This window comes from Pan troglodytes, chromosome 23, assembly GCF_028858775.2.
Source record: "Pan troglodytes isolate AG18354 chromosome 23, NHGRI_mPanTro3-v2.0_pri, whole genome shotgun sequence".
In the NCBI taxonomy this organism is placed as follows: Eukaryota; Metazoa; Chordata; class Mammalia; order Primates; family Hominidae; genus Pan; species Pan troglodytes.
The window spans coordinates 24838777-24982633 of NC_086016.1; the positions used below are offsets into that span (position 1 = coordinate 24838777).

The 143857-nt window shown below is 47.6% G+C and overlaps 2 protein-coding genes, 1 long non-coding RNA gene, 1 other non-coding gene and 5 gene segments (V, D, J or C); all 9 read left to right on the forward strand.

Moving 5' to 3' along the window:
* Positions 1 to 500: 500 nt before the first annotated feature.
* Positions 501 to 3801, forward strand: LOC101057300 (immunoglobulin lambda variable 3-9-like). The segment is given in 3 exon segments: positions 501 to 546; positions 833 to 1128; positions 3584 to 3801. Coding segments are annotated over 3 exon segments (560 nt in total).
* A 345-nt stretch (positions 3802 to 4146) lies between these two features.
* On the forward strand, positions 4147 to 4241 carry MIR650 (microRNA mir-650). Its single transcript, NR_035968.1, has one exon. It is a non-coding gene; the product is annotated as a microRNA mir-650 (primary transcript).
* A 33337-nt stretch (positions 4242 to 37578) lies between these two features.
* LOC107970300 (immunoglobulin lambda variable 2-8-like) lies at positions 37579 to 38061 on the forward strand. The segment is given in 2 exon segments: positions 37579 to 37652; positions 37770 to 38061. Coding segments are annotated over 2 exon segments (324 nt in total).
* Positions 38062 to 52486: 14425 nt separating this feature from the next.
* Positions 52487 to 53003, forward strand: LOC101057112 (immunoglobulin lambda variable 4-3). Its single transcript, XM_054676090.1, has 2 exons — positions 52487 to 52554; positions 52681 to 53003. The coding sequence occupies exons 1-2, from the start codon at positions 52509 to 52511 to the stop codon at positions 53001 to 53003; spliced, it is 369 nt and encodes a 122-aa protein (XP_054532065.1). The 5' UTR covers positions 52487 to 52508.
* Positions 53004 to 61597: 8594 nt separating this feature from the next.
* Positions 61598 to 100796, forward strand: LOC107970326 (immunoglobulin lambda-1 light chain-like). The gene is made up of 5 exons (XM_054676092.1): positions 61598 to 61704; positions 61997 to 62281; positions 86624 to 86634; positions 95091 to 95130; positions 100337 to 100796. Exons 1-5 carry the CDS (start codon positions 61659 to 61661, stop codon positions 100654 to 100656), a joined length of 702 nt encoding a protein of 233 aa, XP_054532067.1. The 5' UTR covers positions 61598 to 61658; the 3' UTR covers positions 100657 to 100796.
* Positions 68643 to 76665, forward strand: LOC129135342 (immunoglobulin lambda-like polypeptide 5). The segment is given in 3 exon segments: positions 68643 to 69087; positions 74511 to 74629; positions 76206 to 76665. Coding segments are annotated over 3 exon segments (645 nt in total).
* On the forward strand, positions 80335 to 82260 carry LOC748961 (immunoglobulin lambda constant 3-like). The segment is given in 2 exon segments: positions 80335 to 80491; positions 81798 to 82260. Coding segments are annotated over 2 exon segments (471 nt in total).
* Positions 100797 to 101065: 269 nt separating the features above from the next.
* Positions 101066 to 103855, forward strand: LOC104003701 (immunoglobulin lambda constant 7-like). The segment is given in 3 exon segments: positions 101066 to 101185; positions 102095 to 102221; positions 103415 to 103855. Coding segments are annotated over 3 exon segments (567 nt in total).
* Positions 103856 to 105900: 2045 nt separating this feature from the next.
* Positions 105901 to 107797, forward strand: LOC107970306 (uncharacterized). The gene is made up of 2 exons (XR_001712837.2): positions 105901 to 106136; positions 106540 to 107797. It is a non-coding gene; the product is annotated as an uncharacterized LOC107970306 (long non-coding RNA).
* The last annotated feature ends 36060 nt before the right edge of the window (positions 107798 to 143857 follow it).

The following is a 143857-nucleotide window of genomic DNA, read 5'->3' on the forward strand; positions in this document are numbered from 1 at the left end:
CTAGGGGCCTAGACCAAAATTCACCACCTCCCTCCTGAGCCAGAATGGAATGGAGGAGGGGACTGGGGACCCCAGATAATTTCCCCATCACCACTGTGACTCTATGGCCACCTCCTGCAACAGTTAGAGACAATCACATAGGAAGGGCTTCATGTATCCTAGGAAAAACACCCAAAGTCACTTATGAGCTCTACCATGACCAAGTGAGCCCAGGAGTCGGGTTGAGCACAGCGTGGTGTGGAGATATCTGCAGAGACTGTGGAACCAGTTTGTAAAGGAGATCCTGTAGGCTGAGGGTGAGAGTGCAAGGCCACTCCTCCCCCTCTCTGCATCCTTTGGGGCTAAGCCCTTCTCTGGAAACCACAAAGCTCCTCCAGTAGCAGCCCTTGACTCTGCTGATTTGCATCACAGGCTGCTCTCTTCAGCAAGGGGATAAGAGAGGGCTGGAAGGAACCTGCCCAGCCTGGGCCTCAGGAAGCAGCATCGGGGGTGCCGCAGCCATGGCCTGGACCGCTCTCCTTCTGAGCCTCCTTGCTCACTTTACAGGTGCTGCCCCCAGTGTCCCAGCCACCTACCCAGCTCCAAGGCTCTGGGTCCAGCCTGGCCTGACAGTGATCTCAGCAGGGCCCTGCCTGTGGTGTGCAGGATGCTCATGATCCTGCTGCAGGGGGAGGGGCTGCTGGAGGTGAAATCCCCCCACACTGTTCTTCTGTGCTCATGGTCCCCTGAGGACACTTCTATTCCTGAAACTCAGGCCAGGCAGGTGGGAAGGCATTGTTGGGTTGAGCCTCTCAGTTTCAAGTCTATTCTATTCTCTCCCCTTTTCTTGCAGGTTCTGTGGCCTCCTATGAGCTGACTCAGCCACTCTCAGTGTCAGTGGCCCTGGGACAGACGGCCAGGATTACCTGTGGGGGAAACAACATTGGAAGTAAAAATGTGCACTGGTACCAGCAGAAGCCAGGCCAGACCCCTGTGCTGGTCATCTATAGGGATAGCAACCGGCCCTCTGGGATCCCTGAGCGATTCTCTGGCTCCAACTCGGGGAACACGGCCACCCTGACCATCAGCAGAGCCCAAGCCGGGGATGAGGCTATTACTGTCAGGTGTGGGACAGCAGCACTGCACACAGTAACACAGGCAGATGAGGAAGTGAGACACAAACCCTTTCGCCATCTATGTCACCCTCTTTCTCTAATTCAAGGAGGACTATGAACAAAGCCTTACGCAGATCTGGTTAAATTCTCTTTAATCTCTGCCCCCAGCCTGTCCCTCCCTCCAGTCCTTCAGGCGGGGTCTGCAGAAAGTGCATCAGTAGTTCATTTAGGGTGATGTGATCAGGATGGACTGGTGTTTTGGTGACTCAGCTGTGACTTGGGAAAATAGGGCCTGCATGGAAGATCAAACTGAGGTAGACATCCACAGTTGTCTCTGGATTTCCATAGGTGGTGACAGGCCAGTCCTTGCCCCAAATGTCCTAGATCAGTCCCCAGAACTGCCCAGCTCAGGCTCCTGTGGTAGCCTGTCACTCTTTAGAGAAACACCAATGGAGTAGACACTGTGGGATCTGCCCAGATCCCCTGTTCTGAGCTTACCCACTAAGCACTACTGGGAGCTTCTGGCAGGTCAGAGCTGTGTCCTCACTGGAAAGTGCTGTTCGGTGCAGAAAACAGACTCCTCCAGGTCTATGCCCTTTCTCAGTGAGGTTAGATTTCATGACTGCCTGAGGCCGAGTTCTCGACTCTGCCTCAATATAGGAAGACCTGAAAATCCTCCCAGCTCCACAGCTCTCTGTAGGAAAGACTTGAGACCTCAATGAGGGTCAGGGTCTCCTGCCCAGGGTTGCCTCCCTCACCTCCTTTCACATCCTCTGTGCATGCAATTCCTCATCTCAGAGTCTGCTTCCAGGGAACCCAATTAAGATCACCAGCCATCCCCAACATGGGCCATGTGGGACTTCAGGAGGCCACTGTATGCTGGAAAGCACCTGTTTATTCCTAAATTAGCACTGTGAGTATCCACACGCCCAATGAGATCTGAGTGTTTCTTGCATTTGTATGGAATGAGAAGGGAGCCTGACTCGCCAGGTGCTCTGGGTTCTGAGAGAGAGTTGGAGTCAGATCTCCCTGCAGGGAAACCTGGGGCAGGAGGAGCAGCCTCACCCCATGCAGGGACCACAGATGCACCCACAGGGTGAGCTTAAGTATGGACACTGCCTACCTCCACCCTCCACATCCTGTGTAAAAAATTCTTTCCACCCCTCCTCCAGCCTATCAAAGTTGACACTTAAAAAGCCACCACAACCCACCCTTGTCAACAGGAAACCCATTCACATCTCCATCAGCCACACAATCTCCACATAAAGATTCTTCAAAAAATAATAAAAATAGCCATGCAAAGTATATGATATATATCATAAATAATTGTACTTAGATTATATATGAAAATGATACTCTTTTTGATATGCTAGGTAAATAAAATATATTATTTAAACTCATTGACTTCTTCTCTTTGTATTTATAATGCGATGACTAGACAGTGGGATTCCCATGAGGCTCACATCACATTGTGATTGAACAAGGCTGGTCTGCAGGGCTTCAGGTTACAGGGGCTGTGGAGTGACCTGGTGCAGGAAGCCCTGTCTCCATCCATAGGACATCAGTGTGAACCCAGGGAGAGGTGCTGGTATAAGAGAGATGAGAACACAGGTGTGAACCACCTGCTTGTGCAGGTGACTGAGCCTTCACTTTGAGCCAAATAAGTTTTCTTTCCCAGGTTCGATCCTGAACAAGAGGGCTTTCTGGACTTCTTTTTGTTTTCAGGCTTGTGCCCCTTCAGGTTTGGGGCTGTGTGGAGTCCCAGCCAGGGGACAGTGAGGAAATCCAGCAGTCTCACACTGACTCTGTTGTATTTCATCTGCTGGGGCCATCCCAAACTGCTGTGTACCATTTCCTTTCCTGGTGCTCAAATAGCTGTTCCATGCACTTGTCATGGTTTTATAGCTCAATCTGGATGGGAAGACAGGATAGTGTATGTTACAATATTTAAATAGAACCTGAATCCCTTAATAGTTATTTTAATATGGAACATTAAAAGAGTTGCATCATAGGCAATGGGGAAAGATGAAGAAAGATTAAAAGCATTTGGAGGAAAAAATAAAAATGTATTTATTGAATGTCTGTGTGTCTTCAGTGTCGAAGGGTTGAGAGAGGTCAGCTTTAGGTTGTCCTGAGGATGTGCTCAGATGGGGGAAAGTAAGAAAGCAGGAAACATGCGTCTCTGTGACCTGACACACAAATCACAGTAAAATGGAAATAAATCTTTCAATAAATGAAACATTCACAATAAACGTCACTCTGGTGCACACAGAAAGGCCTGTTAGCAAACTTTCCCTTTTCCCTGCTGGCTCATATCCCCATGGATCACCTGTATGCAGAACGGACTCTGTGATCTCCATTTCTCAGGCTGAGAACCAGAGGCTGGGAAGGACAAGTCACCTGCTCGTGAGTGGGAGGGGCAGGATTGGGAGCAGCGGACTCAGGCTCAGGACTGTGGCCCTGGTTGGTGCTCCTTGTTCCCTTCACAGGATCCCTCCCACATGTGCCCGTGTGGATGTGGGTGCACTGCCTGGGGTGGCTGATGTGCTCCAGGGATTCGATGGTGCAGATGCTTCAGGACAAAGCATGGGAGTGGGGATGGGACGAGGCTGCAGCTGGGGAGACCAGGGACCAACGCCACCCAGCAGAGGCTTCCAGTGGGGTTGGGCAGCCCCATTTCCTGAGAATAGAGAGAACCTGGCAATGAGTGCCAGAAAGAGGTTACTTCGAGGTGTGCCCAGGCCTGGAGGGTCACAGAGACACAGGCACCACACAGCAGAGACACTGAGGGCCAGGAGCTCACTCAGGTGAGGGGCTTCAGCAGATTTTTCTCTCCTGAGCAAATCACGTGCAAAGAAATCAACTTCCTGTCATCAGAATAGACAATCAGGGACTTTAGTCTCCTCAGCTGAGCCCCGCTGTCAAGGGAAGCAGAAGTCTCTAAGCCCAGGCCCAAGGGTGGGGTGAGAAGAGGAGCTCAGGATGCAGATTTGCATGGAGGTCCTGCCCTTCTCTGAGGCAGAGGGGATAAGACAGGGCTGGGGGCAGGCCCAGTGCTGGGGTCTTAGGAGGCAGCGCTCTCAGGACGTCACCACCATGGCCAGGGCTCTGCTCCTCCTCACCCTCCTCACTCAGGGCACAGGTGATGCCTCCAGGGAAGGGGCCACAGGGACCTCTGGGCTGATCCTTGGTCTCCTGCTCCTCAGGCTCACCTGGGCCCAGCACTGACTCACTAGACTGTGTTTCTCCCTTTCCAGGGTCCTGGGCTCAGTCTGCCTTGACTCAGCCTCCCTCCGCGTCCGGGTCTCCTGGACAGTCAGTCACCATCTCCTGCACTGGAACCAGCAGTGACATTGGGGGTTATAACTATGTCTCCTGGTACCAACAGCACCCAGGCAAAGCCCCCAAACTCATGATTTATGAGGTCAGTAAGCGGCCCTCAGGGGTCCCTGATCGCTTCTCTGGCTCCAAGTCTGGCAACACGGCCTCCCTGACCGTCTCTCGGCTCCAGGCTGAGGATGAGGCTGATTATTACTGCAGCTCATATGCAGGCAGCAACAATTTCCACAGTGTTTTAAGTCAATGAGGAAGTAAGATCAAAACCTGCCCTGGGCTCTCAGGCCCCCTTCTTGCTCTGCAGATGCTTCCTCACGCTGTACAAGGGTTTCCTGCAGGATGGCCTTGACAATTCTCCTCTCTCAGCTCCTCTCCTTTCCCACCATGAGGTCTAAAAGGAAACCTGCTCTGTGGTTTCTCGTTCAGGACTGTGGCAGCTTCCTTTTGCTTGTGTGCTCTGGTCCCTTAACGTGCAACTATTCCTAGCTCTTCAATGCACGGACGTAGGGACAAGGAGTTTACTGCTTGGTGCAGTCCCTCCTGTTTTCAGGAACATCCTCATTCTAAATGCATCCCCCATCTGTCACACTGTGCAGATCAATCTGGACAGAAGCCATCAGGGGGGTGGCTTCCAGTTTCCAGGAATTGCATCTTGTTCCACTCTGTGTCCACCACGCTCTAATGAAGATGGCCTTCCTAGCTGGTCTATTCCTCTGCACCTGGGTCCTGAAGCAGTGACCACTTTGAGAAGACTTGAAGATGTTTTTGAGGGATTAAGAACAAAGAGGATGCTGCTGTTTTTCTTTTTATTGCTCCTGCTCTTTGCCGAAATTCCTCAGGTTGCTGAGCTGGGGAGATTTTGAGCGACAGGCTCAGTGCTCTCGCAGAATTCTCCTCCCCTCACGCCCTGTCCTGGAAACTCCTCACAAGTGGACGGTCTCCCCATAGGATGGGGGATTCCAAAATGGCTCCACAGGAAAGAGTTAACCTGAGTCCGCCTCCCTTCCTCATGGACATCGAGCATTTCTAATTTTCATGGCTGTCAATACTTTTGTACCTGGAATCCCTAATAATCTAATGGTGAGAATTGATTTAGAACACATTCAGACATTAGCTGGGTCCAATATTTAAATTTTCTGAGCCAGTTGTTAAATACAGCTATTATCATATATAGTTTAGGCTCCTTAAACTTCGATTATACAGATTATATTTAAAACAAAGTAACTAGTTTACTATATATATTTACAAAGTAACTACTATATAACATCATGTTGCGTACCTGAAATATAAACACTAAAATTTATTTCAAAAACCAAAGTGTATTGTCTATTGATGCATAAAAAACACTCACAAAACTTAGCACATTAAGAGAACACATGTCTATGACCTTGTGACTTGGATGCACCTAGAATTGGGAGTAGCTTAGTTTGGTCATTCTCGCTCCTGGTTAATCACGAGGTTGCAGCCAAGCTGTCAGGCCAGGTGCATTCAGGCTACATCTGCCAAAGAGGTTAGGAGCTGTGGAAGCCTCCCTCTGGCTGTGGAAGCCTCCCTCTGGCTAGGAGACTTCCGCAGTTCCTAACCTCTTTGGCAGATGTAGATCATCTCAAGGATAAAGGAGAGAGTGGAGTGAAGGCCCCTGTCCTTGTCCTCCATGTAAAAGACCATCCCATGCATGCACTATTTTTTATTCTTTGCTGAGACATCCTAGGCATAGAGCACTGCCCCATTCATTCAAAGGTTGTAGAGTATTCTATGGTAGAATTTTAGCCAACTCACTTTTAATGGTTATTATCACTATTTTGATCTTATAAATAACACTGCAGCGAACATTCTTATGTAGACTCCTTTGAGTTTATATGTAGACATGACCATAGAATAAATTTCTAGAAGTCAAATTGCTGAGTCAAAAGGATGTGTGTGCTTGTAATTTTCACTCACTGTCCTCAGATTCTCCTCTAGAGGGGTTATCTACAAATTCGCAATGTCAGCCATAAATATTCGAACAGAGTACACTGGGGAAAGTTTAAATGTTTTTCAACCTAGCAGATTTAAAAATGTTATCTTTTTTTAGTTTTGATTTCTCCTGTTCTGCTTGAAGTTGAGCATTTTCTCTAATACTTCAGTGCTATTTATTTTTATAATTTGGTAAACATTTTCTTAAATGTCCAGATAAGAAGGATTTTGGTCTGTGGTTCCCAAGAGTCAACTTTGAGGATATTATGTAGGTATTTTTAGCACCATTTATAGTGTAACCATTTAAACCTATAAAAACCACTCTCAGCTCTGGGGCCACGGAAAAACAGGTGGCAGGACAGGGATGGCCCACAGGATGTGGTTTAATGGTCCCTGATTTGTAGGGTAATTTGAAGTTTGAGAATTCCACCAGCATATGTTCTAGGTGGAGATCTCTATTTGAAGGACACTGTATTTTACCTCCTATAGTGGCCTGAGGCTTTTGGATAAGAACATACTTGTATCATCTATTTAATTGGATCTTGGGTCTTCCCAGGACAGCCCTGTGTCACAGTCTCATGTTTTTCATCTCATCCATTTGCTCTGAGTTTTCAGAAAGCTTTAGTATATCAGAAATAGACTGACCCTAGGTGGAAAATCAGAGGTACCGGGAGCAGCAAATGGTCAGGGAAGCTTGCACCAACTCAGAAATAAACCAGTACAGGCTCAGAGAAAAACATCATAAAATCAGCATTGTAGCTGAAACCAAAAACATGCATGATCTTTGAAGTTCTGGGGATTATAAATAAATAAATGAAGTTTAAGGTTTAAATGTGTTGCAAATTTACATAAAGCATGTAGATTTTAAAACTCAGAATGTAGCAATGAAATATGGAAGCTTGAGATTTTAAGCTGTTAAGGCCCTACAACAAATTGCCAGGAACAGAACAGGAACTTGATAGTCATAATGTCTTATGCTGGAAATTATCATTTTCTCTAAATGAAATTTTTTTCCCTTTTTTCTTAGACATAAGGAAACATCTCATTGAACACCCTTCTTTTCCACTGTCAAACACCCTTACCCAGAAAGGAACTGTAACATTAAGTAGGAAACAACTGCTTTTTTCATAACTATTGAGAGATTTCTTTATTTGCACATCAAAATGTTGATCGTCAATGCTAAAATTGGAATTAGTAGTTTAATATGCACACAAGAGATTAATTTTGTTTGGATTATCCCATTTCTGTCTATTATTTATCTTAGTTAACTCAGACATATTCTGCTTTTGGTATTTTTTGTTTTATTTTCTTTGCCAACTACATGTAAACCAAAAATAAAATTCCAATGCTCCCCCAACAACCCCACCATCTGAGTGGACTCTCTTCTCTTGGTCGGGGCACTCCAAAGTTAATCTGAAAGACTGGTTCAGGCCATGGCAGAAAAGGGGTGTCAGACATGTCTCATTAAGCCCTTTTCCTTTTTGGAATTCAGGAAAAGCCAACCTGCACTTAACATCAATACAAATCTTAAGTCTGATAAGAAACATTTACAATCTATTCTCTCTGAAGCCTGCTACCTGGAGGCTTCCTCTGCATGATAAAACTTTGGTCTCCACAACTTATTATAACCCAGACATTCTTTTATTAATACTTTCAACCAACTGCTATCAGAAAAATTTAAAACCTATCTATAATCCAGAAGGCCCCACAACCCTGCCTCCCATCACCCTCTTGTTTTGACTTATCCTGCCTTTCTGGACTGAACCAATGTATCTCTTGAATGTATATAATTGATATATCTTGTCTCCCTAAAATATATAAAACCAAGCTGTGCCCCAACCTCCTTGAGCACAAGCTCTCAGGGTCTCCTGAGGGTTGTGTCACCAGTCATGGTCACTGATATTTGGCTCAGGATAAATATCTTAAAATATTTTACACAGTTTGACTCTTTGTCAACATATGGCTCTTTTCAAAACACCATTTGACACCCAGACATAACCCGCTGCTAATGATTACAAAATTCAATTTTATTAGCATTTAAATTATTACTTTAAATTATTTCAAAGAATGCATGGATGTGATTTCCCCCACATCTAACTCACAAATGTTGCTGATGCTGACTTGTTCTTTTCTTTCAGTCTTAGCAAATAAAGAGGGAGTTTACTTTTCTTGATACCAGAAGATAACAGGAGAAAGGAGGTGAAACTCCCGAAAGCTGTTATCGTTTCCACCCTCAGGATGAATCACACAAGGAGTCACCTGCACTTCATTTGGATGATAAATAAATGAGATGGATCTTAGAGTTGGTGCTGATCTAGTCAATGATTTGGGATGTTGGGCTGAGGTGAATGTGTTTCACAGGTGAGAAAGACATGAGTTTTAGAGTCCATAGTGTGGAGGGTTATTGGCTGAAGTGTGCCCCGAGAATTCATACAATGAAGCTCTAATCACAGTGCATGAATGAATTGGAACATAGGGTCTTTAATGGGGTGATTAAGTGAAAATGAAGCCAGTAGGATGGGTTCTTTTCCATCTGACAGGTGTCCTCTGAAGATGAAGAAATTTGAGCACACAGAAATGAGACACCATAGATGAGCATGCAGAGGAAAGATCACGTGAGGACACAGAAGAAGGGAGTGATTTGCAAGCCAAGGAGATGTTACAGTAGATAACTAGGCAGACGTGACAGGGCAGGAGACCCCCTGCCCCAGGAATGTCACGCAAGCATCAGATGATGGTCAGGTAGTTGTTAAACTGTCTCTGTGAATTAATAATTAGTCACAGCCGGCACCAAGGAAAGGCGGACTCCCAGTAGATAGAAAATACCTGAAGCTGGTGATCAGCAGCTTTCTGATAAGATCTCAGGCCTTGGGTGAGTGGGCTCAAGCAGGCAAACTAAAAGGCAAAACAGAGGCCAGGCATGGTGGCTCACCCCTGTAATCCCAGCACTTTGGGAGGCCGAGGTGGGCCAATCACTTGAGGTCAGGAGCTCTAGACCAGCCTGACCAACATGGTGAAACCCTGTCTCTACTAAAAATGCAAAAATTAGCCAGGTGTGGTGGTGCATGCCTGTAATCCCAGCTACTCAGAAGGCTGAGCCAGAAGAATCACTTGAACCTGGGAGATGGAGGTTGCAGTGAGCCGAGATCGCACCACTGCACCCCAGCCTGGGCAACAGAGCAAGGGTCCGTCTAAAAAAAAAAAAAAAAAGGCAAAATAGCAGAGTTTAACCTGGATCTGAGACTCCCATGCTGCCCTTCCCTCCAGCCCTACAGGCAGGCTCTGCAGAGAGTGAATCACCAGTAAATACACAAACAAATATGATTACGTTCCTTTTGTTTAAGAAGTAGAGGAATGATTGAATATATTAAGTGAAAACAATACCAACACAAAAGAAAATTTTAACTGTAAGTATGGTTAAAAATACACTGGGTGAGATAGACAAGTTAGATGTTGCAAAATAAAAGATTAGCAAACTGTATAGTGTAACACTAGAAACTATTCAAAATGAAACACACAGCAAAAAATAACGATAAAAATAAACAGCATCAATGAGATGTAAGAGAACTTCAGACAGGCTAATATATGTGTAATTGAAGTCCTCGGAATAGAAGATGGGGTAAGAATGAAAAGAAAAAATATTTGAATGAATAATGACAAAATATGTTCCACATTTGGTGAAAACCATAAACTGATATAACCCAGAAGCTCAATAAAACTTAAGCATAGGAAACACAAAGAAAACAACTCCAAAACACATCATAATCAAATTAATAAAATCTAGTGATGAAAAGTAGTCATTTAGGGACAAAACTACAAAGAGCAGATTTCTCATTAGGAGCAATGCAAGCAAGAAGATAGTGAAGCAATGTCTTGAAAATAATGACATGCAAAATCCAACAACCTTGAATTCTTTATCCACCAGAAACATCTTTCAAAACTGGAGGCAAAATAAGACTTTTTCAGACATGTGAAATCCTACGGAATTGATCACCATTAGACTCTCGCTATTAGAAATGATAAAGGACACCCCTAAACAGAAAGAAAATAATCCTACATTGAAATGTGGCTTGACACAAAGTAATGAAAAATCAGATATGGTAGCTACCTGGATCAATTAGAAACCTCTGTATTATGTAATGTCTATAAAAAGAACAGTAACGTCTATAAAGAGAACTGTTCAGAGAAAAATTAATAAGAATACATTATGATTTGTAATAAAAATAAAAGCAAACTATATGACAAAGCAGAAAAGCGAAGGTGGGTGAAGAACATGTAATAATGGTTTTGTACTATATGTGAATATATAATAGCACCTGAAGGTAGATTTTGGTAAGTTATGTATTTACTGTATACCCTAAAACAACCATTAAAATAAAACCCTCAACAAAAAAGAATTATGGCTAGTAAGCTATATTAGACTTGTCCACCAAAAATTAATAGGATATGTATGGATATGAATATATATGTATAATGTATCTATATGGTGAGAGAGACAGACAGAAACTTATTTTAAGAAGCTGGTTCATACAATAGTGGTGGCTGATGGACAAAATCTGTTGGGCAGGCTATAGGCTGGAAATTTAGGTAAGAGTTGATATTGCCATCCTGAGTTCAAATTCTGCAAGAAGCTAATGTTTCCCCAAGACAGCATAAGTTGTTATTATGCACACTGGCTCCAAATCAAGGAAAGTGTCCACCCTGACCACTAGCAGAGCTCATGCCAAGAACAAGGCTGATCATTAATGTCAATCACTGGGAAACTTCAGCATTTATTCTAAAAACCTTGAACTCATTAATGAGACTCACACACATTGTGGAAAGTAGTATTGATACAGGAGATAGAAATTATTTAGGCAGATAGTGAGGGTGACAGGGTCCTCAGCAGAGCTTCTCATCTAACAAAAAGCAGCCCTAAAAATCATTTCTTTTATAACAAAGAGCAGCCTGAAAAAATCGTGCTGCAAACATAGATAAGCAAGCTGGAAGCTTGCATGGGGCAATGCCAGCGGCTATGCCAATAGAAAAGTACTACTTGGGGGTCAGCCATGTCCAACATGGAGGCTCCATCTTCCCTTTTTTTGTTACCATGTGTATAGCAATAGAGAAATGGGCAACATGGAGCAGCTCAGGCAGATAACCCACCTGCGTAATAAAAGATTAGGGCAGGGTTGGCCAGAAATGTGCACCCTATGCAAATGGTACACCTAGTCCTAATCAGTTTTTCATGCCCTGTGCAAGCAGCACACCTGGTCTAACCAGTCTTTGACACCCACCTTATGTAGATCAGGTACTGCCTCCTCACCAGCTTGTCTATAAAATTCCCTACATTTCACTGCAGATCCGGCAACCCATTTTTCTGGGTCCCCTCTCTGCAGCAGAGAGCTATTATCTTTCTTTCACCTATTAAACTTCTGCTGTCAACCTCATTTGTTGTAAGACCATGTCCTAGTTTTCCATGGCCCTGAGACAATGAACTTTGAGTATTCACCCCAGACAATGAGGCTATTTCAATATGCTTATACAAAGTCTACTGGTTTGAATATTTATCACATTTCAAAAATATCTTCATGACAATGTCTACACTGGTGCTTAACGAAATCAACCTGGTACCATGTCTTAGCCAATCTGACACTTAAAATTAACCACCACTTAAGCCAGGAGCTAAAGAAAACCAATTTTTAAAAATAAATTTCAAAAGAGAGAAAAAGGAAAGAGGAACAATGAACATATAAGACAAATAGAAAAAAAAAGCAAGATGATATATTTTAACAAAGTATATTCCTAATCACATTAACTATAAATGGTCTAAATACCACAATTAAAAGGCAGGTATTATCATCTATATTCTAAAGGAGTTCAGGTAGGGTTGGTATGCTTTCTTCCATAAAAATGTGATACCAGCGAAGCTATTTGGGTATAGGTGGGCTTTTCTTAGCACGGAGATTTTAAATTGCTTCTTTAATATCTTTAAGTGTCATAGACTTATTCAGATTTTCTATGTATTCATGAGTCAATTTTCATAATTTATGTCTTTCCAGAAATTTTACTTCATTTATCTATAATTTTGGCATTTACTGTTCATAATATTCCCTATAACCATTCTCACCCTTTTAGTGTCAATAGTGACGTCATTATTTTAGCCATGGTTTTGGCAACTTGTGTTTTTTTTTCTTTTTTTATCATGGTCACTTTACCTAAAGACAAAAATCTATTGATTTTATTAATCTTTTTGAAGAGCCAAGTGTTTTTTTTTTTTTTGAGGTTTTCTATTGTTTTCCTATTTTCTATTTCATGAATGTTTGGCTGTGATCCCTATTATTACCCTCTATTCGCTTAGAATTTGAATGTTCACCTTTTTTAGGTTTATGAGGTAGAAGCTTAGATTATTTTCTTTAATTCTTTCTTCTTTCCAATACTAAGCATTTAATGCCATAGTTTTTCTTCAAAGCAGACTTAGCCGCATTCCTTAAATTTTAATATGTTGTGTTTTTATGTTTAAAAAAGTTCAGTATCTTCTAATTTATGTTGTGATTTTTCTTTGATTCATGGATTACTTAACAGTCTGTTCTTTCACTTTCAAATAATTGAAGATTTCCCATGGTTCTTCCGGTATTAATTCAAGTTAATTAGTTAATTCTGTATTAAATTATATCTTCTATGATTTTCATCCTTTCAAATTTATCAATATTTGATTTATAGCCTAAACTATGAACTATCATGAAAAATGTTCCATATGTATTTGAAAAGATAACATGTATTCTGCTGTTGTGGGTGCAGTTTTCTACAAATTTATTATAATTAAGATAACTTGGCAAATGGTTCAAATCTATATTCTTACTAGATTTCTGTGTAGTTATTTTGTAGATCTCTGAGACAGAGCTATTGAAATGAACAACACAAACTGTAGAATTTCCCAATGATTATTTTGAGAGAGATCATTTTTAAAATCATGGATCTAAATAATTTATTCTCCTCACAAAATGTCTTCTATGATTTCCAAATACTAATCAAGGGAAGAAGGCAGAGTTAAACTCACACTTGTAGATACCACGGGAACAGTGAGTGATCATGTGATGTGCCTCCAGAGGTTAGGCTAATGTAGTTAGAGTGGTTTATATTTATTTATTTATTTATTTTATTTATTTATTTATTTATTTTAGACAGAGTCTCGCTCTGTCACCCAGGCTGGAGTGCAGTGGCGCTATCTCGGCTCACTGCAAGCTCTGCCTCCCGGGTTCACGCCATTCTCCTGCCTCAGCCTCCTGAGTAGCTGGGACTACAGGCGCCCGCCACCACGCCCGGCTAATTTTTTGTATTTTTTAGTAGAGACGGGGTTTCGCCGTGTTAGCCAGGATGGTCTCGATCTCCTGATCTCGTGATCCACCCACCTGGGCCTCCCAAAGTGCTGGGATTACAGGCGTGAGCCACCGCACCTGGCTGGTTTTTTTATTTTTTAAAATCACACAGTTGGGCTAAAATATCCATGAAAAAATTTGAAGCATGTACCTTGAATAAAATATGAAAATCAAAAAAGTTAATTGCACATGTACAACATTGCTACCATGATGGGCCTGCCGCATGGGAAATGAACAACAAGTGTTATTAATTCAATTCTATTTTCTTACACATTCAATGAATATGTATTGAAACAAATTCACTGAAAGGTCCCAGATACTGAATAGGTCCTTGAGATGTGCTGGCAAACAAGACAAAAAAAAAAAAAATACCTGTTCTCCGGGTGGCCTCATGGAAGATGGTGAAGTAAGAAGGTCCAAGGAATGGTCCCTCCTGTGAAATAACTATTGAAGTGGCAAGAACCATCAGCATTCACTCTAATAAAACTATGGTATCTCATCCCATATTTGCAGCATCCAGGGAAGAGCTGAAGAAGAAAGAGACAGGCTTAAGGAAGTCTCTGTCAGATAGATCTCTGACCACAGACATAACTGAACAGAAATTTCGTGGATCACTCTGACAAGAAAGGTAGTCCTTGCGAAAATATTCAGGAAAAGTCACAACACAAATAAACAACTGCACCCCTCAGATGAACAACTGCACAATATCAGCCAAGGGGCATAATCTGATCATCTGATCCTGGGAGTTAACAACATCACAATATTCAAAATACTCAGATCTCAACAAAAATTTGCACAGCATACAAAGTCACAAGAAAGCACGACTCATTCCCAGGAAAATAATCGACTGAAAATCTTCCTTAAGAAGCATTCATTTGTTCCCATCTTCTCCCTTGGTTATGTAACACGCCCTTCCACATATACTTGATTAGAGCTTGTGCCCCACAAACATGCCTGGCATGTACATTAGTGACTTTTGAGAGGGAGGTGGGGGCAGGAAACAGTCCCTCTGGATACATTTCACATCACATGAACCAGTGAACACATCTCTGCAAGGCCCTGCATTCTAATAAACAAGATTTTTCTGTTTAAAAGAAAACTTAAGTCCTTCAGAAAACTGCACTTCAAAAGGGAACCTTGTCTCTGCTGCTTGGGCTGCAGTGAGGACAGATTTACTAAGTGCTGGTTGCTGTGTTTTGTCCTCTAGTGTGGGTGCACACATCTAGAAAAGTTTTAAAGAAGATTGGGGAACCCCCACCCAGCATTGGTGGGACTTTGAGTTTGCTACGGTTGTGAACAGAACATGGAACAGAGGACAAGGTGGCCCCTCCTGAAGATGAGAGTTTTACTTCTTGCTGGAAGTCCCTGGGCTCCTGGAGTGTTCTCAGGGGACCTCTTAACAGGATCTCAAGGGAAAGAATCCAGGGTACTGGATCCACACAATCAACCTCACGGATTTCTGAGTAGGTCATTAACCTATCATGCCTTTAGCGTTATCTCAAATTATACACGGTATCATCTCAACTAATGTCTAAAACAATATACAGCATAGATATCTAAAGAACTAGTGGTACATGGAGGATGGCTTTCTACCTCTGAGCCCTAGAAGGGACTGTGGGCCTTGGTTTGGGACTCTAAGTCCCCTGGTAGTGCTCAAGTGCAAAGGGAATGACTGATGCTTTTTTTGAGGCCCCTTCTATTGTGTAAAATTTATTCTGTACTTGTGACACCCACCTGGTCCTTCTTCTGAACATGGGAAATTGCCAAGATGAAGTCTCCAGGCTAACGGCTCAGACAGGAGCTCAGATAAACATGCTGGGAAGTGGAGAGCAAATTGACATTCAAAGCTCCTCCCAACAAGCTTCAAGAAGAGGGTAACACAAGAGGTGCTTGTAACCAGGTTCCACGGGGCAGCCTCAAGCAGAGCTCTTGGAAGTCCCTACCACCACGGTCTGGGTCTCCTTCTACCTCCTGCCCTTCATTTTCTCCACAGGTCAGAACATCCAGGGAATTCAGGGAAACCCCTTCACCGCTATTTCTCCACAAGCTCCAGTCCTCAGGGGCATTCTTTCCAGTTCTCCCGAGCATTCGGCATCATTCATGAAATTCTATGTTTCCACATCTCTGTGCTCTGGCTGTGCTAACTCAGCCCCCGTCTGCATCTGCCTCACTGGGAGCCTCAGTCAAGCTCACCTGCACCCTGAGCAGTGAGCACAGTACCCACACCATCAAATGGTATCAACAGAGACCAGGGAGGTCCCCCTAGTATGTAATGAAGGTTCACAGCGATGGCAGCCACAGAAAGGAGGACAGGATCCCCAATTGCTTCTCGGGCTCCAGCTGTGGGGCTGACTGCTCCCTCACCATGTCCAACCTCCAGTCTGAGGACGAGGCTGAGTATCACTATGGAGAGAGCCACAAGATTGATGGCCAGGATGGGTGAGTGAGCCACACACAGTGACACAGACAAAGGGAAAGTGAGGCCAAAACCTCCCACCTCCCCATTCTCCTCAGGGACTCAGAGTCAGCAGTCCCATGTCCCCTTCCAGGTCCCTGAGACTTCTGACTCTCCTCCTGCAAAGACACCCCTAGGCAGAGGCAGATGCAGGCCATGATTTAGGCCAGTTTGACAACTCATCATTCTGTTTCCTCCACACCAGTCTGTGCGGACCATACTGGGAGAGACCAGAGCAGCCCAGGCAGAAGGACCCTGAGAGAGTGGCCAGGCTGAGATGACCGTGTCCCAGTGTCTCACTGTGCCCTGTGCTCCCTTACCGGGCTCTGCCCCAGGAAAGGACATGGATCTTGACCTGTCATCCCCCATTTATGAGAGTTCAATGTGTGTGCATCCTCGTTAGCACTTGATATTGTCAGTTTTTGTTTAAAGTCTTTCAGATAGAGCTGTAGCGATGTCTAATTATGTTTTTAACTTTTATTTCTTTAATGACTTATTATGCTAAGTATCTTTTCAGGTACTTATCTGTCCTTTGTATGTCTTCTTTGGTGAAATATTTAATCAAATCTTTGCATTTTTAAAATTCAGGTTTCTCAGGTTCACATTTACTCATGTATTTGTATGAGTTTATATGCATGCATGTGTGTCTATGCATTCCATTCTGTGTGATTTCCCAACATGTATCAGCACAGGTATCCACCACTACAATCAAGACACAAACCAGGTCCATCACAACATTTCCTGGTGTTTCCCTTTGATAATATCTACCTCCTCCCACCCAGGTCCCTCCCTTGCCCAACCCTGGCAACCACTGATTGGTGCCCTATTCCTAAAATTTTGTCTTGCAAAAATGTGATACAAATACAACCCTATTGTAGTAGACAGACTTTGGGGTTGGAATTTTTTACTTAGCATCATTCCCTATAAAGTCATTGGAAAGGTGTGTGTATCAATAGTCAGTTCCTTTCAATTGCTGAGCAGTATCTCTTGGTATTAGTTTAACAAAACCTGATGAATTACTCACCCACCGAAGGGTATCTGGATTGTTTTCAGTTTGGAGCTACTACACCTGAGGGTGCTACGAACATTGGTTTGTATGTTTCTTGTGAACAAAAGTATTCATTTCTTTGAAATGAAGGTCCAATATTATAATTGCTGTGTCATACACTCATTAGGTCTTTAGTTTTCTGAGAAGCTGACAAACTGTTTCCTAAAGTGAATGTACCATTTTTTTCTGGCCAGTAATGAAGGAATGATCAAATTTCTCTGCTTCTTTGGGAATTGTGTGTTTTTACTCATTTTTTTAGGTAACCATTGTGATAGGTGTGTAGTGATATTCCATTTTTTAAAATTTCATTTCTCTGATTGTTAATGATGATCACCTTGTCCTGTGCTTGTTTACCATGTGTATGTCCTCTTTGATCACATTTGTGCCCTTTGCACATTTTCTAATTAGATTGTCTTCTGTTTTGCTCTTAACTGGTATTCAGTGTTGTGTGTTTTGTTTTTTTGAGACAGGATTTTACTTTGTCATTCAGCCTGGAGTGGAGTGATGCAATCACAGCTCACTGTAGCTTGGACTTTCCTGACTCAAGCAATCCTCTTGCCTCAGCCTCCCAAGTAGCTGGGACAACACGCGCACACACTGCCTCACTAATCGTTTACAGAATTTTCTGTGTAGAGACAAGATCTCCCTATTTGCCCAGGCTGGCCATGAACTCCTTAGGCTCAAGCAATCCTCCCTGCTCAACCTCCCAAGTTGTTAGAATTATAAGCATGAGCCAATGCACTCGGCCGGTTTTCATTGTTCTTTATGCATTTTTTATACTATTCCTTTACTGGATATGTGATTGGCAAATACTTAATGCCAGTCTGTAGCTTCTATTCACATCCTCTCAAGAGAGATTTTTGCAGAGCAAAAATTGATGGTTTTGTTAAGGTTCAATTTATCATCTTTTATTTCATGACTTGTGTACTTGGTGAAGTCTAAGAATTCTTTGCATAGACATAGATCTTGAAGATTTTCTCCTTTTTTTTTTTTTTTCTTTTTTTTGACAGAGTCTTGCTGTCGCCCAGGCTGGAGTGCAGTGGCATGATCTCTGCTCACTGCAAGCTCCACCTCCCGAGTTCACACCATTCTCCTGCCTCAGCCTCCTGAGTAGCTGGGACCACAGGTGCCCACTACCACACCCGGCTAATTTTTTTGTATTTTTAGTAGAGACAGGGTTTCACTGTGTTAGCCAGGATGGTCTCGATCTCCTGACTTTGTGATCTGCTCCCCTCGGCCTCTCAAAATGTTGGTATTACAGGTGTGAGCCACCGCACCTGGCCGATTTTCTCCCATTTTTAATATAAAAATAATATTATCGCTGGGCACGATGGCTCACGCCTGTAATCCCAACACGTTGGGAGGCCGAGGTGGGCAGATCACAAGGTCAGGAGATTGAGACCATCCTGACACCGTGAAACCCCGTCTCTACTAAAAATACAAAAAATTAGCCAGGCGTGATGGCAGGTGCCTTTAGTCCCAGCTACTCGGGAGGCTGAGGCAAGAGAATGGCGTGAACCCGGGAGGCAGAGATTGCAGTGAGCCGAGATCGCATCACTGCACTCCAGCCTGGGCGACAGAGTGAGACTCCATCTCAAAAAAAATACACAGATAAATAAAAAATAAATCTGAGAGATGGCTGAGCAATTTCACTGAGTTTCATCATGGAATTCTGGCCTCTCAAACACCAGCATGGCCCCTGTTCCTACAATCTCCTGCTTCGAAATCAACCCAACCCTGCTACCCAGACCAGATGCTAGATGGTCAAGACAGGTCTTTGAGAGCTAAAGAATCTTCAGGGTCCTCGATGGATTTACATTGGAGCTTCCTTTTCCGTGGATAGTCACATCAATAGAGAAGATGACAGTTCTTGCCTACCTCTGTGAATACCTGAGACATGAACTGAGGTGTGTGTGTGCATATGGTGCGGGCAGCACTTCCTCACTCAATACTAGGGAGAGTGTGAGGAAACTGGATACAGACCTGGAGATAGGGCACATTTTTACACTCTCTATTAAGCCCTGTCCTTCTATGCTCACCAAGGAGTCACCCAACAAGGCCACAACAGGAAGAGAAGCAGGTTTCTATGAAGAGACTTCTCTTTTTGTGATGAGGGCCCAGGAAGTCCACTGTCTAGCTGTGAACTCAGAGGCAGAACTCTGATGCATCTCAACCATGACCTGAATCCCTCTCCTCTACTCACCCTTCCCGCTGTCGGCACAGGTTCTGCCTCCCAGGGCTCAGCCCCATAAGACTGGGGATCAGCCTGGCCCTGACCTTCAGCTCAGCACAGGGAGTGACACAGTGTGTGGGGCTCTGAGAATGAGACCCTCATCTTCAGACTCACCTCTCCTGTCCTCTCTTGTAGGCTCAGTGGCTTCCTCTGAGAGGACTCAGTTGCCTGCAGTGTCTGTGGCTTTGGGACAGAGGGCCAGGATCACCCACCAGGGAGACAGCATAGAAGACTCTTATGCAAACTTTTGTATCAGCAGAAGCTAGGACAGGTCCCTTTGCTGGTAATCTATGGTGACAGCAACTGACACTCAGTGATTTCTGAACAACTCTCTGACTCCATATCAGAGAACGTGGCCACCCTGATAATCAATGGGGCCCAGGCTGGAAACAAGGCTGACTATTACTGTCAATCATGAGACAGCACTGATACTCATCTCACAGTGACACAGGCAGACAGGAAAGTGAGACACAAACCCTTTCCCACCTATGTCACCCTCTCCCTCCAACCTCAGGAGGACGGTGGTCAGAGCTATAAACAGGTCTGGCCCAGTTCACTCAGATTTGACACCCCCAGGCTGCCCTTCCCTCCAGCCTCCCAGGCAGGCTCAGCAGAGTGTAAATTAAGAGTGGATACACAATGAATCATTAGAATTATATTCCAGTTTTTCAAGAAGTAGAGGAATGATTGACATATTAAGTGGAAGTATAGAATACCAAAAAAAGGACTAATTGAGCTTGTACTGCTAATAATTACAGCATCTGAGACATTAAAAACATACTGGATGTGATTAACGACAGATGATGCAACACAAAAGATTAGCAAACTCAATAATGTAGCACTAGAAAATATTCAAAATGCAGCACATAAAGAAAAAATAATGATGAAAATGAAGAGAGTATTATAGTATATTTATAGAAAAAATGAAGAGTGAGTTATAGGACAACTTCAAACAACCTGAGGTTGGCTGGGAGTGGTGGCTCACACCTGTAATCCTAGCACTTTGGGAGGTCTCGGAGGGAGAATCCTTTTGAGACTAGAAGCTCAAGACCAGACTAGACAACATAACAAGACTTCATCTCTACAGATTTTTTTTTAAAGCAAATTAACTAGGCATCATAGCCTGCAGCTGTAGTCCTACCTACTTAGGAGCCTGAGACAGGAAGATTGCTTGAGAGAATTCAAGATGGCAGTGAGTGAGGTATGATCATGCCACTGCACTCTCACCTGGGCCACAGAGCAAGTTCCTGGGTCTCACTCTGTGGTTCAGGCTGGAGTGCCATGGTGCAATTACGGCTCACTGCAGCCTTGACTTCCCAGGCCCAAGACAGCCTCCCAGCTAAGCCTCCCAAAGTTTCTGGGACTAGAGGCATGCATCACATGCCTGGTTAATTCTTTGTATTTTTTGTAGAGATGGGGTTCTCCCTATGTTGCCCAGGCTGGTCACAAACTCCTGGGCTCGAGCAATCCTCCCGACTCAGCCCCCCAAAGTTTGGGATTATAAGCATAAGCCACACCACCTGATGTGAAGAAATATTTAAATACAACAACCTAAAGTATGTATAATTGACATCCATGGAATAGAAAAGATGAGGTGGAGGGTCAGTAGAAAATATATTTGAATAAATAATGGCCAAATATGTTCCACATTTGGTGAAAACCAAAAATTGGTATATCCAAGAAGGTCAACAAAACTCAAGCACAGGAAACATGAAGAAAACAACTCCAAAACACATCATAATCAAATTATAAAATCTAGTAATGAATACCCACTTTAAAGTTTAATTCCAAGAGCACATCTCTCATTAGAAGTAATGCAAGGCACAGTGGAACAATATTTCGAAAATGCTGAAAGGAAAAACTTGTGAACCTTCTGTTATTTATCTAACAGAAATAACATTCAAGAGCGGAGGGTAAATAAAATGTTTTCAGACACATAAAAACTTACAGAATTGATCACTATCACTTTTGGCATTAGAAATGGTAACGGACATCCATAGACAGAAGGAAAATCATACCCAGTTGAAAAGTAAATTCACACGAAGAAATGAAAACTTCAGATAGGGCAATGACATGGATACCTATAGAAACCCCTGTATTATGTTAACATCTATGAAAGATAACTGTTCAAAGGAAAATTAGTAAAAAAAATCACTGTGATTTATCGTGAAAACAAAATTAAATTATGTGACAAACAGCACAAAAGCAGAGAGGAGTGAAGAACATGTTATAATGGTCTTATACCCTGTATGAATATCTAATCACACTGGAAGACAGATTTTGGTAAGTTATATATGTACCATTAACCCTGAAGTAATTATTAAAATAAACCCTTTTAACAAAAAAGAATTATGACTAGTAGTAACCTGTATTAGGATTCTCCACAGAAACAATATCAATAAGATATGCGTGCATGTGTGTGTGTATGTGTGTGTGTATGTGTGTGTGTATTGAGAGAAAAAAGAGTGAAATAAATGTATTTTGAGGAAGTGGATCATATGATTGTAGTGGCTGACAAGGATTAAATCTGTTGGGCATGCTGAAGTCTGGAAATTCAAGTAAGAGTTAATGTTGCGGTCATGCATGCAAATTTAGCAAGCACACATCAGGAAATCTCCATATGTGTTCTAAATACCTTCAACTCACTAATGAGTCCCACCTACATTGTGCAGAGCAATCTGCTTATACAAGGTCAACTAATTAAAATGTTCATCACATCTGAAAAGTATCTTCATGTTAACTCCTATACTGGTGTTTGACAAAATCAACCTGGCCCATATCCTAGCCTATCTGACACTTAAAATTAACCATCATTTAAGCCAGAAAGAAAATTTTTAAAATATTTCTAAAAATAAATCAGAAAAGGAAACAATAGAAGGGAAAAAATAACAAACATATGAGATGAATAAAAAATGAGGAGCAAGAAGGTATATTTCAGTAGGATTATATTACTAATCACATTAATTGTAAATGGTCTAAATACCACAACTAAAATATTGTCAAATTGAAATTTGCAGCAAGACTCAACTATATATGCTACCTAGAATAAACCTACTTGAAATTTTAAAACCACAAAAAGCCAAATACAAATCAAGGACAATCTTCCCAACCCCTGGTTTGCTCCACAAAGCAGTACAAAGTGAATTCACAGGGATTAACACATAGTTAAGAAATATGCCTCACCTCCACCAACACTCTTACCTCTCTTCAGCCTCTAATGCCTAGATCCCAGTACCAGAGTTGCAAGAAAACAGGGCACACAAATGTTAAATCAAGGTTACTAAGGGTCACCCTCAAGAGGTAGGTGAAAAGAGAATGAGGGAATTGAAGCCACAAGGGCCCCACTTGCATGGGGCAGCTCCTGCATCAGAATGTTGATTGATACATTATTGATGAGTTTTTGTCCATGTTCATGGTGGGCATAGGTCTATAACTTTCTTTTCTTGTCATGACTTTGGCTTTGGTATTGGAGTAATGCAGGCCTTAAAGAGTAAGTAGAAAAATGTTTCCCCTGCTGTATAATCTGAAGAAGTTCTTGTAGGATTGGTATCATTTCTTAATTAAATATTTGATAGAAATTTACCATTTAAAACTGGGTGAGCTTTTCTTAGCAGGAAGACTTTTAATTGCCAGTTAAATACCTTCAAGTACCATAGATCTATTTGGATTTTCCATTTCTTCCTGAGTCAGTTTTGATCATTTATGTCTTTTAAGGAATTTTTCCACTTAAGTCATTTATACTTTTGGCATTAATTGCTTGTAATAATTTCCCTAACCATTTTAACTTTTGTAAGGTTGGTAGTCATGACACTCTTTCATGATAGTTTGAGTACTTTGTGTCCTCTTTCATGTTTTCCTAGTTAGTCTACCTAGAAGTAAAATCAATAGATTGTATTTATCTTTTTGAAGAGCCAAGTTTTGTTTTTTAGAGGTTGTCTATTGTTTTTGTTTGCTATTTCATTAATATTTGGCTCTGATCTTTTTATTAACTTTTCTTTTTTGCTTTGAATTTAAATGCTCACCTTTTGCTTAAATTTATGAGTCACAAGCTTAGAGAATTCATTTTAGATCTTTCTTCTTTCCAACATTAAGCATTAAATGCAATAGATTTCTCAAAGCACTGATTTAAGCTGTATTTCTTAAGTTTTGATATGTTGTCTTTTTGTTTTTTAAAGGTTCAGTATCTTCTAATTTATGTTGTCTTTTTTCTTTAGCTCATGGATGACTTAGTTGCGGTCTTTCCTGCTCAAATAATTGAAGATTTCCCATAGTTCATCAGGTATTAATCCAATTTAATTAGTTATTTCGGCACTAAATAATACCTTCTATGATATTCACCCATTGAAATTCACTAAGATTTGATTTGTAACCTAGAACACAGATTATTTTAAAATCATTTAAAAATGTGCTAAATGTATTTAAAAGCATAATGGGTATTCTGCTCTAATGTTTGAAAGTGTAATGGGTATTCTGCCATTGCGGGTGTAGTTTTCTACAAATTTAATTAGGATAAATTGGCTATTTGGGAGGCCGAGGCAAGCAGGTCATCTGAGGTCAGGAGTTCGAGACCAGCCTGGCCAACATGGTGAAACCCCGTCTCTACTAAAAAAAAAATACAAAAATTAGCCAGGCATGGTGGCAGGTGCCTTAATCCCAGCTACTTGGGAGGCAGAGGCAGGAGAATCGTTTGAACCCAGGAGGCAGAGGTTGCGGTGAGCCTAGATAAAGCCATTGCACTCAAACCTGGTGGATAAGAGCAGGACTTCTCTCAAAAAAAAAAAAAAAAAAAAAAGATAAATTGGCTGACCATTCAAGTCTGTATCTCGATTGAATTTCTGTGTAGTTGTTGTGTGGATCAATGTCAGGGAGCTACTGGAATGATTTAACACTAATTTTAGAATCTCCAATTGATTTTTTGAGAGAGGAAATTTTCATGGGTCTAAATACTTTATTCTTCTGACAAAAGGCCTTTTATGATTTCCCAAGACTAATCTAGGAAGAAAAGGCAGAGTTCAAGCCACAGTTGGTGATACCATGAGAGCACTGAATGATCACGTGAGGTGCCTCCACTGGTTAGGTGTATGTAAATGAAGTTTTAAAAAACGAATTTGGAGGCCGGGCACAGTGGCTCACGCCTGTAATCCCAGCACTTTGGGAGGCTGAGGCGGGTGGATCATGAGGTCAGGAGATCAAGACCATCCTGGCTAACACAGTGAAATCCCGTCTCTACTAAAAATACAAAAAAAAAAAAAAAAATTAGCCGGGCGTGGTGGCAGGCACCTGTAGTCCCAGCTACTCGGGAGGCTGAGGCAGGAGAATGGCATGAACCCAGGAGGCAGAGCTTGCAGTGAGCTGAGATCGTGCCACTGCACTCCAGCCTGGGCGACACAGTGAGACTCTGTCTCAAAAAAAATTTTAAAAATTTAAAAAAATTAAAAAATAAAAAACAAATCTGGGCTAATATGTCCAGAAATTTTGAGAAAATGTATGTTGAATAAAGCATGAAAATGAAAAGCAAGGTGATTGCATATGTATAACATTGCTACCACAAGGCCAACCTCATGGGAAAGAAACAAAAACTGTTAGCAGTTCATTATGTTTACTTACACACTGAACAAACATGAATTGAAACCAATTCAATGAACTGTCCCAGATACTGTTTGGGTACTTGAGATGTATTGGTGAACAAAAGAGACAAAAGTACCTGATCTCACAGTGGCATTATGAAAGATGATGGAGTAGGAAATTCCAGGAAATTGTCCTTTCTGTGAAATAACTACTGAAGGGTAAGAACCATCAGAATTAACCATAATAAAATGAGGAAATCTAGTCCCACATTCGCAGCATCCAGGCAAGTACTGATGAAGAAAGAAACAGGCATAAGAAAATCTCTGTCAGGTTAATTTTTGCCCATAGAAGTAACTGAACAGAAACTTTATGGATCACTCTGATAACAAAGTCCTTGCAAAATTATTTTGGAAAAGTCAACTACACAAACGAATAACTGCACCCTTGAGCAGCAACATCAGCCAAGAGGAGTAGGGAGACAATCTGATTTTGAGAGTTACAACATCACACATTCAAAATACACAGATTTCAACAAAAACTTAAAAAGCAGACAAAGTTAAAAGGAAGCATGACCCATTTACAGGAAAAGCTTTAATGAACTGAATGTATTCACAAGGAAGCAGAGGCATTGGACAAATGACACAAATACTTCAAATAACCATTTACATATGTTCAAAAATTCAAGAAAACCATGTAACAACCAAACAAAACTGGAAGAATAATGTTAGAACAAGTGAGAACTATCAATAAAGAAAAAGAAGTTATAATAAAAGAACCCAAGCAGATTTTCTAGAACTGAGAAGTTCAATAGCTAAAATCAAAATTTCACCAGATAAGTTCAGCAGCAGTTTGAGGCAGGCAGAAAAATAATCAGTAAACTTAAAGATACATTGTTGTAATTACACAGAATGAGCATAAATTTTAAAAGAATAAATAAAATGAGCAGAGCCTAAGAGATACATGGGACATCGTCAAGCATATCAATATACGCATTGTGGGAGACTCAGAAGGAAGAGAAAAAAGAAAGTATAAAATACATGTAAAAATAATGGCTAGAAACTTCCAAAATTGATGAAAGATATGAATCTATACTTTCAAGGAGCTCAGTGGCCTTCATCAGGTTAACCTGACACAGACTCACAGTGAGGCACAATATGCTCAAACCACCAAAAACCAAATACAAAAGAAAAATATTGAAAGCAACAAGAGAAAGAGACTCATCACAAACAGTAGATTCTCATGAAATTAACATTTGGTCTTTGATCAGAAACAAAACAGTCCAAAATGCAGCACAATAATCTATAAAGTGATTTATAAAAATATATTATCTACCAATTCTGCATTTAGTCAAACAAATCTTCTAAAATAAAAAATAAAATAAGATAATCACAGATAAGCAAAATTTAGTAGACCTGGTAGATCTGCCCTACCAGAAACACTACAGGAAGTCCTTAAGTCTGAGAAAAGACACTACATAATTTGAATACATGTGAAGAATTAAAGATCTCTTGTAAATATAAAGCTAGTGCTGTTGTATTGTTGGTATGGAGCTGCTGTGTTTTCCATGTTATTTATGAGATATATGGAAAAAAATCAATAATTATAAAGTCATGTACATAGGCACAAAATGTTTAAAGATGTTATTTGTGACATTAACAAGGTCTAGAAGGAGAGGAAATGGAACTGGATAGGAACAGAATTAATGGATATTATTGAGACTAAGTTCGTAGCAATCCTAACAATTTTAAAACATCAATCGTTACTCCAATGATAACTAGTAAAAACTAAATTGAGTGTATAAGGGAAAGAAAATGAAGAAGGAATCAAAATGGACCCAGAAAAAAATTAATAGAACACATGGGAAACAATTATTGGGGTAATTTAGGAACAACAACAACAAAAAGATAAAAGATATGTAGAAAACAAACAGCAAAATGACAGAATTTCTTTGTTATCAGTGATTACTTTAAATATAAATGGATTAGATTCACCACTTGAAGCAAAATAACAAAATGAAATTTTTAAAAGTAAAAAAAAAAGTAGAATCCATGATCTATCTACATGGTGTTTATGGAGAATCAATTTAGACCCAAAGACACAAATAGGTTGAGTAAATAGTAACAAAAGAACTGGTGTGGCTGTCGTGACATGATGCAATATTGACGTTAAGTGAATTATAGTTGTAAGTGAGAAAAAAGGGTATTCCTTATTGATAAAATGGTCAATTAATCAAGAAAATATAATAGTTATACACACATATGCACCAAGCAATAGCACTTCAAAATATGTGAAGGAAGACACATTTAAAATAAAAGCTAGAGAGATCTATAATATAAATTGGAGACTTCAGTACCCCACTTTAAAAAAGAATAGAACATATGAACAAAAGATTAATAGAAAATGCAGCTATTGAACACTATAATCCAGCTAGACCTAACAGATACGTACAAAATACTGCACAAAACAAAAGCAGAATACACATCTACTCAAGAGCACATGGAACACTCTCCAGAATGGACGCTATTTTAGGCCATAAAACAATTCTCAACAGTTTTTTAAAACTTGAAGTCATACGGGAGTCATCTAAAACCACCATGAAATGAAGTTTGGGTAGGGGAGGAACAATATTTCCTTCTACTCAACTTAGATTTATTGGCCAGCAGTCCCTATCACACAAGACAGATTAAGAAATAAACTCATGCACATTTATTAAATATAATTTTTACTTGGCATGGGAGCTTTAACAAGGAAATGAAAACTCAGAGAAATGGCTGAACCTGAGGACTTTACAGTTAGGTTTGATGAGGATAATATAGGTGTGGAGAAATATGACTAAGAATGAAGTAAATGCAGTAAATGGGGGAAAGAGCAAGGCCTGTGTTCATTCTTCTCAGCACACCTTCATTTTAGACGAAACAATGCTCTCTTTTCCTCCTCTTTCTAATCAACAACTCAACTTTACAGCTCATGGAACAAGGAAGAGAAAAGCAAACTTAAACCGAAGTCCACAGAAGGAAAGAAATAAGAATCATTAGACCAGCGATTAAAGAAATAGATGAGAAAAAAACTATAAAGAATATAAATGGCATAAAAAGTTCCTACTTGGATAAGAAGAAGAAAATTAACAAGCTGTTAGGCAAACCAACTAAAACCATAAGAGAGAAGACACGAATAACAAAAATAAGAAATTTGGGATAATACAACCAACGTTATGGGAATTAAAATGATTATAAGAACACCATAAGCAACTGTATGTCAAATCTAGAAGAAATTGACAAATTCATAGAAAAATACAAATTACCAATCTAACTGAAGAAGAAATAAAAAATCAACATAAGAAATAGATTAAGTCGGCAATTGACAATTTCTCTAAAAAGAAAAGCCCAGAGCCAGATGTCCTCACTGGTAATTCTACTAGAGATTTAAGGAGGAATACCAATCATGCTCAATCTCTTCCAAAAATAGATGAGGAGGGAACACTGCCTAGCACATTCTAGAGGCCAACATTAGCCTGACAGCAAAGACAAACAAGGATACTATAATACAGAGAACTATTGGCTAATACTCCTGAAGAATAAGCATCTAAAATTCCTAAATTAAATAAGAGAAAACCAAGTCTAACTACACATTAAAGAGAATATGTGGAATGAAAAAGCGGGATTTATCCCCCAATTGCAAAGATGGTTCTACATAAGCGAATGAATGAATGTAATAAACAATATCAATAGAGTGACAAGAAAAAGCATATGATCTCAGAAGATGCAGAAAAAGCATTTGACAAAATTCATCCACTTTCAAGACAAAAACACTTAGCAAACTAGGAACAGAAGGAAACCTGCACAAATTGATTAAAGAAGGGCCTTTATCAAAATCCACAGTGAATCTCACAGTAAATGGTGAAAGAGTGAAAGCCTCCCCACTAAGATCAGAAGCAAAACAAGGACTCCTGCTTTCACAGCTGCTATTCAATATTGTCCAAGAAGTCTTAAATTTCATTAAAACAAAAAAGGCTAGTGCTACCTCCCACCACAAGCATGGATCAGCATTAGGAAATGAAAATAATGGTAATAGAAAAATTATAATGACAGTGATGTTGGTGATGGTTTAAGTACACAACTGAGGTTTAGTGGCAGAAATCCGGTATTTCCAATGACAGTGCAGCTGTACTTAATTGGGGTTACGGAATCAGTCTTGTTTTCAGTATACATGGGAAGCAGGAGTGCACGTAGGGTATGACTGCATTTCTCTGGAACTGTTTTTCACAGAAGAGCTACAGTTTATCCTGCACTCTCCATTCTGTGATCAAAAACCATGAAACAGAGAAAAGCACTTCAACCTGAGACTCAGTTACAAGAACTGCACCTGCCCCACCTTCCTGCAAGTATATATGCCACCTCTCTGTGCTGAACCATGAAGGCAGAGGGGTTCACATGTGGCACAGACGGAGGCTGGACTCCCTGGTCCGCATCCTCCCAGGTGACAGGTGCTCTGGGATCACCTGGAGAAGGCAAGTGCCTGGGCTCTGTCTTTTCCACCAGCAGAGGACAGCAGAGCTGCAGCCAGAAGAGAGGCTGGGGCTGCCCAGGAGGAACCTATGAGGGAGGCCAGCCTTTGTGGGGGGTGGTCAACAGGTGTTCAAGGGATCAGTCCTCACTTTGGAAGTTTGGTATAGTCCCTCCTGTCACCTGGGGCTGCACTGTTCATATTCTGAGGGTCAGACACACAGCATCACCCAGGATACTGACAGGAGCCCAGGCACAGTGACGGCCTCAGCTGGGAAACACAACTGGAGGCACCTGGGCCCTGGTGTCAGCCTGGGCAGCTCCCATAGGGCTAGGATTCCCTAAGAGATGCTCCGAGGTCAAGGTGCTCTAGGAGGGGGAACAGTGTGAGGGGACAGGGCTCCCGGGGCTCAAGCCCTTCACCCAGGATGGTTGCCTGAGCCTCCTGCCATTCTAAGGGTCTCATTCCTCCGTGTCCAGCAGCGTCCTGGGGAGCTGAGCCCTCTATACTTGGCACTTCCAGAGACACCCTACCACCCCCTCCCTCTCCCTCTCCTTCCAGCTCCAGGCCGACTCTGACTCAGAGGCAGCTCCTATGCTCAGGGGATTCTCAGGTGGGTGGCGTGGGATATTTGGGATCCTGGTCCCTGGATGGGGCATTCCCAGCCTCCTTGCAGAGATGCTCTCCAGAGGGAAGGGAATGTTCACCTGCCTCAGGCCACAGCTCTGACCATGGGACCATCCTGGGCTCAGTGACAAGATCTGTCTGGCTGGAGGGACCAGGGATCCCCCACCCTCCACAGCTCATGGGTGTTCAGAGACCATGACGCTGGAAACTTCACAGAGACCAAATAACCTAAAGTTAGTTTGTCAGTCAGGTCTGGGTTTCTGGTGGTTTTTACACATTTATATGAAACATTGATGGGAAAAAATAAAGAATCAAAGAGCAGAGGATGGCAATTTCTAGTCTATTAGAGAGATGGGGGGTGTCAAACAAGGAGCAACTCAGGTGAGAAACGAGACTAGACTGTGTAATGAATCCACATGAGTTGTGGCTGCTCAAAGGACCAAACCATGGTAATGGAAATCAAGTTTAGGATATAAGTATCCTAAAGACACAGAACCACACTCTAATTAAACTACCAGGACAGGACCAAGTGAGTCTGGGGAACCCAGAGCTGACTTGGAGGAGGAAGATGATGGGTTCCTGGCCCACCTGCTTCTGAGTCAGGTGTCATTGATGATCTCTCAGCACGGCCCAGCTCAGCCCCATGGCCAGGCACCTGGAAGGTCCACAGCCCTGCTGAGCCTGGCCTAGGACACAGCACAGGCCAGGATGGTATAAAACAGTGGTCATGTGGCCAAACTCCAGGAGGTGACTGTGATCACAGGCCTTCAAGGATGGAGTCTGATCTTCTGAACAGAGAAGCAGATAAAGTGAGCTGGGACCCTCTTCTTCCTCAGTCTGCTGTGCTTCCCACACAGCTGGTTTGAGTGACATCCTTCAGTGAGGAGTCCCAGAGGATGCCGATTTGCATCAAACACTCACTGCCTCAAATGGCCTGAGAGGCAATAAGAGAGAGCTGGTGAGCCCAGCTGTGCTGTGGGCTCAGGAGGCAGAGCTCTGGGTGTCTCACCATGGCCTGGATCCCTCTCCTGCTCCCCCTCCTCACTCTCTGCACAGGTGCTGCCCCCAAGCCCTTCCTTCAGGCTCAGAACCCATAGGATCCTGAGCTGGGCCTGCCCAAACATGAGTTCATCCCAGGCACAACCTCAGGGTGGGACCCCCTGGGAACAGATTCATCATTTACAAGCCTCCTCTCCTGTCCTCTCTTGCAAGCTCCTATGAGCTTACACAGCCACCCTCAGTGTCAGTGTCACCAGGACAGTCAGCCATGATCACCTGCTCTTCAGATAACCTCAAAGATGAGTATGTTTACTGGCTCTGGCAGAAGCCAGACCAGGCCCATACTGGTGATATATGAAGGCAGCAAGCGGCCCTCAGGAATTTCTGATTTTCTGAGTCCAGCTCAAGGAACATGGCCACCCTGACCATCAGCAGGGCTCAGACTGAGGACGAGGCTGACTATTACTGTCACAGGTACAATAGAAACAGTGATGAGCCCACAGTGACACAGGCAGATTAGGAAGTGAGACACAAACCCCTTCCCAATCTGTGTCACCCTCTTTCTCCAGCCCCAGGATGGCTGTGGACAAAGCCATGAGCAGGGCTGGTCCAGTTCACCCAGTTCTGTGACCCCCAGGCTGCTCTTCCCTCCAGCCCTCCAGGCAGGTTGTGAAGAGGGTGAGTTAAGAAGAGATTTGAGGCTGTGTGACAGGCTATCCTGGGGTTTTTCTGGCCAAGGATAAAGCTGGTAAAAGAGAGCCTGAATGGACGGACAGACAGAGTGGCCCATGCACGTAGTGGCAAAAGACCTGGGTTTCCACATGCCAGCCCTTCAGGCAGGCTCTGCAGACAGTGGGTTAGGAGCAGATTTGAGGCTGTGTGGACAGGCTGTTTTGGGGTTTTCTAACCCAGGATAAAGCTGGTGAAAGAGGGCCTGGATGAAAGGACACACAAAGCGTATCTTTCATCTAGTGGTAAAGGATGTGAGTTCCATATGGTGAAGCCTGGGTCACCCCTTGGCCCAGACGTCCTAGGTTAGTCCTCAGAACTTCCCCAGCACTTAAGTTCCTGAATCTCCTGGCAGCCTTATATTCAAAACAGTGTAAGCTGGAGCGGACGCTGTGGGGTCCACCTAGACTCCACGTTAAGGTCGACCCACACACTCTCAGAGCCTACGAGTGGACACCCATGCTGCGGGGCACATGTCACCTGACAGAGTGGCTGACCACCCCTGATCTCTTCTTTCTGACCACTTGGGTGTTTGGCACTGTGTCCATCATGGACACTCTATGGGCTATTAACCTATGATTCAAAGTTTCTTCTGTGTGGTGCCCATGCCCAAAGACCACCCACAGGCTTCTGCCGATACTCCACTTCCCCCATTTCCAAATTTTTCTCTTGCAGTCCCTGGAACACCTGCCCAAGTCATTTCCCACTGCCCTAAGCCCATATCTGCCCTGGCATCCGGCCACTCACCTTTCCTCACAAAATGAATGACCAGGTGCCATGCCCTGGTGCAGGAAAGATGTCCCCTCTCCATTGTCTCTTAATGCCACCCCTTAGTAGACCCATATAGCGCAGCTGTGCTCTACTTCATGGTGATCCAGTTCATTCCTGGGCTACTCTGGAAATTTTTGCTCCATCAGCTGAGCAGAGGGACTGCTACCCACACAACGTAAGTGTAAACCCAGGGAGCGGTGCTAGAGCAAGAGAGATGCAAACTTGGCTGTGGACCACCCACAGGTTACTCAGCTCTGGGGCCCTGCTCCTGCTCCATCCTAGCTGTGTCACATCTGTCTCACCAGGGATCGCTGCTGGGGTCTGTCTGAGCACACGACGGGGGAATCTGGCAGTTCTGGCTGCTTGGTCACTGAATGTCCGATGCTGTCCTGTATCTACCAGGGAACAAGAGCACATGGGGAGAGTTGTTTTCCAAATGAAAATAATTCTCTCTTGTGGATGGCATGGAATTGTTCCAAATCCCATGGGATTGGAATCCCATTGGGAAAATCTCATGGGATTTTCCCATGAGAGATTGCGTAAACATGAGTTTTCAGTTCTTATCATAAATTCTTCCATTCCTATCACCAATTCCATGACTATGGTAGAGTCTGCTGGATTCTGTGGTCCCAACAGCAGGACACTCATACCCCTGCCTGAACCTGGTGCAGAACCTCCCTGCTCTGGGCTCCAAAACAGTGGGTGATGTTCATGGCTCCTGATATATGAGTTGGAGCCACATCCCCAAGGGTTAAATATGCTGCCTCTAGACACCAGAATGACCTTAAAGCTTTGTGTTTCTTTCTGGTGGGAATTGTAAGATCTAATAACGTGCTCTTTATTTTGTGAGAGATACTAAGCTGCTCCAGAGAACTCAATCCTAAACATTTCAGCTACTACACAGGATGAATGGTCTTAGGGTTTGTTTCCCACTCTCAGGAATGCATGGCTCTCACCAAAGCTTCCAATAGACAGGGCCCCCTCATGCACATCTGATCCAAATACAGAATAGAGCCCTAGGAGGTTCTCCTGGGTGTTCAGATGGTCAAAGCCCCTATGACAATATCATGAAAAAGAAGGGAGAGTTAATGAAGTTGAAAAAATAAAAGTATAAACCTATACTGCTGTCTACTCCTTGTATTCACACCGTTTCTGATCCTGTTCTGAGAGGAATAGAATGAGTTTCTGCATTGATGGTGCCTGCTGTGCACCTGTAGCCATGCATGGTGGTGTGTTCTATCAGGGTCTTCATCTGGCACAGCAATCGCGGATGGAACTACCATCTGACTGCGTCTGTAGAAATCCACTTCCATCTTCCAGGATCCATTCAACAATTGTAGGAATCATTTCAGTAAACCGAACACAAGGGCCTCAACTATAACTACAAGTCCTCCAGGAGAGGAGAACGCTGTCTCAGAGGGTGCAGTCCTACTGGAATTTCTCTTCTCTTTGGGACAAACCAGCCCAGAGGAGGCACAGGGGCTGTGTGTCATCTGGTTTCCTAGATGAGGTGTCTCCTCCTCACTGTCCTGAGATTCTGAAGAAACTGGGGAGATTGGTGCAGACACTCCTTGGATCCTTACAGGAAACTTCCTTCAGACCACACACTCCTCAATTTGTTCCCAAGCTCCAAAGTTTCTAAAGTCACTGTCTAAAGGGCCCACAGTGTTTGTGTGGAGTGGTGGAAAAGCTCTGGGGATGGAAAGTGGTGGTGGTTGCAAAGCATTCTGAATGTACTTACTGTTGCTGAATGCACACTTACAAATGATTGAAATGGTTTAAAAACTATTCATTTTGCCATAATAAAAATACTGCACACTCTGGAGGAAAGTAAACCTAGTTTAATTTTGAAATTGTTCAATGGATACCAATCAAAGAATAGTGTAGCAAGCACCATTTCCCCTCTCGCTATAGCAGCAACTGATCCCCTTGTGCTCTTTTGGCCTCTCTCCCCTGCTCTCTCTCTCTCAATAATAAGCAATGCTCTTCTCTCCAGTCCAAGCTCACACTTCCCCAGTTGTGCAGGAATGCCTATTGTAGCTGTTAATTTATTTCCAGGCAGAGTCCTCAAGATTCCTCTGCTCATATTCTGTTCTCAGCTGTCTGGAGCCAGCATGACAAGTGAGCCAAGATCACTTGTCATGAGAGACTTGTGGAAGGTTTTGCAAAAAGTTCCCCAAGAAAAAACAATGCTCATTGTTGACAGCAGGACCATTTCCACACAGTAGGGCCATGCTGGGTGTGCAGTGGGGCTGTGCACACTGTGCCCACAGGCCAGGCTCTGCACTGCTGACTCTGATCCTGTGCTTGGTAGGACCTTGTGCACTGCTGAGTCCACTGCAGACTCGACCCTGAATGGGAAGGTGGTTCCTAGCTGCTGGGCACTGAGTCTCATAGAGGGACAGATGGTATTGAGGATGCCCGGCCCCTGATGTACATAAGGGGACAAGGTCTGCTGGTAGAACAGGAAGATGAAGGAACCTGTGGCTCTAAAGGTGGGGTCTCCAGCCCTCAGTCTCAGCTGCCCATGGCCTCATCTGTGTGCACCTTGTCAATCCGGACCATGTGAATTAGAGGTGAAGGGAATTGAAGGACTTTCCCATTTTCTCCCATTTTCTCTCTTGGTTACAGAACGCACCCTTCCACATATACTGTATTAGAGCCTGTGCTCTACAAACATACCTGACACTAAATTAGTGACTTTCGAAAGTGCAGATAGGTACAGCAACCAGTCCCTCTGGAGACATTTCCCATAACATGAACCAGTGAACCCATCTCTGAAAGCCCTCATGTTTTAAAAGACAAGATTTTTGAATTTCAAGGAAAACTAAACCTTTGAAAAAAACATGATTCAAAAGAGAACCTTGCCACTTTCCATTCCTGCTTGGGCTGCAGTGAGGATAGATGCAACAAGTGCTTCTGATGTCTGTGTCTGTTCCCCTGTGTGGACGCACATATCCAGGCGAGTTTCAATGAGGTAGGAGACTTCGGCAGCATTGGCCAGGCTCTGGTTTGCTTCTGGTGCTAACGGAACATGGAAGAGAGGACAAGGTAGCGTGTCCTGAAGATCACATATTTCCTTTTTGCAGGAAGTGCCTGGGCTCCTGGAGTGTTCTCAGGGCTTTGATCCAGGCCACCGGCTCCACAATCAACATCACTGATATTTCAGCAGGTCATTGACCTAATTCCATTTTAGTGCTATCTCAAATGGAAACATTATTTTCTTATAACTATTCATATAGCAACATAGCACATAAATATCTAAATAACACATACAGAAACAGTAGTCTCAAATGCAAAGCTGTCACCTCCCCACACCACACACTTTCTCACCCGAGCCCCTGAGCCCACCCTTCACTCGGGCCCCCCTCTCCTGTGCTGTTAGAAATCTCTGTCTTCTAACAGGGACAGTGACACAAAACAGTCCCCCCTCCCGCCCAGCACTCACACCGCAGAACCCCCAGTCCATCTCCTGAGGGAACGTTTACGTTTCTATTCTGACAGAGAGAAGTCGCCCTGATTGGAGTCTTTACCCCAAACCCAGGAGTTTCTGAGGAACACATGGGGTCAGCCGCTGTCTGTGTGGGGAGGCTTCACCTCAGGGAGGTGCCCGGCTCTGGGCTGAGGGGGACTCAATGTGCACTAAAGGGCAGGACTAAGGCAAGTCCCGGGTCACAGTGTGAGGGATGCATGCGCCCTGAGGAGGGGTCCCTGGTGCTAGGCCTGACCCAATTCTAACCCCAGGCACCTTTCCTCAGCTCCTCTGGCCCTGGGACACCTCCCTACCCTGCTTCCCATGAGGCTGGTCACAGCTCTTGTGAGCACCGCCTCCTCCATGTCACACTTTTTCTGTCAACATTTTGAGGAGCCAGTTGGTTTTCTCCTCATTCCATGTTCCTGTCCCACCTGCCTGCTGGGGGTGGATTTATTTCATGTGTGCGGTTTCCTCAGCCTGAGCCAGAGCTGCCTCAAGGACACCAACCCTGTGGGACACTCCTCTGGGAAAAGCAAACAGGTGCCAAGAGGAGCATCTGGAGCTCTGGTGTGGGAGATGCCCTCCACCCTGGGTCAGGGGAGTCTGGAGGGGATGAGAAGGGACCAGGGGCCTGGGATTGAGCTGCGAAGGGAACCAAAAGGCAGGAGGGACAGGGCAGGGGCTGTCAGCTATGACTCAGGGGAGGCTCCTGGGCCTCAGGATCCTCCCTCTGAGGCCACCAGGGGGCGGGGTGGTGCATGCCTGGACCTGGGAGGTCCCTGCTGGGCTTCACCCTGGGTGGGTCCTAGGAGCTCCTTCCTCCTAAGTCCCCCAAAAGAGACAGAGGCATTCTGGTGTCCTAAATCTGTCATGCCCCCATAAATGCATTTCTACAAGGGCCAATAAATGAACCCCAGGTTTATCCAAGCAGCAGCTTCAGGCCTCTGCAGACACAGAGGGGGAGGAATTAGCCGACCTGAGGCACCCTAGAAGGGCTGAAGGGGGCTGAAGGGGACTGAAGGGTCCCTGTGGGGCCTGTGGTCCTGGGGAGGGGAGAGCTGGGGTGTCTCCCAGCCACTCTGGGCCCTGTCCTGACACTTCTCCCACAAAGAAGGGAAGGGAAATCCTGGGACCCCACAGCCAGGACCAACCGTGAACCACAGGACAGGAAGGACAGGGACCCCCAAGGCTGGCTCCATTTCCCAGGCACTGTCATGGGCTGAGTCTCAGGAAATCCAAGTCAAGGAGTTTCAATCCCCCCGGCTGAGCCCCACTGTCCAAGGAAACAGAAGTCTATGAGCCCAGGCCCAGGTGAGGGTGGGCTAAGAAGAGGAGTTTAAGATGCAGATTTGCATGGAGGCCCCGCCCTCCTCTGAGGCATCAGGGTAAGACAAGGCTGGGGGCAGGCCCAGTGCTGGGGTCTCAGGAGGCAGCGCTCTGGAGACGTCTCCACCATGGCCTGGGCTCTGCTCCTCCTCACCCTCCTCACTCAGGGCACAGGTGACACCTCCAGGGAAGGGGCCTCGGGGACCCTTGGGCTGATCCTTGGTCTCCTGCTCCTCAGGCTCACCTGGGACCAGCACTGACTCACTAGCGTGTGTTTCTCCCTCTTTCCAGGCTCTTGGGCCCAGTCTGCCCTGATTCAGCCTCCCTCCGTGTCCGGGTCTCCTGGACAGTCAGTCACCATCTCCTGCACTGGAACCAGCAGTGATGTTGGGAGTTATGACTATGTCTCCTGGTACCAACGGCACCCAGGCACAGTCCCCAAACCCACGATCTACAATGTCAATACTCGGCCCTCAGGGGTCCCTGATCGTTTCTCTGGCTCCAAGTCTAGCAATACGGCCTCCATGACCATCTCTGGACTCCAGGCTGAGGACGAGGCTGATTATTAGTGCTGCTCATATACAAGCAGTGCCACTTAACTACAGTGGTCCAAGTTCTTGGGAAACTGAGACGAAAACCTGCCCTGGGCTCTCAGGCTCCCTTTTTGCTCTGAAGATGTTTCCTCACCCAGTGCAACGGGCTTCCTGAAACACAGCCTTGAGAATTCTTCTTCCTCAGCAACTCTCTTTTCCCACCGTGAAATCCAAAGGAAACCTGCTCTGTGGTTTCTCATCCAGGACAGGGACAGCTTCCTTTTGCTTGTGTGTTGTGGTCCCTGAGTGGGTGCAACTCTTCCTAGCTTTTTAAATTATGGGAGAGTGACAATGAGCTCCCTGACTGGTGCAGTCCCTGCTGTTTTCAGGAACATCCTCATCCTAAATGCATCTGAATCTCCCACTGTGTGCAGACCAATCTGGACAGATGTTATTAGGGGGAGTTTCCAGAAACCACATCTCACTCAACTCTGTATCCACCACACTCTGGTGAAGATGCTTTTATGGTGCCCATCCTATTGGGTAAAGTCCACTCTCTACTCATGACAGCCATGTGTCCCATCTTCTGAACTTGGGAAATTGCCACACCAAACCCTCAGGCTCAGGGCCCACATAGGAGCTCAGAAAGACGCACTGGGAAATGGAGAAGAGATCTGCATCCACCCCTCAGTGGAGAGACACCTAACTAGATAACAAGATAAGGAAGTAGGTTTGCATGGTGAGTCTCCCCTTCTTACGATAAGAGAGACCTAGAGACCCCCTTCTCAGGTGTGCGCTCAGAGGCAGAACTCTGAAGCAACTCCACCACAGCCTGGACTCCTTTCCTGCTCACCCTGCTCACTCTCTGCACAGGTGATGCTTCCCAGGGCTCAACCCCCACAGCACCAGGGAACAGCCTGGCCCTGACTTTCAGCTCATCACGGCAGTGATGCAGGGTATGGCATTCTGAGAATGAGACCCTCATCTTCAGACTCACCTCTCCTGTCCTCGCTTGCAGGTTTTGTGGCCTTTTCTAAGCTGACTCAGCTGCCTGAAGTGTCTGTGGCTTTGGGACAGATGGCCAGGATCACCTGCCATGGAGAGGACTTAGAAAGCTATTATGCACACTGGTACCAACAAAAGTCAGTCCAAACCCCTAATCTCATTGTATACAATGATAGAAAGCTGTGCTCAGAGATCACTGAGCGATTCTCTGGCTCCTGCTCAGGGGGAACAGCCACACTGACCGTTACTGGGGCTCACGTTGAAGACGAGGCTATTTTTGTTTTTCTGGAGATAAAAACACATTCATAGTGACACAGACAGATAGGGAAGTGAGGCACAAACCCCATCACCATCTGTATCACTCTCTTTCTTAAGCCCCAGGAGTACTGTGGACAAAGTCGTGAGCAGGGTTAGCCCAGCTCAGCTGGATGTGTGACCCCCAGGCACCTTTCACTCTAGTCATCCAGGCAGGCTCTACAGAGGGTGGGTCAGGAGAAAATTTGGGGCTGAAAACTAAGCTGTCCTGGTGTTGTTTAGCTGGGTATGAATTGGCTTAAGATGACCTGACTGGTAGGACAGTCACAGCAAGATAACCATTGAGTAATCATGTTGCCTGGATTTCCTTTTGTTTAATGACCAAACCTAAGGTAGCTCTCTGGTCCAAAATGCCCTGGATTAGTCCCCTGGACTCCTCATTCTTTAACTGAGACCTTTGATCACAGCTGTCATGGCATCATGATGTCGTGAACAGGGAAGTCCATCGTAATGGCAACTGTGACATCAGGGGTAATTTACCCACTATCTACCCAAGGCCGCAGGGAATCCTTGGCTTCTCACAGCTTTTTCTCACCAGAAAATGCCATTGAGTGCAGAGTACTGTGTCTTCCAAGGATGTGCCCCCTCCATAATGTGGTTTGGGAGCAATGATTGCCTGATGCCTAGATTCCAAAGCCATGCTTTAATTCAGGATGACCTTGAAGTGCCTCCTGCTGAGTGCTCAATTGTAACACATTCCCAGAAGAGCCTCCCACACTTATTTTCTGGGACTATATACCCGAACCCTACTGCATGGAATTCAACCTCTCAGAGTAACTTTCCAAGAAACCCAAAAATTAAAAACTAAACAACAAGAAAACAATATAGAGAGAAGAGTATCAAAGAAAAGCAAGTTGTACAAAGAGAGAACTCTGGAGTCTTCAAATATTAATAAGCATCAAGCAGCACATGTGTGGACGGAAACTCCATTTTCAGACAAACAACCGTCCAAAGACACTTGCGGGAACACTCCACAGAGCATTCTTTCTCTCTCTCTCTCTCATACACACACACACACAAACACAAAATATGAATCCTGCTTGTTCCTACAGTCACAGAGGAAAGGCCTGAGTTAAGGGGCATGAGGTCGAATCCTCGGAACAGCTTTGCCTCAGTCCTGGGGAAAATGTCAGCCTAGACAATAGGCTGGTCTGGTCTCAACTAAGTAAGTTAAAAAGCAAGTTTTAAAAAGTACCAAATTTCCGAGTAATTATACTAAATCCAAGAATAAAAGACCAAATAGACAGAGAAGTGCAAGTATATTCTAAATCCAACAAGGAAAAACTCAAAATGTCTAGCACCTATCAGATTTCCTTGCAAGAAGCAAGAAAATACATGCTATAAAAAGCAGAAAAGTTCATCAGTCCAAAGTCTCCCTGAAGTTGCACAGATGATAGACTTTGTAGGAAGAATACAAAAGCAATACTTATAACTATCTTCCACTTGCTCAAGAGGGTACGGGATTGATTGAACATGTTAAGTGGAGACACGGTAGACATAAAAAGATCAAAGTTGAACTTACAGAAATTACCTCTAAAATGTCTGCGATAAAAATAAATAAATAAATAAATAAATAAGGGCCAGGCATGGTGGCTAATGCCTGTAATCTCAGCATTTTGGGAGATCATGGTAGAAGGATTATTTGAGCCCAGGAGTTTGAGAACAGCCTGGGTGACACAGGGAGACCCTGTCTCTACAAAAAAATAACAAAATCAGATAGATGCATGGTGCACACCCATGGTCCTAGCTACTTAGGAAGTGGTGGAAGAATTGCTTGAGCTCTGTAGGTCAGGATGGCAGTGACCTGTGATCATGCCGCTGAACTTTGGCTTGGGTGATAGAATAACACCCTGTCTCAAAAAAAAAAAAATGTCTGAGAATAATTGTAGATTAGCTCCCGCAAAATAATAGATTACTGAACCTGAAGATATAACAATGAAGCTCTTCAAAATGAAACACCAAAAAAGAGAAGATAAAATATTATACTGAGCATCAATGAGTTTTACGATATCTTCAAGGAGCCTTAATGGTATAATTAAATGAACTAAAGGAGACAAGATTGGTGGAGGGAGAGGGACGGTACAAAAACCACTTAAAGAAATAATGAAAAACGTGCAAAATTTGGTGAAAACTATAAACTTATGATTTCACATAGTTTAACAAAACCCAGACACCCACACACAAACACAAACACACAGACATCATATACACAAAAAAACACACACATAAAGAAAACATCAACACCTGCCATAATCAAATTGCAAAAAAAACAAAAACAAAAACAAAAACAAAAAAAACTGTGATGGAGAAATGCTCTTAAAAGCAGCCAGAGAGAAAAGACATGTTTGATGCAGGTGAACACCATAATGATGAGAGCAGCTTTTCCATTAGAAACAATACAAGCAAGAAGGCAGTGGAGGTACATTCATAAAACTTTTTAAAACTTACTGCACACAGCATTGTACATATTCAGTGTAATCCCTATCAAAACACCAATGTCATTCTTCACAAAAATAGAAAAAAAAAATCAATCTTGAAATTTGTATGGAATTACAAAAGACACTGAATAGCCAAAGCAATAGTGAGCAAAAAGAATAAAGCTGCAGGTGTCACACTACTTGTTTTCAAAATATGCTACAAGGATATAGTAACCCAAATTATACTATACTGTTTTATAGTATAAAACAGACACAAACCAGTGTAACAGAATAGGAAACACAGAAATAATCCATGTATTCACAGACAACTGGTTTTTGCCAAAGGCACCAATAACGTACATTGGTTAAAAGACAGCCTTCTTGGTGCTGCTGAGAAAATTGGACATTTACAGGCACAAGAATTAAAATAGACCTCGATCTCTCACCACATACAAAAGTGAATTCAAACTGGATTAAAGACTTATATGTAAAACTTGACACTATTAAACTACTAGAAGAAAACACAGGGAAAATAGGGAAAATGCTTCTGGACTTATGTGTAGACAAAGATTTTATACCTAAGCTTTCAAAAGCACAGGCGACAAAAACAAACATAGACCAGTGGAGCTACATTAAACTAAAAGTTTCTGCACAGCAAAGAAAACAATAAGCAAAGTAAAGAGAAAACTTGTAGAACAGGAGAAAATATTTACAAACTGTTCATCTGGCAATGGATTCACATATAGAATAAGACAATAAGACAAGAAAGCAAAACAATTCAACAGCAAAAAAAAAAAAAATGCCAAATAATACCATTAAAAAGAGGTCAAAGAATTTGAATAGACATCCCTCAAAAGAAACATACAAATGGCCAAAGGGTGTATTTTTTAAAATGCTCAACATCACTAATCATCAGGGCAATGCGAATCAAAATCACAATGAGACATCATCTCACCCCAGCTAGAGTGACTATTATCAAAAAGACAAAACATAACACATTCTGGCAAGAACGCAGTGTAAAGGAACTCTTATACACTGTTATATACTGTTGGTGAGAAGGTAAATTGTAAATTAATACGGCCATTATGAAAAACATGATAGTGTTTCAGAAACACTAAAAATAGACCATCATCATACAATGCAATAATCCCACTACTGGGTATTTAATCACAGGAAAAAATGTCAGTATATCTAAGGAATTCCTGCACTCCCACGTTTATTGCAGCACTATTCATAATAGCAAAGCTACAGAATCAACCTGTTTTCATCAACAGATGAATGCATAAGGAAAATGTGGCATGTATACACGATGAAATACTTTCCAGTCATAAACAAAAGAATGAAATCTTATCCTTTGCAGCAACATGACGGAACTGGAGGTCATTATGTTAAGTGAAATTAGCCAGGCACAGAAAAACAAATGTCACGTGTTCTCTCTCATGTGGGAGCTAAAAAAAGTTGATCTCATGGAGGTATAGTGTAGATTAATAGTTACCAGAGAGGCTGGGAAGGGTTAGGGGTTGTGGGGATGAGGGGTAGTTGGTCAATGGGCACAAACATATGGTTACATAAAAGCAATAAGGTCTATTGTTGTATATCACACAGCAGAGTGAACATAGTTAACATAATTTATTGTACATTTCAAAATATATAGAAGATTTAAAATATTCCCAACATATAGAAATGACAAACGCTCAAGGTGATGGATATCCTAAACACTGATTTGATCCTTACATACTGTATTCATGCATCAAAATAGCACGTGTACCCCATAAACATATACAATTATAATGTACCAGTAAAACATGTTCTTTAAATTAAAAAAAACTGTCAATTCTGAATTCTTTACTCAGTGAAAATATCTTTCAGAAGGGAAGGCAAAATAAAATGGTTTTAACCATAAATATACTTGCACTATTCATGACCTGCAGACACACACTATAGAAAATAATAAAGAACACTTCTCAGATAGAAAATCATACTAAAGATGTGACTCTGAATAAAGAAAACAAAAACATCAAATATAGTAACTACATAAAAACATATAGAAATGGTAAATAAACATAGATATAAAAGACTTAAATTACATTACAAAACAACTAGACTTAATAGACAACTATAGAACAGTCCATCCAACACAGCAGAATATATAATAATCTCAAGTGCATATGGAACACTCTCCAGGGTAGAACCTGCAAAAAAAAATGAGTACCTTAAAAAAATAGAAAATCTATAAAGTATATTCTTTGTGTTACTTCACTCCTGTATTGCTATAAAGAAGTACCTGAGCTTGGGTAATTCATAAAGAAAAGAGGTTTAATTGGCTCATGGTTATGCAGGCTCTACAGGAAATCTGGTGCCAGTATCTGCTGCTGGTGAGGGACTCAAGAAGCTTACAATTATGGTGGAATGTGAATGAGGAGCAGGCATGTCACATGGTGACAGTAGGAGAGAGAGAGGTGGAAAGTGCCACACTCTTTTAAACAACCAGTCTCACATGAACTGGGAGCAACAACTCATTGTCATGAGGGCAGCACCAATTTATTCACGAAGGATCCACGTGGCCCCATGACCCAAACACCTCCCACTAGGCCCACCTCAACACTGGCAGCTACATTTCAACATAAGATTTGGATGGGACAAATATTAAAAGTATATAATTCCACCCCTGGCCCACCAAATCTCATGCCTTTCTCACATTGCAAAATGCAATAATCCCTTCTCAATAATCCCCCAAAGTTCTAAGTTGTTCCAGCATCAAGTTTAACATCCTAAGTCTCATCTGAGACTAACCTCCTGTCACCTATGAGCCTGTAGAATCTAAACAAGTTATTTACACCTAAGATGCAATGGTGGTACAGGCCTTGGGTAAACATTACCATTCCAAAAGGGAGAAAACAACCAAAAGAACAGGCCCCAGACAAGTCCTAAACCCAATGGTGCAGTAATTAAATTTCAAACTTCCACAGATCTCTAGGGCATGAAAAGAATTCAGCCAAGCTTTTTACTAAGGCATCACAAGGGTGAACTTTGCTCCAGTTCCCAATAACTACCTCATTCCATCTGAGACCTCATCAGCCTGGACTTCACTGTCCGTATCTCTATCAGCATCTTGGTCACAACCAGCTGACCAGTCCCCAGGAAGCTCCAAACTTTCCCTCATCTGTCTGTCTTCTTCTGAGCCCTCTAAGCTCTTCAAACCTGTACTTTTTACCCAGTTCCAAAGCTGCTTTCACATTTGCATTATCCTTACATCAACAATCTACTTTTGGTACCAATTTTCTGTGTTCTTTCATTCTTGCATTTTTATAGCACCTTTATAGCACTGCTATAAAGATGTACCTGAGGCTGGGTAATATATAAGGAAAAGAGGTTTAATTGGATCACTGTTCTGCAGGCTGTATAGGAAGTATGGTGCCAGCATCTACTTCTGGTCAGGCCCTTAGGAAGCTTACAAAAATGGTGGAAGGTAAAGTGAAACCAGGCATGTCACATGGCAAGAGAAACAAAAAGAAGAAAGAGAGAAAGGAAAGGAAGAGAGGGAAGGAGGGAAGAAAGAAAGAAGGAAAGAAGCAAAAAAGGAAAGGAAAGAAGCAAAACAAAAGGAAGAGGAAGGAAGGAAGAGAGAGAGAGAAAGAAAGAAAGAGAGAGAGAAGAGACGAGACAGGGAGGGAGAGAGGGAGGGGGGGAGAGAGGCAGGGAAGGAGAGAGGGAGGGAGGAAGGAAGGAGGGAGAGAGAGAGAGTGAAAGAAGAAAGAAAGAGAGAGAGAGAAAGAAAAGGAGAAAGAAAAAAAGAAAGAAAGAGAAAGAGAGAGAAGAGTGGGGAAGTGCCACACTCTTTTAAACAACCAGATCTTGTTTAAACTAATGGTTAGAATTCATTCATTATTATGAGGACAGCAGCAAGCCAATCATGAAGGGTCAGCCCTCATGACCCAAACACCTCCTACTAGGCTCACCTCCTACAGTGGAGTTCATCTTCCAGCATGAGATATGGAAGGAATAAACAATGATATCATCCTCTGAACACTGATATTGAAATATAAAAGGTATTATATAAGAACACTGTGAAAAGCTGCATACCAAAAATTAGATGAAAAGAAAAAAATCCCTAAAAACATAAAAACTACTAAACTGGCTCAAGGAGGTATAGAAAGTCTGATTAACACTATAACAAAAGTTTAAATTAGTCATTGAAACCTCCCACAAAGAACGGCCCAGGCATGAAAGGTTTCATTGATGAATATTATGAACTGTTTAAGGAATTAATAATAATTATTCATAAACCCTTCCAAAAATATAAGAAAGGGGAACATGAGCAGCTCATTCTATGAGGCCAGAAGTATGCTGATAACAAAAACAAAAGACATGAAAAGTGAACTGGAGCACAACAGCCTCTATGAAAACAGATGCAAAACAACCACCCTTCAACAAAATACTAGCAAAATATAAAAAGGATTAAACACCATAACTAACTTGTATTCATCCCCAAAATTCAAGGGATTCTTAACCTATGGAAACTAATTATTTTAATGCTCCATATTAAAATAAAGAATAAAACCACATGATTATTTCAACAGTCACATCAAATGTTTTCATGTAAGCAGACATGACTTCCTGTTGTTTTCCCATTCCTGTTAAAGCATCATAAAAGGCACAATTTGTGGTGCTATTGGATGGGGTGCTACTTCATGCAAACTGGACATGTCATGTCCAACCATGAATATACTTAGCCATAAATGCTAAAAGATTGTAATTTGGTGTCAGAGACTTGGTGGTCAGAGACCACTTCCTCGGCAAGTGATAAGTACAGACATCTGAAAGGATAACTAGGATTTAGGTAGGTGTTGGATAAGGAGGTGAGTTACACACAGAAAAAGTTTCACTTAAAAACTCATAGACGCTTGAACACAGAAGATGGCTCAATAGGTCTGAGAAATAAACAAAGTCCAGAATAACTGGAGCTGAATGGAAACAAGGCAAATGACATGAACCATCTGTTTCTCTCTCGACAACTCACTGGGGCACTGTCTCCTCCCAACATACCACCCACGTGGACTGTAAAAACATCTGTTCTTAAAACTTTCTTGTGCATCATGACAGCATGTAGCACCTGAATCAAGCTCAGTTAAATGAGGGCAGGACAGTCAACCACAAAACCCAGGTGGCCTAGGAAGCACATCAGGGAGACAAGACCTTGCTGTCAAAAGCAGAGGAAGTGAGATTTTCCATTGTGGCTAAGCCCAGAGCATATGAAATTTCAATGGGTACACAAAAACCATATAGGGTTTGGTTAAGCTGCAGATGCAGTCTTTGCAGGTTTGAATGGGGCCCCAGATTCTCCATGGCAAATAGCCTCCAGTTGAGGTTGATTGATGCTGGTCCTCCAAGGAACACACTTTGGGTGGCTTAGCTCCTATGCACCCTCCTCACTCATGCACGGCTGAAACTCACCTACATAACGCACCTTCTGAGAAGCATAAGTGACCTATTTCTCCTCCACTAATGTGTCTCAGTCCCTTTTGCTAAAAAGGAATATCTGAAGTTGGGTAATTTGTAAAGAAGCAAAGGTTTATTTGGGTCGTGCTTCTGATGTCTGTAAAGTTCAACAGTGGGCATCTGCATCCAGTGAAGACCTCAAACTGCTTCCACTCCTGACAGAAGGTGAAGATGAGCCGGTGTGTGCAGAAATCAATTGGAAACAGAAAGCAAGTTCTTTCCTAAAAATACTGCAGGAGTTTAATGATCATATTTACAAAGTGTTTAACACAGAGCCTGACACACCCTAGCTGCTCATGAGTTGGCAGCAATTATTGCTGATGTCATTCATGAAAATTGGACCTCAGATGGAGAAACTGCAGTGCAGAGAGTTTGAGAAGTTTAGGGACAAGAAAGACTTAGTGACTTAAAATCGAGTTCTAGGAACTGAGGAGAGCATCCCTGGGCATTTTACTGCCATCTTTTCCAATGTCTCAGAAACTGTTTCAATGTGACGTCAACCAGAGAGGAAAGCAGAAGGGTTTGCAGAACCAGGGACTACAACTTCATCCACGGGAGAGTGATGTAGTAAGCGGGTGGGAAGGGACAGCTGAGCTCATCTGAAGGGTGTTTAAGGTTTTCTGGCCCAGGGATCTTTGGCCATCTCTCCCTGCCCAGGGCCTCATTCTTCCACTGACCGGCAGGAGCTGGAGAGTGGCTTCTGAGTCTGGTTAGAGATTCCAGCAGCACCCAGAGGGGGAAGATATTGGAGAGATGGGTCTAAGGTCACTGGAGACACTGTTTGCTGCCTAGAGGGCTGCAACAGCCTCCTTGAAAAAAAAATTCAGACACTTTAGGGGAAAAAAACACAGGATGGGAAGGCTCCTCACCAGGGGATTGTGGATAACAGAGACCAAAGCATCTACAAGGAGCCCAGCCCTACTGGAGGTGCCCTGAACACAGAGATCCTAGGGGTGTCTGTATTATTTTGCCAGGGCTGCCATAGCAAAGTAGCACAGCCCTATGGCTCAAAGAACACAAATGTATTTTCTCACTATTCTGCAGATGATGTTAGAATCTAAGATGAAGGTATCTACAGGGTTGGCTCCTTCTGAGCACTGGAGAATCTGTTCCATGCCTCTCCCAGCTTCTGCTGGCTGCGGAGGTGTTTGCTGTTCCCTGCCATGGAGGTAAATCACCCCAATCTCTGCCTCACATTCAAATGGAGTATTCCTCATGTGCGTGTCTGTGTCACAGTTTCCCCTTTTTATAAGGACATGAGTCGTGTTGGATTGGGTACGTACTCTGCAGCAGTATGACCTCTTCTTAACTAATTTCAACTGTAATCACCCTATTTAAATATAAAATCCCACTCTGAGGTCCTGGCAGTGAGGACTTCATTATACAAATTTGAGGGGCCTGAAATTCAAATTCCTAACAGTGTGTCTGCCATGACTCAGGCCTCTCCTTGGGGTTCTGCAGGTGGGATGTGCACCACCAACCTCTCAGGTGGGGCATTACCTGACAGCCCAGAAGGACCCCAGGCCCTCTGAAAAATGACGTCTCTCTCATCCACCTTGAGGGACATGTTTTCTGGCTGTCCTTCTCATCCTTTGCATGCTGACATGGGAGACATCATCCTCTGCTTTTTAAAGAAGGACTCCTTCACCTTCCCAATCATCCCAAGTAGACGCCCATGCTGGTTCCAGAGAATCAAACCACGGTGGGTTACGAGTTATATTAGCCACCAGCTGACAATATTCCCTGAATGTCCAGGATCCACCCATGCTCTCTGACCATCACCAGAGTGAGCAAATCTCTGATATGTGGGTAAGAGTTTCTCCCATGGGCTCCCAGCCGGGCTGTAAGTGAGGCAAGACCCCTTCTTCAGTGCACGGGGCTCAGTGCAGCTGCCTCCCTGACCAAGTCTTCCTGGGACACTAAGCTTATCAGTTTCTCTCCCCCAGGGACAGTTTTTGGTTGTCCTAAGCCTAGCTCAGCTCTGCTATGAACTTTGCATCCTAAGAGCCCATTAAACACCCCCTTGTGCCTCAATGGAATAACCTGGAGTAAATAGTGTGAGGTGCCCCTGCTTTCTGCTCCCAGGGCCTCTTCTCCTCGGTGGCACCAGCACTGCCCTATTGACCAGCAATCCTCACCTGCCCATTCAGGCCTCTACACTGCCTACTGTGAACAGTCACAGATCACAAACTGATTGCCAAATTTGTGCAGATCATCTTGACAGTTTCTGTGGAACTGGGTGCCTTCTCATAGAACCAGGAAGTCACAAGCCAGGCCAGCTCTAGAGAAGCAACTGGGGGAGTAACATGCATCACAGCGCCTGGACACAACAAAGGGATTTTGCTGTAGTCCTACTAGGACACATCCTAGTGATGTCTCTGAGAAACAGTCTTGGTCCCTGCAACAGAAAGCCTACTAAACAGGACAGTAGGCTGCAAGGTTGGGCACAATTTGTGCCGTATGTGAGCCATGTAGACTGTGCATGTGTGTATGTGTGTACATATGTGTACATGTGCATTTAGTGTTGCAAGGAAGGGTTGTGTCAAATGTCCCAACTCAAAACTTTTCTGTTCTCCTAAATTATCTGCTTCTATCTTTACTACCTTTGTACTATCATAAGAATAAGGATAATGATTAGGGTAGAAATAGGAGAAGGAATAATGTTTAATTATTCATTCTTATGTGTTTAATACATATCAAGCACTCTTCAAAACAACTCATATTTATTAAATCACTCAATACGAACTACTCCATGAGCCAAATATTGTCATTATCTCTCCATTTCCAGTTGGAGAATCTGTGATACAGATTTTGACACATGGGAAAGCTAAGGCAAAGAAAGGAAAAGGACTTTGCCCGATGTCAGAACTAGAAAGTGCCTGACCCAGGAGCAGAACCTGAGTCTTCCAGTCCCAGAGACCCTGTTCTTTAACAACAGCCTGTGGGCCTGTCACTGTGCTAATTCAAGGTAAAGCACTGGCATCTCCCTAAGACTCCAGAAAGTTCTCTGTACTTTTTGAATCAAGTAACTCATACTTGCAGTGATTTCCAATGCAGTAGGAATTCTCTGGTGCTGAGGAGTCTACTAGGAATATAATTTCAATGCCTTTAAAATTTTTCAGTAGCCACATTTTAAAAGTAATAAAGAACGGGTGGAAGCAACTTTCGTACTATATTTTCTTTAACTGAGCTTACCCAAATATTATTTCAATATGTAATCAACATAAAAATATTGAGATATTTTATGTTATTTTCCCACAACCTTTTTGAAATCTGGTGTGTTTTACCCCCACATCACATCTTAACTTGAACTACCCACATTTTAAGGACTCAGAAGCTCCCTGGGACTCATGGTTGCTATATTGGACAGAGCAGATCCACATGAATGATGGTCCATTTGGATCACAGCCCCTGCAGTACTTACTTAGAACCATCTTGGGGCAATGGAGAGTCCTATGACCCAGAAGGCCTCCTTAGGGAAGAATGGCTGTTCCATTTTCCAACCAAAGTAGAAATATGGCGGGCTCTCAGAAACCAGGGAATTTTTACAATGTGTTTCACACTTCTTCCCTTCTCAAAGACATTGACTATAACTTCCAGTTCGAAGATAAATCTGAGCCATCAAAGGCATTTTTTTCTATTGGTCAGTGGAATGAATGGCAATGGTCCCTGTGAATTGTGCTCCAAGGATCCCTTTCTGTGGGAAGATTCTTAAAATAAAACCAACTCAAAGTAGGAAGTTATTGTTTATATGTAGATCTAGATGAAAGGGGGCTGATCATGAGGAATATAGTATTGAAGGTGAGTGTGTTGCTATTCTTCACAAAGGGCTATTTTTGCCTAACTCACAAGCATCAATCATTTTTATGAAGGTGTATTTTCCCAGAGTGGTCTTAGCAAGTTACATCCAATGCTGTATCAGGACCCACAAGCAAGGGTGTCAGAACTGACCTGCCTGAGTGGTCAGCAGGAACCAATGTGGAGACTCTGAGGTCTCCACACCACCAACCATGTCGAACCTCCAGTCAAGTGACAGGAGGAGTGGAAGCATTGGTTGCGAAGGGCTTGGAGGAGCTGCAGTGACATGCTCAGCCAAGTACAGGAGCAGGCATATTGGTGTCATGTGACCTCATCCTATCTCAGTTATCTCTTTACACCAAACTCCAAGGTGCAATGTGTGGAGGCATCTGTCTGTACCCATGGACACCTTGGGCTTCACACATTATTTCTATTTCTAATGAACCAGTGTTTTGTTTATGAATTCATTTCATCACATCCTTAGTAGTTCTAGGTTGGAAAAGCAATACATGTCTCTAAGATATTAGGTAGGAAATATTCTCCCGCCACTCGTATTGATTAAAGTTAAAATGCTTCAGTATTAATGTGACAGTTGTCCAAATTCAATACCCTTCACCTTGTTAGAAATGGAATCCTGATCCTAACTTGTCTGGAGAGGAGCCTGGCATGAGGAGCATGACCACACATCTGGATGTCCCCAGTGTCACTGCTAACACACGCTCTTTTGTTACTTGCCGTGAAGGGAGCAGAGGGAGCATCCACACCTTTGTCCCAAGGACTTGGAGGACAGTGCACCTGATTAAAAAATGCAGGGCTGTGATAAGTGGGTTCAGGGTCCTGGATGAGGGAAGAGAAGATGAGGAGGCATGGGGTAGGAGGCAGGGCAGGGAGGAGCTGTAAGGTCAGGCTCTGAGTATGGGTGAAATCCTGACTCCACTCACTACTCTCTGGCAGGATTTGATAAATCTTGTAACCTCGTGATGTTTGTTCTCCCATCAATAAACTAAAGGAGAGGTCGTGTCTTAAGCGTATGCTTGCTGTGGGGCTACTGTGAATGTGTGGTTGAGGTGGTGCCTGTAAAACACTCTCCAAAGGGCCTGGCACGTATTAATGTCTCAAAGGAGTCATTCTGCTTGAGCTCGTGGAGGATGACATTTCTCCTGTGTGCACTAGAGGGCCTTGTTGTGAGGACCCTAATGACTTCCCTGGTAGGGCTCAAGCACAAAGGGCATGACTGATGCTTCCTCTGAGGCCCCTTCTATTGGGTAAAATTCATGCTCCACTCATGACACCCACCTGGCCCTTCTTCTGACCTTGAGAAATTGCCAATATGAAGCCCTCAGACTCAGAGCTCAGACAGTAGCTCAGACAGACATGCTGGAAAGTGGAGAGCAGATTTGCATTCAAAGCTCCTCCCTTCTTGAGCTTATCTGATAATAGAGCTCTTGGAAGTCCCTCCAACCATGGCCTGGGTCTCCTTCTACCTACTGTCCTTCATTTTCTCCACAGGTCAGAACATCCCAGGGAATTCAGGGAAATGTTTTCACTGCTATTTTCCCATGAGCACCAGTCCTCAGGGGCATTCTTTCCAGTTCTTCTGTGCATTCAGCATCATTCATGACATTCTGTTTACAGGTCTCTGTGCTCTGCCTGTGCTGACTCAGCCCCCGTCTGCATCTGCCTCGCTGGGAGCCTCGGTCAAGCTCACCTGCACCCTAAGCAGTGAGCACAGCACCTACACCATCGAATGGTATCAACAGAGACCAGGGAGATCCCCCCAGTATATAATGAAGGTTAAGAGTGATGGCAGCCACAGCAAGGGGGACGGGATCCCCGATCGCTTCATGGGCTCCAGTTCTGGGGCTGACCGCTACCTCACCATCTCCAACCTCCAGTCTGACGATGAGGCTGAGTATCACTGTGGAGAGAGCCACAGGATTGATGGCCAGGTCGGTTGAGCCACAGTGACACAGACGAAGGGGAAGTGAGGCCAAAACCTCCCACCTCCCCTTTCTCCTCAGGGACTCAGAGTCAACAGCCCTGGGTTCCTCTCCAGTACTCTGAGACCTCTGACTCCCTCCCTCCAAGACACCCCTAGGCAGAAGCAGATGAAGGCCATGACTGAGGCCATTTTGAAAACTCATCTTTCTGTTTCCTCCACAACAGCCTGTGGGGACCATGCTGGGAGAGACCAGAGCAGCCCAGGCAGGAAAAGGACCTTGAGAGAGTGGCTAGGATGAGATGACCGTGTCCCAGTATCTCATTGTGCCCTGTGCTCCATTACCAGGCTCTGCCCCAGGAAAGGACATGGATCTTGACCTGTCACCCATCATTTATGAGAGTTCAATTTTTACATTTTTTAAAATATAAAAACTACAATCTCCAAGATGCTAGGAGCAATTTCACTGAGACTCATCATGGAATTCTGACCTCCCCCAGCATGTCCCCTGTTCCTACAATCTCCTGTTCAAGATCAACTCAACTCCATTACCCAGACCAGCTGCTGGATGATCAAGACAGGGCTGTGAGAGCCTAAGAATCTTTAAGGTCCACGATGAGAACACGTCAAGAAGGATTTATGTTGGAACTTCCTTCCCCATGGATATTCACATCAACAGAGAAGATGTCTGAGTTCTTGCTTACACCTATGAATACCTAAGACATGAAGTGTGTGTGTGCATATGGTGTGGGCAGCACTTCCTCACTCAACACCAGAGAGTGTCTGAGGCCACTGGGTACAGACATGGAGACAGGGCATATTTTTATACACTCAATTAAGCCCTTGTCCTTCTCTGCTCACCAAGGAGCCACCCAACAAGGCCACAGCAGGAAGAGAAGTTGATTTCCATGAAGAGCCTTTCCTTTCTGTGATAAGAGTCCTGGAAACCCACTGTCTAGTTGTGGAATCAGAGGCAGAGCTCTGGGGCATCTCCACCATGGCCTGGACCCTCCCCTGCTCACCCTCCTGACTCTCTGCATAGGTGCTTCCTCCCAGGGAATAAGCCCCATGGAACCAGGGGTCAGCCTGGCCCTGACCTTGAGCTCAGTGCAGGGAGTGATGCAGGGTGTGGGGCTATGGGAATGAGACCCTAATTCTCAGTCTCACGTCTCCTGTCTCCTCTTGCAGGCTGTGTGGCCTCCTCTGAGCTGACTCAGCTGCCTGCAGTGTCTGTGGCTTTGGGACGTACGGCCAGGATCATCTGCCAGGAAGATAGCATAGGTGACTCTGATACAAACTCGTACCAGCAGAAGCCAGGTCAGGTCCCTGTGCTGGTAATCTATGGTGACAGCAACTGGCCCTCAGTGATTCCTGAGCAATTCTCTGACTGCATATCAGAGGACATGGCCACCTTGATTATTAATGGGGCACAGGATGGAAACAAGGCTATTACTGTCGCTCGGAACAGCACTGCTTCTCATCTCACAGTGACACAGCATACAGTGAAGTGAGATGCAAACCCCTTCCCATCTATGTCCTTCTCTCCCTTCAACCCCAAGAGGACTGTGGTCACAGCCATCAGCAGGTCTGGCCCAGTTCATTCAGATTTGAGACCCCCAGGCTGCCCTTCCCTCCAGTCCTCCAGGCAGGTTCATTAGATGGTAAATCAGGGGTGGATACACAACTATTATTATCATCATGTTCCAATTTTTCATGAAGTAGAGGAATGATTGAACATGTTAAGTAGAAGCACAGAATAACCAAAAAAGGACAAATTGAGCTTGTGTACAGCTAATAATTGCAATGTCTGTCACTTTAAAAACATACTGGATGTGATTAACAACAGATTAGATGATGTAAAACAAAAGATTAGCAAACTTGATAATGTACACTAGAAAATATTCAAAATGCAGCACATAAAGAAAAAACAATGACAAAAATGAAGAAAGCATTATCGGATATTCATAAAGAAAATGAAGGTGAGTTATAGGACAACTTCAAACAGCCTGAGGTTGACTAGGAGTAATGGTTCACACCTATAATCCCAGCACTTTGGGAGGTCTAGGACGGAGGATCTTTTAAGACTAGGAATTCAAGACCAGACTAGGCAACATAGCTCTACAATTAAAAAAAAAAAAAAACTTAAAAATTAACTGGGCTTCGTGGCTTGCACCTGTAGTCGTACCTACTTATAAACCTGAGGCAGTAAGATTGGTAGAGCCCAGAAATTCAAGACTGCAGGGAGTGAGCTATGATCATGCCACTGGACTGCAGCCTGGGCAACAGAGCAACTTCCTGTCTCTAATATAGGGTCTCAATCTGTCATTCAGGCTGGAGTGCAGTGGAGCAATCATGGATCACTGCAGCCTTGACTTCCCAGGCCCAAGTGATCCTCCCAGCTCAGCCTCCCAAGTAGCTGCGAATACTGGTGTGCACCACCATGCCCAGCTAATTTTTGTTTTTTTTGGAGAGACTGGGTCTCCTTATGTTACCTAGGCTTGTCTCGAACTCCTGGACTCAAGCAATCCTCCAGCCTCAGCCTCCCAAAGTGTTGAGATTACACGGGTGAGCCGCTGCACCTGGCCTCAAAAAGAAAAAAAAATTTTTAATACAACAACCTAAGTATGTATAATTCACATCCATGGAATGTAAAAGGTATGGGTGGGTAGAAAAGAATATTTGAATAAATAATAGTCAAATGTGCTCCACATTTGGTAAAAACCAAAAACTGGTATAACCAAGAAGTTCAACAAAACTGAAGCACAGGAATCATGAAGCAAATGATTCCAAATGACATAATAGTCAAATTAGTAAAATCTGGTGATGAAGAGCCACTTAAAAGTATGATTCTAAGAGTACATTTCTCATTAGAAGCAATGTAAGCAAGAAGACAGTGGAGCAATAATTTTAAAATACTGAAAGAAAACAGCTGTCAACCTTAAATTCTTTATCCAACAATAATAACTTTCAAAAGTGGAGGATAAATATAATGTTTTCAGACATATAAAAACTTACAGAATTGATTACTATCACTCTTGTCATTAGAAATGACAAAAGACACCCTTAGACAGGGGGAAAATCATACCAAATTGAAATATGAATTCACACAAATATCAGATAATGCAACTCCATTTGAATACATAATCACATTTGAAGACAGATTTTGATAAGTGATATATGTATCACAAAGCCTAAAGTAAACATTAAACTTTTTTAAAAAAGAATTATGACTAGTAAGCTGTATTAGGATTCTCCACAGAAACAACATAAATCAGATATGCATGTATGTTATACGTGTGTGTATATATATACATATGTGTATAGTATATATGTGTATATACATATGTGTATAGTATATATATGTGTGTATATATATATACATATGTGTATAGTATATATGTGTGTGTATATATATACATATGTGTAGAGTATATATATGTGTGTATATATATACATATGTGTAGAGTATATATATGTGTGTATATGGTGAGAGAAAACGAACATGAGAGAAACTAATTTTGAGGAATTGGATCATATATTTGTGGTAGCTGACAAGGATGAAATATGTTGGTCAGGCTGAAGGCTGGAAATTCAAGTAAGAGTTGATGTTGCAGTCCTGAATCCAAATGTAGCAAGGCAGCACTTCAGGAAACCTCCACATTTGTTCTAAAAACACTCAGCTCACTAAAGAGTGCCACCCACATTGTGAAGAGAAATGTGGTTATACAAAGTTTACTAATTAAAATGTTCATCACATCTGAAAGTTATCTTCACGTCAACTCCTATACTGGTATTTGATAAAATCAATCTGGCGCATAGCCTACCCAATCTAACACTTAAAATTAACTATCACTTAACCCAGCAAGGAAATAAAAAGATAATTTAAAAAATCAATCAAAAAAGGAGACAGCAAAAGGGAAAGAAAACTAACGAACATATGGGACAAATATAAAATAAAGAGCAAGAAGATCCTTCCAGCTCAGCCTACTGAGTTTCTGGGACTACAGGAAGGTTTGTAGTTCTCCTTGAAGAGGTCCTTCACATCCCTTGTAAGTTAGATTCCTAGGTATTTTATTCTCTTTGAAGCAGTTGTGAATGGGAGTTCACTCATGATTTGGCTCTTTGTCTGTTGTTGGTGTATAAGAATGCTTGTGATTTTTGTACATTGATGTATCCTGAGACTTTGCTGAAGTTGCTTATCAGCTTAAGGAGATTTTGGGCTGAGACAATGGGGTTTGCTAGATATACAATCATGTCGTCTGCAAACAGGGACAATTTGACTTCCTCTTTTCCTAATTGAATACCCTTTATTTCTTTCTCCTGCCTGATTGCCCTGGCCAGAACTTCCAACACTATATTGAATAGGAGTGGTGAGAGAGGGCATCCCTGTCTTGTGCCAGTTTTCAAAGGGAATGCTTCCAGTTTTTGCCCATTCAGTATGATATTGGCTGTGGGTTTGTTGTAGATAGCTCTTATTATTTTGAGATACGTCCCATCAATACCTAATTTATTGAGAGTTTTTAGCATGAAGCGTTGTTGAATTTTGTCAAAGGCCTTTTCTGCATCTATTGCGATAATCATGTGGTTTTTGTCTTTGGTTCTGTTTATATGCTGGCCACTTCTCAAAAGAAGACATTTATGCAGCCAAAAAACACATGAAAAAAATGCTCACCAGCACTGGCCATCAGAGAAATGCAAATCAAAACCACAATGAGATACCATCTCACACCAGTTAGAATGGCAATCATTAAAAAGTCAGGAAACAACAGGTGCTGGACAGGATGTGGAGAAATAGGAACACTTTTACACTGTTGGAGGGACTGTAAACTAGTTCAACCATTGTGGAAGTCAGTGTGGCGATTCCTCAGGGATCTAGAACTGGAAATACCATTTGACCCAGCCATCCCATTACTGGGTATATACCCAAAGGACTATAAATCATGCTGCTGTAAAGACACATGCACATGTATGTTTATTGTGGCATTATTCACAATAGCAAAGACTTGGAACCAACCCAAATGTCCAACAATGATAGACTGGATTAAGAAAATGTGGCACATATACACCATGGAATACTATGCAGCCATAAAAAATGATGAGTTCATGTCCTTTGTAGGGACATGGATGAAATTGGAAATCATCATTCTCAGTAAACTATCGCAAGAACAAAAAACCAAACACCGCATATTCTCACTCATAGGTGGGAATTGAACAATGAGAACACATGGACACAGGAAGGGGAACATCACACTCTGGGGACTGTTGTGGGGTGGGGGGAGGGGCGAGGGATAGCATTGGGAGATATATCTAATGCTGGATGACGAGTTAGTGGGTGCAGCGCACCAGCATGGCACATGTATACATATGTAACTAACCTGCACATTGTGCACATGTACCCTAAAACTTAAAGTATAATAATAATAAATTAAAAAAAAAAAAAAAGAAAATGTCTCTAGACAGCTTGGTTCCTGCGCTGGGAATCAACCGTCTTTTCTCTCCCTTTCAACCCAGAGTGTGGCAGGCGCGCCCCCTACAGGCAGCTAAAAGAGCTGACTGAGATGCCGTCTCCATAGGGAGGGATTTGGGCTGAGAATTTGGTCTGAGGATTTTCCCATGCCCTCCCTGGCAGGCTGGTCCCAGGACACTAAGAAGACTTACTGTTACAGGTCCAGGGCATTTCTCGTCTTCCTTTTCTCTCTCCTTGCCAAGTGACCTTGGAATTGTTCCTCCCCATCTCAGCCCCTTCCCTTTTGTGTTAAGTGCAGTTTGCAGATTTTGTGTTCCTAGGTCCTATATCTGTAGAATTTTAGGGAAAGCAGTGCTGGTCACCCACATGGAATTCAAGACAGCGAGCCCAGGACCAGAGACACAGACAGCAGTGGGGGTCCCCACAGAGCAGCATGGTGGGCACCAGGTGGAGGTAAGAAACCAGGAACCACTCCCCTGAGTGTCTTCAGCCCCAGGTGAACTAGGGAGGGGTCAGTGGGCTGGGCTCAACCCACCGGGGACTCTCCTGTCACTGCCCCAGCAGCACCATCCTGGAAGCCCCTATATGTGCTAAGCAGCTGCCAAAGAACTTGATTAATTACCTGTAAATTTCCCTTCACCACACCTGACCACACATGACTCCTGCTCCCAAATTACTAATTTATTAAAATGGCACAATTAGCCAAAATGGCCTGAATCCAGGACCCCTTTCAGGTTTGCCGCTGACCTCTCAGGTCCTCACACGTGCCAGACTCTTTCCACAGGGGCCTGACTCCACTGTTTCCAACACAGATCCCAGGACTCATTTTTCTCTATCAGTCCTGACAGCAGTTCCAGAGACACTTCCCCATTAAGATGTCCCCAGGCTCTTATAATACAACCTGTCTGTTATTTTCTGCCTAAATCTTTTTAATTATCCCCATAGCATTTACAACTATAGGAATCTTTGCCTATTATTAATTTTATTAATTGATTGGTGTTAACTATTTACTTAATTGGTCATGGATGCTTTTTTACCACAGAATCACACATAAAAAACAGACACAAACAGCTAAGGGCGTATTTCTCCCTGCAATAGTACCCACCACTTTCAAGAAGACACCAGGGTCTTTCTCACTTTTTGTCCCACCATCCCTATGATATTGGCTTTATCTTCATCCCCGCTGATGTGTGACCTCAGGGTGGCTGCTGCAGCTCCAGCTATCACTCCCATATTCAAGGAGAAAAGGGCCTCATGAATCTAGTGCTCTTTCACAAGAGCAAAGCTTTCCTAAGAAGAATTTCACCCACTGATCTCACATCCCACTGATCAGGCCTGAGCCACATGGTCAATCCCAGCTGAGCAGGACCTGGGAATCACAGGCACCAGTCTTTTCAGTGAATATAGAAGACAGTGCTCAGGTGGAAGGTGACAGGGACTGTCTGCTGGGTCTGCAAACCCAGTTTTCCTGCACAGCCAAACCAGCACAATGAACAACTCACTTCAAGAAGGCTGTGTCTTGTTCCTGCCGAATTCCCCGCATGGAACGTGTCCCAGACCACAGTGGGTCTGGATTAACATTTGTTGGGTGGATGTTCTTCTGTCTCTGACTTTGGTGCAGGAGTCACCACTGTACGCTGGCCCTGCATCCACAGCGGGGACCAGTAAGAGCCAGTCCCTGAGTCCTGTGATCCCCGCCCTGCATGCCAAGCCCTGGTATTACTCCCATGACCACCCACCGCCCAGACACATGTGCAGGCAGCCTCAGATGGACCTTCCTCCTCCTCTTCCAAATATTCATGTTCATATTGTCATGAGTAATCTGCACCCCTCGCACCTGGTATTGAGGCAGGCATGAGTCACAAAGAGAAGAGAAAAATTTCCTCCATTGGCACCAGCAGTCTGCAGACCAGGGAATCAGGGACCTGAACAGAAGATTTTAATTATACACCCGGACCCAGGAGGCCCTTGAGCCTCCAGCAGCCAGTATGGAGCAGCCACCAGGGGACAGAACAGAGTCACCTGGCAAAGTCACTTGGAGATAGGGTAGACCTGGGTGACAAGGAGATGCTGACATGCAGGGAGGGTCAGTGACCACAACCTGAGATCTAGAAAGGTGTCGTTTTTCTACAGCATCATCCTTAACATTGAGTACAAATTCTCCAGGCTTTGTGTTTCTCAGCTTTGTCTCTGGCCAATGTTGCATATTTGACACAGGTGCAGACACTTTGCTTCCCCCTACACACTGGCCCACTCTTCTGTGCTGAAACGCTGTCATTGTCACAAATGCCATCCTCCCCTGTGGGCACATGTGTTTCATCACCCTCCTGTTTGCTCTGAGAGCCCCCTCATTCTGCTACACAGCAAAGTTTTCTTTCAGCATCTAAGCTGTACCTGACCATGACCACATACTGGGGGTACATAGGCACAGCACCTGTGCCCTACCCTAGGAGCTCACAGCCAAGGCCAGGAACTTACAGCATCTCCTGAGTCTTTCAACACTCCGTGTGCACATGACAAGGGTGAAGTTTGATTGTGGAAAGCACCACTCAGAAGCAATGGCAGGTGCCTGCACGTGTGCCAGCCTTACGGTGTCACCTGTAGAGTGGGGTCATGAGGGTCACTGCATTGGGTTGAAAGGTGCCCTCCAGAGGGGGAGCTAGAACCACACCTAACTTCTGGACTTTGCCACAAAATATTTAAGGACAGGACACCCCTGGAGTCCTCAATTACCCAAGTTATTCTGAGCCAGTATCCAACAGAGGAAGTACCTTAAATCTCAGAATAATCCCTCAGTCGCCATTGTAAGTCAGTCCCTGGCCATCTCCACGCAGGACAAGGAATGGCCACATGGGCAGGACATCATACTACCTGGAAAACGCACATAGAATTCCTCTCAGAGTTCTGCATGGCCAGATCAGCTCAGGAGTGAGGCCATAACACAACCTGCAGTGACGACGTCAACCCAGATGATGGGACCAGAAGGAGAATGAGAATTCTGTGTGCTGAGGGTGGGTCTTTAGGGGCCCCCTCTCTCTCTGTCCCTTGGGGCTGAGCCCTTCTCTGGAAACCACACAGCTCCTCCTGCAGCAGCCCCTGACTGCTGATTTGCATCACGGGCCGCTCTTTCCAGCAAGGGGATAAGAGAGCCCTGGAAGAACCTGCCCAGCCTGGGCCTCAGGAAGCAGCATTGGAGGTGCCTCAGCCATGGCATGGATCCCTCTCTTCCTCGGCGTCCTTGCTTACTGCGCAGGTGCTGCCCCTAGGGTCCTAGCCACTCGTCCAGTCCCAGGGCTCTGGGTCCAGCCTGGCCCTGACTCTGAGCTCAGCAGGGCCCTGCCTGTGGTGGGCAGGATGCTCATGACCCTGCTGCAGGTGGATGGGCTGGGGGGGGCTGAAATCCCCCCACACAGTGCTCATGTGCTCACACTGCCTTAGGGCTCTTTCATCCCTGGATCTGTGTCCAGGCCAGGCACCTGGGAAGATTTACTTGGAGTTCGGCTCCTCAGTTTCAAGCCTTTTCTCTCCCTTTTTCTCTCCTGTAGGTTCCGTGGCCTCCTATGAGCTGACTCAGCCACCCTCAGTGTCAGTGTCCCCAGGACAGACAGCCAGCATCACCTGCTCTGGAGATAAATTGGGGGATAAATATGCTTACTGGTATCAGCAGAAGTCAGGCCAGTCCCCTGTGCTGGTCATCTATCAAGATAGCAAGCGGCCCTCAGGGATCCCTGAGCGATTCTCTGGCTCCAACTCTGGGAACACAGCCACTCTGACCATCAGCGGGACCCAGGCTATGGATGAGGCTGACTACTACTGTCAGGCGTGGGACAGCAACACTGCACACAGTGACACAGGCAGATGCGGAAGTGAGACAGAAACCAGCCACCTCGGCCTGGCTCATAAGACCCTTCCCTCTCTCCCGCCCTGTCACACTGAGCAGGAGGGAGCCTTCCATGTGGAATGGAAGTTTCCAGTCCTATCCCTGCCCTTACGTTCCTGAGAGACGGGAGCAAGTTCCTGCCCACCTCTAGGTTCAGCTTATCCCAGAATAAACTGAGCTGGTCATTTTGATGATCAAATGCCAGCTCCCAAAAGACCCCAGAAACCCTGATATCTAAGTAGCACCAACTCTATTAGTATCAAGGGAGACTAGTCCTAGGGTGGAATCATTTTAGTGTCTCGGAAGGCACAGGGCAATGGAAAGTGTTTATGAGGTTTCAGTATATGCACGTGAGCAGTTAAAGGCAGGTCTTACAAGGAAGGAACCTACTAGAATTGGGGCCCATCTGTGACATCATAGCACAGCCTGGTGGACACAGAGAAGGGAAGGTCTTGAATCAAGTCTTGATCAGTAAATATTTATTGGATAAGTGAGCAATTTACATAGGTGAGAACTGTGTGCTCTCTTGAGCAGAACACTTACCTGGATACTTGGTTTTCAGGAATTCCCTGAAGCAATGAGTGACATTCTTTATTGTTTTCACCCTCATCCACCTGGGAAAGAGTATCCTGGAACCAGCAGTTAACATTGACACAGCTGGTCTCCGTCCTCAGCACAAACATTCATTGCAGGCTGAAAAGTGATAACGGAAGAGAAAGGAGTTTATTAAATCCCTAGACACAAACAAATCCATAAGCAGAGATGAGAGATGCGGGCTCAGTTGGCCCAGTCCCACAGGGGTCATTCCTCTTGTGATGGAAATGACCACATGAGGGTCCCCCAAGCGGTGTTGGGGGGCAGTCATGGGGAACTGGCCTCCCAGGGCTACCTGCTGCTTGGGCTGGGCAGAGGTTAGTGGGATGGAAGTCTGGTCCAGTCCTTCCCAGCAGCATCTCCAGGCTCCTCCTCCCTCTACTGGGGCTTCCCCTCCACTCCCCAGAACCATCATTGCTTCCTCATCTCCTGTCTCCTCCCTGCCCCAAGGCCCCCCCTGTGCTCACCCTGGCTCCTCCCCCTGCTCCATGCCCAGCCTCTGCAGAGCAGCCCAGGCCCAGAGACTTGGGCAGAAGCTTCCGTCCCACCAGCTGCAGAACCTTCCCTACAGAACCAGGCCAGTCCCTGTGTCTCATATTTGTAGAGATCCCAATCACCCTCAGAGATGACGGGTGGGAAACCAGCCCACAGTGACCTAAGCTGTTGGGCATATGGCCTTCAAGCTGGCCTTCAAGCCCACTTGGCTGCATCTCCTTGGCCAACTCCAACATCCAGGCTGGGAGTCTGGAATCCTAGTTCCCCTGGCCCATTCACTCCCACTAGGGTTGCTTCTAAACTCCCTGGGCCTCAGCTTCCTAGTCTGCCCACTGGAAGCAGCGACAGGCATTTTCCAGGGCTGCGGTAAGGGCCCTGGAACTCTCTCTCTCTCTCTCTCTCTCTGAGCCTCTGTTTCCTCATCAGTAGTGGGAAGACCCCCTGCCAGGTGGGCCAGTCCATGACATCTACAGAGGGAGCAGGAACCTCTCCTATTTCCTGGAGGAGAGCTGGGGTGGAGGCTGCAACCCAGGATCATCAGAGGAGCTGGGGTCTTCAAGGTTCCTAGGGACCCCTTAAGCGGGGGTCAGAGTGGCTTCAGGGGTCTTATTGCTCGGTCCAGACAGAAGATGTTTCCAGTTGTGAAAAATGACTTCAGGGACAACAAAAACAGAGATTCACCTCTCCAGACACCAGTGGTTGATGTGCCTGGAGGAGTACTTGTACCAGGCAGGGGAGAGAGTCCTAGACAGAGGAGGTTCTAAGTGTCACCTAGATTTCGGGCCTCGGGGCCTTTATCAGGGGTAGGTGATGTCACAGTGAGTTGACGCTCTGTAGCCCCTTCCCTAGGAGGTGGCAGAGGGAAGAGCTGGTGGTCCTCTGAGGTGTGAGTGAGTCCAACCCTGAGGGTCTTCCCAAGCTGGAGGTCCCTGGGTGTAGACGGAAGAGGTTCTGGTCAAAGAGGCCTGGTGTTGAATCCTGGTCCATTTATTCATTTGGTCAAGAAATATTCACGGAGGACCCACTATGTGCCAGGTGCCAAGCCAGGTGACTGGGGACACAGTGTTGAGTGGGACAGTTGGCTCCTTCACTGCTAGAGGTATGATATTCTCAAGCCGAGACTCGGCTCTACGATTGTATGTCAGATATATAGCCTCTATGTGCATGTCTCCAGAGACTGGTTTCCTGGAGTTCCAAGTGACAGCCATCACTCACCTTGAATGCAAAAGTTAAAGGAGCATCCAAAAACCTAGTGACCCAGATAAATAATACTTAATGCAATATTTTCAAAAATCAAAATTAATGCCCAACCCACAATGAACAAAATTTCAGGATCTGACTCACTCACCTCAGTGGTTTCGTTCTTGGTCCTACCCACAGTCCCACAGGTGAGTGAGTACCCACAGGGATGCAAAACCAGAGTCAGGCCCCTGCACCGCCTTCTGCCCGGCCACCAGAGCCCTCCCCTGGGTCTTGGCCTTTCTCTTCTGAAGAGCTCCAGCCAGTTCCGCCTCAGGCTTCCTCTACTGCTGGTCTCTTCTGCCCCCTACTGGACTCTCCCCCTACAGCTGCACTCCAGGCAGCTGGTGGAGGTTAAAGAACAGAAACTTCCCAAAACTCCACCCTCCAGTTCCAGGCTGGCTCCACCTTATGTCCAAAAAGGCTGGTCCTCCAGGTCTTTGATTGCTATTAGTAAGTCCCAAGACACAGTCTTTACACCAAGTCACTGTGTGCCTCGGGCAAGAAACTCTCCCTCTCTGAGACTGTGTTTCCACATTGGTAGAAGGAGCTAGAAGACCTCCCTGCCAGGTTGGCAAGTCCACTCTGTGACATCTACAAAGGGAGCAGGGATCTCTTCCATTTCCTGGAGGAGAGCTGGGGTGGAGGCTGCAACCCAGGATCACCAGAGGAGCTGGGGTCTTTGGGGTTCCTGAGGACTCCTCAGAGGGGGATCAGGAGCTGCAGAGCCAGCTTCTAACTCTGGGGACTCAGAGATCCAGAACCTTTGTCATATCCCCAGCCAATACTTTGTCATCCTGTGCCTCAGACTCCCCCAGATCCCAAGAGTGAGAAGCTCAAGATGAGACAAGAAAGACCAGCCAGCTTGAATTTAGGGATGGTGGGGAGTGGGGAGCTGGGGACCCCTGGACCTGGGGGAGAGGAGTCTGCAGTGCCTGCAGGTGGAGTTTCTGGGACCTGGGGGATGGAGACTGGGCAGGGGACTGACCAGCAGGAGGCCAAGGTGGGGGATACCCTCAGACATGGAGCAGGGCAGAAGCAACTGGATGGGGTACACCCCTCTGCTTTGGGAGAGAAGGGCCAGGGTGGGACCCAGAGAGCTCTGCAGAGGCACCACAGACCCTCAGCAGGGGGTCTGCCAAACAGGACAGCTGGACTTGGCTGCTTCTGCCCAGGCCTGGATCCAGCCCTTGCACATCTCAGGGCAGGGGGTAGGCCTGGTGGCCAGAGCTGCAGCTGCACCTGCTGGGGAGGCCTAGTCCAGTCCTCCAGGGTCCCCAGACAGACTCGGATTTCCGACTGCAGCCACCATGGGAGGATGTGGTCTGTGGTGACGACGTCTATCCAGAGGCCACGGCAGGTGCAAGGGTGGGGGTAGGGGCAGCAGCTGGGGATGCTACATTTAGGGACAGCCCCTTTTTATCCCCAAGACCTGGGACTGTCCCTGAAAGGAACCACAGCTTCTGGGTCCTGAGCAGTGGGTGAGTGTCATACCCACAGAGGGGCTGGAAGGGAGCAGCTTCAGCCTAGACTCCCAGGGCAGACCCTGCCCCAGCCCCGAACATCCAAGGAGCCCAAGATCAGAGGCAGGAATAGGCCAAGCTCCCCAGTGGAGAAGCTGTGCTGGACCAGGGTTTCCCAAGGCCCTCCCTTGTGCCCTGAATGATGTCTGTTAGGGCACCTACACCCCGTTACTGCTCAGTGCCTTGCCTATCTTGAAGGACAGGGATGTGTGGTGATTATTTGTATAATCCAGCCCCCAGCACCTGGTCCTCAAAAGTTACCCAAGCAATGTGTATAAAGATCCAGCCTGGAGATCTTTGAAAACCGATTCAATGAGTCGAACCATTAAGTCATGATCACCATCCTCAACTTCATCTCTTTCTTCCTCCTCCTCCTCATTATCATCACCTTCAAGAACTGTTAAGAGTCTGAGACTTCATCCTATTTGCAGACTAAAAAGTAAGCCTGCCACAGTGCCATGGATACTGGCAGAAGATACAAGACTCCTGGGTCAGAGACAACGAATAATCTGTTTTTCACAGCAATAGCAGTTGCCAAGGTATCAGCATTGTCTTGCACCAGTTCCACAAGGTGATGCAAAGAGGGCCAGGTGACATCTGCATGCCAGAGCTCAGGGATCCCAAATATTTCATACTTGACAGTAAGCATATATCTGTGTTTTGCTCCAAAGAGAGGCATTCTCTGTACCTTCCGAGGTTGTTCACTCTACAAACACTCTTGAAAAGATAATCCACAATCAGTGCCTTTGCCCGAGAGACATGCAGAAATGCAGAGATCCATAGTAGACCACTGTCTCCCAACAACCATCAACTTTATCAATGAAATGAAGTCTCAGGCTATTTGTCTGTTACCATAGCTCACAAAAATGTCTGGCTTGATTGTCACCAAATGTATCAAGGAAGTTAAGGAGTATCTGACACAAAATGTGAACCAAGCAATTCTCAAAGGAGCCTCCCAGGAAATTCACTTTAGGAAGTCCTAGGAGGCTCCTCTGAGAGTTGCTAAAACAAAACATTGAGAGTCCTAGAGGGCTGCAGATCTGAACTTGAGCAGATATTTTTAAAGATTTTGTGGCAGAAAAAGAAACTGGAAAGCAAGAGGACAGACCCTCATTGCAGTTCTGTAATGTAAGGTGGCAGAGCAGGGGCCTTTCTCACCAGAGTATGGGGTCCTGAAGATCTCCTCAAACATTTTTATACTAGGCTCTCAGGGCAACAGAAAAGATGGGAGCGGTGAATGGGGCGTAAAGGAGTGCAAATGACACAAGGGGCCACATGAAGCAAGAGAGGTTTATTCAACCAGATTTAGTCCATGTTTAATTGAGCCACTCCTTTGTGCCAAGCTCTGGGTTTTCCCATGCACCAAGCAGTGTGTTACCACCTAGACCCAGAGAGCCATGTCATCATCAGCAAAGCACGCCCTAGTGTCATGCAAGGACCAGGCCTCAGATTCCGACTCCAGACCTACTGCCTCTTGGCCCTGTGATATTAAAAAAGTAGGGAATCAGCCTGAGCAGCATTTCCTCATCTTCAAATGTGGAGGACAGTAGATAATCTTAGCTCCCAGGATTAGTGCTTGTAAAGCAATAATAATGTAATGCATTATTATTGTATTATGCATCATATTCCCATATCATAGTCAAAAAGGACCCCAACTTAAAGCACCTGCCAGCCCTCTCCTCCTCCACCACTGCCGAATGGAGCCAGGCACGAGTATTCCAGGTGGACAGACAAATAGAAATACAGGGGACGAGCCCCTTCCTAGATCCTAGCGCAGCTTGCTCCCTACTTAAGGAATGACATTGGACCCTGCATTCATTTTCTCTGGATGGTAATTTTCTCACCTGTAAAACAGGGACACTTGCCCCAAGGACACCCCACAAGTTGTTCTGAATCCCAAAGTAAGAGAAGAACAAAAAAAGAACCAGAATTTATTCAACACCCACTGAGTGCTTAGCAAACACATGGTTTCTTTAACCCTCATAAGCTTCATGCTGCAGAGGAACTCTCCCCATTTTACAGATAAGGAAACTGAGGCCCAGAGGTAATCTAGGTCTAGATAGACTCCACATTTATGACTTCACCACTCTTCCTTGCCTGAAGGATATAGAATCACTCCCTGCAGGGCTCTTGCCTGACTCAGGAAAGGGCCACAGGGTAGCCAGCCAGGCTTAACCAACCCAGCCAAGAAAGGGCTGGTCCCAACTGGCTGGAGTGCAGTGTACAGGCACCCAGCCTGGAAGACTGATCAGAAAAGAAGCCACAGCTCCAGCCCCAGCCCCAACCCCCTGAGCTCAAGCCCTTGGGGACTCCTGCTGGGCAGCTCTCTAGGCCCTAGGGAGATGCTCCACAGACCCAGGCTGCCCTTTGGGAAATGGGGAAGGGAAGTGGGTCAGGTGTGCACCACCCAGGGGCGGGGCCAGGCAGGCGGCTGTGGTGGGAGGCAGTTGAGCCCTGGATTGTGACCGCATCAGGGCAGTTAGTAGATGCCCCTCTGGGAGAGATCCCCAGGGGTGACAGCCATGGACCCTGGAAGGGCCTGGGCTAGGGACAGGGACCAGAGCCAGTCCAGGGAGAGGACAGAGCCAATGGACTGGGGTGTACTGTAACAGCCCTGCTGGCGAGAGGGACCAGGGCACCGTCCTCCAGGGAGCCCATGCTGCAAGTCGGGCCAGAGGTGCCCCTGACCCTGAAGGCCAATGAGACCCAAGACAGGCCAAGTGGGTTGTGAGACCCCTGAGGAGCTGGGCCCTGGTCCCAGGCAGCGCTGGCCCCTGCTGCTGCTGGGTCTGGCCATGGTCGCCCATGGCCTGCTGCGCCCAATGGTTGCACCGCAAAGCGGGGACCCAGACCCTGGAGCCTCAGTTGGAAGCAGCCGATCCAGCCTGCGGAGCCTGTGGGGCAGGTAAGGGGCAAGAGATTCCAGGGGATGTGGGGGTCCTGCAGCAGAGCTGGGAAAGGGTGACCAAGGGGAGACAAGCCAGAGGAGTGAGGAGGAAGGTTAACCCCTAAGAGGGGCCTGGGCTGACACTGGCTTTAAGTAATGGGTTGATATTTTGTCCATCACAGATTTGTTTGAATTATTGTTTTTAATATCATATTACGATATTATTTTTCTTGATTTCTGAGTTTTCTGGCGCCACTTAAATTTTCACCAGGGTCAGTGCCTCAATCACCTAGTCCTAGTCCTCTGGGTAGGGAAGGAACAGAGGCAGGGACAGGACATCCACAGGCGGTGGTGGCCACTGTCCCCACAGGGTGCCCAGGCCTGTTCCTCCCCCTCCTCCTCTCTGCCCGTGTGCCTCCTGCCCAGTGAGGGCAGGGGCCACTCCCTGGAGAAGGCAGCAAGGGCTTGGTTTGGTCTCCCCCAAGGCTGTCTGTTCACCGACTTGCACATAAATGCTTACTGGGGCCAGGCTCAGGTACACAGGGAGGGTGGCTTGAACCGAGGGGAGCTGTCCAGTCATTGGAACAGGCCCGCGGCCCATGTTTGGAGCAATAAAGGGAGAGGGGATCTCCCTCTGGGATGATGCCCAGGCTGGTCTCACAGATCGAGGGGCACTGGCTGGTGATGGGTGCCCCCAAAAGACAGAGCAGCGTCAGAGGAGAGGAGAGCACAGGATGAGGCTGGGAGCTCCTGGGTGACTGGGAAGGGGAGGCAGGAAGACCATAGGGTCCGTGCCCCATTCCCAGTCCAGGATGAGTCCTTGGATGGATTTAGGTAGATTGATTATCAGAGTCAGATTTGTGTTTTTGGAAAAATCAGCACCGGATTGGAGGCTGATGCGACGCCCGATTAGAGGAGGGAGGAGAGGGGATGACGGCCAGGTCCAGGGTAGGTGGGGATCCTGGAGGAAGCCGTGCCTTGGGGATGGGGAGGACACTCAGATTCAGAGCACCCAGGGGCCCAGTTTCCTATGAAATGGGAGCGTGAAGTTGAAGTGAGGGCTGAGCAGAGGGGAGCAGACACGCTCGGGGACTGTCTATGGGCATTGAAAATGTGTAACCATTTTAGCAACAGGCGGCGAGTCAAAAAACAAAGTGTGTTTATCTAAACTGGGCAATTCCACTTCTAGGAATTTATCCTAAGGGTTGGTGGGGGGAATAATCAAAGCTGTAACCAAATCTTTATAACAAGGGTGGTTAGCTCAGCATTATTAGTGATGGGAGAAAACTGGAAATAATCCAAATATCTACCAGAAAGGGTGTGAAAAAACACAATTGTATTTGGGGGATTGTTGTTGTTTTCGTTTTGAAACAGTCTTGATCTGTTGCTCAGGCTGGAGTACAGTGGTGTGGCCACAGCTCACTGCAGCCTCAACCTCCAGGGCTCAAAAGATCCTCCAGCCTCAGCCTCCTGAGTAGCTAGGACTACAGTTGCAGGCCACTACGCCTGGCTAATTTTGATTAGGATTATTACTATTTTAGAGACAGAGCCTCGCTATATTGCTCGGGCCTGTCTCAAATTCCTAAGCTCAAGCAATCTTTCTGCCTCAGTTTCCCATGTGCTGGAATTACAGGCGTGAGCCACTGCACCTGACCCAACTGTGTTTTTAAAGTATATATGCATTTTCAAAAACCTGTCAGAAAATATAGAAAAATGTCAATGGTGTGTCTGGCTGACTGATGGGATTTCACCTAATTTTAATGTGGCTTTATAATTTTCTGGTTTTGTGAAGTTGTTCACAAAAAGAGACATTTCTTCTAATATAATTTTTAATACAACAGTAATGTACTCATGTGCATTACTCTTTTTGTAATGAGTATATTACAAAATGTAATGACTTTTGTACATTACTCTTTTTTCTTGCCAAAAAAAAAAGATTAAGCAGAGAAGTATATAAAGTAAAAGCAAGTGCTTCTGCCTACCATCTCCCACTTCTTCCCAGAGATAGCCACTGTCAGGTTGGTCAATATACTTCCAGAACTTTTCCTGTGTGTGTGTGTGTCCCTGAAAACACACACACACACACACACACAGTTGGTGTTGGGATTTTATTTTGCAAAAGTAAGAGCCATATTCTGCATATTACCAACTTTTAATCTATTATTGACACTTTCTGTATCAGTCCATATGGATTAACCACATTCACTGCTTATAAACTTTGTTTTATAAGCAAAGTTTAGATGAGCCAGACTTTATTTCCACTAAAAAATCTAAATGACAAATGATGCTGCAGTGGAAATTTGTGTGTGTGTGTGTGTGTGTGTGTATGTATACAAAGTGCACTTATATATCTCCCCAGGATAGATGCCTAAAAGTGGAATTGCTGGATCAGAAAGAATGTACTTTTGAAATCTTATAGGTAGTGTTTCCAAAAGTCTGTGTCCACTCACTCCGGTGAATGGTAGTGCCTTCGCTCCTACATTCTTACCAATAATGCAAAATTGTTGATCTTTTTATATTCTGCCCATCTGATGAGCAAAAAATTGAATGTGTTTATGGTTTTATTGTGTATTTTATTAGTGGTGAAATTATTTTTTATATTTTTATTTATTGGTTTTATTTCATCTGTGAATTAACTGGTCATCATGTTGCCCGCCTTTCCATTCAGTTGCTTTCATCTTTTTATATATCAATAACATATTGGGATATATTTGGGATTTTAACCACTTGTTTAGTGTATGTATTGTAAATATTTTTCCCTGGTCTGTTTTACGGGTCTTTTGTTTATGGGGTCTCCCACCATAAAACTGTGGTAAATTTTTATGTGTCGAACTGGTTTAATCTTTTCTTTATGGTTTCTGTGACCTCCACCATGTGTAGGAAGTTGTCTTTATTTCAATATTATAAAGTCATTTTTCTGTTTTATTCTGGTACTTTTGGTGTATTGGTGTTTTATTTTTTTTTCTTTACTTCCCCTGGAGTTTATTTTTGTGGATGTAGGAATAAGACCTTCTTTTCCAAATAGGAAAGCCAATCATCACACATTTGTTGAATATAAATGCAACTTTTCTCAACTACTACATTACTGATTTATTACATTCTTTCTGTGGTTCTCTTGGTTTATTGAGCTATTCCTGCACCCACCCTGTTTTGATTATTTTAGCTTTATGGTATGTTCAGTAACTGGTAGGGAAAGAACCTGTCATTGTTACTTTTTCTCAAAATAGTCATGTCTATTATCTGTCATTCTTAGAGTTGGACTGCAGAATTGGTTCTCTAATTTTCAAAAATCATTCTTGTGTTATGTGGTAATATCACAGAATATGGGATTAATTTGAGAACTGCTATCTTTATAATGCTCAGTGTTTTTGTTCAGAGACATGATGTACTCTCCATTCACTCAGAGAAGTGGTTTAATATTTTATTCATGCAAATCTTGCACACTTTGTTTTTTATTCATAAAGGGTTTGTAAATATAATTTTATTGAAGTTATAAATTTTTTCACAATTTTATATCGTAAATGATTACTGTTTCTATAGCAAGGAACCCTATTAACTTTTGTATGTTGCTCTTGTATCCAGACACTTTAACTCTTGTATTAATTCCAGCAGTTCTTCAGCTGATTCTCTGTGTGTGTGCGTGTGTGTGTGTGTGTGTGTGTGTGTTTAGTTAACTATCACACCATTTGCCAAGAACAATTTTCTCTCTTTTTCTGTAATATATATACCTCCTTCTCTCCCCCTTTTATGTCATTTCATTGGCTGGAATCTATACAATATGCTGAATAATAAAAGTGAGACTAGACAACCTTGCCTTGTTTCTGATTCTTTAAATGTTTTGCCTTTAAATATGAAGGTTGCTGTAAATTTGGGGAGATATTCTTCACTGAGTTAAGAAAATTTTCTTCAGTAACTTAATAAAAGGCTAAATGTTTGCTTTCTTTATATGAGAAACAAGTGTTGAATTTATATTACTATTATATTAAATTCTGTTTCAAAAATCTTCTGCACATGTCTTAAATACAAATGTATTAAATACAAGCTGCTGCTAAGATGAAAGTTGCTGGCCCCGTCACAATGGGTATCTTCCAATGTGAATAAATTGCCTTGGGGAATAAAATCAGATTTGGAAAAACCTGAGGATTGTTGCCATCATAAACTCTTAGAGTGTGACCTGGGTGTTTTTCTTTTTCTCTGTAGGATGTTAATAGTATCTTGTGTCATGCTAGCATGTCTAGGACAGAGGGCAATACAATGAGGGGAAGGCATTCTGCGATGTCCCCAGGCCTCTGGCTTGAAGAGTAACTTGCTGAAGTGAGGACTCTGTGGAGGAGCAAGTTATACAGAAATAAGTTTAGTTGTGATCTGTTGAGTTGGAGGTGTCTACAGGGCATCCAAGCAGACATAGGTTGAGGAGGCAGAATATATGTGAATCTGGAGCCAAGAAGAGAGGTAAGGGCTGGAAATAGGGATCTAAGACCCCTGGACAGTTGTGAGTGTGCACAATGAGGGTCAGATGCAGAGAAAATTAGGAGAATACAGAGAGCAGAACCCAGGGTGGGGATCTGGGAGTCAGCAGTGGGGCATGGGCCTGGTAGAAAGGGAAGCCAAGGAGGAGGAGAGGGGGCAGTCTCAGACACCAAGGAGGGGAGAGTGACTAGAAAGAAAACCTTCTTGCAGAGACATAAGGGGATGGGGAAGAACTGCAGACTGAACTGGGGCAAAGGACTGTTGGCCTTAACCAGAGAGATTTGAGGGAGAGATGAGGCTGAGAGCCAGGGGATCCTGCCATGTCCCAGCATAAATACAGTACCTGACACAGATGGGTACTTGGGAGCTGTTGTCGGATGAATGAGTGGACAGATGCATGGATGGACGGATGGATGGATGGATGATAGATTGATGGACAAACAGATGAACAGATGAATAGCTGGATGGACAATTGGATGGATGGGTAGACAGAATGATCTCAGAGATCAGAAAAAGCTTCATGCACTAAGTGGGACTGAACCGCGTCTCCATAGGTAGAAAGCAGAGGAATCTCCACTTGAGTCAGGAATGACCCAGTGCTCTCAATCCAGGGAGAAAGCCAGCCTGGCTTCACTGGGGACACTTGTGTGGGGGACTCAGAGGCCCTTTAAATGAGGCCAGACGAGGTTGGACAGGTCCAAGCCAACTCAGCACTCCTCTGCCACACTGCACAGGAGGGGATGTGTCACTCAGGGAGCTACTGGGACCTATGGGTCCCAGTGTTGTCATCAGCACCGACAGCCTCAGAGAGGAAAGACACACACTGGGGTGACTCCAAGGCTGTGTGTGGTGGCACTTGCCTTGGACAGGAGACAGGCACAGGGACACCTCTAGGGGGCTGGCCACCCCCCTGCCTCATGTCTAGGTCCCAGCCCCGCCCACTGCAACCCTGTGCCCGTCATGCCCAGCAGGCTCCTGCTCCAGCCCAGCCCCCAGAGAGCAGACCCCAGGTGCTGGCCCCGGGGGTTTTGGTCTGAGCCTCAGTCACTGTGTTATGTCTTCGGAACTGGGACCAAGGTCACCGTCCTAGGTAAGTGGCTCTCAACCTTTCCCAGCCTGTCTCACCCTCTGCTGTCCCTGGAAAATCTGTTTTCTCTCTCTGGGGCTTCCTCCCCTCTGTCCTCCCAGCCTTAAGCACTGACCCTTACCTTTCTCCATGGGGCCTGGAGGAGGTGCATTAGTCTCCGGGTAACCGGCAGGAAGGGCCTCCACAGTGGGAGCAGCCGCCTTCAGGCTCCAACAGCTGGATGCAGCCTGGTCCCGGGGCCTGAGCTGGGATTGGGCAGGGTCAGGGCTCCTCCTCTCTTCCAGGGCAGATGTCTGAGTGAGGGACAGAGGCTGGTTCTGATGAGGGGCCCTGCAGTGTCCTTAGGGACATTGCCCAGTGACTCCTGGGGTCAAGGACAGAGGCTGCTGGGGTGGGCCTGGGAGCTGCTGAGTCTCATAGTCTAGGGGAGCAGCCCCAAGAACAGCTGAGGGTCTAGGCTGAGGACTGGATGCCAATCCAGCCTGGGAGGGCCACACGGCCTGGTGACACAGAGGTCACCCCAAGGGGAGACCAATGGAGGGCACAGAGAGGGCTGTGGGTCTAGGCTGCAGCTCTGTGGCCTGTGCTGGGTCATGAGGACATGGGGACACAGAGGGACAGGTGAGACTGGGTGAGGTGCCAGAATCCAACCCTCCCAGGACAGTCACCAGAAAGGAGACAGTCTCTTAGGGCAGAGATGTGTCTGTCCCTGGAGCCCTGTCACCTCTGGGGCCCAGTGTCTCTCTGTTCACGGATCGGCCTCCTGCCTTCCTCAAAGGGCATGTTAGACTTAGGAAATGACCAGAGGGGAGTGAATGAGGGGTGCAGAGAACTCCATGGCTACCAGGTGAAGTTTGGGGTCATCAGAGGCTGCTGGGGTGGGCCTGGGGGCTGCTGAGTCTCATAGTCTGTGGGAGCAGCCCCAGGAACAGCTGAGGTGAAGGGTTCTGTGGTCGGGCTTGTGGAGACAGGAAACATCTCAGAGCCTCAGAGGAGCCCTGAGGCTTGTCTAGGTGGAGCCCACTCCTTGCCAGGAGAGCCGAGTGGGCTGGGCTGGGGCAGAGCCCGGTGCCTGTGAGGGATAGGAAGCTCCAGTTCAAAGCAGGCTTGGGTCTCCCCACACACTGCCTGCCAGGACAGTCCTACAGGATGAGCAGGGGACCCACAGTTCACGGAGGAGGCTCTAGGTCCTGGAAGAATAAAGTGGGTGATGGAGGGGGGTATAGGGATGGAAATGAGGGATCCAGGGGTCAAGGCCAGATTCTAAACTCAGACTCCAGAGATCAGAGAAGAAGGAACACAGCCTGCCCTGGGTATATGGAGAAATTGAGGCTGTAGAGGAGAGGGGCTGGGCCAGGACACCTGCGAAAGGTGACTTGGGAGGGCTCCTAGGAAGGCACAGAGCTGTCTGCTCTCCACAGGGCATGAGTGGAAAGGATGGGGAAAGAAGAGGAGAGAACCCTGGGTGGACCGGATGGCCACACTGTGAACCCTCCCAGAGACTTTAGACAGAGAGAGGGGCTCCACAACACCCCGGTGTTCTGTCTGCCCTCTCTCACCCCCTTCCCTGTCCACACAGGTCAGCCCAAGGCCAACCCCACAGTCACCCTGTTCCCGCCCTCCTCTGAGGAGCTCCAAGCCAACAAGGCCACACTAGTGTGTCTGATCAGTGACTTCTACCCGGGAGCCGTGACAGTGGCCTGGAAGGCAGATGGCAGCCCCGTCAAGGCGGGAGTGGAGACCACCACACCCTCCAAACAGAGCAACAACAAGTACGCGGCCAGCAGCTACCTGAGCCTGACGCCTGAGCAGTGGAAGTCCCACAGAAGCTACAGCTGCCAGGTCACGCATGAAGGGAGCACCGTGGAGAAGACGGTGGCCCCTACAGAATGTTCATAGGTTCCCAACTCTCACCCCACCCACGGGAGCCTGGAGCTGCAGGATCCCAGGGGAGGGGTCTCTCTCCCCATCCCAAGTCATCCAGCCCTTCTCCCTGCACTCATGAAACCCTAATAAATATCCTCATTGACAACCAGAAATCTTGTTTTATCTCCTTTTTTCTTTTCTCACATAAATTGCTAGCCTCCCCGGGGTTCTCAGTGTGGGGTACAGGGAATTCTGCACCCAGTGTGAAAATCACCCAAGGGAGGAGGCTCACAGCCTCCCTGAGTCATCTCCCCAGAGGGTCCTTCCTCTCCCAGTCACCCCTTCTCCAACTCTCCACTGTACCCCTGAGCCAACAGTCTGGCATCAGTTCAGACCAGTCCCACACCCTCCTAAATTTTACTTCTCAATAAATACCTGATCATGTAAAACCCAGCATTTCTAATGTGCAGTCTCTGTCTGGTCATGTGTCTGGGCTGAAGGGTCGCTGCTCAGGGACAGGGGGCAGTTCCAGGTGAGATCCCATGTCTCCGTCATCCCACACCCCACCCAACCTGCCAGGGAACCGGGTGAGCTCCCTGTGCCAGTGGGAACTGCAATCCAAGGCACAAAATTGTCCTGCAGTCCTTGCCCACCTGGGAAGGGACAGGGGCCCAGTGAGAGGTTTGCTGGCACCCTGTGGGGAGATTCAGGAGAAATGAAGGGGGTCCCCGGAGACCAGATGAGGGCTAGAGGCAGCAATAATGGAAAAAGGACACCCTTGACTCAAGGCCATGGTCTCAGCAGGAACAGAAGGTGAAATTCCCCATTGCATACGAGGAACCAGTCAGGAGAGTGTTTACTGGGTGAGGGATAAATAACTGTGCTGCCACTGGGAACTTGTGAAAACATTGGGAAAGGAAACATGCAAGTGTCTTTCTAAGACTTGTACAATGCACATTGGCTAAGTAAACATACTGACAAGTCCTGCACTAGGGAACCAGTTTAATATGATGAGCCACAGCATATCCAAAAGCATGTTGATCTCCTTCTTCACCTTCAGAAGACCCAAAACACTCTGAAAGATACCAGCGTTTCCTGGAACTAGTTTGTGGAATATGGGGTGAGGTTGATGCACATGATGTTACGGGTATATGATCACATGGCTGTGGGTTGGGGATCAGGCTCGAAGTTAACACTAGCGTGGGGCTGGATGTCAAGCATGAAGGGTGTGGACCACTAAGTCAGGCCCAGGTAGAGTTAATTTCTGATTGGTTTGTGGCTGGAGCTTGATGATGGTCAGTCTGCAGGAGCAGAAGGATGTGGGGAAATTGGGAAAATGAGAAGTCACCAATCCAAGCTCAAACTCTGCATCTATTGATTGCCTGGGGGAGGCTAATCAGAGTTGAATTCAGGATGAGCTTCAGGGCTGGGTCAGACTGGATAAGAGCTGAGTGAATGTGGGCTGACGGCTCCAGGCAAGGCCTGGCCTCCACTAGGAGTCAGATCCCACAAACCCTCCTGCCCGCAGAGCACCCTCTCCCTCCGTAGCTCATGGTGGCGCAGCCTCCCCACCCCATCCCATGTACACCTGCTGCCTCATCTCAGAGACACTCATTCCAGTGTCTCTGACAGCAGATGATGTCAGCCTCCTGGGTGTGGAGACCCCAGCTGTCTTGGAGAGTCCTCAGTGCCTGGGTACTCTCAGACCCCCTGTCTCTGCCTCCAGCACATCAGAGACGTAGCAGCTGCCTTCACCAGAGCTTCTGGGTGATCCCAACAGGCCAGGGACAGAGCCTGCAAAGACAGGAATCTCTGCAGTCACAATGAGGCAAAGAAAGAGCCCCTTAGAGCTTGATCACAGCCACCCCTGATTCAAATCCCAGCCTCTCATTAGAAGGAGGCTTGAGGGTTCTAGTTGCCACAGCACCTGTCTGAGCCCATTTCATGGAGGGGAAAACTGAGATGACCAAGGGCCAGATCCATAGTCCTGCTGGGTACAAGGCCATCCCCAGCAGCTGCCTAACCTCCTTTCACTGTGTTATAAGTTTCCATTAAGGAAAACTTTGAACACATACATAAGGAGACAGAGAAATAATAATGCCCCCAAGTTCCCATCACCCAGCCCCCCAAATAAGCAATTCACAGACATTACTGACCCACCCATAGCAGAATAACCCCTCCATTACACAATACCAGACATCACATCTTTTCAGCTGTAAATATCCCATTTCTATACTGGAAAGATATGGGCTTAAAAATAACTGCAATATTATTACCAAACCTAAATAGAAATTATCACTAATTCCCTAATATCAAGAAATAATCACGGGCTCCTCAAATCCCTCACAAATGCCAGAAGCGTATTGACTTACTTAAGTGTTGGTGCTGTGGTTATTTTGGGGTTTTTGGTGGTTTATTTCAGAATTCAATAAGGCATCAAATGGTGATGGGCGCATGTGCTGTCAGGCTGGTTGTCACTGGTGAATATCTCCTAAGTTGCTCTAGTGCTGCCTGGCAAGGCAGGAGCTGCAGGAGTTGAGAGCTGTCCGGGGACCTTCCCACGGTTGGAATACAGCCACACCTCCCAAAACAAGAACCCAGGGCTATCATCTACTTCTTTTTTTTTCCCTGCAAAATGGTTCTAGCATGGAGGGACTTAACTGGATTCAGACTAGACATTGCAAAATAGCTTCCAAGGACAGGGAGCTGCTAACAGCGAGGTCACCCATGTCAGATTCTCACTCTTGTAGTAATGTTAGCTGCATAGGATGGTCAATAGCTACATCCCTCAGAAGGGAAGGAAGGCAGAGGGTTGAAGCTTCAGTTCACCTCCTTCTCATGAGTGCTGCAGAGCATCTGTGAATTCAGAGGTCTGCAGCTGGGCTCTGTTCACCCAGGAGTGTGCTTCATGCTCTAGGAAGGAGCCACTTTGCACACAGATGATCCAGGGCCCAGCCATCCTTCCAGGGTGAATAATTAATGTCTTCTCTCACAGTGAACTCTAGGACTCAAGCCATCTAATGTTTTTGAAGCCACTGTCATTATATTTAATTGATGATGACAGGTGGCCACCAATGATGAATATTTTCCCAGGGGGAGTCTCCCCAAGTGGCTTTAGACTTCCTCACATGGCCCCAGGGGATTAAATGGCTCCTGATTACTCAGAGGATAAGAGGTTCTGTCTTATCATGTTCTTTTCTTATTTGTCTTATGTGTCTTTCCTGCCCCAGGCCTGGGATCCCCCACTGATCTCCCTTCCCTTAGTGAGAGGTGGTATTTGGAGACCACATTCTGGAGGCTCCCTCATGTCCCCCATTTGAAAAAGACAACGGCAGCCACCACCCCAGCTGAACCACCCAACATGAGGCCAGATTCAGGGGTGCAGGGATGCTCCCAAGGTTACCCTAACAGATGTGACTGGCATTTCATATTGGGACCAGCCAGGCCTCACTGACCAGGCCTATCCAACTAGAACTACTCCAGAAGGTGGGGCTGAAACCCACCAAGGTTCCCAGAACACTGCACTCTAGGGCAATCAGCCTCTGCATGGGAGGAGAGGGGCACCCTCTGCACCACCCCATGGTGTTACCAAAAGTTGAACCATGGGTTGGTTCAACTTTGCAGAGAAGAGACCACCTATCCCATCTGTGGAAATTCACTCCTTAGCGATACTGATGCTCCCTAATAAATTCAATCCTGGGCCTGAGTGATGGTTGGTGCAAAAAACAAATTCAAGATCCCAGTGTCCTCCAGAAGCCTGGATTTCCAGGGATCCTGCTGTGAGTCACAGGATGTCACCGGTCCCCTTCTCTTTGTGGGTTGAGTGTGGGGGCCATGTGGACTCCCTCATGAGCAGATGCCACCAGGGCCACTGGCCCCAGCTTCCTCCTTCACAGCTGCAGTGGGGGCTGGGGCTAGGGGCGTCCCAGGGAGGGTTTTTGTATGAGCCTGTGTCACGGTGTGTGGTATTCGGCGGAGGGACCAAGCTGACCGTCCTAGGTGAGTCTCTTCTCCCCTCTCCTTCCCCGCTCTTGGGACAATTTCTGCTGTTTTTGTTTGTTTCTGTATCTTGTCTCAACTTGTGGTCAGCCTTTCTCCCTGCATCCCAGGCCTGAGCAAGGACCTCTGCCCTCCCTGTTCAGACCCTTGCCTGCCTCAGCAGGTCACTACAACCACTTCACCTCTGACCGCAGGGGCAGGGGACTAGATAGAATGACCTACTGAGCCTCGTCTGTCTGTCTGTCTGTCTGTCTCTCTCTCTCTCTCTCTCTGTCTGTCTGTCTGACAGGCGCAGGCTGGGTCTCTAAGCCTTGTTATGTTCTGGCCTCCTCAGTCTGGGTTCTTGTCGGAACAGCTTTGCCCTTGGGTTACTTGGGTTCCATCTCCTGGGGAATTGGGAACAAGGGGTCTGAGGGAGGCACCTCCTGGGAGACTTTAGAAGGACCCAGTGCCCTCGGGGCTGATGCTCAGGAATCACAGAGCTGGGACCCAGAACCAGAATCCAGACCCAGAATGAGGTAGGAGGTAGAGGGGCTGCCCTGGGTGTCTGGGGGCTGCCAGGGACTGAGCCCTGAGCCAGCCTGAGACTCAGGAAACCCCGTCAGGAGGGAGAAGGGAGAAGCAGACTCTGGACACCAGAAAGCCATGGAAAGGGTCACCAAACGAGTAGATGTGAGGGAAGGGCGGGCTCCTGGGTCTCTTCAGAACATATCCCCTGTGCCCAGGGTGATCAGAGGGGCAGAGTCCACTGCGTGAAAGCCCCATTGCTATGACCAGGTAGCCGGAATGTGGGGTGGATGCCAGAAAAGACTCCATGGAATAAGAGAAAGCCCAGGACAGCAGACAGGCTCTCCGATCCCCCCAGGCCCTTGCCCCATACGCAGGCTCCAGAACACACATTTGGCTGGAAAAGCCTGAGGGACCAAAAGGCCCCAGTATCCCACAGAGCTGAGGAGCCAGGCCAGAAAAGTAACCCCAGAGTTCGCTGTGCAGGAGAGACACAGAGCTCTCTTTATCTGTCAGGATGGCAGGAGGGGACAGCGTCAGGGCGCTGAGGGTCAGATGTCGGTGTGGGGGGCCAAGGCCCTGAGAGATCTCAGGACAGGTGGTCAGGTGTCTAAGGTAAAATAGCTCCCGGTGCAGATCAGGACATAGTGGAAAACACCCTGACCCCTCTGCCTGGCATAGACCTTCGGACACAGAGCCCCTGAACAAGGGCACCCCAACACCTCATCATATACTGAGGTCAGGGGCTCCCCAGGTGGACACCAGGACTCTGACCCTCTGCCCCTCATCCACCCCGCAGGTCAGCCCAAGGCTGCCCCCTCGGTCACTCTGTTCCCGCCCTCCTCTGAGGAGCTTCAAGCCAACAAGGCCACACTGGTGTGTCTCATAAGTGACTTCTACCCGGGAGCCGTGACAGTGGCCTGGAAGGCAGATAGCAGCCCCGTCAAGGCGGGAGTGGAGACCACCACACCCTCCAAACAAAGCAACAACAAGTACGCGGCCAGCAGCTACCTGAGCCTGACGCCCGAGCAGTGGAAGTCCCACAAAAGCTACAGCTGCCAGGTCACGCATGAAGGGAGCACCGTGGAGAAGACAGTGGCCCCTACAGAATGTTCATAGGTTCTCAACCCTCACACCCCCTCCACGGGAGACTAGAGCTGCAGGATCCCAGGGGAGGGGTCTCTCCTCCCACCCCAAGGCATCAAGCCCTTCTCCCTGCACTCAATAAACCCTCAATAAATATTCTCATTGTCAATCAGAAATCTTGTTTTATCTCATTTTTTCTTTTCTCACATATAATTCCTAGCCTTTCCTGGGTTCTCAATTTGGGGTGGAAAGAACCCTGAACCCAGTGGGAAAGTTGCCTATGTGAAGGGGTTCTCAGTTCCCTGGGCATCTCTGCAGGTAAGGCCTTCCTCACCCAGACACCCCTTCCTCAGCTCTCCACTGTACCCCTGAGCCACCAGCCTGGCCTGGCTGGGACCAGGGGGGTGTCACACTCTCCTAGATTCTGCCTTTCAATAGAAACCTAACCACGCATCACACGGCACTTCTCGCATGCCTTCAGTGTCTGCTCCGGTCTCTGGGCTAAAGAGTTGCTGGTCCGGGACAGGGGATAGGTCCGCTCTTGGTCAGATGCCAGGTCCCTGCCATGGCATCCCTGACCCTATGCAACAAGCCAGTGACTCTGGTGAGCTCTCTGTGTCAGGGGAATCCATGATCCAGAGCTTCATATTGTCCTGCAAGCATCTGGTGGGCTGTAGCTCTTGCCAAACTGGGAAATACCATGGCCCAGCATCAGGATGCATGACAGTCCGGAGAGGGAAATCAGGAGAAGTGAAGGGGTCTCTGGGGAGCCCAGATGTGGGCTAGAGGCAGAAGTAAGGGTGAAGAGCACCTATGAGTCAATGTCATGGTCTCAGCAGGAACACAGTTGAAAATCCCCATTCCACACGAGACCGTTTAGCAGGAAAGGAGTCCATACTTGTGCTGCCACCAGGATGTCCTGAGAAGCCTTGGAGAATGAAACATACAGGTGCATTTCCTAGACTTGACAATGCACGTTAGCCAAGTAAAGGCAATGAAAAGTTCTCTACTAGGGAAATAATTTCCTATGGTAAAGCTTAGCTTATGTAAAGTCACATTTATCCATCTGGCACCTCTAAAAGCCCCATAATATTCTGCAAGATACTAGTATGTCATGGAAGTAGTTTATGAAACATAAAGTGAGATTTAAGAACAAAGATGTTATGGGTGTATGATAAGATGGCTACAGGCTCAGGGTCAGGCTCGAGGAGTGAAGGAGGCCGTGTCAAATTCATGACAAGAGTTGGAGCTGGGCCAGGCTGGGTCAGGGCTGTGTGAATGCAGACAGAGGGCTACAGGCAAGGTCAGGCATCCATGAACACTCAGCTCCCCCAGACCCTCCTGCCCACTGGGACCTTCTCCCTCCCTTGGTCACAGTGGTGGAGCCTTCCTACCCAAACCTCTATGGAGGCCCTGGATGACTGTGCGTTCTTACTGCCCACGCAAACTTAGACTCCCTGTCTCTGCCTCCAGCACATCAGGAATGTGGCAGCTGAGTTCACCAGAGCTGCTGGGTGGTCCCGACAGGCCAGGGACAGAGCCCGCAAAGACAGGAAGCTCTGCAGTCACAATGAGGCAGAGAAATGGCCCCTTGGTGCTTGATCACAGCCACCCCTGATCCAAATCCCAGCCTCTGAATTAGAAGAAGGCTAAAAGGTTCTAGTGGCCACAGTCCCTGTTTAAGCCCATTTCACAAATGAGAAAACTAAGACCACCCAAGGAGGGCCAGTTCCGTAGGCCTGCTGGGTACAAGGCCAAGGTCTACTTCACACCCAGCAGCTGTCCAAAGACTGACCTGTGTCATAAGTTTATATTATGAAGAACTCTGAACATATAAATAATGAAACAGAAAAATAACAGTGTCCCATGTTCTCATCACCCAGCACTCAAAATAAGCAATTCACAGATGATGCCGACCCACCCACAGCAAAGTAAATTCTCCCTTACACAACATTTAGAAAGAAATACAAGACATCAGATCTGTTCAGCTGTAAGTACTCCATTACTGTCCTGGAATGACATGGACCTTAAAATAACTATAATATCACTACCAAACCTAAATAGAAATTATCACTAATTCCCTAATATCGAGAAATAAGCAGGGTCTCCTCAAATGCATCAGAAACACCAGAAGTGCTTTGGCTTAGTTACATGTTGGTGCTGTTGGTATTTGGGGGTTGAAGTTTATATGAGGAGCAATATGACATCAAATGGTGATAGGTGCATGTGCCATCAGGCTGGTTGTCACTGGTGAATATTTCCTCAATTGCTCTAGAGCCTCCCGGCAAGGCAGGAGCTGCAGGAGCTGAGAGCTGTCTGGAGACCTTCCCCTGGCTGCTATACAGCCACGCCTCCTGGAGCAGGAACCTAGGGCTTCCCTCAGCTTTTATTTTCCTGGAAAATGATTCTAGCATGAAGGGGATTAACTTGATTCAGACTGGACATTTCAAAATAGCTTGCAAGGACAGGGGGCTGCTACCAGCAGAGTCACCCATGTCAGATTGCCACTCTTGTAGTAATGTTAGCTGCATAGGATGGTCAATAGCTACATCCCTCAGAAGGGAAGGAAGGCAGAGGGTTGAGGCTTCAGTTCACCTCCTTCTCATGAGTGCTGCAGAGTGTCTGTGATGTCAGAGGTCTGCAGCTGGGCTCTGTTCCCCCAGGAGTGTGCTTCATGCTCTAGGAAGGAGCCCCTTTGCACACAGATGATCCAGGGCCCAGCCATCCTTCCAGGGTGAACAATTCATGTCTTCTCTCATGGTGAACTCTAGGATTCAAGCCATCTAATGCTTTTGAAGCCACTGTCATTATATTTAATTGATGATGACAGGTGGCCACCAATGATGAATATTTTCCCAGGGGGAGTCTCCCCAAGTGGCTTTAGACTTCCTCACATGGCCCCAGGGGATTAAATGGCTCCTGATTACTCAGAGGATAAGAGGTTCTGTCTTATCATGTTCCTTTCTTATTTGTCTTATGTGTCTTTCCTGCCCCAGGCCTGGGATCCCCCACTGATCTCCCATCCCTTAGTGAGAGGTGGTATTTGGAGACCACATTCTGGAGGCTCCCTCATGTCCACTATTTGAAAAAGACAACGGCAGCCTCCACCCTAGCTGTCCCGCCCAACATGAGGCCAGATTCAGGGGTGCAGGGATGCTCCCAAGGTTACCCTAACAGATGTGACTGGCATTTCATATTGGGACCAGCCAGGCCTCACTGACCAGGCCTATCCAACTAGAACTACTCCAGAAGGTGGGGCTGAAACCCACCAAGGTTCCCAGAACACTGCACTCTAGGGCAATCAGCCTCTCCATGGGAGGAGAGGAGCACCTCCTGCACCACCCCATGGCGTTACCAAAGTTGAACCACGGGTTGGTTCAACTTTGCAGAGAAGAGACCACCTATCCCATCTGTGGAAATTCACTCCTTAGCAACACTAGTGCCCTCTAATAAATTCAATCCTGGGCCTGAGTGATGGTTGGTGCAAAAAACAAATTCAAGATCCCAGTGTCCTCCAGAAGCCTGGATTTCCAGGGATCCTGCTGTGGGTCACAGGATGTCACCGGTCCCCTCTCTCTGTGGGTTGAGTGTGGGGGCCATGTGGACTCCCTCATGAGCAGATGCCACCAGGGCCACTGGCCCCAACTTCCTCCTTCACAGCTGCAGTGGGGGCTGGGGCTAGGGGCGTCCCAGGGAGGGTTTTTGTATGAGCCTGTGTCACAGTGTTGGGTGTTCGGCGGAGGGACCAAGCTGACCGTCCTAGGTGAGTCTCTTCTCCCCTCTCCTTCCCCGCTCTTGGGACAATTTCTGCTGTTTTTGTTTGTTTCTGTATCTTGTCTCAACTTGTGGTCAGCCTTTCTCCCTGCATCCCAGGCCTGAGCAAGGACCTCTGCCCTCCCTGTTCAGACCCTTGCCTGCCTCAGCAGGTCACTACAACCACTTCACCTCTGACCACAGGGGCAGGGGACTAGATAGAATGACCTACTGAGCCTCGTCTGTCTGTCTGTCTGTCTCTCTCTCTCTCTCTCTCTGTCTCTCTGTCTGTCTGACAGGCGCAGGCTGGGTCTCTAAGCCTTGTTCTGTTCTGGCCTCCTCAGTCTGGGTTCTTGTCGGAACAGCTTTGCCCTTGGGTTACTTGGGTTCCATCTCCTGGGGAATTGGGAACAAGGGGTCTGAGGGAGGCACCTCCTGGGAGACTTTAGAAGGACCCAGTGCCCTCGGGGCTGATGCTCAGGAATCACAGAGCTGGGACCCAGAACCAGAATCCAGACCCAGAATGAGGTAGGAGGTGGAGGGGCTGCCCTGGGTGTCTGGGGGCTGCCAGGGACTGAGCCCTGAGTCAGCCTGAGACTCAGGAAACCCCATCAGGAGGGAGAAGGGAGAAGCAGACTCTGGACACCAGAAAGCCAGGGGAAGGGTCACAAAAGGAGTGGATGTGAGGGAAGGGCGGGCTCCTGGGTCTCTTCGAACATATCCCCTGTGCCCAGGGTGATCAGAGGGGCAGAGTCCACTGCGTGAAAGCCCCACTGCTATGACCAGGTAGCCGAGACGTGGGGTGGATGCCAGAAAAGACTCCATGGAATAAGAGAAAGCCCAGGACAGCAAACAGGCTCTCCAATCCCCCCAGGCCCTTGACCCATACACAGGCTCCAGAACACACATTTGGCTGGAACAGCCTGAGGGACCAAAAGGCCCCAGCATCCCACAGAGCTGAAGAGCCAGGCCAGAAAAGTAACCCCAGAGTTCACTGTGCAGGAGAGACACAGAGCTCTCTTTATCTGTCAGGATGGCAGGAGGGGACAGCGTCAGGGCGCTGAGGGTCAGATGTCGGTGTGGGGGGCCAAGGCCCTGAGAGATCTCAGGACAGGTGGTCAGGTGTCTAAGACAAAACAGCTCCAGTGCAGATCAGGACACGGTGGAAAACACCCTGATCCTTCCGCATGGCATAGACCCTCGGACGCAGAGCCCCTGAACAAGGGCACCCCAACACCTCATCATATACTGAGGTCAGGGGCTCCCCAGGTGGACACCAGGACTCTGACCCTCTGCCCCTCATCCACCCCGCAGGTCAGCCCAAGGCTGCCCCCTCGGTCACTCTGTTCCCACCCTCCTCTGAGGAGCTTCAAGCCAACAAGGCCACACTGGTGTGTCTCATAAGTGACTTCTACCCGGGAGCCGTGACAGTGGCCTGGAAGGCAGATGGCAGCCCCGTCAAGGCGGGAGTGGAGACCACCACACCCTCCAAACAAAGCAACAACAAGTACGCGGCCAGCAGCTACCTGAGCCTGACGCCCGAGCAGTGGAAGTCCCACAGAAGCTACAGCTGCCAGGTCACGCATGAAGGGAGCACCGTGGAGAAGACAGTGGCCCCTACAGAATGTTCATAGGTTCTCAACCCTCACACCCCCCACGGGAGACTAGAGCTGCAGGATCCCAGGGGAGGGGTCTCTCCTCCCACCCCAAGGCATCAAGCCCTTCTCCCTGCACTCAATAAACCCTCAATAAATATTCTCATTGTCAATCAGAAATCTTGTTTTATCTCATTTTTTCTTTTCTCACATATAATTCCTAGCCTTCCCTGGGTTCTCAATTTACAGTGGAGGGAATTCTGCAACCAGTGGGAAAGTCACCCAAGGGAGGAGGCTTACAGCCTCCCCGAGTCATCTCTCTGGAAGGTCCTTCCTCTTCCAGTCACCCTTTCCCCAACTCTCCACCATACCCCTGAGCCTCCAGCCTGGCCTCAGCTCAGACCAGTCCCACACCCTCCTCAATTTTACTTCTCAATAAAGACCTGATCATTTAAAACCCAGTTTCCAATGTGCCGTCTGTGTCTGGTCATGTGCCTGTGCTGACGGGTCACTGCTCTGGGACAGGAGGCAGTTTCAGGTGAGATCCCATGTCCCTGTCATCCCACACCCCACCCAACCTGCCAGGAAACCGGGTGAGCTCCCTGTGCCAGTGGGAACCATGTTCCAGAGCAGAAAGTTGTCCCTGCAGAGTTGTCCCTGAAATGCAGTTCTTGCCCACCTGGGAAGGATGTGGAGCCTAGTGAGGACAGAGTGGTGGCCCTGAGCAGGGCATCGGGGAGAAACGAGGAGTGTCCCAGGACCCCCTGCTTTGGGCTAGAGACAGAAAACCCTTGAGCCCGGGCCAAGATCAGAGCAGGAACAGGGTTGAACTTCCCTGTCCCATCCATGATACCCAGTTAGGAGACCATTTACTAGGTGCCATCACCTTACATTACATTACAACATTACGTGATTGTGCCATCACCAGGGAGACATGAAAAAGGCTGGAAAATGGAACCCTTCAGTGTAGTTTACACTTTCACAATGTACGTTAGCTATGAAAGATGCTGACAAGTCCTGCAGTTGGAAAACAGTTCATGTTACATAACCTTACAAGTCAAGAATTCTATTCAGTGTCCCAACCCACTTAGCCCTAGAGTGCTCTTCAAGACACTGGTGTTCATGTCACTAGTGCTAGGACATGGGCTGAGGCTGAGGCACACAGATGATTCATTGTGATCAAATGGGTCAGGCTCAGGGTTAACACTGGCCAGGTCAGAAAGACAGCACAGGGCTGAGATCTCAACAATGAAGAGTCTCGAATTCTAAAGTCAGGGGACGCAGTAGAGTTAGATTATGGTTATGGCTGGAGCCATGATGGCCAGCCTGTGTGAGGGTAGGACTCAGGTGGACTGGGTCAAATGAGAAAGGCACCATCCCAAGCATAGAATCGGCATCCATTGGTTGTTTGATGGAGGCTGTGTCAAAATCATACTCGCCCAAGAATCAGGGCCAGGTCACACTAGGTCAGGGCAGGGTAAGTGTGACTTAAGGGCTACAGGCAGGTCAAGCTTTCATGGGACTCAGCTACCTTAGACCCCACCCCACCAGGGCCTACTCCCTCCCTCAATCATGTGGTTCAGCACCTCCATGTGCACCTACACCCTGATGTCAGAGACACAATCATCCCAGGGTTCCTGACAGTGAGTGAGGGGGCCTTGGGAGATGCACTTCCCAGCTCTCCTCATCAGTCTTGAGCACTGTCAGGCCCCTTCTTGGTGCCTCCAGCACATCAGCGATGTGGCAGGTGCCTTCACCAGAGCTGCTGGGTGGCCAGGCCAGGCCTGAGGCAGAGCCTGCAAGGGCAGGGAACTCTAGGGCCATAGTGGTGCAGAGAAGGGGGTCCTCTTGGAGCCTAATCGTAGAACCCCTGCCTCAAGTCACAACCTAGAAGTTAGAAGGAAACTTAAGGGTCCTAATTCCCCCACCCCCGTCTGGCCCCATTTCATAGATGTGAACACTGAGACCCCTACAGCAAAGAGGACCGCATTGATCTCCACCTTCTCAATGGCCCTGCTGGGTAGGATCCCCTCTGGATGTCCCCCTGGTGCTGTCCCAAGACTAATCTCTCTAATTACTGCCTTGTAAGATATTACAGGAAACTGACAGCAAGAAAATAAAAAAACAGGAGGATAATACAGCTCATGTTGACTCACCCACAATCAAGTAACCTCTTTTACACAGTTGTTTGAAGCAAATTGTAGACATCATGTCCATTAGTCTAAATATTCCATTTGTGTCTCTAAAAATATGGACCCCCCCAAAAAAACTACATTCTTACAAACTAAATATAAATATCTAATTCTTTCATATCAAAAAAAGAATGTTTCCCATCAAATACTTCAAAAATGTCCTATGCTTCTTTCACTAGACCTGTGTTTGTGTTGTTGTTATTCTGTGGTTTTCCATTTCATTCCTATGAGGATTCAATATGGTTTGAAATTGTGACTCGTGACTGTGTTTTTAGACCTGTTCTGTCTGCAGGCATCTTCCTCATTGATTTTTAATTTCCTTGCAAGGCAGGAGCTACAGGAGCTGGGGGTTGGTCCCAGGACCTTCCCATGGTCAGGATGCAGCCTGTGGCCTCCCCAAGCTGGAAACAAGCGCTCCTCTCTGCTTCTGCGTTTCCTGAAAATTGGTTCTTGGCCAGAAAGGTTTAACAAGGCTCAGTGTGACTTTTCAGCAAGACCGCTTGGCTACTGGGCTCCCATGTGGGGTCATCTATTTGTGACGTTAGCTGGGCTTCACACTTTGTGTCCAGTGCCATTAGATGGTATATGGATGCAAGGTGACTGCATTTCAGTTCGACCACCTTTTCCTTCTACTGACTGTCTGTAAAAGGTGTGCCCTCATATGTTCTTTGCTTTGCTCCTCTGGGAGTGTGATTCTTATTTCAGTAAGAAATAGCATAGACATGTTGAGTCTTTCCTTGCATTTAGCATCTTAATAATGATGACCGTGTTGCCTGCCATCTCGTGAAGATGAACAATTATTTCATGGTGAGCTCAAAGTTATGTTACTGTATGTGACTCACTTGAGTCCACCATGGTTCTATTTTATTGATGATGACAATGACCCACCGTGGCCCACTCGGTGCCTCTTCTGGTGGCCCCAGGATCCTCCTGAAGGAACCCAGGAGACCTCGATGGCTTTCCGCTCTCTGTTCACAATCTGTCCTGGGCACATCTTTCTCCTGCCTTGTGCCTGGAATTGCCCATTAACCCCAAGTGGACTAGTCCCCATAACTGGGAGGTGGGATTTAGTGACCACACTTGGGGTGCTTCTCACACAGCCCTTTTGAGTCAGACACTCCAGACATACCCAGAAATGAGACAAGACCCTGAAAGGGTAACAGGGGCTTGCTTCCAACTTCTCCCTGGAGGCTGAGGCTGGCATTTCATACTAGAACTTAGTGAGACCCATCCCAAACTAAGACAACACAAGGAGGACGGAAATGAGACCCCCTGGAGTTGTGGTTACGTTGGAGCTTCCCATGACTGCTGACTCTGGGGCAAGCTGCCCCTCCTCTAAGGCACTCACTGGGGACACCTGAGGACACCTCCTGCTCTTACCCTGTAGTCACACCAAGAGATCAGGGTTACAACAACCCTATAGAGAATCCCTGTCCCCTTCCATGTCACTTCACTCCTTCGTGAAGCAAATGCCCTCCAAGGAGCTCATTCCCATTCCTGGGTCACAGTCACCTGGAAAACCTGATCCAGACACCAACCTCCTCAGGCCTCTCCATTTCCAGACGTCCCGTTACTGCATACGCTTGGTCGACTGTCCCATCTCAGCTTGAGAAGGGCAGGCAGGTGTGTGGACTCTGCTGAGCAAATGCCTTCCAGGGGCAGTGGTCTGGCTTCCTGCACCATAGCTTCAGGTGGGGGATGGGGAGGGGGAGTTAGGGGCCCCAGGGAAGAGTTTTTGTATGAACCTGTGTCACCGCATTTTGTATTTGGTGGAGGAACCCAGCTGACCATTTTAGATGAGTCTCTTCTTCCCTTTCTTTCCCTGCTCTCGCCAAGTTGGTGACAATTTTATTCTGATTTCGATCTTTGTCGGTGACTTGCCACAGCCTGTGGTCAGGGTTTCCTTTGGGACCTCGGTCCTGGGAGGCTGATCTCTCTCCTCCCTATACAGACCCCTGTATGCCTCAGCTGGTCACTGAGACACCTTCATCTCCTCTGACCCCAGAGGCAGGGAGCTCCAAGACAAGGCCACACTGGTGTGTCTCATGAGTGACTTCTACCCGAGAGCCATGACAGTGGCCTGGAAGATAGATGGCATCACCATCACCCAGGGTGTGGAGACCACCACACCCTCCAAACAGAGCAACAAGTATGCGGCCAGCAGCTACCTAAGACTGGCACTCGACAGTGGAAGTCCCACAACCTCTACAGCTGCCAGGTCACGCATGAAAGGAACACTGTGGAGAAGACAGTGGCCCCTGCAGAATGTTCTTAGGTCCCCGACCTTCACCTACCCATGGGGGCCTAGAGCTGCAGGATCAGGGCATGTGTCTCCCCTCCCACTCCAAGTCATCCAGCCCTTCTCCCTGCACCCAGTAAACCCTCAATAAATATCCTCATTGTCAACCAGAAATCCTGCTGTCCGTCTTCATTTCTTATCTCATATTTAATTTGCAACCTCCTTGAATTCTAAGCGAGGATGAGGAAAATCCAGGTGCCCAGTTTATCAGGTGAGAAGTCCATGGTGGTGCCATCACCAGGAACTTGTGGAAAGGTCTGGGAACGGAAACTCACAGGTGAATTTCACAGATTTTCACAATACAGGGTGGCTAAGTAAAGACACTTACAAGTCCTGCAATAGGGAAACAGGAAGTCCAGAATCCTGCTCACCATCCCAGCCAACTTAGTGAGCCCTAGGATGCTCTGCAAGATACTGGTGTTCACGTCACTAGCTCTGGAAAGTGGGGTGAGGCTAGGGCACACGGGTGATCAGTTATGATCAGATGGGCTTAGGGTGAGGTTCAAAGTTAACCAGCACGTGGCTGAGATCTCAACCATGAAGTTCCCAATTCTAAAGTCAGGCTCTGGGGTGGAATGAGTGTGTGCTTGGTGTGTGGCTGAGCCTGTGATGGTCAGCTCGTGTGAGGGGAGGACTCCTGTGGACTGAGATAAATGAGCAAAGACACCATCCCAGGCACAGAACGGGCATCCCATGGTTGTCGGGGAGAGTCTGTGTCAGAGTCTCATTCTGGACTAGAGTCAAGGCTGGGTCACGCAAGGTCAGCACAGGGTGAACATGACCTTGGGGCTATCTATAGGCAAAGTCAGGCTTTCACGGGATCTCAACTGCCCCAAACACCCCCATCCCACCAGGCCCCACTCCCTCTGTCACTCACGTTGTTCCGTCCCCTCACCCCCTGCACCATGGTGCACCGGCAGCCTCACTCAGAGACACCCTCGTCCCAGGGTCCCTGACAGTGGGCAATTTGGTCCCTTGAAGGCCTTGGCAGGCTCGGTTAATCCATAGTGCCCGGGCTGGGACCACCACTGTTTCTGGTACATCAGGGACATGGCAGCAGCTGCTGGGTGGCCAGCCAGGACAGTGACAGAGCTGCAAGGCCTGGGGGCTTTTTCCACAATGATACAGAAAGAGAGGGGCCCCTTTGGAGCTCAGTCCCAGCCACCCCTGCCCCAAATCACAGCCGTGAGCTGAATTGAATTTCAGGTGCCCAGAGTCCCTCAGCCTCTGTTTGACCCATTTCACAGCTATGAAAATTCAAGCCCATGGGAGACACTGTCCCAAGCTTCACCCTCTCTATAAGTTGTACATTTTTATGATGAAGATCTCTGAACACAAAAATAGGGAGACAGAAGAATAGTAATGACTCCAAGGTTCCCATCAGCCAGTCCGCAGCATCATCCATTTTCAGATAATGCGGACCCACCCACAGCAGAATAACTAAACTACTCCTTCAAGCAAGGGTGTGAAGCAAATGCTAGTCATCACACACTTAACTGGAGAGAATATCAAGGATTTCTTGACATCAAAAATAGTTAATGAGAGTCTTATCAAATGTCTTGTGAATATCATTGTGTCTATTTTTGTCGACTTTGTGGTGCTGTTGCATATTTGTGGTTTAATTTCATTTCTATGTGGATTAAATACTTGATGTTATCATTGGTGAATGTGTTTTTAGACCCATTCCATCTGCAGGTGTCTCCCAAATTGCTCTAGCTTTCCCTGGCAAGGCAGGAGCTGCAGGAGCAGAGAGCTGTTCCCGGGACCTCCCACAGTCGGGATGCAGGCGCCACCTCCCTGAGCAGGAACCCAGTGCTTCCCTCAACCTCTCTTTTCCTGAAAAATGGTTCTAGCATCAAGAGGCTCAAGGGGGTTCAGGCTGGACATTGGCAAAATCGCTTCCCAGAACACGTGGCTACTTCCAGCAAAGCCACCCATGTTGTGTTGTCATTCTTTCAGTGACATTAGCTGCATTTGATGATCAATAACTTCGCGCCTCAGATGAGAAGGAAGGCAGATGGTCAAGACTTCGGTCCACCTCCTTCTCATGAGGGCTTCCAGAAGGGAGGGCACAGCAGCTGCACTGTGCGCTCAGGAGTGTGCTTCATGCTTTGGGAAGAAGAAAAAATGTACATTCTTCCCTTTTGTTCACCACTTTGATAACTGATGATCTGGTGCCCAGCCATCCTCCAGGGCGCACAGCACAATGTAGTACCGGAGTGAGCTCTAGCGTGTGAGGACATCTGACATGCGGGCTCCACTGCAGTTATACTGAATTGCAATGACAATGCGGCTACAAAACATAAACATTTACCCACTAGGCGCCTCCTCAGGTGGCATCTGATTTTCTCCCATTGCCCCAGGAGCTTCCGTGGCTCCTGATTTCTCGGAGGATGAGAGGTTCTGTCTCATCATGTCCCTTTCCTGCCCCAGGCCTGGGATCCCGCACTGACCTCACCTCCCTTAGCAGAAGGTGATATTTGGAGACCACACTCGGGAGCTCCTTTATGTCCCTCACATTTGAATAAGGCAGTGGCAGCCACTACCCCACCTCACCCACCAAAATGAGACCAGGTTGAGGGGTGCAGGAGATCCTTCCATTTTACCCTGGAGGATGGGGCTGGCATTTCCAGTGGGGACCAGCCAGGCCTCACTGGCCAGGCCCATCCCAACTAGGACAAGCCCAGGGAAGGCTGGGCTGAGGCTCCTGGAGTCACAGATAGGTTCATGGGAAGCTTCCCAAGACACCGCACTCTAGGGTAACCAGCTTCTTCCTGGAGGGAGAGGGCACTCTCTGCATCACCCCAGGGCGTCACCAAGCAGTCAGTGTCGAGTCAGCTCCACCAGGGAGACCATTTATCCCTGACCATGGGAGTTCACTCCGAGTGACACAATGCCCTCCAATAAACTCATCCCCATGGCTGCATGATGGTTGGTGGGAAAACCAAATCCACTGTCCTCCAGGAACCAGGATTTCTAGGGATCCTGCTGGTCACAGGATGTCACCTGTCCCCTTCTCTCTGTGGGGGTGAGTGTGGCAGCCGTGTGAACTCCCTCATGAGCAGATGCCACCAGGGGCTGTGGCCTCAGCTTCCTCCATCACAGCTGCAGCGGGGGTTGGGGGTAGAGGCGTCCAGAGAGGGTTTTTGTATGAGCCTGTGTCACAGCATTGGGTGTTTGGTGAGGGGACCAAGCTGACCGTCCTAGGTGAGTCTTTTCCCCCTCCTTCCCTGGTCTCCCCAAGGTACTGGGAAATTTTCTGCTGCTTTTGTTCTTTTCTGTATCTTGTGTTGACCTGTGGTGATGCTTTCTCTCTGGAGCCTAGGCCCTGGTCAAGGACCTCTCCCCTCCCTGTTTAGACTCTTACCTCAGTGGGTCACCAAGACCCCTTTACCTCTGACCTCAGATGTAGGGCACTAGACTGGATGACCTACTGAGACTCATCTGTCTGTCTGTCTGCCAGAGCCAGGCTGCTTCCCTAAAACTTGCTCAGTTCTGTCCTCCCCCACCTGGGCTTCTGTCTAACGAACTTTGTGCAAGGGAAACTGAGGCCCCATCTCATGAGGGAGAGGGAACAAGGGGCTCGAAGGAGTGACCACCTGGTAGACTTTAGAAGGACCTGAAACCCTCAGAGCCAAGATAGGGGAATGAAAACTCAGAGTCTCAGGGCCCAGTCCCCTGGACTGTGGGACTCTGGATCCAGGCTGGGAACAAGGTAGGAGGTGCAGGAGCCTCTCCAGGTTTCTGTGGGCTCCCAGGGAGAGAGCCCTGAGCTGGCCTGGGACCCATGAAGCCCTGTCAGGAGGGACGGGAAGGCTCTGGACATGAAGGAGCCAGGTGAAGTGTCACGAAAGGCCATGGCATTCAGGGAGGTGGCTGATGGGTCTCTGTGGGAGGCACCCCTAGAAGCAGGAACCCCTGAGTTCACCGACAGGCATATCCCAAGGCAGAAAAACTGTAGATTGGCCCTAAACACAGAGAGACTCTAACACAGACTCCACAGACAAAGAGCCCAGGACAGACAGACAGTGGGACTTGGGTGAGCAAAGGCCCTGACTCCACTGCAGAAGATCCAGGAGAGACGGATGTGGGTACAAACAGAGCCCTTACATGAGAGACCCACTCTCCCGCAACCCAGAGCAGCTGTGTCAGGTGAGAAAAGTTTCCAGAGTGAATCTAACAAGAGGCTCACAGAGCTCAGAGAACACAGCCAGAGCCGGACCACGTCAGGATGACAGGGTGAGGCAGGGCCAGGCAATTGAAGGTCCACTGTCTATACAAAAGCCCAAGTCCTTGGAAGATTTCCAAACAGGTGATGGGCAGGGGCCAAGCTCAGAGGTTTTCTGACTGACAGAGTTCTTTTAGGAACATGATGTCACACCCTTCTGAGACAGTGTGGACCACATCTGAGAGGTCCTGCACTGGTACTGGGGGGCCTGAACACTCCTCACACACTGAGGTCAGGGGCTCCCCAGGTGGACACCAGGACTCTGACCTCCTGCCCCTCATCCATTCTGTAGGTCCGCTCAAGGCCACCCCTTTGGTCACTCTGTTCCCGCCCTCCTCTGCGGAGCTCCAAGCCAACAAGGCCATGCTGGTGTATCTCATAAATGACTTCTACCCAGGAGCCATAGAAGGAAAATGGCACCCCAGTCACCAAGGGCATAGAGACAACCACACCCTCCACACAGAGCAACAACAACTATGCGGCCAGCAGCTACCTGAGCCTGACGCCCGAGCAGTGGAAGTCCCACAGAAGCTACAGCTGCCAGGTCACGCACAAAGAAAGTACCATGGAGAAGACAATGGCCCATGCAGAATGTTCTTAGGCCCCCAACCCTCACCCCACCCACAGGGGCCTGGAGCTGCAGGATCCCAGGGCAGAGGTGTTCCCTCCCACCCCAAGTCATCCAGTCCTTCTGCCGACACCCAATAAACCCTCAATAAATGTCCTCCTTGTCAATCAGAAAACATGCTGTCTGCTCATTTTTGTTTATCCACTTTCCATCCTAAATTTTTTTATCTCCAAAGATCAACAGAATCCTTTGGACTTGTGACAATGCAGCCTGGGACCATCCTCATGTTTCTCTGAGCCATACTTTTTCCATCACCTTATCCCCATAGAATGTTCCAGAACAAGGAAATAGTCTTCAGAAGGACCCAGGCATCTTCATTCTTACCCACGTCTCTGTTGTGCTTCCTGCTGCCCTGTGAGCACGTCCACCTCTGGCTGCCAGGGGACACACCCTCCTTACATCCCTATGGCCCCGGGAGAACATCTCAGCTCCCTTCCTTGTTGTCCTCAGCCCTCACTGTCCAGATGCCATCCCTCTCGCAAGGTGTTTGTCCATCCCCCTCCAAGGCCATGTGGTCACCCCACCTGTATTTCCCCTCATCAAAGCCTAGAGCATCTCCCCTTCTCCATGGGCACACTCTGTTCCCGTCATCCCAGGGACCCTGCCCTCAGCCCCCACAGGCCCTCCCTATAATAATCACTGATGGGATGCTTACCCCCTGGACCCTGGTCACTCACCCCACATCCCCCTCTGGGTGCCTCTCATCCCACATGTGTCACCGGATGCCCTAGCTGTATTCAACATTCCTAGGGGACAAGGGTCGGCTCTGCTCCTCACTGATGCCATTATGAATGCCTAATGTCCTGCTGTGCACAAGTTGTCAATTGACTGGTGAGTTCAAAGTCAGATTCTGGGGTTATGCCAGGAGCTTGGGTGACGCTGATTCTTCTGAAGAACTCAGCATGGGATCTGAGCTATAATACACACACACGTGTACACACACACAATGCACATAAACAACACACGTCCATGTTGGGCATCCTTCTGGGAGGATCAGGAAGGTAGAAGGGGCTGCAGTCAGGCCCAGGTCAGGACATGAGCAAAGCAAAGCTGAGACCTGCTGTCTCCAGGCTTTGGGACTAGGGGGTCGCCCCTGGATATGGGAGGGTGGGGCAGGGTTTTCTGTCCAGGCCAAGAGGGAGACAGGAGAAGATGTGGACGGGATTCTGATCAGGGAGCAGCAGGCCACATCTCAGCAGTCAGGGGAGGCGCTTGCTGTGGGGAATACTGTTGGGGACTGCATGGTGCCAGGGGTGTGTCCCAGGTGTGAGCTCTTCAGTGATGGGCCCAGACCAGGATGCAGGTCCAGGCTGTGTGTGTCCAGGCCCCACACTGCCCGTGCCCATCCACTGTGGGTGCCCCCCGTGCTGGTGACACTCCAGAGCACAGGCTGTGTGGGTCACCCGTGCATGTAGGGGACTGCAGAGCACACACATGTGGGTGTGTGTGTAAGCCGGGGGAGCTGAAGTGGACAGCAGAGATCCCCCACACGTAGAGCTCCTGGAGGAAACCACACTGCCAGTGAGGCCTATGACCTCCCTTGAGAAGCTCTCCTCTGGGCCATTGCAGCTCTAATCCAGCACACACGGCCTATAGATAGGAAGCTGTCCCCATGGGCTCAGGAGGCGGACTTGGGCAGAGATCTGTGAGCTGCTCCTTCAGGACAGCTGGGCCAAGGATGCTGGAGCTCAGACCTTGCAGTGGGGTCTGTGTCCCTGTAGTCAACGTCATTCTTCCCACTCCAAGCCCATCCCACCATAACCTCCAGTGCTGAGGATGTGGGGGGCATCAAGGACCCTCCCCACCATTCCCAACTTCTCAAAGAGGTCCCAGCTGCACCATGTCAGTGGCGTCACCCAGCCGCTCACCTCCCCTTCCTCCCTGGCATTCCTGACACCAGCTGATCCAGGCCACCCAACTCCTCAGAAATGCAATTACCTGGGAGACAATTCCACACACAGACCTGTCAACCCTTCCCATGACTGAGGTGGATGAACCCCTAAGCCCCCAAGGAAGTGATATTCAGGTCAGTAGAAGGTGACCCCCTTCACCCCACCCATGGCTCACCCACCCATGAGAAAAGGGGGCTGGACCCTGGGCCTTGTGAGCAGCTGCAGGGGGTTGGGGGGGGGGTGGCCTGGGTCGGGTGTATCAGGAGGGTTTGTGTGCAGGGTTATATCACAGTGTAATGTGTTCGGCAGTGGCACCAAGGTGACCGTCCTCGGTGAGTCCCCTTTTCTATTCTTTTGGGTCTAGGGTGAGATCTGGGGAGACTTTTCTGTCCTTTCTGTTCTCTCTAGGGTAGAGGTCTCAATCTCTCTGGGGTCTGCCACCATTGCCTTTTTTCCTGGCCCCAAATTCCTCCAGCCTGTCCCTTCTTAGGCACCTGGTGGGGCATGATGGGAAGATCCCAGTGACCTCATAATGCTCCCTGCTCAGGCCTGAACCTGCCGCTGTCACTCAGGGGGCATTCTCCCCTGGGCTCTGGGATGTTCTGCTCCCTCGCACAGAGTCTCCAGTCCCCAAAGACCAGCAGAGCAGGGGCTCAGGCTGGGGCACCAGCACCATGGGACAGGGGAAGGATGCTGGAAAAAGTTCAGCTTCCCAGGGCTCTGGGTCCCAACTATGGGGCTGCTTTAAACACCAAGAAGGGAGGCCTTTGACTGGGGACTTGGGGAAATGAAGGGGGACAAGGATGGAGGAAGAATGTCCTGTGAGGTGGCCCCAGGGTGCTGGGTCCCTCCTCCTCCCCCAGGACAGGCAGGCTGCCATGGACAGGGTGGTTCTCAGGACACTCAGTCCAAGGTTAGAGCCTCCCCATCCCACCCAAAAAGAGAGACCCCCAAAGCAGATGCTGAGGGAGGCACTCCTGGTGGGCGCAGGTGACAGGGACCTGTCAGGACAAACATTTGTCCTAGGACAGCCAGATCTCCCAATGACAGGGAGACCCCATAGAGCAGACACAGCGCCAGGCTCAGAACAGAAAATATACCTCACATGCAAGCCCTCCATCTCCTGGACTCCCAGGACCCGGCTCCCAGGACTGACATCCCCTCCCCACCAAGGGGCCTCTGTGGGAAAGTGGGGCAGAGACTGCAATGATGGTGCCGGGGGATATGTGGGGAAGAAATTCACTTGTCAAAGGGGAGGAGAACCTAAAAACAGGACACAGATGCCCTCGTGAACAGACCCAGAGGAGGGACCTGGCAGGGGATGTTCAGACAGAGATGTCCCCCAAGGAAAGACGAGGGCCCAGGGCTGAACCCAGCCAGCATCGGGGAGCATAGGTGAGGTGAGAGCTGGCTGATAAGGAGGGGAGAATCTGGAGAGGAGGCTGGAGAAGAAGAGGCCTGATTCTCCTCAGTCCTCAGATGCTGAGGAGTTTCCCATCAGGAGGTAAGCGTCCCTGCCACCGCCAAGTTGACCTCAGTACAGCAAGGGCCCGGCCTGAGGTCCCTATCCTGGGCCTTAGTCCTTCACCCACCTGAAAACTGAGGCCAGGGGCTCCCCAGGTGGACACCAGGACTCTGACCCCCTGCCCCTCATCCACCCCGCAGGTCAGCCCAAGGCTGCCCCCTCGGTCACTCTGTTCCCACCCTCCTCTGAGGAGCTCCAAGCCAACAAGGCCACACTGGTGTGCCTGATCAGTGACTTCTACCCGGGAGCTGTGACAGTGGCCTGGAAGGCAGATGGCAGCCCCGTCAAGGCGGGAGTGGAGACCACCACACCCTCCAAACAGAGCAACAACAAGTACGCGGCCAGCAGCTACCTGAGCCTGACACCTGAGCAGTGGAAGTCCCACAGAAGCTACAGTTGCCAGGTCACGCATGAAGGGAGCACCATGGAGAAGACAGTGGCCCCTGCAGAATGCTCTTAGGCCCCCGACCCTCACCCCACCCACAGGGGCCTGGAGCTGCAGGATCCCAGGGGAGGGGGTCTCTCTCCCCAACCCAAGTCATCCAGCCCTTCTTCCTATACTCAATAAACCCTCAATAAATATCCTCAGTCAACCAAAAACCCTGGGTTTTGTGTTTTGTTTCTGTTTATACATTTTCTACCCTAAATTGGTCCAACTTGCAAGATAAACAAAATTCTTTTAGCCTTGTGGGAATGAAGTCTGGATTGTTTTGGAGGGGTAGTTCCACCATCACCTAGAAAGGCCCAGAGAATATTCCAGAACAGAGCCTTGGGCAGCAGGCCCCAGGATTGCCCCTTTCCCATACGTGCTGTGTTTGTGTGGACATGTCCACCTCCAGCGGCCTGGGGCGACCGCTCCTTGGTTCCCCATGGCCCAGAAGAACGAGTACCCTCCATGGATCATCAGGCCTCACCCCTGGACAGCCTCCTTCTCTCAAGGGGTCCCTCCTTCTCAGGCGGAAGGAGCCTCTCCAGTCCATGGGCCCTTGGTCTCCCCTACTCCTTAAGGGCCCACCCTGTTCCTGACTCCCAGGACCCTGCTGTCTACCCCCACATCTATCTCTGAAGCAGGCACAGACTGGACCCTGACCCTCTGGACCCAGGTCACTCACCCCACAGGCCAGCTGGGTACCCCTGGTCCCACATGTGTCACCAGTGTCCAAGTCCCCTGGGGGATAAGGGTCAACTCTACTCTCTCTCACCCCTAAGTAACCAGCCCAAAACTGACCACACCTCAAGTACCTAATGTCCGGTTATCCACGGATGGTCAGTGGGGCTGGGGAGGTCAAAGTCAATCATGAGATTCCAGAGTGGTGCCATAGACGTGCCTGTAAACCAATTGGTCTTTTTAAGAGCTGTATGTGGGATCCAAGAACCGGGTTGATGATTGTCCCAGGAGGTAGCACAGGATGGGGGGCCTGGGCTATGAGACAAACACACATACATACATGTTCACAAACATAAACACACATGAACACCTCATAGGCACACAGGTATTCACAACAAACATGCCTGCATGCAAATACATACACACACACTCTCCTGTGCTATTTAGAATCATTACCACATGGGCATCCCACTAGGGGCTGTGCTGGGCATCCAGGACCCTCCCAGGGAACTCGGATCTCCATAGGGGACCAGCTCCACCTTCCCTGTGGCATAAACAGGCTTCTCACTTCTTCCATGGTGACAGTCTCCAAAGGAGCTGAGCCGGGACACATGGCTTCCTCCAGGACAGAGAGTAGCAGGGGACCCAGATGTGATGTGCAGACATGCCTCCTCCCTCTCCCCTCTCCCTCTGGGGGTGAAGGGATCCCTAACTTCCAGTAAAGTGTGCATCCATGCATGGAGGGGCCATCCCCCTCACCCTCCTATCGGCCAGACCTGCTTCATGACAGGGCCACTGGACCTGGGCGCCCAAGCAGCTGCAGCGAGGAACGGGTCGGGTGTGTCAGGAGGGGTTTGCGTGTGGGGCTGTGTCACTGTGTGCTGTGTTCGGAGGAGGCACCCAGCTGACCGTCCTCGGTAAGTTTCCCCGCTTCTCTCCTCTTTGAGATCCCAAGTTAAACACGGGGAGTTTTTCCCTTTCCTGTCTGTCGAAGGCTAAGGTCTAAGCCTGTCTGGATGTCTGGAATCTTTGCCCCTCCTTGCCCGGGCTCCTGGGTCAGTGTTGTAACACATCCTCTCCTGGGGTCCTGTCCTCTTCTGTGATTCTGTCCTCTGTGGGTCCCAGTTATGAGGCTGCATTAAACACAGTGACAGGAGGCCTCTGACTGAGGACTTGGAGAGATGGGGGAGGAAATGGCAGGAGGACAAAGATAGAGGAAGAATATTCCGTGAGAAGGTGGCCCCACAGCGCTGGGTCACACGCCATCCCCCAAGACAGGCAGGACACCACAGACAGCGTGGTGGGTCTCAGAAAACTCAGGCCCTAAACGTGGATGCTTACCAATTCCTCCACTGGAGGAAGACCCCAGAGCAGATGCCCAGGACAAGGACTTCTGGTAGGGACGGTGACTGGGACGGGTGCCTGTTTGTCAGGGAAAACCCACTGGAGAGTCAGCTCCCCCATATAACTTCTCACGACATGGAGACTCTTTTGAACAGACAAAGCTCCACGTTCAGCTCAGGGAGTAAAAAAAAATGCCTCAAATGGAGGCCTTTGATCTACTGGAATCCAGCCCCCAGGACTGACACCCTGTCTCACCAGGCAGCTCAGAGGGGTCTCTGCAGGGAGGTGGGGTGGGGACTGCAATGATGGCGCCAGGGAGATGTGTGGGTAAGAAACCCACTCCCTGTGAGAGAGAAGAGCCTGAACCCAGGACCAACAGCTGCCCTGCATGAAGAGATGAGAACAAGGGGAACTGGTAGGAGGTGTTCAGACAGACACCCCCAAGATAGACAAATACCCAGGGTGAGATGTGGTCCTGGACTCCATCCCATCCAGTGTGGAGCCAGCACCGGTGGGGGTCTATAGGTGATGGAACATATGAAAAAGAGACAGATCCAAGAGGGGGTCTGTGACCCCCAAGAGTGGGGGGAACTCCCATCTGACAGCGAGTGTCTCCACTCACCGCTGACCTGACCTCAGTCCAGCAAGGGTCCGGCCTGAGGTCCCTGCCCGGGGCCTTAGTCCCATACCCACTTCAAGACTGAGGTCAGGGGCTCCCCAGGTGGACACCAGGACTCTGACCCCCTGCCCCTCATCCACCCCGCAGGTCAGCCCAAGGCTGCCCCCTCGGTCACTCTGTTCCCACCCTCCTCTGAGGAGCTTCAAGCCAACAAGGCCACACTGGTGTGTCTCGTAAGTGACTTCTACCCGGGAGCCGTGACAGTGGCCTGGAAGGCAGATGGCAGCCCCATCAAGGCGGGAGTGGAGACCACCAAACCCTCCAAACAAAGCAACAACAAGTATGCAGCCAGCAGCTACCTGAGCCTGACGCCCGAGCAGTGGAAGTCCCACAGAAGCTACAGCTGCCAGGTCACGCATGAAGGGAGCACCGTGGAGAAGACAGTGGCCCCTGCAGAATGCTCTTAGGCCCCCGACCCTCACCCCACCCACAGGGGCCTGGAGCTGCAGGTTCCCAGGGGAGGGGTCTCTCTCCCCATCCCAAGTCATCCAGCCCTTCTCAATAAATATCCTCATCGTCAACGAGAAATCCTGCTCCCTCTCTTCTTTTCTTATCTCACACATAATTTGAGGCCTCCCCTGGGTTCTCAGTGTTGGGTGGGGGAATCCTGGCACCCAGTGAGAAAGTGGCCCTGAGGGAGAGGCTCATAGCCTCCCGGGGTGTCTCCTGGTGAAATAGGCCCGGATAGGAGAAGTCTGATCACTGAACACCAGCCCCTCTGCCCTTTCATTCCTCCCCCTTCTCCTCAAAGCATAGCCCCCCACCTCCCTGCCTCCTGCCTGGATGGAGTTGTCTCTGGCTGGGACTCCAGTTACACCCTCTATCTCTGCCCTAACAGAGACCCTTCACCCACCATCTCTTTTCCCAGCCTGAAAACCCTGCTCCAAGCCTGGAGCCTCTTTGCCCCTGGCCCTTGCCCCCGGAATGCCCTCCTCCCTCTGTGCCCAGCTCAGCTCCCACCCACCCTCACCCCCTCCCTGTCATCCCTGAGAGCCAGACTGTCCAGGACACTCCAGCACCACTGACTTCTCAAGCTGTTCAATGAGGGACCCACCTCGATTCCTCACCTGACAGCAGGTTCAGACACTTAAGAGGAATGGGAGGAAGCCAGGAAGGAAACTCACACGAAAGGCTTACAGGAGGCTCGGACACTTGCAAAAGATAGGCTCTGAACTCCCTAGGAACCAGTGCAAGGAGGGTAATAGGCACTTCACCATTTCTGTAAATTTAAACAAACCCTTTGCTGAAGGGAAGGTGGTGTTCTCAATGCTGGGGCCAGTCATCTCGTCACAACTAAAAGTGGGAACATGTTCTATCCAAGGCCTCGGTAGTAATGCGATGTGAACCTTGACACACACACAGGTAACTATCTGGCAGCCCTTAGACATGGTGATTCTCTCAAGTGTGTGAACAGAAAGTCACTGGCCGTCTTTGGGAACATCATTTTTGGGAACACTTCTCCATTGGATCCCGGGCCTTCACTGGAAAACCAGGTCCCTCATCAGGACTTTCTCTGTGAGGTTCCCTGAGTCTGGGGCTCCAACTGCTCTCTGAGAGGAAGGGGTGGGGGAAGAGAACACGACCCAGCCCCACCCAGCCCCTCCTGCATGGCCCCTCCTCTGTAGAGTGGGGGCACCTGCAGGGGTCAGGCCTGGGTCACTGTGGGTGGGGCCTGGGAGGGGCCCTTGTGGCATCCTGGGGAGTCTCTCCCACGGCTCCTGTTTGACTTTCCTGTGGCTGCTGGCTATTATCACAAATGACCCCTAATTTAGTGCCTTAAAACATCACACACTGATTCTCTCCCAGGTCTGGAGGTCAGAAGTCCAAAATGAGTCCTTGGGGGCTAAAATCAGGGTCCCAGCAGGGCCGGCTCCTTCTGGGGACTCTGGTGAGAATTCGTTTCCAGGGCTTTTCCAGCTTCTAGAGGACAACCTCAGCTCCTGGCCCCTTCCTCCAACTTCAGAGCCTGAGCTCAGCATCTTAAAATCTCTCTCTTGCTCTTCTCTCCCTCCCTACCTTCTTCTCTCCCTCTCTTCCTTCTCTCTCTCTCCCTCTGTCTCCCTCCATCCCCACATCTCGTCCTCTCACTCTGACCCTCCTGCCTCCCTCTTTCTTTGATAAAGACCCCAGCTTGGACCCACCTGGATAACCCAGGAGCATTTCCCACCTCAGGCTCCTAATTGACATGACATCTGCAAAGTCCCTGTGACCACACATGACACATACACAGGTCCAGGATTGGGACATGACTGTCCCCGCGGGGCCTAATTTAGCCGACCACAGCCCCTTTCCCGAGTTCCTCTCCCTTTCTCCATGCCCTGCCCAGTCCAGGCTGAGCCACTCCTGGGGGGCCGTCCCAGCCCAGCCCCAGCCCTCCGTATCCCTGGTCTCTTGTGGCCCCTTCTCCTCCTGGGGTTCCAGGAGGGCACTGGGAGTTTAGCCACAGCTCTAGGGCACTGTCTTCCAGCAGGCCCCCTGAGACTAAATGCCCTCCAGGCCAAATCACCCTTGGAGGAAGATCCTATTGTGATCCTCACCGTAGGATGGTGACATCACAGCCCAGAGAGCCTGAGTGACCTGCCACAGGCCACAGTAGGGATTCAAACCTGGTCCACCCAACTGCAGATCTCAGCTCTGGACCCCAGGTGCCTGGCTGCCCTCAGCCCACCTAGCCACGCCCACCCACTTCATCCAGCTTCCTCCCTGGAGAGCTCAGAGCCCACTGGACCCAGGCCCCCATCCCGGGACCCGGGATTCAAGTGACAGAATTATTGGACCAACAAGGGATGGAAGGGGACAAGGGCCTCAGGTTGGAGTAGCCAGATTCCTCATGCCCCTTCTCCTTCCTCCGGGTCAAATATCAGGGTCAGGGCACTCGGAGGGAGGGACCATGAGAGTCCCCTTTTCCTAGAGACCCCATCTCAGTCCTGGTTCTGGATCCAGGGCTTACGGTGTCCCCCACCTCCAGGAGAGTCAGTCCCTGGCAGGTGGCTCCCCAAGCCCAATCCCCTCCATTCCTGGTCCCAGTTGCTCCCTCAACATCCAAAAATTCCTGACATCTTCAGTCAGGGACTGCTCTCCCAAGGGAAGAGCACATGGGGCTCTGGGTCTGGGGCTGTGGGAAAGAGGAACCCCGGTCCTCTCGGGGCCCAGCACCAAGCACAGTAGGTGTTCGAGGGGGGCTGAGTGGTGACATGTGAAACTCTTTGTAGAACCCCAGATTCAGGTTCGTGTACCTGATATGCAGCGGAGGTCAAAAACTGACACAAGTGCTTGGAGATAGAAAAAGATTTACTTCATTTGGCTAAAGTAAGAAGACAAGAAAGCAAATTCCTCCACTCCATGTTAACAAAAGGATGAAGCAGGGAGTTTTTATGTGGCTAAGGAGTGAGGGAGGTGGCATTTCAGGGGAAAAGTCTGTGTTTATTCCGTCTCAGGTAACATCTTAAGCAACTAGACTTGCGGGCGACAGCGGCTGGTCTCTACGTCCCTAAAGGCATTCACTCCTGCAAAATACTTTTGTGACTCTGAAGTTATCTCCTCCTCCTTCTTGACAAAGAAACAGGACATCTGCAGCTTATGATCACATTGTGTGAACAAGGGATGCTGGGCAAAAAGCAAGCAGTTAACTTGTACAAGCAGGCAAGGGCCAAATCAGAATTTTCTTTACTTCAGTCACAAAAATGCTGGGTACTGAAATCTCAACTCACCTGGTGTCACTCCCAGGGCACAGGCTAGGACAACACACACCCGTCCCTGGAGAACTCTGGGCTGGTTCCCCCTTCTCCCCCTGCTGACCCCCTCTTAGTCTACCTCCGCTCCTCCCTTCCCCCACCAGAGAACCTCCCAGGGTTTCCATTTCCTCCCGGATAACACGTGCTGCCCTGTGAGGAGTTGCTAAAGTCAAGAGCAAGGTGGCAGAGGGCTTTCGAGCAAGAGGCGACCTGACTTCAGAGACCCTCAGTCCCCAAGACAGACGCATGCCCTTCGAGAGAGCGGCCGCCCCAGGCACAGGCAGGCTCCGGGCTGTCAGGATGGGAGCACGTGGTCCTCTTCCACCCACCACCCGAACCTCCCCTGCTCCCCGCACCCATTTCCCTGTGGTCACTGTAATCGGACCCCAGTCCAGTCCCCTTCCCCACTGACTCTGGGAGCTGGGGTTGATGCTGGGGCTGGAGCAGTGACCAGCCCATGGTGACCCCGGCCCCATCCAGGTACTAGGCCACTGGCCACCAATCAACTATGGTTTCCCAAGCACCCATATGTGCCCAGCCTGGGCTTGGGACCCAGGCCTAGTCCTGCCCGGCCCACTGCAGCAGTAATAGTGGGCTCTTCCTGGAGAGAACCTGGACCACAGTCTCTCTGCCTCAACATCTCAGTATGAAGGGCCAGAGACCCTCCTGATGGTCACCTTAGGAGCACAAATGTGATCCTGCCAGGAAGAAGTAATAAAATGTGGATGTTGCCTTCCTCTGGCTGCCACCTCCCTCTCTCCTGCCTTTTACAAGTGGTAATCAAGGGCTCCTGGCCTCCACGGTCCCCTCCCTTCCTGCCTCAAGCCCAGCAGTCTCACCACCACCCCATCACAGCCCCAGTGGCCTGCACGTGGCTCAATCCAATGGTCCCCTCACTGTCCTCCTTCTGTTGACCTCAGGATGGGCTTGGCAACTCACATCATTCTCATCATCTTGAAGCCCCTCACCCACCCACCCACCCCCGCCCCCCGGCCAAGGTCCTCTCCTCTATGGTCCCCTCCCACTTTGTTCTGCTGCTGCCCCATCAGGGCCACCGGCAGCTGGCACCCTTGGTGACTCTTTCTTTCACTGTGTGACTCATGAACTACCGGAATGTAAAAGGGTTCCTTGCTCCTTCCCCGGCCCCAGCCCTCAGCCCGGTGGTACCTCAGGCTTGATGGCCGCCCAGGGCTGCTGACCACGCTCTCCTGGTGCCGCCCTGCCCAGCATGGATCTGGGGCACCAAGGGAGCCCAAAAGCAGGGGCTGCGCCCCTCACATCCTCCGATGTTCAGCCAGGTGCTGGGCTGGGTATCACTGAGCCCCTCGATGGCCACTGCTCGACAGTGGAACTGCTCCCGGCTCTGCTGAAGATGCTACCTCACCTGACACCTGGCCCAGGGCCACTTCCAGGGAAACCCTGCACTGGCGTCCGTCCTCTCTATGTCATGGGATCCCAAACCACCCCAGGAGGCACGTGTCCAAGTCCTGCACACCTTACAGATGAGGAGACGGAGATTCGGAGACCAGCAGCCTGCCCGAGTCCCACAGCTGCCTGGGGCTGCACAGATGGTGGGCACTGGGACTCTGATCCAAGGTCAACCCAGAGCCAGCCCCTTCCCTAAGGCGTGCAGAGGAGGCTGAGCCTGCCCAGGTCCTGCAGGTGTTCAGGGCAGCACAGTGGGTGTCCAGGCCCCTGACCTAGGCCACCCTTCCCTCCTGAGGCCGTGCCTGGGCAAGGCCAAGAGATGGTGCTGAGTGCATGAACCCCCTTGTGGCTCTGTGGGATGGGGAGACCTGGGCTCCTCATTCTCTGTTGACTCAGTGGGTGAAAGAGGCAGGCAGGAGGGGAGCCATGGGGGTGCCCTCTGAGTCTACAAAGCAGAGCCAGGACAGGTGTTCATGTGCCCATTTCACAGATGAGAGGACTGAGGCTCCGATGGGAGGGGTGATGACCCACCTAGGGTCACACAGTAGGTTACTGGCTGACCCATGCCCAGCCTCTTTTCATGACTCCTCAGCCCTAAGGGCTTTTCATTCATTCATTCATTCATCCATTCATTTGTTCAGACTCACTCATTCATTCATTCAACAAACTCTCAGCTGTGGGCCAGGGGCTGGTGAATGCAGCCCAGGACCACCTGCCCTAGAGGAGCTCACAAGCTTGGAGTACGACATGGAGACACCACTGCCCCCACCCTGTCAAGTCTCCAAGGTTGGCACTCTGCCCAGGGAGTGTCTGGGGCAGCAGGAGCATCTCCCCACACTCAGGAAAAGATTTAACTGAAAGAACCATCTGAGAGAGCCCCAGCTGTGATCCTTGGGCCACAGAGGGAACATCACAGTCCCTCACTGACCCTCACAGTGACCCTGAGGCCTAAAGCTGCCATTGCCCACCTCACAGAGGGGACGTGAACCATGATGGATGCACCAGCGCTGCCCAGGCTCCACCCAGTTCAGGAGTAGCCGAGTTGGGCCTTAGCCCACGCCTGTCTTCACATGCCACTGTGTCTAGCTCAGACCGGGGCCAGCCCCTCACGAGTGATGGCCTCATGACACGGAAGGAGGGTTGGTCTGTGCTGGGGGAACCCCTCAAGGTACAGGGAAGAGTGTCACAGTGGGGGATGGGGTGAGAGGAACTCGTCCTGGCCCTGGCCCTGCTTAGCTGCAGCCTGGGCTGAGGGAGGTGTTCTGAGTCAGATCAGGGAGGGGCCCTGTGGCTTCCTCTACAGCAAAGCCAGAGCCCAGAATAGCCCGGGAGGGGGTGCAGGGGCCCTGCTGGAGGAGAGGGGAGGTTGCTGCTCAGGGCCCTGCGGGAGGAAAGGACTGGGAGCTACTATGAACTGAGTGGGTGACTCTCCCATCAGGCCCAGCCTCCTGTGGGGCCTGCAAAGCCACCAAGAGAGTGTCCCCAGCCAGGCCTGGACAAAGGCACCATTACCCTTCAACCCCCATATTCACTGAATCCAAGGGCAGGAAGGGGGACATCGACACTCACCTGGGAACAAGCAAACCAGCTCAGATGCCCCATAACGAGGCCACCAGATCCCAGGCAAGCCCCCATTCCTCAACACAAAGGTCCAAAATCAAGTTTCCAGCCAACTAGAACATGCGAATTTTGGGGACATAGAGGAAATAATCACCATCCACTCGCAATGCCCACTGCTAATGACACAGCACAATGCTGAGGATGTTGCCCCTCCCTCCCGACATGTCATCCTCTTCTCCAGAGTCTCTGTCACACCAGGGCCAGGTTCTGGATTCCCCACCCACCCCGCCTGCAGGACACGAGTCCTTGATGTTGACCCCACACCCTGGGCTCCATCCCTGACCTAAGGACCAGCTTCTACGGCCCTGAAAGAGTCGTGTGTCATGACTTGACACTGGTCCTCTTCCCTGTGCTGAATGAGACGTGAAGGAAAAATGGCCCCAAATCTGCCCAGGATCCCCTGCGCCACACGTGAGATGCTCCAGTTCCCTCGGGGATTCAGAAGCATCCCTAGCTGGCAGCAACAGAGGCCGGGAAGACTAGGTCTTTTCCCAAAATGTTTAGTTATGCAAACACCTCAAAAGGCACCCGTACCTCTTGTAACAACCCAAGCATGAGGACTCCCTCTTTCTGGGGTGATCTGGGGAAACTGCTCTCCTACATGGTCATCTTGAGGATTGCAGATGGGCCACGGAAATGTCAACACAGTGACATCAGCAGGGGCAGTAGGGTCAGGATCAGGGTCAGTCTTTGTCACTTGGTCACTTGGGACCACATCAAACCTGACCCTGTTTGGCCAGTAATTTCACAAGGGTGGTCTCCCCAGGAAACACGTGGGCTGGGGAAGGTCTGAGGGGAGGGGGATGACCTGCATCCTGCATTTTCCAGGACATTCCCAGTTTGTGCCACTGACTCTGGAAGCTGAGGTGGATGCTAGAGCAGTGTCCAGCCCCTGGTGACCCTAGCCCCATCCAGGTCCCCAGACCACTGGCCACCAATCAGCTGCAGTTTCCCAGGTGCCAGTGTGTACCCAGCCTCAGCTCGGGACCCAGGCCTGGCCATGCCTGGCCCATTGTAGCAGTAATGGTGGGCTCTGCCCAGAGACCCAGGCCAGGGCTGCCTCCAGGACCCCCGCCCACATCTATCAGAGAGACTCGTGAAGTTATTAATAGTGCCCCTTCCACTCCCAGGAACATCCCAGTTTAAACAACAAATTTTGGTTGCCCAAGCTCAGAGTAACTGTTTGCTAAATGACTGAATGACGTTCTTCATAATGGCTAATAATGAGGGGGAGGAAGCCAAGCCCAGCCACCTAGCACTGTGGTAAGCAGTGCTGGACATTACAATGGGGGCCAGGGGCCAGGAGAGCCTCACTAGGGGCCACATCCAGGCAGTCACCATGACGTTCCTGGTCCCCTGCCTGGAGCCCCTAGGAATGAGCTCACTCAGGCCCAGCTCACAACCGGGGGTGGCCTTAATACCATCTCCCACTCAGCAACAGCACACCACGTCCAGAGACGGGCAAGGGACAGCTCCTCTGGGCAGCCCTAGTTCCTGGGGAGACCACAGGCAGCAGGGAGAATGCCTCCTGGCTTTGGGACAGGAGCCAGGGAGGGGCTGGGTGACTTCTGTGGCTGGCAACACAGAGCCCCCGTGTCAGCTCCAGGAAAGAGTAGCCCACAGCCAGGACGACCCACCAGGGCACCTGCAGTGTGCCCCTTTCCATACAGGCCATGCTTCATGGTGATCCTCTCTTCCTATAGCAACACCAACACCCTTGATCTGGCCACGGGTCCCTCCTGCTTCTCACATCAGGTCTGATGTCCACTGAGCATCCAATGTGCCAGTTGCCGTGCCAGGCACCAAAGCCTGGACCCCTCACAAGTGTCACTAGGATGGGCCCTCCCTGCCCACCCAGTTCCCAGCCTGTGCAGGGACATGTTGGGGCTTTCTGACTATGGAGATGATAGAGGAGAAAGGGGCCTCATCTTCACAGTTTCAGGCCAAAGGGGAGCCTCCCACTCAGACCCCTAGACACATCCTCTCCTGACCTGTCTGGGGAGGAGGATGGGAAGTGGTGGTCAGACTTGGCCTGGGCTCCCACAGGGGACAGAAAGTTTGCAAAGGTCTGGGCAGCAGAGAGCAGCTCCCAGAAGGAAGGGGTGCTGGTCCCCAGGGGCTGCTGGGCAGAGTAGCTGAAGAAGGTGAGACCCCAGATCGGCCAGGTAAGTAAGCCCCCTTCTCAGGGGCTGCCCAGAGCGAAGTCACACGTTCAGCTCTCTTCTGAGGACCTGCTGCTCCTGGAAACCCAGCAGGGTTAAGGCAGGCACAGCCAGGTTCAGAGAGCTCATGTTTGGGGGAGAGGGAAATCAACTCAACAGACAAGGAACAATGTCATGTAGGAGGCGGGATTTGTGCTGGGGAGAAATAGGGCAGAGGATGGGGAGTAGGGAGCACCTGGCTGGGGTCTCACGGGGGGTGACGTCCCAGGGGCTGGAGGCAGCCAGCGACTGAGGAGCCCTGACTAGAGCCAGGCCCCTGTGGCTGGAGTTAGTGGCTCGAGCTCAGCCTCAGTTTCCCCTCTGTGCAGCTGGGTTGATAATAATGGAAACTGACTCTCTGGGTGGGGGGAGGGACAATCAGATGGAAAATAGATGTTTTGTTTGTCTCTGCCGTTGGTTGTTTTCATCCTTGGGCTGTTCCAGCCCCAGACAGCCTCAGGCCAGCCCCCTGCCCATGCTGGGCTCCCCACCGGCCCTGGAACCCTTACCCCAGTGCAGCTGGCCTGGTGAAACCAAGAGTGCCTGAGGCCCGAAATAGCCGGGAAACCCCACCAAGCCTCAGCCCTGGCAGCAGGTGCCTCCTTCTCCCCAGGGTGGGAGGCAGCGGGGGGATTCAGTTTCCAAAGCTTCCACCAGCTCAGCTGGAGAATGGTCCTGTGTCCCAGCACCAAGACACCCAAGCCCCGTGCCCAGACTTGAGTTAGACAGGGTCTGGAGATCATGGTCAATCAATGATCAGAAGTAGCACCTTCTGCTCCAGAAGCTTCTATTCATGCAGGCCCTACCCCCTCCTCACAGCTCCCCAGGAACTGTTCTAAATGCCAGGTTCAGAGCTGTGGCCAATTGGGGGGCACAGCCAGATACTTGGAGCTCAGAGGGGCCTGGGGTGGGCAGGGCTGGCCAGGGCTGGACATGGGACCCTGCTGATCACACTCCACCTGCTGCCCCCAGGTCTTGGACCCTTCAAGGGAGCTGGGCCAAGTAAGGGGAGGGGAAGGGAAACAAGAACCCTTCCAAGAGCTTCCCTGGGAGCCCAGAGCCTGAGGCAGTAATGAAGCTCCCAGAAGCACAGCTGCCAAGAGGACTTCTGGGGTCCCTCCCCAGTGGACAGGACCTCAGACTGGTCAGTCACTTGTTTGTGCGTCTGTCCATCCATATATCTGAACATACACACACATACACACACACACACACACTCTCATCCTTCCACAAGCCCCGAGGCCTGGCCTGTGCAGGGCTCTTGACACATGGTGTCCCAGGCAAGGCAGGACTGCCCCAGCCCAGCCCCAGGTGAGACCTGGAGTGTGCCTTCTCATGGGAGGAGGGGGCTGTGGCCCTGGGGTGCCCCATTCCCTGTCCAGTCTTCCCCATGCTGGGTCTAGATGCTGAGGTCAAAGAGAGGTTGACAGGTGTGAGGGACAGGCCACTGTGGTGAGGTTTAATGCCCCCTGTCCGATGACCAGATCCTACCCACTGCCCCCGTTACAGACCTCCCTGTCTTTCTCCATGTGGAGGGGAGGCTCCCAGGATATTCCAGGGCTCCAGGTTCTGATGAGAGTATGGGAGGAGACCAAGTACCCAGCCTCAGGGCCTGGGTTCACCCCTGCAGACAGCAAATCCCATCCACCTGTGGGACTTCACCAGCTCATTCTTAGAGGACACCAGCCTGGAGCTCCCTTGGCCCAGGAAAGCCAGGAGCCAGGCCCGCCACACATAGCCATTGCACATGTCACCTGACACATGAGATGCGAAATGTAGGGTTGGCAGGCCAGGGATGAGTGCCCCCACCTCTGCCTTCCTCCCCACAGGCCCACCCACGAGGCTGAGCAGGGTGGCCCTAGACCCAGCACCATCTTCAATCAGCTCATCCACTGGCATCCCCCACCATCGTCCCCTCAACATGCACAGGATGCCAGCCACCCAGGCCAGTTCCTGAAGTGAAGCAAGCAAGGGGGGGTACTCGTCCCCGCCCAGCCCAGAGCTCAGATTGCAGATGAGACCTCCTTGAAGAAGACAAGGGGCAGGAGATACTGGGGATTCCATGTGGTCAGCAAAGGTGGCCTGGTGGCAGCAGCAACCTCAAACAGGCCTAGGAGCTGGATCAAGGACTGAAGGGCAGAGAGAGGACGGGTGTGTTAGGGGTGAGTGTGAGCAAAGGTATAGGAGTGACCACAGCATCCCTTCTTCCCACAGGGCCACAGTAGTGCACAAGGGCCCTCATGGAAGCACCCTGAAAGCTCACCTCAAAGGCCCCATACTCTGTCCCCCATGTCACCTGGCCTGCCACCCTACTTAATACCCAGGAAGTCCTTGGAATCTGTGCCACATGGATGGGCTCCAAGATGGACCAGGCTTCCATGGGGGCAGGGGACAAGGGAGAAAAGAGGTCTGGGCCCTGAATAGGACACAGGTAGTAACCACCTGGTGGAGGAGAGGGAATGAGCAGAGGATGCTGGGAGCCAGGCCCAAGGCAGGGCCCTGCAGGGTGCACAGTTCTCTGGGTTGGATGGTGGACCAAGGCCATGAACATTCATGCTGGTCCAGGCCAGTGGACCAGAGTGTCCCAAGCCCCAGAGCTCTGCAGAGGGGCAGGGGCAGGGCCCAGAGAGAGTAAGGCCGAGAGTAGAGGCCCTAAACCTCAGGTCTGACCAGATCTGCAACTCTACAGGTAGCTGCATCCTGTGTTGAGATGCTATAGAGTGGCCTTATTGTCCCGTACCATTTATAAAACACGTGGACACATGTTATCCACCTGAGCCACTCAGGGATTCTGTGAGGCCACAGCCAGAATCATGGTCCCATTTCACAGGTAGGAAAACTGAGGCTCAGAGCAGTTAGATCCCAAAAAGCCAGAGCCAGCTCTGTGGTGTCCTGACTTCCAGCCCAGGGCCTCCCATCTGACAAATGGAGAAACAGACCAGGAGAGAAAGGGACCTGCCCGAGCTCACATAGGCGCCCCTGTGTGGAGGGGCCCATGTGGAGGGGACCTGTATGGAGGGTGCCATGTGGAGGGGCCTACGTGTGGAGGGGGCCATGTGGAAGGACCATGTGTGGAGGGGCCCACGTGTGGAGGGATCATGTGTGGAGGCGCCCGTGTGGAGGGATCATGTGTGGAGGGGCCTGTGTGGAGTGGAGGGATCATGTGTGAAGGGGCCTGCATGGAGGGGCCCGTCGGTAGGGTGCCAGGTGGAGGGGCCCATGTGGAGGGGATCTGTTGGAGGGTGTCTGTGTGGAGGGGGCCTGTGTGGAGGGGACCTGTGTGGAGGGGCCCATGTGGAGGGCGCTGTGTGGTGGGACCCGTGTGGAGGAGCCTGCGTGGAGAAGACCTGTATGGAGGGTGGCTGTGTGGACCACTGCCCTCTGCCAGAGACCAGATTGTTCACTTCCTCCACCATTCCACAGCTCCAGCCCCATTTCAGGGGTGCAGAAAAGAGGCCTGAAAGCAGCATGGATGAGAGTTAGGGCTACAGGCCCTGATGGCCATTCCTTCCCTGTGCCTTGGGAGATACAAGGAAGGAGGGTGGCTGCAAAGGCCTGTGGGAGCCCAGAGCACTGTTCTTCCCAAAGGGGCATCTGCCCTGGGAGCCCAGACCTCAGTGTCAGACAGAGAAGGGGTCCCCCCACCATGCTCAGCCCTCATCAACCCTTGACCTTGAGCAATTTGCTTCTCTTCTGTAGCCCTCAGTTTCCTCATCTGCCCAAGGGGGTGATAAGAGTCCCTCCCCAGAAGGTAGGTTTGCGGATTGAGATGATGCCTAAGCTGTGCCTGGCCTATGGGGACCCTCACCTACCCTCAGTCATTGCTCTTGCCTGGGCCTGCGGGTGACACTGCGTGAACCTGGGCAAATGCCTTTGCCTTCCTGGGCCCAGCCTTCCCTCTGGTCAAGGAGGAACTGGGTCAGGGACCCTGAGTGCCAGCCATTCAGGAAACCAGCAGATTCCTGGGTGAAGGGGTTGGCCAGGGAGGCCTGAGATGGGAGTAGGGTGGGGGCCAGGCCAAGGGATGGGGGTGGGGGATTCGCTTTCCCAGCTCTGGTGGCCCTGCCTGCAGCTGGCCACCCCTGGAAATCCCCAGGCTAAATTTAACCCCAAGTTGGCTGAAACCAGAACTCAGAGTGACAAAAGGAGAAAAATAAGAGGAAGAGAAACTGAGCCCATGGCCACCCGGGCATGGGATGAGTGACAAACAGGCCCAGGTGTGGCCCAGGAGGAGCATGGGGCAGTTTCAGGGCTGCTGCTGGATGTTTGTGCAGCTCACAGGTGGGGGCAGTAGAGCCTGCGCCCCACCCCACCCACTCCTAATCCAGCCCCTGGGCCTGATGCTGCCCCCTGGCTGCCTCCCCACACGCTGAGCTCCATCCTGGGTCCCAGGGTCCACCAGAAGGCATCTCAGAACCAGCCAGCAGTGGCCTTGATTGTCAGCAGGACCCCAGGGAGGGGGGTGGCCAGGACAGGGCTCTGAAGCCCCCACCCCAGGACCTTCCCTGGGCAGAACGAGTGGGTGAGGGAGTGATGAGCAACCACAGGCCTCCTAACTTCCCAAGCTGGCGATTCTGAGAGGCCTCAAGGCTGAGACACGGTTCAGCCTTTTAGGCCCTCCTGAACGTGTCCCCTGTCTCCACAGCCTGGGAATGCACTCTCTTTTGACCTAGAAATCCTGCTCATAAGAATTTATCATGGAGATGCCAGAGGGCCAGTGCACGTGGATGTTAGCCAGGGAGCTAACAGCAAAACGTGACAGAAAAGAGCCCGAGAGCAGATGCCAGCCTCACATCCACATCCCCAGATGGCCTTGGAGAAGGGCCATAGACAGATGTTCACAACAGGGCAAGAAGAAGTGAGGAAAGAAGTTCCCATCTTTGTGATAAGCACATGATTTCATGCAGAGAAAGATCTGGAAGGCGCCATACCAACGCGCTAACAGGGCCTCTTGGGCAGGGCAGGATCACAGACTTGCTTTGTATTCTTATTTAATTTTTCCTGTTTTCAGATTTTATGATCGGAGAACAAAACATTAAACCAATTTAAGATGTAAGATCCTATAAAAATGCTGTATTCGATGATGCAAATGGCATCTGAAAAGCCTTGAACATATTATCCCAAAGAGGCCACCAGACAAGACGTGACCTGTGTGTGCATGAATCCCTGCATTTTTATCCGTACCTAGATGCACATCCATATCCACATCTATTCCCCGGGGCTACCGGTTGCGGGGGTAAACTGTAGGTAATATTGGTTTTCATTTTGTACATCTAACTTTTTTCATTTTTTGACAATAATTATACATTTATTATTATGAAAAATAGAAGGTTTTGTCACTTAAATCAACATGTTTATTCCAATTCACTTAACATTCAGCAAATATTTCTTGTGTGTCTGCTACACCCACAACAGTCAGGGTGCAGGGTTTGAGATTACACTGATGAGAAGACAGAGCGTTCTCTCTTGAGGAGTAGTACAATGGGGGATTATATGGAAGAGGTCACTACGATCCTAACATGGATTCGCATCCTGTATGTCTTAGGTGCTGCCCAAAGCCCGAAATTGTCTCACAGCTCCAGCCAGCTCAGAGGCAGGAAGCCCAGGGAAAGTTGCTGAGTCATAAAAATGGAAAGAGAGGGCATTCCAGGGGGGATGAGTACCTAGCAGCCGACATTTAGCAAAGAGGATTGGAAAATGAACCCCCCCTTAAAATACAGTTAAACACAGAGGAGGGAGCAACTGCAAACAAAAAGTTTAAGCGATTTCTGCAAAGAGCAATAAAAGCCATACAGCAGCTTGGGACAAGGTCAGGTCAGAATGAGCAGAAGTTGGGAAGGAAAGAAGGAAGCCAGGATGGACTTGGAGAGTTTTTACCAGTTCCTCAGGCAGGAAGAATTGTATGGTAGATCAGAGCATATTTCTAGGAAGACCTCGGTTGACAAGTTTCTCTGCCACTGAGAGATGACAATTTACCTTGGTAACTAATCTCTCTCCTCATGTTCCCATCTATTTGATATTGATTTAATATGAGTAGCTACCTCCCATGTGTATAATAGGAAATGTATGGGAGAATGCATATTAATTCCTGAATAGAATATCTGGTTCCATGAATGATGGAAGTTGGTTAGAATTTATTATTGGAAACTCACCCTGCACTACCTATAGTTGGTTTATTTTAATTATACTTATATTCATTATATAGTAACTCATATATATTTGTCATTTCTTTTCTTATATTCAAAAAGTCTCTACATAAATAAACTCTGCACCTATGGTCATTGCTAGGTATCTGTTCTATACACAGCAAGGAGCCAGACGCCCTATCTTACTTGTTCACTTTCCAGCTTCTCCTTAGAAAAAATAATACAAGTTTTTAACCCAATTCTAAGAGTCTAGTACTGCGACCCAAAACCCAAAGGGCAGGAACTCAACAGCCACCTCTCCATCCTGCCTGCCTCCCAACCCACATTCCCCTTCCAGAACCCTCACTGATGAGGGAAAAGATGATGTCTCCAAGAGGAGCAGCCCGTTCACACATCTTCAAGCTTCATCTCCCCAGCAGCCATCCAAGTGCCTGACCTTCAAGGCTCTCAATAAACAGTCTGAATGAGGAAAGAAAGGGAGGGAGGGAAAGAAGGAGGGAGGGAGAAAGGGGTAGGTGGATGGATGTATAGATGGGTGAGTGATTGATGGGTGGATTGGCAGGTGAATGGATGAGTGGATAGTTGGGTGGGTGAGTGGATGGGTGGATAGATGAATGCGTGGACTGGTGGGTACATGTGTGGGTGGGTAGTTGGATGGGTAAATGGATGGGTGAATAGTTGGATAAGTAGGTAAATTCTAACCATGAGAAGCACAGATTGGTATCTGGCAACTCTGTGTAGAGATTGGATTCCAATTCCTGCTCTGATCCTGACTCAGGTGTGATCTTGTGCCCTTTCCTTAATGTCTTGAAGCCTTTTCCCTTCATCTGCCCTGCCCATCTCACAAACTGCTGGGAAGAACCCTGGAAGGACATATGTGCACGAAGATGCTTTAGAAACCCTAGCAAGCTTCTCAGGTGTGACCTTAGCATTGGAGGGAACTTGAAGGTCATTGGGCTGACTCTCCCGATGGTTGGATCACAGTTCACGGTAAGAGCCTAAGCTTAGAGTCCAGACAGACCTGGGTTTGTGTCCTGGCTCCACCACTTGTCCAAGTGTGACTGTCCTGCCTGTGTACTCCTCTGTGATGTGGAGGTGATGATGGTGGCAGCTTCCCCTCAGGGCTATGTGAGGATTCAGTGGGATCATCGTGGAAAGCCCTGGGCACATCACCCAGCAGGGGTGCCACGATGAAACCCAAGGTCTGCCCTCCGGGGTCCCAAAAAAGAGGCCCAGTCTTGCCTTTCCAGAGCAGGGTACCCTAGAGGCCATGGGATTGAAGGAGGGCTCTAGGATGTCCAGCTCATGGGTTCACAAAACCCTGAAAAGTGTCTGTATAAATGCTCATTGCAGGGAAAGATCTGTGGCTTTATACAGAAAGAGGCCATGACACATAAAGGGTTAACCACAGTCCATCTAATCCAGGACTCTCACTTAGGAAACTGAGACCTATGTCCTGTCCAAGGGCACTCTGTGGGTCAGGGGACAGCAAAGCACAGACATTCAACCCAGCATGGAGGCCCCTCCCCACCCAGGAGCAGGAGCCTGCCTTGGAATGCCAGACCTGAGATAGGATTACTGCAACCTGGGAACAGCATACACTGGTGAGAGGCAGGGGCAGGGAGAACACCACCAGGATGGGGAAAGGGAACCACAGGGCCTACTGTTTGAATCAAACACCACCAGGATGGGGAAAGGGAACCACAGGGCCTACTGTTTGAATCAAGCAGTAGAATTGTAAGAAAATTGCAACTTTCTTTTAAAACCTGTCTTTCAAGGTTGTTAAAATGGGGTTTTAATAACAAAACTGTGGGAGAAAGAGGTGGCTCATGTCAAAAACATCTCAACCCACTCCCCTGGGGGACCTGCAGTTCTCTAGTTCGTGAGTTTCTGCTAATAAAAAGCACACTAAAAGAGGGGCCAAAACAAATGGAAATCAAGCTTATCAAACACAGATGACATGGAGTTGACCAAAGCATCTAGAGCCGAGATTCCAGGAAGCAGATCTCTCTCCTTTCTCTGGGACCATCCTAGGAGAGGTTCCAGGGCCCCCTGGCACAGAGGTGCCACCAGCGACCTCAAACTTCAGGCGCAGGTGGGGGCAACAGGCGTAGTTGAGGCTACAAGGACACAGGTGTCAGCACAGCATACGAGAGGGCCACCTTGTTTGTTTTCTGACTTCCTCTTAAAATACAGTTTATCGCCCTTGATCTTTAGTTTCAAATAGTAACTATTCACAGTAAACAATGTGACACAGTAAACAACGTGTACAGAAAAACAAACAGGAGAAAACAATTTGCCCCTTGTACTTCACCCAGAAGAGCCACTGCTAATATTTTGATGTATTTCCTTCTATTTTAGTTGCAAACTGTAACAACCATTAAATAAATAAATACGATGAATTTGTAAAGTTTACAAAGTAATAATAGGAGTGATGATTGCACAACATCGTGAATGTACTAAATGCCACTGAACTGTACACTTTAAAATGGTGAATTCCACATGATGTGAGTTTCACATCTATTAGCCTCCTGGGCTAGGAATACTGCCAAGACATCAGGAACCACAGAATTCATCATCTCTTTCCTTTTCCTTAAAGTTTGACCTCCTGTGTGTGCCCTTCAACAAACGGTTTTTCAGCTTGTACTGCTTTTGAACTTCATACGGATTGAAGAAGACCGTGTGTATTTTCCATGGTTTGCTTCTTTCTCAACACTGTCTCTTTGATATTGATGTTGATGAATTACTCATTTCACTGCTGACTAGAAGCCCACTGTGTGGAGGTCCCATCACTCAGCTGTCCACTCTGCTGCCACTGACACATGGGCAGTTTTGCCCAGGAGCAGGGCATCAGAAACACCCAATTGGAGTCCAGTGTGACAGTTTGTCCACGGCCTGTCATTGTACAACACATCATTTCACTTTGTTTTTCAAACATAGTGAATTCTTTCCTAATTAAAGAAGAAAAGAGTATAAAGAGAAAGTTTCCAGTGCAGCCTGGAGATCTGTACTGGTTGTATCTGGAATTCCAGACTCAGCCTTGCATTTCACATAGCAGATAGATGATGATGATGGAGAAGGAGAAGAAGGAGGAGGAGGAGGAGGAAAGAAGGAAGAAGAAGAAGAGGAGGAGGAGGAAGAAGAAGACGAAGGGAAGAAGGAGGAGGAGGAGGAGGAGGAATAGACAGACTGACAAAGATTCTCTACTGTTGTCACTTAACAACATATCCATGCAGGTGTGGATAAACCTGGGTGCGCATCACACTGGGAACAAGCAGCTCCAACAACACTGAGGCAGCCTCTTCCCAAGTCAGCTGGACAATTAGGCTGCTTTGCTCAGGTCGTTCACTGTTCTGAGCAGGACACAGCCAAAGCCCCTCGCCCCCACCTCTGTGCAAGGATCCAGTGACTGACTTGGGGTTGACCCTCTCTGCAAAGATCAAAGGTCATGCCTAAGGCCTTGGACGCATGTCCCAGACTGACTTCCAGAAAAGAGAGCCTGAACTGCCCTGCTGAGTGCCCAAAGAGGCCCCCCTGCATCCACGAAAGGGACTCATGAGGGTGTGGAAGGAGAGGCATCCACAGGAACTGGGCTCCCACCTGCCCCACCTGACCCCAGCTCTACACTGAGAATAGGGGAGATAGAGGGGCCCCCAGGGCCTCCTCCAAACTCCCCAGAGCATCCACTGTGAGGTGACCTGAACCAGGCCCTAAGCTCCCTCCTCAGGGAGGCCTCAGACTCCTCCACCTCCGCAGCCTCCACCGTGGCTGCTCTGTGTCTCCCCCTGGCAGCACCAACCACCCCCACTGCTACTGACACCACCATTGGAGGAGAAGGCTCAGGGCTATGAGTTCAGCCTCTGGCTGCTCTGGGGATCTAGGGAGGCAGGAGGGCTGCAAGTGGGGGCTGGGAGAGCTACTCCAGGTCAGGGGTCTGTGGGCTGGAGTCTGTGAGGTGTGCACATGTGGGGCTGAGGGATGGCTGGAGAAGCCCTGTTGGTGGCCACTGTCTCCACCTTCAGAGCCCAGGAAGGAGATTTGGTCCCTCCTGCATCAGATAATCCCTAGCTCCTTAGTTCCCAAGGCTTCAGTCCCCAGCCTGGCCCTCCTGGGGTGGCTGCCCTTGCTGTGGGAGGCTGGGGGGATCTTCAGCCCAGCACCTCCAGCAGCAGGGCCTGGTGCCCCCAGCTCTGCACTGGCCCAGGTCTCAGATCCTGGGCTGTCAGCCTCTCATGGGTCCCAGGTGCCCAGCCCAGCTGCCCCAGGAGGCAGGGGGGTCTGAGGGACACCAAAAGAGTCTTAGAGAATGGACCTCACCACTCAGCCACACAGAAAAACTGAGGCCCAGAGGGGACAAAGGACTTGTCATGGGTCCAGCTGTGAGCCTGGCTGCCAGTCTTAAGGCCCAGTGCTCCCCCACAGGGTGCTGTCACACACACTTGGCCCTGATGAGGTCCCCTCTTAGCTGGGATCCAGCCCCATGACCAGCACCCAGAGGCTGCAAAGGGTGCTGGGCTCCAGCACCCCAAGACTCCACATTGACCACTCTGAGCAGAGGAGCCCTTGGGTCTTTGGGGAGGTTAGAGAGCTGGCACCCCCACCCCAGTCTACCCGGCCCCGGGGTTCCTCTCTGGATAGGGGGCCCCAGTGCAGTTCACACAGGCCCTGCCCATTGCTCCCTCCATTGGGAACAGCGTGGCCGGCTTCTGGGCTTGGGGAAGGAGAGGGAGAATTCTGGGCGGGCGATAGAGGGGCCCAGGTTCCCTCTGGTCATGACCTTGAAGTTGCCCAGGTGACCAGGAAGGAGGAGGGTGCTCCTCTCTGTCAAGAAGATCTGAGCTTCTCTTCCCTAGAATCAGCTACTCTTCTATACCCCTAAAAATGTACAGGAATTTTGCATGTTGAATGAATGGATAGTTTACTAACCAGTTTGGGAAGAATTGACACCTTTCAATCCATGAATATCCTCTGTCTTTCCCATTAGTATACTTTAATAATTCTCAAGAAAGTTGTACAATTTTCCCCATAAACAGCTTGGACATCTCTGTAGATGAACCCCTAGTTTACTGATATACATTTGTTGTGAGTTTTTGCAGGGAGCGGGTCGGGGGAGGTGTTTGTTTCGGTTTTGTTTAGAGACAGGGTCTGGCTCTGTCACCCAGGCTGGAGTGCAGTGGCACAGTTTTGGCTCACTGCTGCCTCAAATTCCTGAGCTCAAGTGATCCTCCCACCTCAGCCTCCTGAGTAGCTGGGACTACAGGCATGCACCACCATGCCTGGCTAATTTTTAATTTGAAATTTTTTTGGTAGAGACAGAGTCTTGCTATGTTTTCCAGGCTGGTCTCAAACTCCTGGGCTCAAACAATCCACCCGCCTCAGCCTGCCAAAGTGCTGGGATTACAGGTGTGAGCCACTGTGCCCAGTCCAACTGATATTTTTAATGTGATTGTAAATTGTATCCCTCTTTAATATTATTTTCCATTCATCTGCTGATGTACAAAAATATATTAAATAATAGGCTTATATATTTGAAATCAGATCTGGTAAATTTGCTACACTTTCTCATAGTTCTAAAAGTGTATCTGTGCAGTCTGTAGGATTTGCTGCACACTTAAACATGTCATCTGTGAATGGTGACAATTTTGTTGCCATCTTCTCAATTCCTATACCTTTCATTTTTTTCTTTCACCTTACTCTCCCTGCTGGTATTCAGTACAATGTGCCACAGAAGGGAAGATGATGGGCATCCTTGTCTTGTCACAAAGGATGTTTATATATAGTTCACTATTAAACACGACGCCTGCTGTAGGTTCCTTGCAGGAGTCTCTCACCAGATTAAGGAAGTTATTTTACATTTCTCGTATGGTAAGTGGTTTCTGAAAATCATTCTTCAGATTTTATTCAATGTTTTTTCTGCATCTTTTATTGTGATTTTTTTCTCTTTTAATATTGCAATTTGTCATTCTTCTAATGTCAAGCCGATTTTGCATCCTTGGAATGCATGGACCAGACTTGTCCATTATGTACTAGCCAGCACTATATGTGGCACTACTGTGATTAAGGCATCGTTTATTCTTCAGAATTGTTTTATTCTCTGGAGGATCTTATGTAAGGTTGGAATTTCCTACCAGTGAATCTCTCTGAGCCAGTTTTGGGGTTGTTTTTGTTTGTTTTGAGACAGAGTCTCGCTCTTTGGCCCAGGCTGGAGTGCAGTAGCGCCATCTCAGCTCACTGCAACCTCCACCTCCTGGGCTCAAGTGATTCTCCTGCCTCAGCCTCTGGAGTAGCTGGGATTACAGGCTCGTGCAACCACACTCAGCTAATTTTTGTATTTTTAGTAGAGAAGAGGTTTCATTGTGTTGGCCAGGCTGGTCACAAACCCCTGACCTCAAGTAATCCACCCACCTCGGCCTCCCAAAGTGCTGGAATTACAGGCATGAGCCACCGCACCCTGCCTAACCCAGTTTTGTTTGTGGGAATATTTGTCACTATGTATTCAATACCCTTAGAAGAACTGAGATTTTCTACTTCTTCTTGAGTCAAATATATGTGTTTGATTAGATTTTTCTAAGAATACTCTCATTTCATCTCAAAGTACTGGCATAATGTTGTTAAAATTGACTCTATTACCCATTTTAGGTATTCCACATCTATAAAACAAACCCCGCCCCCAGCCCTGTTTACACTCGATATGGGTGATTTGTGCCTTCTTTCTTCTGTTTTTGTTTTGTTTTGTTTTTATATAGAGTCTCGCTCTGTCACGTAGGCTGAAGTGCAGTGGTGCAATCTTGGCTCACTGCAACCTCTGCCTCCCTGGTTCAAGTGAGTCTCCTGCCTCAGCCTCCTGAGTAGCTGGGATTACAGGCGAGTGCCACCACACCTGGCTTATTTTTTGTATTTTTAGTAGAGACAGGGTTTCGCCATGTTGGTCACGCTGGTCTTGAACTCCTGATCTCAAGTGATCCGCCCACCTCAGCCTCCCAAAGTGCTGGAATTACAGACATGAGCCGCCGCACCCAGTCCTTTCTTCTGTTCTTGATAAATTCACCGAATCAGTTTCAATTTCTGTAATATTGTAAAGGAACTAACTGCCACTTTCTTGCTGCATCATCCCACTGAATATATGATCTACTTCTTTAATACTTGTTCTTCCCTTTCTTATTTCCTTCAACTTTTCAAGATTATTTTACTGCATTTTTCTGAGATCTATGCATAGCTCATTCTTTTTCAGCTTATTTTCTATAAAATTTCTATACATATTTTAAGGTAATCAATTTCCCTCTATGTACTACATTAGCTGTATCTCACAAGGTTTTCATGTAATGATTTCATTATTGCTTAGTTCAAAATGTGACCTAATTTCCAATTTGAGAATCTCTCTAAATCACTGGGAACATATTTCCTCATTTCCAAGCATATGAGGATGTTCTAGTTATATTTTTGTGACTGATTTCTAGTATTTTGCTTACAGAACATATGTGGAATGTTTTGGTCCTTTGAAATTTGTTTAGGCTTGTTTTACAGCCCCACGTACGGTCCATGTCTTAGTCCATTTGGGCTGTTATAACAAAATCCCATAAAATGGGTGGCTCATAAACAACAGAAATTTATTTTTCATAGTTCTGGAGGCTGAGAAGTCCCAGATCAAGGCACCAGCAGGTTCAGTGTCTGGTGAGGACCTGTTTCTTGGTTCACAGAGGGTGCCTTCTTGCTGTGTCCTTATAAGATGGAAGGGACCAGGCAGCTCTCTGAGGCTTCTTTTATAAGGGCACTAATCCCATTCATAAGGCCCCTGGCCTCATGACCTAGTTGCCTCCCAATGGCCCCACTTCCCTAACACCATCACATTAGGTTTCAACATATGAATTCTGGGAACACAAGAATTCAGACCACAGTAGTCAATTTCTGCCCATGGTCCTTTTCTTTTTTTTTCTTTTCTTGTTTTTTTGAGACGGAGTCTCACTCTGTTGCCCAGGCTAGAATGCAGTGGCACTATCTCAGCTCACTGCAAGCTCCGCCTCCCAGGTTCAAGCGATTCTCCTGCCTCAGCCTCCTGAGTAGCTAAGATTACAGGCATGTGCCACCATGCCCGGCTAATTTTTTTTGTATTTTTAGTAGAGACAGGGTTTCTCCATGTTGGTCAGGCTGGTCTTGAACTCCCAACCTCAGGTGATCCATCTGCCTCGGCCTCCAAAAGTGCTGAGATTGCAGGCATGAGTCACCGCGCCTGGCCAGTCCTTTTCTGCTTGAAGAGAATATACATCCCATAACTCTGGATGCCATGTTCCATAGATAAGTCCATTAGCTCAAGTCGATTAAGTCTTCTAATCTTCTGATATCTTCTTCAAGTTATTTCAGGTAATGCTTCTTGGCCATAAAGTTTTAAAATTTGATGTCAACATAACTATACCAATCTTCCTTGGAGTTGAAATTTCATGGTATCTTTTTAGCCATTCTCTATCTTAGCCCACCATTCTGGAAATAGGAGCTCTTCTCTAAAAGGCTTTCTTCATGCATCATTTCTGAAACGTGCCCTTATATTATGCAAGAGTTGTGTCTGTTCTCCTTGCATTTCCAACAGTTTAGTCACATCTCTGTGATGGGATTTCTTGGCCTTTTCTGCACAGTATCTGAGGCAGGGGCAGCACTGCCGGGCGCCCCTCCCCCATGCTTCCAGAGCACACATGTAACATCTGTTATAGACCATGTCAGAGAGCCATCCTGCAGGTCCCAGAAACATGACTCAAATGGCCTCAGACAAAGAGGGAGTTATTGCCTTGCATAACTGGAAATCCAGACGGGCACTCAGAGCCGCCTGAACCCGGAGGCCCAGCCCTGTTTCTCTGGGATTCTCTCCACCCTGTCTTCATCTCCGCATTGGCTGGCTTCCCTCATGGAGGCAAACAGCTCTGGCAGAGCAGGGCCTCACCCCGTACATGAAGCCATCCAAAGAAGGAGGAGGTCGAGACCAGAATCCCAGGAGATGCAGAGAGGCCTATTCCTGATGACCAAGACCAGGGCTGAGGCCTACTGGCCTTCCTCAGGGCAACCAGGGGTGGGGTGGTGCAGGCCTCGGGCCTAGGACAGGCAGATGATCACCCCCACCCCTATCCTGCCAGGCCAGGGACAATGGAGATTCCTGAGCAAGCACAGCTCAAGAACCAACCAAAAATTCCAGCAAGAAGAACACACTTGGCAGAACTCTGGGGACATGCAGCAGGAACCAGGTCCAAGGCCTCTGGTGTAAGGGTCTCCCCACCTGAGCATGGGGTGAGGAGTCCATGCTGGGGACAGCACAGCATCAGGAAGTTGGGGCTGTGGGCAGACCTGTCCTGGCCCTCAGCAGCCAGGTCCCTGCTCTGTCTCCTGCCTGGAGTCCTGAGGACTTCCCTTGTGTCCACTCTCAGCCTGATTTTCCCACCTCCTTGCCAAGCATGGGCATCCCCTCTGCCCCTGCCCTGGCCCTGCTGCAGCTGTTACAGAGGGAGGAGACCATGGGATTTGGGTCATACTTTGGTCCAATTTCAGGTCCAATCATTTCCACCAGGGATATTTGGAAAGATATGTAACAGCTTTCGGGGTAATGGCTACTTCAAGTTCATATGTACCATGTTTTGTTGATTTGAGGATTAAATGAACATGTAGGTGAATGGCCTGTCATGTTACTGGGCACAGGATATGGGCTCAGCACTGGTCACCCCTTCCCTTCCTTTTGGATCAGAGACAGAGCCTGTCCCCTAGTCCTTAAGCACTGGGGGCTGACCTCACATACACTGCAGATCACCCAGAGATACACAGGCCAGCATCCACATTAGGCTGAGCCCAGAGGGATGGAGTCACAATCACACAGGGGAAAAGGTTGAAGAAAAGGGAGGGTTGGGCCAGATGTGGGTCGGGTGGCTCACACCTGTAATCCCACCACTTTGGGAGGATGAGGAGCGAGAATTACTTGAGGCCAGGAGTTTCAGACCAGCCCTGGCAACAAAGTGAGACCCACTTCTCTATTAAAACAATTTTTTCTTTAAATTAGCCATGCACTTGTAGTCTCAGCTGCTTGGGAGGCTGAGGCAGGAGGATCAGCTGAACCCAAGAGTTCAAAGCTGCAGTGAGCTATGATCACACCCAATGCACTCCAGCCTGGGCAACAGAAAAGAGAGAAAAAAGAAAAGAAGAAAGAGAGCGAGAGAGGAAAGGAGGGAGGGAGAGAGGAAGGTAAAGATAGAAAGATAGAGGGAGAGAAAGAGAGAGAGAGAGCAAGATAGATTGAGAGAGACAGAGAGTTGGCTTTGGGGCCTGAAGAAGGCAAGACACCCATTACAGGACCCAATCAGAGTTCCTCCACCAAAGTCACATGATTGAGCCTTTTTAACAACCAGAACTCACGGGACAATCACTATGGCCACAGATGTGCAGCCTGTGAAAGATGAGTGGCTGCAAGTCACACCACCAGCCATGAACACAAAGCCTGGTGGGCCTTTATGGCTGGAGGCAAGATGTGCCTCAGTGGAGTGGGCCACGTGGACGCATCTCCCAAGTCACACACAAGGTGGCCAGTGCTGAATGGGAACAGACAATGAGAAGTCTCTGCAGCAAGCCTAAGCTCCAGTGCAGGTGTCTCTTCCACTTGGACCTTATAATCTGGCACATTCAGTGAAATCCAGTGTCTGTGGAGAGACTGGGGGTGCCACATGGAGCATCTGGCAAGCAGCAGAAGAATCACCATGCAGACCTCTAGGACGTGGGAGCAAGTCTGCACCCTCTTCTGCAGGTGACTCTGCTTCCTCTGAGAAACAGCTTCCGCTCACCACTGGGCCTTGGTGGAAACTGAATGCCTACCCGTAGGACACCAGGCAAGCACCCAGCCTGAGCTTCCCACCGTGACCTGGGTGCCCTGACCCACGCAGCCAAAGCAGCAATCAATCACCAGAGGAAACTGCCTATAAGAGCCCAGGCTCAGTCAGGCCCAGAAGGGACAAGCAAGTGTCATGAGCAGGTGGCTCAGATCCCTCAACACCTGCTCCTCAGACTCCATCCAGCCTAAGGCTTCCTGGGCTGTTCCTCGGGACCAACTGACTGAGGAAGAAAACACATGAGCTTGATTACAGCTGGGTATGCACAATGTGCTGCTGATCCCTGAAGGTGACCAGCTGCAGCACTACTGCACCACTCGAGCTGCCCTGAATGACACAGGGAAGGTTGGCTTGCCCAGGGGCTGGAGATTGATGGGGGTATTTCACTGGCAACTTGGTCTGGATTGAGAGATGGCAAATAACACAGATGATGGTGACTCATGAGGAGTTGCTAGAGGTTTGGCTGGTTGGTCAGGGACTCAGAAGGATCAATGATCAGATTTGAAAATTAATGACAAGGAAGGGTGGGAAGAGGCATAGGGATGGGCCCCTCATTATGGACACTATGAGCAGACACCAGCATTGCATATGAATGCTGACCACATGGCACATGAACACTCTCTGCAGAAGAGGCCTCGATAATCAGGTGGACAAAATGACACATTCCATAGATGTCAGTCAACCTCGTTCCCCAGCCATCCCAGTATTTGCCCAGTGGGCTCGTGGACAGAGGGGACAGTCATGGTGGCACGCGTAGAGGCTGTGCATTACCTCATGAGCATGGCTGCTATGGCTTGGATGTGGTTTTTCCCCTCCAAAATGCATGTTGAAATTCAGTCCCCGTTGTGGCAACGTTGGGAGGTGGGACTTCATGGGAGATATTTGGGTCATGGGAGCAGATCCATTGTGAATAGATTAATGCCTTTCCTGGGAGTGAGTTATTGGTCTCACAGGAATGGCTTACTTCCCTCGAGAGCAAGTTGTTAAATAAGAGAGTCTGGCTTCCTTAGTTTCTCTCTCTTGCTTCCTCTCTCTCCATATGGTCACTTTGCCTGCTCCCCTTCCATCTTCTGCCATCAGCTGAAAAAGCTTGAGGTCCTGACCAGATGTAGCTGCCCAACCTTGGACCTTCCAGCCACCAGAATCATAAGCCAAATAAATGGCTTTTATTATAAATTACCCAGCCTTGGTTATTTTGTTATAATAACACTAAATGACCTAAGGCAGAAAATCTCCCTCTTCCTAAGGTTGACCTGGCTACCACTGACAAAAGTGGCCAATCTGTCAAGGGCAGAGACCAACACCAAGACCCTCATATATCATTAATGTCGGGGACCAGCCAGCCTCCTGCTGGCAGATTAATTCCATTGATCTCTTCTACCATGGAAGGGGCACAAATTCTGGATATGGATTTGCCATCCCTGCTTGTAATGCTTCTTCCAGCATCACCAACCTTGGACTCCTGCGATCCCTGGCCACCATCGTGTCATCCCCCACAGTGCTGTGTCTAATCAGGGAACTGATTCCACTGCAAAGGAAATGCAGCATGGAATTAACTGCTCTTACTACCTACCCATGCCCAGGCATGGTCAGACTAAAAGTGGAGTGACTTAATGAAGACTCAGTTGTGGCACGACTTGAGAGATGGCACCCTGAAATATGGAGGTCCTATCTTAAGGGTACAGTCTATGCTTTGACTCAAGACCATCAAGTGACAGTGTTTTAACGGTGCCTGGGATATTTTTAAATCAGGTATGGTAAGACATGCAGACAAGGAAATGACTGGTATAAAGAAAAGATTTGTTACACTCACAGATCTCAAGAAAAGGGAACAAACCACGCCACACAGGGCCACACAGAGAAGCACCAGCATTGGTCAGGAGGCAGAGGGGAGGGGGAGAAAACAGGCAAGAACCTCTATTGGGGTTTCCACTGGGAAGAAACAGGGGAGGCAAGGTAAGCAAGTTTAGGATTGGCTAGTTTGAATAATTTTGGTGGGCTCTGGAGCACAGGAACAACTAGATACCTACTTGTCTGGTACCTGGTCTTGGAGTGATGAGGGCAGGTGGATAGCAGCCCAGCCTGTGAGAGCCCAGTAAAGAAAGTGCTTCAGGGCCGGGCGTGGTGGCTCACACCTGTAATCCCAGCACTCTGGGAGGCCGAGGCGGGTGGATCACAAGGTCAGGAGATCGAGACCATCCTGGCTAACATGGTGAAACCCCGTCTCTACTAAAAATACAAAAAATTAGCTGGGCATGGTGGCAGGCGCCTGTAGTCCCAGCTACTCAGGAGGCTGAGACAGGAGAATGGCGTGAACCCAGGAGGCGGAGCTTGCAGTGAGCCAAGATCGTGCCACTGCACTCCAGCCTGGGCGACAGAGCGAGACTCTGTCTCAAAAAAAAAAAAAAAAAAAGTGCTTCAGGGTATGGGTTCTGGATTGGTTGGTTTGCACAAGAAAGGCTCGCTGTTTGCCATCTCTAAGAATTAGCTAACCCTGCAAGGGGCAGTGCCCCAGGGTCAGCAAGGCCCCAGATGTCAGATCATCAGAAAACAGAAAATAAAAGAGCATGGTTAATACACACAGTCTCCCCAGGAGCCACAGTACATGGGTCTGAGAATAGATGGATAGAAGTGAGAGTGGCTTCTTCCACAAATAATCCTCCTAATACGCTCAAATAAGGTTTGCTTGCTATCCGAACATTTCAGCTCTGCTGCTTTGAAGATCTTAGTTCCCAAGAATATAATGCCTCTCCCAGGGGACACCACAATGGCTCCATTGAGTTGGAACTAACAGTCAGAAACGGGGGCAACTTTACTGGAAGGACTGATTGGTGCTAACGAGGGGAAATTGGGCTGCTGTGTCACATAGTGGGGGCAAGAAGGACTTCACCTAGAACCCCAAGTACTCATCATCTTAGTACTTCTGCCTACTCAGACCCTTCAAGAATGAAGGTTTAGATCTTCCCACCAGGTAAAGATCTGTAACCAGGTGAGGTTCTAGCTGTGGAACAGGGAAATATCAAATGGGTAGTGGACAAAAGAAGTCACAGATAGCATCTGTGGCTCATAACTAGGGTTTACCAGGTTTAGTAAACGAAAATACAGACGTCCAGTGAGATAGTAACTTCAGATAAACAACAAATAGTATTACTAAAAGTACTATTTGTATGTCCTATGCAATATTGGGGACATATTTATGCTTAAAAATGCATTCACTGTTTGGACATCCTATATTTTATCTGGTAATTCCATTCATGACCAAGTAAAAAAGCACATTTTTTTACTTTGCTTGTCATGTGTGGTATATGTATGTATTTGGAGTTATTAACCATTTATCTTTTCTTATTATGAGTTGTTAGCAGAGTATTCAGTGAAATTGTGACTAAAGATGAAGATAAACTAATATAGTTAGCTGTGGATGCAATGGCTCTTGGGAGCCTGCATCTCGCTTGGAGGAGAGGGTGAGAATTTCGTTCATATAAAGGATAACTGCTTCTTATTAGACGGAAACAGAGTTGTTTTTTGGTTCCTCAGAAGTTCAAATGTGTGTAGAAAGATAAATACGGAAGCTAAGTAGGAAAGTGGGCGAACTCGGCCAGTTATCAGCGGAATGTTCTAGCTGCAAATTGCCCCTTTCTCACAGGCTCTAGGAAGCCAGCTGGTAAACAGTGCCCTCCTTCGCCCGCCGCTGCAATGTTAGGCTTTGCCAAGAGAGCACCTGGGGGAAGCTGCGAGGCCACCGCGGCGAGAAGGTGCTTTCCTGTTTCCCTGCTGTCCTTTCTTTTTATTCCGCACAGGAGCCATATATATATAGTGTACATTTATATATTAGGCTTTTAGGCCATATATATATATGTGTGTGTATATATGTATATGTATCACTACATATATATACTATATATAAAATATATATAGTGTATATATATACTATATATAAAATATATATAGTGTATATATACTATATATAAAATATATATAGTGTATATATACTATATATAAAATATATATAGTGTGTATATATACTATATATAAAATATATATAGTGTATATATATACTATATATAAAATATATATAGTGTATATATACTATATATAAAATATATAGTATATATATACTATATATAAAATATATATAGTATATATATATACTATATATACTTTCTACACACTATAAATAGATAGTGTGGCACATCTATATATTACACATTTAGGCTCTTTATAGATATGTACCACTACATATATAGTGATACATTTATATATATATATATATATATATATATATATATATATATATATATAACGACTAAACAGCATTTAGGCTGTTCCCAGCTTTTTGCTACCACAAGTAATGCAGGAATTAGCAAATAAGATCTTCCAGATAATACCCAGAGGCAGGACTGCTGGATCAGGAGGAATGCACATTTTCAGTTTTACTGCCCTCTAATGTGGCTGATGAATTTACACCCCACCAGCAATGTGTGGGTTCTGTTTCTCTAACTCTTTACCACACTTGATATCAGCAGGCTTTTCCATTTGCACCACGCAGCTCTTACTACAACCCTCCTTTACAGCTCTCAACTAACCCAGGCAGGCAGCATGCGTGGGCCAGATACCAGGGCGGTTCTCCACTGCAGTTAGATATTGAGTCTCCCTCCTGTGACTGGGCAGACGAAAAGGACTTGTTCACTCTTGTTTTCTCTAACACAGTGCTTCACACACAGAGTTCTTTTCCAGTTATGTGACTAATTCAATAAACTGCCTGAGCCTTAGTTTCCCAATCCTTGTCATTAAATGGTCACTGTGCCCACTGGTGTGCTGGGAAAAGTTTAACAACTAACAGAGTAGCAAGGGCGGTGGGAGTCCTAATTTGCAGCATTTGCCCATTTCCATGGTATAAATAATCCCACCATGGCTGATTTCAAGCTACCAAGGTGCCCCACTGAACACAGAGTTGGGAAGAGATGCTCTTAATCATCAGCTCTCCTGAGCTGGTGCAAGCCGGTTGCGGGACACCACTGGGCTTTTTGCAACCCTGTTTCTTAATTCTCAGTTCTGGGCAGGCTGTAGTCGCCTCCCCGTGCTTCTGTACAAGTAGACAGCGACATCTGGTGGCAAAGTCAAGCAAATCCCAGACCATGCAGAGAAGGGCCTAGAGTATGGGAAAACAAGAAACACCCCTCTTCTCCCACCAGCACCCCCACGAAAGGTTTCTGTCCTCTTCCTCAACCAACCCTGGGACCCATCAACTCCAGCAAAAACTTAATGCCTGGGGAGTTCCTATATGGGCAGCCTGCAGGTCTCCCTTCCTGTGGCAGCTGGGGTAGAGTGGCATGGCTCCTGGTGTCGGAATCAGCAGTGACCTCGTACAGCAGTCATTCCCACTGCCTGCCTGCAGACCCCTTGCCTTCCCCCTGGTTGAGAATTATCAGAAGGGTCCCTCAACCCAAAGCAGTCACCACAGCACTCCTAGAACAAGAGTTACTCAGCTAGTGTGACCAGAGCACTGGTTCACCATGAGTGCTTCCTCCTGGAATTTGGACAACCATCTCAGGGCCTTTCTTTGGTCAATTTCCTTCTGATTCTGTGTGTAAGACTTGTGTGCAGAATCTCAGTGGCCTAAATATCTCAGCCTATGGTAGGATAGGTGGGGAAGTGAGGGTGGCCCCTGCAATAGCAAAGCCATTACACTTAGCCTTTGGCCACTAAAACCCCCTATGGCAGCAACAGGCTGCTGACCACCGAACGTTCACCTCCTTTTCCATAGTGTATTCCTTTTCTTGAGACAGGGTCTCCCTGTATCACCCAGGCTAGAGTGCAGCAGTGCATCCATAGCTCCCTGCAATCTCAGACTCCTGGGCTCAAGTGATCCTCCTGCCTCAGCCTCCTGAGTAGCCGGGACTACATGCACACACCACCACACTTAGCTAATTTTGTATTTTTTGTAGAGATGGGGAATCTCATTATTTGCCTAAGCTGGTCTCGAACTCCTGGCCTCAAGGAATCCTCCCACCTTGGCCTCCCAAAGTGCTGGGATTACAGGCATGAGCCACCACATCCAGCTTCCATAGTGAACTGTTAAAGAAGGCATCTGTTTAGCCCAGGACTCCACTTTCCAGATCCCTAAAAGGGCAATGTGTGAAAAGATTATCTGTGCAAATATAAAGTCCCTGGCTGCTGCTTCTACAGACAAGCTCCTACTGCATCCTCAGGCAATCACCTTTCCACCCTGGGGCTGATCCTCCAGACCTGCACCAGCCCACCCACATGCCCCTGGGCAATGATAGGCCCTTCCATGGACCAGCTTCTGCTCACACTCTCTGGCAAGCGTCTTGGCCTCTGGCAGGCTACAGCTCACAGCAAAACCATGCTCTCCTGGAAAAGTCTGAATCTCAGCCTTGCCTGGGGTCCCATTCTCAAGCTCTTAGTTCCTTCACTCACTCCGCGTGAGTCGGTAGCTGCTTTCTGAATCTGCTACTCATGAACGTTGTACAGTCCTGCTTTATCCTTTTCATGAGCTCACCACTCTTTATAGTTTAACAACTCTGAAAAAATCCCTGTTCAAATTACTGGTGTGGTTTGCCTCCTGAGTCTACCCTGATTGACACAATATCTCAGCATCAAAAGATGGCATGGAAAGGAAGGTCATCTCCGAACTGCTACTATGATAGACCTTCAATCAAATGAAGTCAAATGAAGCCTTCAGGCATTCATCTTGCAGAATGCAGACAGTCAGCTGCCACAGGGAACTGCAGAAGGCAAGCGTTGTGACCAAACCATAAATGCTGGTCAGCCCCATCTAAATCAGGTTAAAATGGGGATAGATATCAGCCAGTGAGAACACAGGCAGCTTTCTTTGGAATGGCCACTTCGGGGGTGGTGGGTGAGCAAAGAATGGATGCAGAGGCTCTCTCCTCTCCAAGGAGCAATGTGGACTACAAAGCCCACAAAGATTCGTGAGATTTATTCCTAGAATAAGTACCCTAGAGAAGCCCGCCCAGCAGCGTATAAAAGAAATCAAGAATTTCCAGTGGACCCAGAACGTGTCACAGCTTGGGGCCAAATAAATACACTCCTGCAAATGCCTCGGGCCTAGCTCCAGTAAAAAGTGACAGGACAGCCATGTGTCCAAAAGCTAGTGCATTGCACAGCAAGGAGGAAACCAATTTTCCTTTAGCCTTTGCTCCCCTAGAGACGTCATATGACCAGAGTGAGGTTGGACACTCAGCTCTCTATCTTTTCAAATACTTCCCCATCTCCAAGTTCATGGAAAGAGAGAAAACCATCATGTCACCATAGCGATGACTCCTCTAATGATGGTTCAGAGTGGAAAACTTCTGACTTCAAGGATGGCCTCATACAGGATGGACGTGAATGCTGGTCCTCAAAACCCCAATGTCACATTTTTAAAAATCTGACCATCCCTCAATCAGTGTTAGGGGTTTTCATGTGGGAAACCTCAAAGAAGGTGAGAAGGCAGGGGAGGTGTAACCCACAGTAATTATTAATAAAACCAACATTCCAGGACAAACTACTGCTAAGGAGGTTGAATTTTTTTTCTAAATGATCCTTCACAAGTAAAATAAGGAACTGGAGTCCTTGGACTGATCGCTATATTATGCTAAATGGATGACAGAATACAGCTCAGGAGTCAAAGATCATAAGCTTCCGAGTGGCCACAGGGACAATAAGCCTTTCAGCCCTTGGGTAACAAAGTCAGACAATCTGGTCCGGCAGCCAGAAGACGGCTGAGCTGGAGGAACATCGACGATGGGACAGTCCCAGTGTCTGCCCTCTCTGCTGGAAGGACATTAGCTGCTGAGAATAACTGGATCCAAATTGTTAACGTGACCCCCCACTGCTCATGGGGATGAAGAAAAAGATCTGGGGTGATTGGAACCTTACAAAGCAGGGACACAGATGCTTTATGTCTTTTGAAGGTCTAGTTGTAAAAACAAGACCCGAAAGCAGCCTCTCAGTCTTTTCACTGCTGGCCAGCAAAACTGGGAGAGGACTATGTTGTGATGTCCCCAGGATATCCTTCATGATTGCCACCAAGATCTGCTGAGATAGGTGCCCGAGACCTGGAAGGAACACTAAACTAGAGACCCAGGGATGCACACACCTTGCATGTTCTCACAATGAGGCTAAACCAGACTCACCACCGGAGAAAAGCCAGCCAACAGCCTGTGGACATGGATGCAGGTTGACTATTCCAGCCCCTCAGTGAACAAGCTCCAAGTGTGTTTCCTTGTAAAGCAGTTATACAGGTCAAAAATCACCTCATCAAAAATGAAATACGGTCAAACTACCACAAAACACAGGGCTAAAATATCTCATCACCGGAGGGTGCCAGAGACCACCAAATATAATCCAGATTCAAGGTAGTCCATGTAAAAATTGCCCACCAGGTGGCGGAAATGCAGGGAGAGGGCCAGCATGTACAGATAATTTGTTTCCCGGGTCCACACATTATCTGATGAGAGTGAATCTGACCCTAGAAGAGAACTACACAACTACTTGGTTGCATTAGGGTTCAACAAGACTGTGCACGCTCCAAAAATTCTCAAAAAAGTCAAATCCAAGTAACAAGGGTTTTAGCCTATGAACCAAGGTGTGGCTAGAGAAAAAATTGTTTGAATTTGAAAAGAAGCTAGGAGGGTTGACTCACTGGGGCATCTATCCTTGAGTCTTCCTGCAGTGGGAGGCAGAGTGAGCGGTCAGCTGGGCATCCACATCTAGAGTGTTGAAAACCTCCTGGGTGGTGGAGACGGGGGACTTCCACTTCCAGAATGGGCAATTGTGTGTGTGTATAAAATGTTTAAGATATATGTATTTATTTAAAGTCTCTAGAAATGGCCTTAGGGCATACAGCAAATTAAAAAACATGTAATTCAAGAACATCTATTAAAACCTGGCAAGAAATGGGAGGGTCTGTGGCATTTCAACCACAACCTGCTCCATTCCTCCCACTGCCAGCAAAATGTGACAGAAACTCCACTCCAGGTGGGTGCAGCCAAAGACACAGCACTGTCTCCACCCAGCTCCCAGTCAAGGGCTATGGTATTTTCCCAAGAAGGAAAATCCATCAGCATTTTTCTTCCCACCCCAGCTACCTGTTGCAGAGACTAAATTCCAGGTGATCGTAGTAATCGATTGAGGCTCTCTTCTTTTGCTCAGCCCCTACTTGTGGGACAAAAGCCCTGCCTTGGGTGCAACACACTGAGAATACCGGCACCATCAACCAGCTCATTTGTAAAGTAGAGGTTCCACGCTATGAGAAGCAAGCTGGGAATACAACAGACCCTCCAATAAGCACCCACCTCCTAAAGCTGGGGTGTCACTCAGAAAGTAGCTACCTACCACTGTCCCCACCCAGCCCCAGAGCCATAGCCAAAAACTCCTGAAACATTTCCCCAAGAGGAAAGGCAGGACATAGAGAGCTCTAAAGCCCTTCCCGAATGAACTGACTTTATTTGCAAATGAGTACGAAGTTCAACATTAAGGGGACTTTCAAAACAATGAAGCTTGGGCAAAAAGCAATTGAGAGGAAACTGGTAAGTTCATTAGTGACATAAACTAGACCATAGGCCAGCTAGTTTATCAGAGAGAACCAGGAAAAGACACGGCTAAAAACAGACCTCTTGAGGTCAAAGCAAACCTCAAACACTGACCTCAAAAACTATCCCTGCAAATGAGCCTCAGTTTAATTGGATCAGTCATCTCAATAAAGGTGTTTTTTAAAGAAAAAAAACAGCAATAACAATTATACATTCTGGTCAACATGGAGTAACAGGAGCTGGATTTATTTTTAGGCCTGGAATAATTTTAAAAACAACACAAAATATTTAAGTCACTGGACATCAGGCAATGAAAGATAGTGGTTTATAAGAGATGAGAAATGAATAAGATGAGCCCCACGATTGCCCCAGATTACTGCATGGAGAGTTTCCAGTCTGAGGCTCAAGGAGGAGAGAACGTAACCACAGCCCACTGGCCTCCCCGAGTTGAAGAAACAGAGCTGCTTGGGATCCCAGGCCGCTGGAGTTCATAGGGCAGAGTACCAAAGAGGAGGGAGCTTAACAGAAAGAGAACTCTGCAAATACGAGAGTGTAAGTATTATACTGAGTAGTGATCAGTGTATGCATATGAGGAATGTACCTGAGGCCAAGAAAAAGACTACCCAAAAGCATTGAACAGAAAAATCCCGAGAGAAAATTCAGGGCTGAAAATAATGCCTGACCTCATCAACAAGTACAGAAAATCTCATAATTCATTAAGCATCAGGTAGAGTACTCAGAGGAGTCTTCCTGATCTGTGGACAAAATTAACCATAGACTTAATGCTGTTGTGGTCTCATGTAAAAATGTTAAAAGAAAGCTGGGGATAGATTAAACTGTTTCAAAATAATTTAACTGTGTACCAGAACACAACTTAAGAATACAAAAATATCTAGCACCTGCAAAGATAAAATTCACAATGTCTAGCATTCAACTACAAATTAACATGCAGGCAAAGAAGTGGAAGAATATGATCCATAGTTAGGAAAATATCAGCCAGTCAAAGCTGATCCAAAATTGACATAGGTAATAAATAGATAAGGTCATTAAAGCAGTTATTATAATACTATTCCATATATATAAGGAACTAGAGGAAGGATTAAACATTTTTGGCAAATGCACAGAAGGTTTTTTCTAAAACCAAATTAAACTTATAGAAAACAATGTGATGAAAAATACTCTAGATGGAATTAATGACAGATTAGAAACTGCAGAAGAAAAGATTAGTGAACTTGAAGGCAGAGCAGTAGAAATTATACAAAATTATCAGAGGGTTAAAGGACTAAAAAAATAAAGAGAACATCAGTGACCTGTGAGATAAATGCCAGTGGTAAAATATATATGTGGTTAAAGTCTCTGAAAAAGAAGGGGGGATTTGAAAAAATAATGACAGAAAATTTTCTTAATGTGATGAAAACTGTATACCTACGGATTAAAAAAGTTCAACCAACCATAATCACAAAAACATGAAGAAAACCATACCAAGTCACACTATGATCATCAAATTTCTTAAACCAACTCATCTAAGAGAAAATTTTAAGTGGCCAGAAGAAAAAAAATACATTATATGCAGAAGAACAAAGAAAAGGATGACAGCAGATTTCTCAGAAAACCAATGCAAGTGGCCAGGCACAGTGGCTCATGCCAGTAATCCCACCACTTTGGGAGGCCGAGATGAGAGGATCACTTGAGGCCAGGAGTTCAAGACCAACCTGGGCAACATAGCGAGACCCTGTCTCTACAAAAAAAAATTTTTTTTTTAATTAGCTGGTGTGATGGTGCATCACTGTAATCCTAGCCACTCAGGAAGCTAAGGCAGGAGGATCACTTGAGCCCAGGAGTTAGAGGCTGCACTGAGTAATAATCACATCACTGCACTCCAGCCTTAGCAACAGAGTGAGACCCTGTCTCAACAAAATAAAAAATAAAAGACACAATGCAAGTTAGAAGAGAGTGGAACAATATCTTTAAAGAATTTAAAGGAAAAAAGTTCATCCTAGAATTATTTACCTAGCACAAATATCTTTTGAAAAAGAAGGCTGAGATTTTTTAGACGTACAAAAGCTGAATGTATCATTGAATTTTCACTATAAGAATTTTTAAAGAAAGTCTTCAAGCAAAAAGAAAATGACGTCGCATGGAAATCTGGGTCTACACAAAGGAATAATGAAGGGTGCCAAAAATGGAAACTATATGGATAAATATACAGACTTGTTCCTAATTATTTAAATCTCTTTAAAGAATATTAGACTATTTAAAGGAGAAATAATGACATTCATAAATTAAAATTTAACATTTATAACAAATGTAAAGTAAAACATACAACAATATCACAGAGGCTAGAGAGGAGAAATTAAGTACAGATACTGGGAGATCAGTTCCAGGACCACCCAAGGATACCAAAATCTAAGGATGCTCTAGTGCCTTATATAAAATAATGTAGTATTTGCATATAACTTAAGCACATTCTCCCATATACTTTAAATCATCTCTAGATTACTTATAATACCTAATACATGTAAATTATCTGTAAATAGTTGTTATACTGCATTGCTTTTATTATTGTATTATTTTTAGCAATAAAATATTTTTTAATTTTTAATTTTAATTTGGGTGGGTACCTAGGCAGGTGTATATACTTATGGGATACATGAGATGTTTTCACACAGGCTTGCAATGTGTAATAATCACATCTTGTAAAATTGGGTATCCATCCCCCTGAAGAATTTATTCTTTCTGTCACAAACAATTCAATTACACTCTTTTAGTTATTTTTAAATGTATAATTAAATTATTATTGACTATAGTCGCTCTGTTGTGCTGTCAAATTTATTCATATTCATTCTTTTTAACTACTTTTTTGTACCCATTAACCATCCCCACCTCCCTCTCCCCTTCCCACCCCCATCTCATCCTCTGGTAACCATCCTTCTACTCTCTATCTTCATGTGTTCAATTGCTTCGATTTTTAGATCCCATAAATAAGTGAGAACATGTGTTTGCCTTTCTGTGCCTGGCTTATTTCACTTAGCACAATGACCTCGAGTTCCATCCATGTTGTTGCAAATGACAGGATCTCATTAATTCTTATGGCTGAATAGTACTCCATTGTGTATATGTACCACATTTTCTTTATCCGTTCATCTGCTGATGAACATTTAGGTTGCTTCCAGATTTTGGCTATTGTGAGCAGTGCTGCAGCAAACATGGGAGTGCAGATATCTCTTCAATATACTGATTTCCTTACTTTTGGGTATATATCCAGCAGTGGGATTGCTGGATCATATGGTAGCTCTATTTTTAGTTTTTTGAGGAAACTCCAAACTGTTCTCCATGGTGGTTGTACTAATTTACATTCCCACCAACAGTGTACAAGGGTCCCGTTTTCTCCATATCCTCTCCAGCATTTGTTATTGCCTGTCTTTTGGATATAAGCCATTTTAACTGGGATGAGATGATATCTCATTGGAGTTTTGATCTGCATTTCTCTGATGATCAATGATGTTGAGCACCTTTTCATATGCCTGTTTGCTATTTGTATGTCTTCTTTTGAGAAATGTCAATTCAAATATTTTGCCCATTTTTGGATTGCATTATTAGATATTTTCCTATAGAGTCGTTTGAGCTCCTTGTACATTCTGGTTATGAATCTCTTGTCAGATGGGTAGTTTGCAAACATTTTCTCCCATTCTGTGGGTTATCCTTCACTTTGCTCATTGTTTCCTTTGCTGTACAGATTTTTAACTTACTCTGGTTCCATTTGTCCATTTTTGCTTTGGTTGTCTGTGCTTGCAGGGTATTACTCAATAAATTCTTGCCCAGACCAGTGTTCTGGAGAGTTTCTTCAATGTTTTCTTGTAGTAGTTTCATAGTTTGAGATCTTAGATTTAAGTCTTTAATCCATTTTGATTTTGTATATAGTGATAGATATGGGTCTAGTTTTATTCTTCTGCATATGGATATCCAATTTTCCCAACACCATTTATTGAAGAGATTATCTTTTCCCCAGTGTATGTTCTCGGCACCTTTGCTGAAAATAATTTCACTGTAGGTGTGTGGATTTGCTTCTGGGTTGCCCATTCTGTTTCATTGGTCTATCTGTCTGTTTTTATGCCAGAACCATGCTGTTTTGTTTTATATAGCTCTACAGTATAATTTAAAGCCAGGTAATGAGATTCCTAAATTTTGTTCTTTTTGCTTAGGATAGTTTTGACTATTTAGAGCCTTTTGTGGTTCCATATACATTTTTAAATTGTTATTTCTATTTCTATGAAGAATGTCATTGGTATTTTGATAGGAATTGCATTGACTCTGTAGATTGCTTTAGGCAATATGAATATCTTAACAATATTGATTCTTCCAACCTATGAAAATTGAATATTTTTCCATTTTTTGGTGTTCTCTTCAATTTCTTTCATCAGTGTTTTATAGTTTTCACTGCAGAGATCATTGACTTCTTTGGTTAATTCCTAGGTATTATATTTGTGGCTATTGTAAATAGGATTCCTTTTTTATTTCTTTTCAGATTGTTCACTGTTGACATACAGAAATGCTACTGATTTTTGTACATTGATTTTGCATTCTGCAACTTTACTGAATTTATCAGTTCTAATAGTTTTTTGTGGAGTCTTTAGGTTCTTCTGAATATAAGATCATCTATAAACAAGGATAATTGGACTCCTTCCTTTCCTATTTGAATGCCTGTTATTTCTTTCTCTTGCCTAATTACTCTAGCTAGGACTTCCAGTAATGTATCAAATAACAGTGGTGAAAGTAGGCATCTTTGTCATATTCCAAATCTTAGAGGAAAGGTTTTCAGTTTTTCCCTATTCAGTTTGACGCTGACCATGGGTCTGTCACATATGGCTTTCATTATGTTGAAATGTGTTTCTTCTATACCTAGTTTTTCAAGGGTTTTTATCATGAAGGCATGCTGAACTTTATCAAATGCTTTCTCAGTATCAGTTAAAATGATTGTTTTTTTCCTTCATTCT

Bases quoted from the DNA above. Each gene is read 5' to 3' on its own strand.
- LOC101057112 (XM_054676090.1), top strand. From the start codon at position 52,509: ATGGCCTGGGTCTCCTTCTACCTACTGTCCTTCATTTTCTCCACAG. The intron at 52,555-52,680 runs GTCAGAACATCC...TTCTGTTTACAG, and splicing joins GTCCTTCATTTTCTCCACAG to GTCTCTGTGCTCTGCCTGTG.
- LOC107970326 (XM_054676092.1), top strand. From the start codon at position 61,659: ATGGCATGGATCCCTCTCTTCCTCGGCGTCCTTGCTTACTGCGCAG. The intron at 61,705-61,996 runs GTGCTGCCCCTA...TCTCTCCTGTAG, and splicing joins CGTCCTTGCTTACTGCGCAG to GTTCCGTGGCCTCCTATGAG. The intron at 95,131-100,336 runs GTGAGTCTTTTC...TCCACCCCGCAG, and splicing joins GACCAAGCTGACCGTCCTAG to GTCAGCCCAAGGCTGCCCCC.